Source organism: Cupressus sempervirens, chromosome 3 (assembly GCF_028749045.1).
Source record: "Cupressus sempervirens isolate cs-2001-9-10 chromosome 3, ASM2874904v1, whole genome shotgun sequence".
Classification (NCBI taxonomy): domain Eukaryota; kingdom Viridiplantae; phylum Streptophyta; class Pinopsida; order Cupressales; family Cupressaceae; genus Cupressus; species Cupressus sempervirens.
Genome location: NC_143120.1, coordinates 1,094,735,539 through 1,094,879,717, shown reverse-complemented (window position 1 = coordinate 1,094,879,717; position 144,179 = coordinate 1,094,735,539). Strand labels below are relative to the sequence as shown.

The 144,179-nt window shown below is 38.7% G+C and overlaps 1 protein-coding gene across 2 annotated transcripts; it reads left to right on the top strand.

Moving 5' to 3' along the window:
• The first annotated feature begins 23,243 nt into the window (after nt 1–23,243).
• Nucleotides 23,244–142,429, top strand: LOC149570597 (fibrillin protein 5 homolog). 2 transcript variants are annotated; one of them, XM_089823175.1, is made up of 9 exons: nt 23,244–23,286; nt 23,387–23,464; nt 84,819–84,965; nt 112,851–112,895; nt 113,260–113,350; nt 113,456–113,556; nt 141,324–141,387; nt 141,487–141,634; nt 142,168–142,429. In XM_089823175.1, exons 1-9 carry the CDS (start codon nt 23,254–23,256, stop codon nt 142,259–142,261), a joined length of 801 nt encoding a protein of 266 aa, XP_089679301.1. In that variant the 5' UTR covers nt 23,244–23,253; the 3' UTR covers nt 142,262–142,429. The 2 variants fall into 2 exon arrangements, with proteins under 2 accessions (XP_089679301.1, XP_089679302.1); XM_089823176.1 differs by lacking the exon at nt 112,851–112,895.
• Nucleotides 142,430–144,179: the final 1,750 nt, after the last annotated feature.

Sequence of the window (144,179 nt, the reverse complement as noted above, 5' to 3'; positions counted from 1 at the left end):
ATGATCTTTTCAATCATTTCCAACAACATATGGCTATACTTTGACAACCAAAAGCATAATAGCATACAAGAAAGAACTTCTCTCAATCATAGAATCAAGATGTAAAGGAAGGAATGCCTTCCTAAGACCCCAAATGTGATGAGGGAAAATTTATATAAATTTGAATAATTATATTAGTGATTTTACATCATGGAATTAAGCATAAAATGGTAAAGGGTTGCCCTTCATAAAGATCTAAAACTGGGGTATGCCCCTTTTAAGTGTGTACTTTGTATAGGACCTTGGTCCTATGCTAGATTGGAGGTTCTCTTCTTTGTTCTTTCCTACCAGTGCCCACTTGAACGAAAATACTTGTAATTTTATTTTATTAATATAATCTATAAGTCTTCGGTCATTTATCAATAATTTTAAAACATTAAATATAAATAGAATTTAATTAACAATAAGGAATAATAATTATTTTTTATCAGTAAATGACATATGCCAATATTTTATCGATTTAAAAAAAATACATTGTTTTTCCCCATTCAAAGTGTGGGTACTAGAGGAAAAAGAATGGGGAGGAAAACCTCGAGTATTGCGTATGATGAAAGTGTCATGTCTACATGTGAGTACATTTACCTATAATTTTATCAAAGGTCTTCGAGAGGGCATACTGCCTCTTACATAATAATCAAATTAAAAATATTCTGAGATTCTATATTGTTTACATGGTTTGAGAGGATTTACCTTAAATTAATTATTTTTGCTCTTCTTAAGCATTTACTTATATCACATTCTACATTGTTTACATAGTTTGAGAGGGTTTACCTTAAATTAATAATGTTAGCTCTTCTTAAGCATTTACTTATATCATCATTTATTACAAATTAAATCTAACTATGATATAAGAATCTAAATCATTTTGTTGTTTCTTGTCAGAGGAATTTTTTTTATATTACATTATTGTATTCATACACATTTGTTCTTATGATTGATGTGCAGATCAAAAAATGAGATTGGTTCCGAAATTGATTCTACGAAGACCAATTGATGAGCTTTTAAGGATTATCTCCAGCATGAAGCTTAATCCTAAGGAATCTAAGTAGAACACTCAAATACCTGAATTGAAACAGATAAGCTTTTAAGGATCATCTCCAGCATGAAGTTTAATCCTAAGGAATCTAGGTAGAACACCTAGATACCTAAGTTGAAACAAGCTTTTAAGGATTATCTCCAGCACGAAGCTTAATCCTAAGGGATCCAGATAGAACACCTAGATACCTGAATTGAGACTGATAAGCTTTTAAGGATTATCTCTAGCACAAAGCTTAATCCTAAGGGATCCAGATAGAACACCTAGATACCTAGATGAGACAAGCTTTTAAGGATTGTCTCTAGCACGAAGCTTAATCCTAAGGAATCCAGGTAGAACACCCAGATACCTAAATTGAAATAGATAAACTTTTAAGGATTATCTCCAGCACGAAGCTTAATCCTAAGGGATCCAGATAGAACACCTAGATACCTAAGTTGAAACAAGCTTTTAAAGATTATCTCCAGCATGAAGCTTAATCCTAAGGGATCCAGGTAGAACACCTAGATACCTAAGATTGATAGCATTTAGAAGATTATCTCCAGCATGAAGCTTAATCCTACGAGATCTAGATAGAACACCTAGATACCTAAGTTGAAACAAGCTTTTAAGGATTATCTCCAGCACGAAGCTTAATCCTAAGGAATCCAGGTAGAACACCCAGAGACCTAAATTGAAATAGATAAGCATTTAGAAGATAATGTCCAGAACGAAGCTTAACCTTTAAGGACCTAGATAGAACACCTAGATGCTTGAGATTGATAGCATTTAGAAGATTATCTCCAGAATGGAGCTTAACCTTCAAGGATCTAGATAGAACACCTAGATACCTGAGATTGATGAGCATTTAGAAGATTATCTCTAGAACGGAGCTTAACCTTCAAGGATCCAGATAGAACACCTAGATGCCCGAGATTGATAGCATTTAGAAGATTATCTTCAGAACGAAGCTTAACCTTCAAGGATCTAGATAGAACACCTAGATGCCCAAGATTGATAGCATTTAGAAGATTATCTCTAGAATGGAGCTTAACCTTCAAGGATCTAGATAGAACACCTAGATACTTGAGATTGATAAAAGATAACAAGGTCCAATCATGAGTCGTAGAATCATCCCTAGAACAAGGCTTGATCCTCAGGAGTCAGGGTTTAGATTGTCCCAATACCTATCCATCGAACTCTGAGAAGAGTTTTTATAAGATTGATCAGTTGATGAAAAGATAAGATAGATAGCAAAGATGCCAGATAGAAAGGAGCAAGATGTCCTAAGTGATGAGATGCCCCAAGTGACAAGGACATAAGATAGGAACAAGATGCCCCAAGCGATGAAGATTCAAATTGATTTGAAATTCAAGTTCAATGATGTAATCATTCTACCCCCTCAGGAGCAAAATCGAAAGATGACACACCAGAAATATGATGTAAAGTAGTATACAAAGAGATATAGAAGAAATCCAAGATGTAGTAGAGTGTAAAGAGTTCAGAACGATCTAAAGAAATATGAAGAGATCATAATGATCTGAAGAAATATGAAGAGATCAAAATGATCAAAAGAAATATAAAGAGATCAGAATGATTAGAAGAAATATGAAGGGATCAAAATGATTTGAAGAAATATGAAGAGATCAAAATGATCTGAAAAAATGTAGAAAAGATCAGAATGATCTGAAGAATATGAAGAGTTGATCTAAAGTGATTTTGAGGTCCAAAAGACCAAGTTTGAGTTGAAAAGATTCCAAGAATAAAAAAGTATCAGAAAAATTTGGACTGCACAAACGTCCAATAACGTCGGCCCCAAAATTTTAAAATGCATTTCTAGACTACTTAGTTGTGTCATATTTTGAATTTGATCTCGAAAATGGGTTCAAAGCAACTAAAGTAGCCAAGAGAGTGATTAATTAATCATTTGTGCTGTCGGGAAGAACATGATGCTTTGAAGAGATCCACAATTCCTCATCATGAAGGATGGAAGTAGTTTTGCAATTAAATCATTTGTATATGCAAGTGAAGTATGTAATGCAAAACTATACTAAATACAACTCTAGGTTCGATTACCAAGCCTCAATATTTATCATCACCAGATATAGAATAGATCTTGAAAGCTATACAATTCCCACTAACATTGCAATCATGGAAATATGAATATAACATACGTTATTAATTTGTCGGGATTAAATGTAAGCATTCGAGGTACAATAAGCCAGAATGACTAGAACATTTGTCCCTTTTAATGTAGCAAGTTAACATAAGCATCTGAGCATAAACGCTAGGATGACCTAAATGTTTCTTGCATGCAATCACGCCAGACACACGGGAGATCCCTCTTATGCTAAGTATTCAGTATTTATTCTGTCTGCAACAACCCTTGCGTTGGTAACCTCAAATAGAAGTGTGCTAGATATACTCGCAGTGACCTATATGTTCACTTAGCAAGATGAGTATTAGTATTTACCGTAGCATGAAGATTTCACTTCAACAAACAAGGAGAAGAACCAACATAATTGATGTATTCATATAAAAGGAGTCGAGGTACACACAACCATCCAATATGAGATGGAGGCTCTTATAGTGGACACCCCTCTTATAAGAATATGTCAACTAAATTGGAACTAAACCACAAATAGAAAGCAAAGAAAAGATCATGCCCCTAGTCATTACTTCTCTAGTTGAAGATGACATCATCGAGTTGCTCGAGGAGATATGATAAAGCAAAACAAAGCAAAAAAAGAAAATGCTCAGCATATACAAACAAATATGTCTTTTTAAGTTCAATGTTTTTGGGATTGATGTCAAGTGTCAGTATCCAGAACATGTTTGAAAGAAATCTCTTCAATAGGGTAACGACAGTAGGCAGACACAATCAGAACGACTGGTGACTGAGGTCAAAGAGGAATCTTCACAATGAAGAACCTAATAAGGACTAAGTGACAATAGATAGACATAGCCAAGACGACTAGTGACTAACGCAAGAGAGATCTTCCATAAAAGAATCTGGAGACGTGACTCAAGAAACAGTAGGTAAACATAGCTAAAACAACTGGTGACTATTGCAAAGGAGATTCTATGAGGAGAATCTCGAAAAGAGTGACACTAGCGGCAATAGGCAAACACAGTGAGGACCACTGGTGACTGTCGCAAAGGAGATTCTATGAGGAGAATCTTGAAAAGAGTGACACTAGTGACAGTAGGCAAACGCAGTGAGGACCACTAGTGACTATCACGAAGGAGATTCTATGAGGAGAATCTCGAAAAGAGTGATACTAAGGGGAATGCCCCCAAGCTATGACAAGACTCAATCCATGGATACATGAGTAGAAAGTAGGAAAAGATGGAAAGCAAAAGCATAAAAGTGATTGTACAGAATAGCCAGAAGATGTGCTGCAAGATGGAGCGTTGGGAACAAGAGGCGCATGTTTACCAAGTTTTCACCTTCTTGGCAAGATTCTCTCTTTTTTTTCTTTTTCTTTTTTGGTACCATGATGCTTGTTTCTAGGTTTTCACCAAGGCACATTTTTTTGTTTTTTTTTTTTGGGTGTTACCAAGGCACCTATTGCTAGGTTTTCACTAGGGTAACAATTTTTTTTCAGGACTTTTTTTGATTTTTTAAAGATTTTTTTAAGGACATTTAGATATGTATAGAGAGCTTGCTGAGATTAAATAAACTATAAAACTGCTTTAGGTGGAGAGTGTTGACTGGCTCTTTAAGCATTTCTCCTTCGGTTGTGGAAAGCTGATAGGCGCCAAATCCATATACTGCAGTAATGATGTAAGGACCTAGCCAGTTTGGTTCAAACTTTCCCTTTTGCACTCACTATTGTTGATTCTTAGGGTTCTCTCTCAAGACGAGGTCACCTAGCTGGAAGTCACATGGCCTGACCCTCTGATTGTAGCTTCTTGCCATTCGTTGTTGATATGCTCGCAAATGATCACATGCCACTTGTCGTCATTCATCTAGTAACACAAGCTCTTGGAGCCGAGCTATCTTGTAGTCATCATCAATGATAAGGCCTTTCATAGAGATTCTCAAGGTAGGAAATTGGAAGCACAACATCTGCCCCATACACCAACGCAAAGGGAGTTGTGCTCATTGGAGTTCTAATGCTTGTCCTATATGCCCACAGAGCTGGATTGATTTGGAGATGCCAGTCTCTCCCTGATTTGATGACTGTACGATGAAGAATTTTGAGGATCACCTTATTGGATGCCTCAGCTTGGCCATTACCCTGGGGGTAATAAATGGAAGACAAATGTTGTGTGATCTCGAATTTCTTGCACAATTCCTTGAGGTCTTTATTCTTGAATTGTCCTCCATTGTCAATAATGATTGAGGATGGTACACCATATCTGCAAATGATGTAGTTTGTGATGAAAAGTGCTATAGTTTTGCCATCAGCAACTATGAGAGGTACTGCCTCTACCCATTTCATGAAATAGTCTAAAGCTGTGATGATGAAATTATGTCCATTAGAAGAGGTTGGGTGAATTTACCCCACCAAGTCGAAGGCCCATTGTTGAAATGGCCATGTTGTAGTAGAGGGAATCAGCTCTCTAGCTGAAGAGTGAATGAGATTCTCGTGTAGCTAACATTGCTTGCAAGACCTAGCATACTTAATAGCTTCTTGCTCCATTTTAGGCCAGTAGTAACCAGCATGAAGGAGTTTGCAAGCTAGTGCCAGGCCATTGGAATGAGATCCGCAAATGCCTTCGTGAACGTCAATTAGTGCGCATTTGGACTCGTTGAGTTCTAAACACCTAAGGAGTATTTTGTTGAGACCTCTCCTATACAGATCATTAGCAATAGTGACATAATGTGAAGCATTACGGATTAGGTAATGTTTCTCATTCCAGGTCAGACCTTCCAAAATGGTTTGATTACGAAGGTAGGAATAGATGTGATGGTAGCAGGATGGTTCTTGTCCTATAATAGAATAGATCATCCTAGAATCAGGGGTGTCATAGGCTGGGTAGTGTAACGCTTCCACCAAGAACTCATGTCAAAGATCATTTTCTGGCATTTGTAGTAGGGAAGCCAGAGTGGCCATGGCATCAGCCGCTTTATTATCTACTAGTGGAGCTTACTGGAAGGTGATGTGTGCAAAATACTTCTTCAAGTCATCAACCATGTGTTTGTAAGGAATTATTTTCTCATACTTTGTTTGATACAAATCATTTACTTGGTTGATAACAAGCTGAGAGTCACCAAAGATATCTAACTGATCCACTCTCCATTCAGCTGCAACTTTCATGCCATTGATCAAAGCCTCATATTCAGCAATGTTATTTGTACAAGGAAACAAAATCTTGTATGCTTTGGGCAATGAGTATCTCTGTGGTGTAATAAAGAGTAATCCAACACCTAATCCCTATTGTGTGAAGGACCCATCGAAGAACATAACCCATGTATGGTGCATGAGTGTCAGAATTGACTCATCTGGGAAATCAATGTTCATTGGTAGAAGACTCTATATGGGTGCCTCAACTAGCTGGTCTGCAATTGCCTATCCCTTTATAGCCTTGCATTCAACATATTGGATGTCAAACTCACTGAGTATCATGACCCATTTAGCCAATCTTCCTGTGAGAGCTGCCTTATTGAGCAAGTACTTTAGTGGATCTATTTTAGCCACAAGCTGTGTAGTGTGAGCAAGCATGTAGTGTCTCAACTTCTGGGAAGCAAAGACAACTGCCAAGCAAGCTTTCTCAATAATGCTATAGTTCTTCTCATAAGAAACTAGTGTTCGGCTCAAGTAGTAAATAGCTCTTTCTTTGTTGTCTTTATCTTCTTGAGCCAACAGGATTCCCAAAGATGTTTTAGTGACTGAAATGTATAAAAGCAAAGGCTTCCCATGAATACGAGGCATAAAGATTGGAGGATTGACAAGATATTATTTGATCTGTGTTAAGATTTGCTCACAATCCTGGCTCCAATTTAATTTCACACCCTTATGTAAGGTCTTTATGAAGGGTTGTGATCTATCCGCCAATTGTGAAATAAACCTATGAATAGATTGAAGCCTTCCTTGTAGTCCTCTCATCTAACTGATGTTTCGAGGTGGTGGCATGTCCATTATTGCTTGTACGTTCTTCGAATCTACTTCAATTCCTTTTGCAGAAACAATGTATCCCATCAACTTCCTTGATGTGACACCAAATGTACATTTCTTAGGACTGAGCTGAAGATTGAATTTTTCCATACGGTATAGGATGGGACCCGAATCTTGTAGATGAGTATTGTATTTAGCACTTTTGACCAAGGTATCATCAATGTAGTCCTCCATGGTTCTATGCATCATGTCATGGAAAATTGTAGTAACAACCCACTGATATGTAGCACCAGCATTCTTTAAACCAAATGGCATCACATTCCAACAAAAGGTTCCCCGTGCACATGTGAAAGTCATTTTCTCCTAATCTTCTGGTGCAATTTTTATCTGATTATATCCAGAAAAAACCATCCATAAGTGAGTACATCTCATAGCCAGTCGTCATGTCCACGATCATATCAATATTAGGGAGCGAAAAGTCATCTTTAGGACGTGCCAAGTTAAGATCATGGAAGTCTGTACAAACCCTAATAGATTTATCGTGCTTGGAAACAAGAACAATATTGGATATCCATTCAGCATAATCCATTACACAGATGAAACTAGCCTTTAGAAGTTTCTCCAATTCTACTTTGACAAGCAATGCAACATGAGGGTGCATTTTTTGAAGCTTCTATTTAACTGGTTTGATGCCTAGTGCTATGGACAAATGATGCAAGATAAGATCAGGATCCAATCCTGGCATGTCAGAGTATGTCCAGGAAAAATTTCTTTTCTTTTCCTTGAAAAAGGAAATGAATTGTCCTTTCTCTTCAGGTGATAGTGACTATGCCAGATGTATCATATGAGGATGTTCTTCTGTTCCCAGGTTAATTGGTTGTGTTGGCTCTATTAACACTGATGATCTCTCCTGAAAGTGACTGGGAAGGACATCAAATATCTCATCCACGGGTGCCTCAGAGAGGTTTTCACCCTTGGATACGTCTTTTATTTTTACTTTTTTGGGTTTCAACACTGCCACAATGTGGTTTTCACCATTGGACCTCTTGCATTTTTTCTTTTTAATTGTGTGACTGAGATATTTGATGTCAGCCTTAGTCATGTTGACGCTCTACTCATTGGTGGAAGACGTTACGGGTTCGATAGCGTTTAGGTAACAGGCAAGAGCATAGTCATTCTGGAATGTGGGGACTTCATTAGATGCATTAGGGTTCTAGTCTATAAGCTTGAGATGTGTGAGTGAGAGAGTAGTGGCTAGTTTAATTGCATTCACAATATAGTCATTAAGTGTGTGGACCAGCAATTTGAGACCTACGACGACCTCGTCCATAGGTGTGTTCAAACACCTTGGAATACTAACATTAGGAATTGATGACTCTAGGACACTAGTTGGATCAGACCCCCGTGACCTAACCCTAGATGTTTCATCCACTTCAATTTGATTTTCATAGACATGCACTTGGTCAATGTCTTTATCAGTAGTGGCTTCTGAAAGAGAATCAAACTCATATTCCCTAGAATCGATGCTACATGGCGAGAGACTATAAAACTCCCCAACAGTGATAGGGACATACTCACCTTCATCCTCTGGATTCTTACACAAATACTCAATACGACATGACTGACTAGATTCTCCCTTTTCAGAATGATATTTGAGTTGCTCAGTATTGTCCTCAAAAGAATCACTAGTATCATCCACAGTGCTAACACGTGGCACAAAGTCATCTAGCTCAACAAATAATTTAGCGAGATCATAAGGGATAGGATTAGGATAGGAATCCTCATCATCAGATTCTTCCTCTTGAGTATCTGACTCAGCTTGTGACTCATTTTTAGATGAACTCTCTTAAACCCTAGGCCAATTGTATCACTATTGCTTCAAGATTTTGCTTTGATAGGATCAATTAGGCCATTGTTATTGCACCTAATAAGGCCGGTTCCCTTGTAACCAAAATGCTTCATAAGCCTAAGACCAGGCCCATATTTCTTAGGAGTAATTTCTTGAACTTGTTCTGTTAGGTCCACTGGAGCCTCTTCTTTGTAAAGCCATGCAACAATGGCTCTGTTTTCACTTTCATCTTCTAAGGGAACTGTAGCCTTGAAAAAAGCACCATTATACTTGGTATGAGGTGTCAGCACGAACGACTTCTTTGCTTCTAAGGGTCTCCCATTATGTTGAGGAGACTTTGGGAGAGATGTTAATGACAACACTGGTTCAATGTGGTACTCTCCCATACCAGTTTCTTTTAGTTTGAATGACTGCTCAATTTGTTTCAGTTTATTGTCGTGATTATCAGTAGACTCACAGTTAGCAAGGACAAAAGTTTTAGCAGCTTTAAGCATATTGCAAGTGTAGCTAGTATTGGTAGGAATAGTAACTTCAGAGCCATGAAATGGGAACTTGATGCATTGGTGGTATGTGGATGGTACAGCATGCATCTCATGTATCCATGGCCGTCCCAAAAAAATGTTGTAAGCCAAGGGAATGTCAAGCACCTTACAGGTGGCATCCCTCTCTACAAGACCAACATGAATGGGTAAAACCACAAGGCCTAGAGACTTTCGTTCCACTTTGTCATATGCTTTGATAGTGATCTTTCATCGAGGATCAACAGAGTCCTCATAATAATTCGATTGTCTAAGTAGAGTAGTAGAGACAATATTTAGGCCAGCACCGTTATCAATGAGTACCTGACGAACATGTGTCTGGGGGATCATAACCTCAATGTGTAGAGGCTGATTGTGTGGGTGATTCAGCGAGTTGTCATCCTCCTCGGAGAAGGTCATAAGATATGGTGAGGTTAGGTGACCTACCATGGATTGGAATCACTCAAGATCAAGATCTTGAGGAACATTTGCCTCAATGAGGGCTTTGTCCAGAATCTGCCTGTGAGCAGGCGAGATTTTAAGTAGCTCAAAGATAAAAATCTGAGCATTAGTTCATTTTAGCTGATCGAGAACACTATAACTGGTTGTGATTAAGTTTGCTATGGGTTTTGCACCTTTATCGGATGGACCAGCAAGGGCTTTGTCTTTGTGTTGTTCAGGATTTGAAGTAGGAGGCGCAGGGCCTTTGAGCACCAACTTGGCATGAGAACAAGTGACAGCATTAGCACAGTGTTGTGAAGGCACATTATCTATTGCATTGGAAGTAGGGCCCCTCAAAACAAATGGTGTCTTGGGTTTTTTGTTATCTTGCTTGCCCTTAATGGTAATAACATTGCAATATTCAAAATCCACAGGTTCAACCATATGAATGACATTTTCATCATTGGAATAGGTATAGTTGACCTTGTTGTAGGGTTTTGGCTCTGAAGTCTCTCCTTTTTCATAAGTTGGGAAAGGTTCTTTGAAAGCCTTGTGGTCTGAGTTTTTTTTATGTCCATCTACCACAAGATCACCAGCATCAATCATGTCCTGGACTTTATGGCGCAAGTTTATACAATTGCTAGTTTTATGTCCCTTGTTTTGGTGATACTCACAAAATGAGGTCTCATTCCACCATGGTGGACATGGTTGTGGATCATAGGGACGAGGGTTATCCATTGGTGAAATAAGCTTATGTTGTAGCAATGTTTTGTAAACCACATCCAAAGGTTCTCCCAAAGGGGTATACTCTCGTTTGGGGCGTGTTGTCCAAGAATTTCTCAGTTTGTTCCCAGACGTCTTATTGTTAGGAGGAGGTTTCTCAACATTTTTGGCCACTTTGAGGTAGTCTGTGAGATTAAATGTCACTTTAGCTGGTTTGGGTGTGACATTGTCAACAACTCCATCATGTACAACTTCTTGGTTCTTGTTGACATGTTTGGTTTTATCCCTGTTGGAAGTGGAACCTTGTTTTATGTCTCTCTAAAGAGTGAGTTCACCTTTCTTGACCATAAATTCTTCGATATGGATAGCCTGTGTAATCATGTCGTTAAAGGTACATGGACCTTGTAGTTGGACTCTATACCCGAAATCAGGTAAGAGGTTATTAGTGAAAATATCAAGCTTCTCCATTTTTGGAATTTTACGAGAATACTTAGTGTATAGTTGTTTCCATCATTGGAGGAATATGAGAAAAGGTTCTCCAGTTTTCTATTTAAGGTTGCATAGATTTTGAATATTGATAGGGTGTTGTATGTTATGAGAATATTGTTGGACAAATGAATTGGCAATTTCGTCAAACATCTTGATACAGGGAGGTAAATGTGAGAACCACTCCAAAGCCTGACCACCTAGGCTTCTAGGGAATAAACACATGAGGTAGGTTTGATCGTGTATAAACTCCATAGACAAAGCACCAAATTCCTGCAAGTGATCTTGAGGATCAGTAGTACCAAAGTACTTGTCATATTTGGGTAGTTCTACGCCTCGTGGGAAAGGCAGAATGTTTATGCTTTTGTCAAATGGAAATGGACAAAGAGCGTCCAATGTGTATGTCTTTGTGGGTTTCTCTTTCTCATGCATCATCTAAGCCAATTGGTCTTGCATAATTTTCAATTTTTTTTGGAGTTTAGAGGTCTCAGTTTCTTCTTCAGTTTTGGCAATGGTTTCTACATTGAAATGAGAAGGTAACTTTGCTCCCTCTTGGGCAAGTTTGAGAAAGTATTTTTCTTTCTCTTTGTTGAGTAGGATTCCCATGACCTTCTAAAAGTTTTTGTCTCTTCGACATTTTGCTATGTGTTCAGGGAGGATTTCTACTTCTTCTTGTTCCTCATTAGTGTCATAGCCTTTCTCTTTCTCTTTGTCATTCCTAGGTGGTTCTTGATGTCGACTATGACTACCATGTTCAGGTTCACGATTAGTCATTATAGGAACGTGTTCAATTTCAGTGTGTTGTGTTTCAAAAGGTTTGCTAGAGAAAGGATCATACATCGTGTTTGGGAATGCAAGACCTCTACCTGTCTTAGTATCCTCTTGGTACAAAGGATTCCTAATTTGTTGCAAATTTATGGAAAATGTTTGCTGAACTCGAGATGACCTGGCAGGTGAGAGAGATCATTAAGATGCCTCACTAGCCGAATTGGATATAGATTACGTAACGAAAGGTAAGCGACCTCTGCCATGATTACGAACCCTAGCATGACCACATCTAAGGTTATAGGGATAAAACACGTTGCCACTTTTGGTTGTGACAGTCATAGACAAGGACAAGAAGCTAGAACTTGGACAAGGACTACACTAAGACTGAGTCTCAAAAAGGACAAGATAATAGTAAGAATGTTGTTCACTAAGGCACAAATAGTCTGATTTAAAGGCTAGAACAACTAGAAATTATGACCAATGCGATACAAAGTATGACAAGCATTAAGACAAGGACCAAAAATTACTTATGAGACAAGACTAGTCAAAGTACAAGACACAAGTCTTTGGTTAAGCGAAGTGTCGCTATTTTAGGACTGTTTGCAAACAGAGAGCGATAAATGAATGTAGAAAAAGATAGCGTGCAGGCCACATATAGCTAAAACAGACCCAAATTGGTAATGCTGACACAAAGTCTCACGCAAGAAACCTTTACAAGCTGCGCGAAGAAGTTTCGTGGATCGCACGAAGGTCAATAACAATGTTTTAATTTCACGCGAATAAGTTCATAGTGTTGTACGAAGACTAACAACAGAGGTTTAATTTCGTGTGAGAACAAAATGATTTCGTGCGAGGACCAGATGATTTCACGCGAGACCCAAATGATTTCACGCAAGAAGGCAGACCATTTTTACAACAGTAATTGATTTTGACAATGTTTCTGGAAAATTTGATCATTTTAGTAAGCAAGCAGATAAACAGGCACCTAGAATAGCAAGCAAGTGATATCAAGCATGTCTGAAAACAATGAGCAAGGGAAAAAACAACCTTGCACATGAAAAATCAAGTGACTTAGTACGCGCTGATTCCTAAGAGAGCTAATTGTGTATGTTTTCAAAAGGTTTTGCAATCACACATACATCCCTAGAAAATAAAAGTTGGCCTCTCTAAGGTTTTTAGTAATGTTTTGACTTTACAACTTTTATGACTCACAGGGGTGACCTCCAATCCCAGCGCACCGAGGTTTCAACACAATCTGAGAACTTAATCTTCAAGAGTTGCTGGGGAGATCTAACAACCCACAATGAACCACACCCATGGAGATTTCTTCCACAAGGACATTTATATAGCGGTTGTCACTACCACGTCAAAAATGGCTATTACCGCTCGAGGTTCCGTCCATGCAATTTTCCCTATAAAGGGATTGTCTGCTACAGTTAACCCTCTCTAAAGGTGACCGACTCACAATAGTGTACCACAAGGGGACTTAGCTTCCAGATTCAAGGTTTTGACACCTTTTCACTTTTAGCCCAATCAAAGCAGACAGATTAATCTGACACGTTAAACTAAGAGTATCTCTTAAAGATCTATGATATCAACTCCCAGTGATCTATCAACCTCTCCAGAGAAAGGATGCCTCAATCAACAAGTTGAAGATTCATCTATCTGCGAGATGCTCGAAGTATCCTCCCCACCTACAAGGAATCTGTCATAGAGAAGAGTTTCACTAGGAACCCACTCTCTCAAGATCCATGAATAGTGTTCATGGGGCCTAATTACTATGTGTGTACAGATGTTAATTCTTGAAAGCAAATCTATCCAAAAGAAATCAAAGAGCACAAGGTGGTACACTTAACGCTTTAACTAATCTGAGGTGAGTCCAAAGATGTGGAAAATTTAACCCCTCACACAAGCCAACATGAGTCCACAACTCAGAAACTAGTGAGTTCTAGAAAGCACAAAAGGGTTGCCTAGTGGAGCATTTAACACTTCTTTCCTATAGACCCCTCCCCTTTAATGCGGTACTGATCTTGCAACCATAGGGTGAAACGAGGGGTTGATGGATTAGCGAGTCCAATAACCCAAGATAGCTAATTAGATCTATCACTAGTAACTAAGCCTGCTAGATGAAAACTAATGGAGATCACAACCTAGTATCAAATTATGCATGTGTTGTAAAATGAGAACATGGAAGGAAACACACACAAGCTTGACATGAGATATGTTCGTTTTAGGTCCAAATGAAGTGTTATCAATCAAAGAGAATTACCTGGTAATCCTCGCAACGTGCTTAGTAGATGTTTTACCTATTTTTAGCAACTTTATCACGCTCTTCCAATTGCCCCACAAACTGCTATTATGCTATTCCAAAAAATCAGAAAACACAGAAAAACCAGAAATAGTGAGCAGTTAGCAAAAAAACCAGAAAATATGAAAATCAATGCAAAAATAGCCTTTGTCTACAAAGTTTCGCACGAAATTCCTGCCAACCCACACGAAGAAGTTTTTCGACCCGTGCGAAAAAATAGGTACCACGCGAAGTTTCGCACACTCAAGCACTTTCTTGCACGATACGGAAAGAATCTTCACGTGAAGATTTTGGATCCTCGCACGAAAATGAACGGTCTTGTGCGAAGATTCTCGAATCTGTACGGAACAATACGGATAGAGAAATGCAGAAAGGGGCCAAAAAATTTGATTTTTTCGGCCCCACGGTGGGCGTCAGAAATGGATGCGTGAATATGTGGCCTATGTTAACACACACACTTCAACATGGTCCTTATTTGTGAATTCATCTTGGAATGAACATTGGATTGTTCATCCGAAAATCAGCTGGCAAGGCGACCTGTTGCCTTCTATCTAAAGGGATTTTGCTTGTTAGATATCCTCAGATTTGAGGTTTTAAGCAACCAGACCCTCGAAGAACGAAGGATTTAAGAAATGAAATTAATCTATATGATTGTGCAAATTAATCTAGAATGAGAAATGCATTCTAATCTAGGAACAATTGAAACAGAACTAGATTAACCTATGCATATTAAGCTAAATAAATTTAAACTAAGAATACAAGATGTATGCAAAAAATGTGAGCAAATGTGAGTATGAATTTCAACAGAAATTTGATGCAAATTCTATTCATCCTTTCCCTGAAATGAAGAGAGGAGGGTCTCTTATATAGATTTTCCTGAAAACCTCCGACGGTTGAGATTGATTTCAATCAACGGTCAGGATTGAAGATGAAGTTCAGTCATAAAGGAAGATTCCCAAATTAGAGGGAGTTAACTGATTCCTTTTGAGTAGAATAAGGAGTTAACTGATTTAATTTGAGTAGAATAAGGAGTTAACTGATTTAATTCCTTTTTGATCAACAGTGAATTGGGAATTTCCCTGTTTGAACTGAAGAAGGATTTTGGAGAGATATTTAATTTAATAAAATGAGATATGCTCTCATAAATATATTTTCTATTTAATTAAATAATTTCATTTAATTAATTAGGAATTACTCCCATTTAATTAAATAACTTTGTTTAATTAATTAAGGAATAGCCTTCCATTTAATTAAATAATTTTCTTTAATTAATTAGAAATACCTTTCCTATTTAATTAAATAATTACATTTAATTAATCAAGATAGGCATATTTATTAAATTAAATAAATTTAATCCCATAGTACACTAGCCTTAGGAGATAATTTAATTTAATAAATTATAAATACTTTAAATTAAATTATAATTAAATCAAGTAGGTTTAATGCGACTAATATGAGTACATACTATAGGAATTAAGTAAGAAATATGATGAATGCAGATTAGGGTCTTCTGCATCTGACAATTAAGTCAAATAGCGAGTTAGATCAAGAATGTGTCTAATGAAATAGGACTTTAGCAAAAATAGACCACAATTGGTATCATGGAAATAAGCCAATTTTTGGGTATTACAATGATCACCTTGTAACTATTGGGCTAAACCTATAATCTCCCAATCCCAAGATAAAACTTAATTGAACCAGTCATTCACTAATCATTCTAAAAATCAATTTGCCATTTATCGTAAGGATTGATATATTGCTTGTCCACCATTTATGTTTAATAAATGTCATTCATTTTGGAAATTGATTTACCATTTTTCAACATATATGTTCACCATTGTTTAATACTACAAGTTTAAAAGATTTTATTACTATTGTCAAAATATTACAGTGATGTATGCCATGCTTTGTGTCAAATCTTGCATCATCTTTTATATGAAAATCTTCCTACTTAATAGACAAAGACCAAAAGAAACCAGGGAGTATTCAACCAATATAAATGTACCAGCTATTAACAAAGACTAACACATCCTAACTTGTATAAAATTCAAAAGCAAGATAGGGCATTTCTATACTGCATAAGCTCGAGCCATAATGATGAGAACATACACCATAAAACCTATATAATTTGGCAATCCTAAGATATCTAGAGACAAAATTTACAAAGAGATGAGAAGGAAGATGAAACCTTAACTGTACATAGAAAATTTTGAGATGTGTAATCTTAAGCTTTTGGTCGCACAAAAACTAGAATGTACTCTTCAGCTTCTTCTTCATCTTGTTGAGGTGCCCGGGCATATGTACGAGCACTCCTTTCTTTCTACTGGACTTATTCAAATTTGAGAGGATGAAATCCAATTTATCTAGGTCACTATAATCTACCTATGGAAAAGGTTGATAACCAAAAATCTGCAGGTAATTGAAGATCCACTATGGTTATCGTCCCTCACAATTCCCCTCCACCAAAGTAGGATATGTATGCTAGCTTCCATTTTTGGCCATACTAGGCCAAACTAGGCTTTGTCCCTTATATGCAATATAGGACTTCAATTTACTCTTGCATGGAGCAAACTCTCAAGGGGATAAACCATGTAATCTTCCAGATATGAGATTTCAAGATTATGAGTAATGCTAAACCTGATAAAGACCCTCTAACTAGGTTTCATCAAATATATTAGAACAAAGACATATAATCTCCTAGTATAAGAAATAATTTTATTAAAATATGAAATTAAAAAAAATTATATCAATTTTTTATTAGAATATTTATTTATAGAATAATAAATTTAAAATTATATTATTTAATTTAATAATAATAAAAAATTATATTTTAGAAAAGAAATTAAATATTAACTATTATGTTTAATCTATATATTATTTTAATAAAAATATGATATACTAAATATATTAAGAGAGATAATATTTCAAAGATATATATTTTGCATTCTTTCAAATTATATTCTAATTTGTAGAAATACAAACTTAATATTTTTCTTAAATATGTGAAAGTATCTTAAAGAATATAAAACTACAAATAAATAAGAATAGGAAGAATTTTAAAGAAAATAAAAAGAAATAAAATTAAAATAGTATTGACTCAATTATAAGGGCCCGTTTGGTTGCACAAATTGAAATTGAGAATAAGTATTCCCATTTTGCCCCAAAAATGAACATATTTTCATTCCAAAAAATATCTATTATTGAAATGGTTTCCTTTTTTAATTCAATTTTGACTTCATTCATATTATCTTTTATCTTACATTTGATTTGTAATGTCTCAAATGTGTTGTGCTACTCGCTACTTTTTTAGCTTCTGCAGGATACTATTGTGTTCATTCAGTTCTTTTTTCAATTAAATCAACAAATCATGGTACATAATTTAAAATCTCTTATGTAATTTATATAGTCTAAATTTATTTTAATTTTATATGATTATATAAATATCTCTTATCTTTAATTTGATTGGACCAAACCAATTTTTGTAGAGGTGAAAATTAATTTCCTATAACAAAAAATAGGAAAAAACAACCATGATATGAGAATATTTAATAACACTTTTGCTTATTTGACCTTTAGTACAAGTTTTGTCATGACTATTTGAAAATTTATCCAAGCTGAAAGACAAACAAGTAAAAACAAAGAAAGGGCATTAGACAGCCCTGTCAAGATCAACCAAGTGATCAAGTTGATGCGACAAACCCATTAGAAGTTGAGTCTTATCAACAATTTTCCAATTACACATATGGTCAGAAGCCCACTTCGCCAAACAATTAGCAACACTATTCCATTCCTTGGGAATATGAGTGAAAGTAACAGACTCCAAAGAAGTACACCAATTATGAATCTGGTCTGCAATCAAAGCTAACTTTCAACTAACAACTTTAGAATGTTGCTGATTCAATAGACGTATCACCACTTGTGAATTAGATTCATAGATAAGCCTTCTCCAACCAAGGTCATAAATATTCTTCACAAAATACAAAATAGTTATGGCCTCCATCAAGTTGTTAGTGTGATGAATTTTATAAATAGAAAACACAAACTGGACATCCCCCTTCCTATCTCTACCAACACCACCAGTGCCAGGACGACCTGGATTTCCCTTGGAAGACCCATCCATGTTGATTTTAAGAATACCTTACAGAGGGGCACTTCACTTCCCCACCCTATTTATCTTAGGCAAGGGATGTCTACACATCTTTCTTAGCAGATTTCCATATGAGGGGGGAATATTCAGATGATTATTGAAAATATCCTCTCTTGGTTTTGTGGCCTCAGAAGTGTCACATTTTACAGAAACAGTTTCTTCCAAAGAATGGAGAATTTTCCACCATAAGTGAGGAACCTCAAAAAATCATCCTTAAAGATACGACAGTTCCTTTCCAACCAGATCTGCCAAATAATAAAGGAGGGTCCAAGAGTCCAAGCAACTTGAAGAAATGAAGTCTTGACAAGACCCTTACCCCAATGAGCAAAGAATTTTGCCAATGAGGAAACATGCCAACAGGATTGGTTCCACACATCCACCAAGAGTGCCAAATATGTCTACTAAAAGAGCATTGGAAAAAGAGATGAGAGATATTTTCTTCACTAGTTAGACATAGAACACACATTGAGGGTCCTTGGAAGCCACACTTGCATAAATTATCCCATGTAAGACATCGACTATGGACTACCAACCACATAAAAATATTACATTTGGGCCAAGAAAACTTGTACCATACTTGCTTCCACCAAGGCATCTAAATGTCCCCCAATGTCTGCCGAAGAAGCTCAACATACCCTATAGACATTGAAAACTTTCTAGACAAATCTTCGCTATCCCAAGCAAGAACATCATTACCAACCAAAGTAGTACACTCACGAGATTGCAAAATGTAAAACAAATCCTTCCTATCCTCATCATATCCTCTTAGAGGCCATTCAGAAGGGTGTTTCCAATGAAAGGAAGGAGCCAAACCTCTAACACACCCTATCTTATAAGAATTAACTGTGTCTTAACCAACAGCACTAAAATTTTGATAGAGGGCATGTAGTTGAGGATGAGTTGAAAGAATAGGAGGGTGCTCATCCCAAGAGTCAAGCCAAAATAAAGCTTGTGATCCCGAATAACAAATCCAAAAGAGACCATCTTTAACCAACTAAGCTCCAAACTTTAGCTTATTCCAAATCATAGATCCTCTCTCTTCCAGAGGAAAGCAGTGAACTTCAACCACATCAATATCTGGAAAATACTTATGGGTGAGAATATGAGCCTAAAGTTTATGTTGGTTAGTACACCAACACCAATAAAGCTTTGCAGTGAGAATTTATCCATTTAAAATAGTTGATCGTAAGCCAAGGCCACCCTCCTTCTCAGGTCTACACACTATTTCCCATTTAACTAGACTCCATTTAGAAGTCGAAAGGTTCCCACTCGAAAGGAATTGATGGGACAAACCATCAAATTCCTAAAGAAAATACATTGGAGCAGCTTGAACGAGACACCTATAAATAGGAAGGGCTTGAATAACTTATTTTAATAGAGTTAGGTGAGCAGCAGTTGATAGCCATCAATGAGTCCAATGATTAAGCTTTTGTTGTAGTTTATCAAGAAAAACTTGCCAGGAAGATCTAGGATGTCTACCAATAGTAAGAGGAATAACCAAATAAGCAAAGGGAAGAAACCCAATCTAAAACCTCAATATAGCAGCAATACGCCTCTGAATAGCCTAGGGAGTATTGAAGAAAAAAATGGAGGATTTATTCTCATTAAATTTTTGTCCCAAAGTTGCAAGATACACATCCAAAGCATGCTTAAAATAAGTAGCTTCCTGAAGACAAACTTGTCCCATAAATGAAGTATCATCCACAAACTGAAGATGCAAAATAGGAGGCAAGCCAAAACCCCATTTCCACCCATGAATCAAACCCTGGTGAGCACGAAGCTTAAGAAAGCGGCCCAAACCCTCAACTAGAATGATAAACAGATAAGGTGAAATAAGATTCCCTTGGCAAAGTCCTCTAGAGGCACCAAAGGGCTCTGAAGGAACACCATTCACCATAACAAAAAAATAAGCCGAAGTAACACAACTCATAATCCAATTCACCCACTGTTGGCATAAACCAAAGGCCAAGAGGATCTTTTGAAGAAAACTCCATTTGACTCTACCATAAGCATTAGTCATATCCAACTTAATAAATGTAGCTTGTGTTGTAATCTGATTGAAAAAGATCATTGTATGAAAGATATTGTTCAATCATTATTTTGTCACTGATGTCAAACCTGCTATTTGCTAGAATGACAATTGCTTATAAGATCCAAGCACTATCACTTAGTTGATTGATGAAGAATCGATAAGATTTAACAAAAACACCTAAGGGAAAGGTTGAGTTATGGTTTTGTAAGGAAGTGCAAAGATTAGTTAAGACAATGATAAAGTGGTGTATTGGCAATATACTTGAAGATGAAGAAGTCGTAATATGACTATCTGCAAAGCTTGATTAAATTCATCAGAGGGAGCTGAGCAAGCTAGTTCAAGCCGAGCAAATTGTCAACAAGTGTCGAGTGAAGATCAAGTGCTGAGTTATGTTCATGTGCCGAGCATCAGAAAGTCAATAAGTGCTGAGCTGCTGCATTATTTGAAAAGTTGAAGATTCGCCTGATCTGAGATGACATGGTTGTTATCTAGAATTTTGTGAACCAAATAGAAGATAAGAATGATGAGCTGGTGGCACAGAACTCTATGTAAAACATTTTTGGGCGAATACAATTAGATTCTAGATGAAGTTTCTAGATAAAAATGAGATATGGGATAGATACATTGTATCCTACCTAATCTATTGAAACCCTAAAATTGGAGAAGGAGAATCGAGCGGGAAAATTATTCCAGATTTCTATTTAAGGAGTCATAAGGTCATGAAGCAAAAGGTGGGTCAAGTATGAAAGCATGAAGTGCTGAAGAAGGTGCTAAGGAGGAAGAGAGCACAAAAACTCTGTTTCGATAGGTGACCACAGAGATGATTGCATTGGTATGATGAGCAAGAAGACTCAAGGAAATGAAGCTTGAGAGGAAGACAAGCTGTCAAAGCCACAGTGATTAAAGCCAAGCAAAGGATTGAACTAAAGTATGATCTAAAATCTGCAAGATAATTTGTGAGTTGTATTAGATCAAAAGCCCTTATTGTTACTCTCTAGCAATTGTAACAATTAGTATAAATCCTATGGACTTAGGTTGGTTTAATACCCATATTGTAAATCCTTTAACAAGGTGACATTCCAAGTGAATGTTCCAAAGTCCTTTGACCAGGCCCACTCCTAATAGTGTGGTGAAATCCTCTAACAAGGTCACATTTAACAGTGTGTTGTAAGCCTTTAACATGGTAGGCCTTTAACAGGGCATCACTTTAGAAGAGTGAAAATTGAGTAGCATGTTACTGGTGGTTTTTTCCAAATTGGGTTTTCACGTAAATCAATGTGTCATGTGTTGATCTTGCATGTTTTATTCCTACATGTTGATTTGCTATAACTTGCTAAGATGGTTGTTTTAAGCTTGGATGCATAAATAGTTTAATGGGCTCACTATAATTGGTGAAAAGTATTATTAGGGCATTTAGACCTTGGATAAATGATTCACCTTTCCGCGCCCGCCACCCGCCCCCCGCCACCCCTCAATTATTCTACAAACATTTACAACAGCTTGCTCTTTTGATGTATGCATAGAATTAATAATTTCAAAAGCAATAACAATTCCATCAAGAATTTTCTTACCAATCACAAAACCACCTTGTTCCTCTAAAATCACAACTAGAAGGCATATCTTGAGTCTATCAACAATCAATTTGGTGATAATTTTGTACACAACATTACAAAGAGCAATGGGACAAAATGAGTCAAGATTGTCAACACCTTCTTTCTTAGGGATAAGAGTCAGTAAAGTATAGTTCAATGGACAAAGCATTTCCTTATTTTGAAGGGATTCCTTAACTATTTGTAGGCTTTCTCAGAAACTAATTAAACTTGCCTGGAAAAGTTCTATGGCTTTCAATAATCTTAGGAAGTACAGTCACATGAAAAAACATCGGCCATATAGTCATTATATTTTCACCACATTACAGTTGTTCAATGACTGCAACACAGTCCAACATTGTACTATTATTTGAGAATCAATTTTTTTTTTTAGATTTATAGTTTTTTATTAGGACTTAAAGTAAAAATATTATATTTTAATAAATTAAAAAGAAGTCTAAAAATGTCTTTTTATATGTTAAAAATATTATTTTTGTAGAATGAAGTTTTTCATTTTTCTTATTATTATTTTTATTTGTTTCTTTATAAATTTTTAAGTCAATTGTGGGAGGGATAAAAATTTAGAGAATGTAATTCTAATTTTTTGAGCTCATTCTACAAAAATAATGATATATAAGAAGATTTAAAATAACAAAAGACAAATAATACAAATGTATTAGGAGATTCAAGAAATAGAATCAATAAAAGCATATAATAAAAAGAAAATCTAAACATAACGAAGAATCATTAGAAATTAATTTTATAAAATAAACTTTCCATTTAATAACAATTAAAAGTTATTTATTTAAAAAATATTAATATTATAAAAACTATCTTCATAAAGTTAACAAATATAACTGATTTACAACTTTATTTTATAACAAGACACAATAATCTCATCTTCATACACTACCTAACTAATTAGATAGTAAAAAACAACAATTACATTATATAAATTTTATTCAATATAATTATCTCCTTTTTAACTCTCTCATCATATGTTCTATGTTTTTCTATTTTAATTCCAAACATATATCAGTGTTCTACTTCTTTTCTTACAATTGGCAATTTGGGAGGATCTCTGAGGCATTGTGTCTCTTGTCTTACAAGTATTTTCATTCTTTTCTATCAAAATCTTGCTCCACTTCAAATTAACTGAAAACACATGTTTGGATTAATTTAAGAGGTTTTTCTAATAACTAAAAACGAATGTTTGGATTATTTGTGAGTACATACTCTGAGGCCGCGCGAAAGCGCATTTCTATCATCAATCATGGCAGCTCTTTCCATCTCCCCACTCGCTTCGGTTTGTCCACAGCCGACCTGCCTTAAATATTACTAATCTCTTCTGACTAATGCAATTTTAGCTAAATTTTCAGGACTCTTAAATTTTCTTGTAATTGCAGACGGTTTTTCTGAAAAGCAAAGACAGTCCGCACAAAGAGAAAATAATACGATTGCAGTGCCGTTTTTTAGCGAATGAGGTACACATTTTATGTTTCCGTTTAGTCTTCTTTTCTCTGACAATTACTTGTAGAATTTCACTTAGCAGTGACGAATACAAATATTTCTTAGGATCTTTCATCTGGTATCCTCTTTAATTGCGTACTATATGTAATAAAACATGGCTGAATTATGATAAATTTAAAAAATCTTGATAGGAGTGAAAAAACTAAAATCTCTGGAAGTCAATTCTACGGCCATCTTGTACTTATTCAATGAAGCAAGAAATCCCTGCATCATATATTTATGGATATTTGGCCCTTCTTCTTTTGGTTAATTTAGTCCCACCCCTGAATTAAAGCTCAAACAACGAAAGAAGTTGATCTAAAGCGATTATTTTGTTTTACGTGTGGTTATATTTCCACCTTCAAAACCTCTGTAATTAAGGGAGGACAGAGCGTGAATTATGCTGGATTATACGTGTTTGTTTTGGTTTTTCAGTTGGATCTTATTTAGCTCATATGCTTTCTCTTCGTCACTCTTCAGCTGGGAGCGCATATACCACCCACGGCCTATTTGACTCAACTAATTTTAATACCTCATCATTAAGGTAGAGCTCTGTTGTAAGACCTTGATGCCCCGACCGCTTGAATTACTGGCATTAGACGGAAGGCGCCTTATATCTGTTCAGAATATGCCAATTTTCCGAAAAGAACCTAAAATGGATCATTTTATACACACACATTTATATACATATTTTATCTTCTGAAAACTTGTATGTTCCAAAAATATTACGAAAAAATAGTGGTGTTGAAGTAATATATACACCTGACAATTTCATATTGTTGCGCATTTTTGGTACACACGCTCTTAAATGGTCTATAAATTAAACTTTTGTCATTATTAGTAGTTCATTGCCTTTGTCGTTTTTGTCATAGTTGGGATTTTGAGTTTTAGGTACCCATTGGGAACAGATGTCAAAAATTAAGTACTTAGTGTACCGTCTTAAAATGGACACACTTGCCTTTTATGACCTTTTAGCACCCTTCCATAATGCCTTCTTTGGACTATGGATGTACCCGTGCTCAATGCCCTTTTCTCCTATCTTCTTCCACTTTTCACCCTATTTCTTCTGGTATCTGCCTCTTCTTTCTGTAGCATCCTAAACTTGATCTCTGGGACCAGGTTGACTTAAGTCAACCTGTTTTGGACTAAGTCAACCTGGTCGACCTAGTCCCCAGTGGTTTTGGGGCTGAGGGTCCGAAAGTCCTCATAGGGTTAAGTAGTTTCATTACTCTCTCCGGTCGACTTGTGTTGTTTTCCTACATGAAACTCATATATAAGGAGACTTGGAGGCTTCATTTTCATAGCATAACATAATGGAGTGATCAAATCTAAAGCTCTTGTTCTCAAGTCAAGATTTCTGCCTTTTGCATTTAAGGAGTTCAATATTTCAAGACAATCAAACATTCAAGCAAGGATATTTCTATCTAGCATTGAAGGATCTTTTGTGGGCACTTCCTCTTCACGATCTAGCTTATTGTTGGCCATCAAGGGAGGAGATCTACATTGAAGCATTCATCATCTTCTTCATTAACGCACACTTACATCCATGGCACCATGATGAGATTATGGTAGATCCATTGCAAACTGTGGAGATACCCTACATTTTGATAGCTAATTCAAGATTTACAACATATTACATACAAAATCCTTATTGACAAGGGTTTTAAGCAAGGTGTATCTTAACATTTATTTTGTTCTTCAGTCATTTACATTTATATTTCTCATTTACGGTTAATTCCTTGACCTAGGGCTTGACCAAGACAAGCTCGCATCTGTTGTTTTTGATGGATCGCTACAAATGTAATAGCATTGCCATGTTTTTGGTATGTGTTCTCCAAATGACAGTGATCTCTTATTTATATTGAGAATAAGCCATGATAAAGTCATGTCTATTCGTTAATTAGATAATTAAAATAATAACAAATTTAATCATAGTTATATAAGTTATTATATTATTTGCTCTCATATAACAATAACTTATATGTCATATATGATGAACACATATATCTAAATTATATCTCATATATAATTATATATAGGTTTATCCAACTGAAGCTACCAAACATCAACACTCCCTGTTAGCTAGGGAGGATAAACACAAGATAGATATTACACCATTTGTAATATTAGGAATGACAAATTTTAAGGATATTTTTTATCAGAAGATATCCACCATTTTGACATTACATTCGATATCATGAGTATTGGCCTCTAGAATATTAACATATAGCATTCACTAAATACTTTGAGTAATGGTCTACAAAATATCAACATATGATATTCACCATTTTAAAATCACATGAGTATTGGCCTCCAAAATATCAACATATGATATTCGCCATATACTCAATAAGGTTTGATATCACATTTGATATCATGAGTATTGGCCTCTAGAATATCAACATATGATATTCACCAAATACTCTGAATAATGACCTCTAGAATGTCGAGATGCAAGATATTCACCAAGTACTAAGAGTAATGGCCTCCTGAACATCAAGTCACATGATAGTCACCAAGTACTCTTTCTAATGGCCTCTAGAACATCAATTTGCATAACATTCACCATGTACTCAAAATATTTATAAGGTATGTGCACACACATTCTCATAATGCATACCATATAAACATCCACCATGCGAAGTATAAGCTATCATGATTTGCATCGGCATCGTAAGATATCCATCATAATAGAAAATTATGTTATTGTAAGATCATCACCTTTCATTAATAGCTACAAATACAAGTGAGAATCATTTGGAAGACGTCACTTCCCCATGATGTACACAGGGGATAGGTCCATTAAGGTCATATAGTCACGACCAAGAACTTTTTAACTCCCTCTAAAAATCAATCATCTAAGCTCTTAAACCAAAATTGTCTCTGATGAAGTGTCATATTCTCTCGAATCTGATATGATCAAGATCTTCAAGGATCAATTGAAACATATCCTTTATCCGCTCCTTCAGAAGAATGTGTCAGGTTCCCTCTGAACATCAATCTTCTAAACTTGTTTACATTTGAATAAGTGACAGACTCCCTTTGAATTTGATATCAAAATTTTCTTTTTCTACAATAATATTCTTGGAGGAAAAGATCAAGGCAAATAGCTCTTATAGCACATATTAAAAAATAAGAGAGAGATTACTACAATACTCAAGAATAACAATAACATTAGGAATAATCAGGTATTAGTAATAATCATAATCGTTTAATATTATTCCTTTAGAATAACATAATTACTCTATTCAAGATGAATATATATAAATTTACATCTTGTGGTATATATAATGACACTTTACATTTATATAAGAAAATTTCCTACCTTATATATTTATAATGTAATACAATAATTTTCAAACAAAACAATAATAAATTCGATGTATAACTTGATTTTACCTTGTATATCTCTACATATTACGAACGACTTCTTGTATTAAATCTTCTCCCTTTAAACTCTTCAATTTTTGGTGGGTCCTTGGTACCCAACACAATACCACATATTTTTCTTTTATTGTAATCCTTTCACATTTTGGGTGGCTGACGTCAATGTATAAATGATTTCTATTATTTTGGGCAACAGGTTCGTAGAAATTCTGAATCGGATGGTGATGCACAATGACAATAGCCAAAATGAATGTTTTATATTTGCACAATAGGTGTTGTCGATACTCCTCTTTAGGCACCTACGGTTGCATTTTTTTTAATTGAGACTTTATCCTCCTATTGTACTTTACGTGGATAATCTATCCGACTGTTCCAAATTCCCTATAAGACCTCCACAAGATGGTAGGACTTATAGCTCTGATACCACTATAATGGGCACCCCAAAAATTCCCAAAAATTGAACCAACTGCTGATAGTGATTTTAATGTCTTTGCATAGATTTGAAACCACATAACATGAACAAGAAGGAATTTATGCAAAACTGAAGATTAAACTACTGTTGAAATAATATTAGTTTTCAAACTAATAAAATCAAATACATAGCAAACTTCTCAACTCATTAATTATAGCATGATATTCCAGTATTGACTTCCCATCTTGCTGCTACAATAATATGAATAGTGTCGCGCGACAGTGTTGCTACAGTAAAAATTACTTTCAATCACAATCCAAGACTCTCAAAATCATCCCTTCACAATGGCATAAGTATTGGATAAGAAGTGAGAATGATATGAGCAAACACCCAATCCGTCTATAGCTGGAAATGCGCCCAATCTGCTTGTTAATGAAGCTAATTGCAATGAATTCCAAAGGCCAAACCCCAAGGGAATGACGCCTAGAATGTCACAAGAGAAGATAGATGTCAGGTCTGAAACTCACACATCTATTTTCTTCTCATATTCAATTTGCCTAACAATAACCATAAGCTTTCTTTTTATTCCTACTTCATAGGGTTGACTACTTTTCACAAGCAATGTAGGATAAATAAAATAAAATAAAATAAAAGAAAAAGGCTAATGGTCACACAACTAGACAACTGCTAAAGTGGGGACGTTACACATCTACAGTTGCATTTTTTTTAATTGAGACTCTGTCCTCCTATTGGATAATCGCTGCTATCTTTTTTTAATTGAGACTTTGTTCTCCTATTTTTTTAAATTAAATTCCTTGAGAGAGAGTATAGAAAAACTTAGCTTCATTAGTAAAAGATGGTAGAGAGCTTGTCGAATCCAGATACGGTTGAGAGGGCAGCGAGATATATGGTTTCTGCCTTTAGAAGGTCAGCAGAAAAAAGTTTTGAGTTTTCTTCGACATGTGTCCATGATGCAAATGTACCTATATTTAGTACGACACTTGCTAGTCCCATCCACAGTGTTGATGATGAACTTATTTCACAGGGACATGTAGTTGTGTTAGTAGCATAGGATAGTGGCACTGAGCTTCAATAGGTTGAGGCTCCTAGAGTTGTTGCAGTTGGTGTAGAGACAGCTGATGCAATTGTTACTAAAGATACTTCAGGCTCTCTCGAGGAGGGGATTATTATTGGAGATTTGTATGTGAGTTATCATAGTGTTGCTCTAATGCAGGAGGCAATTGCTTCCTCAAGTGGGACCGATGCATGTATGGAGTTGTAACATCCCCTTTTTCTGGGTCTTAATTAACAACTAACATACTCAAAGAAATACAATTATTACTTTATTTTCATATGAAAACAGTTAAATCAGTTAAACAAAATTTCTTAACTAAGAACTTAAAACACCATCAATGAATTTAGTATAGAAATTAAAATCCACATACCTTGGAATTTGAACCAAGAAATTATTGTTGGGATGCTTCTACAAACAAGTAGGTTAGTCCACAAATAACACTATAACAATATTAAATAACAACTACCATCCAATGCCGTTATATCAGAATAAATGACGATTACCATTAAACACCACTATGTCAATTAGGGCATCACATACCACTGTATCAATTAGGGCATCGATTACCATTGGATCATTTAGGGCATCAGATACCACTATATCAATAGGGGCTTCAGATACCACTGAATTAATTAGGGCTTTAGATACCTCTGTAGTAATTAGGGCTCTAGATACCACTGTATCATTTAGGGCTCCAGATACCACTGAATCAATTAGGGCTTCAGATACCACTATATCATTTAGGGCTCCAGATACCACTGAATCAATTAGGGCTTCAAGTACCACTGTATCATTCCAGATACCACTGAATCAATTAGGGCTTCAGATACCACTGTATCATTCATTTCTTTCAGATTTCTTAATTGTGGCAATAATATAAGATTAGAAGATATGCTCATATTCAATATTCATATAAATGAAAGATTGAAATAACAATCCATCAGCTAAATCTATCTCTCGCAACAAAGTGTAAAATAACTGCAACGATGATACAACTCAATTAATTTTACCTTCTTCTTGCATATACTTCATAAAAGTAAAAATACCTATTTCCAACAAACAATTGAATGCATAGCTTATCTTTGTTTAACGCACATTCGACATCTTGTGGAGAGGGGAAACATTGTCAGGGGCTTAACCACCCAACCTCGGACCAAAACTTATCCCCACACAATTTCTAACGAGAAAGGCCCTCCCTACCCAGAATAGACATGGAACATCTTGTTATCCACTGAGCATCCTGGTATCTAAACACACCACTCGACTTGGCAGCAGGAGAATACAATAAATAGGATCATGTATGAGCTATTAAATGTTTCCTTTTAAAAATGATAAACATTGTTATTTCATAACTAGTACAATTTCATGTTATTGCAGATTCCTTTCTCTCACCTCTTTACCCTTTTCCTTGGCTATACAACCGGCTGAGTCCCAGGTGTTTGAATTCTCAGAACAACAAGTTCTTTCTGTTGATTCTCAACTGTTTCATAATTAACATATATTCTAGCTTATCACAATCTGTGCTTTGAGAAATTATATTCTTTAAAGATTTTAGAATTGATTGTTTAATTCTATTATCCAATGGCATAATGATTTATGGATCCATACTTTGGTTACTTGGTTATCACTTGCCATGAACAAGGCTAAATTAAAGAAGTTCAAACCGTAAATTTCAACAAGATATCAATTAATGGCAAATGATTGCTTCTAGCATTTCACATTTTTGTGATTTAGAACTTACAAAAACTTTCTGTATTATAGCTTCCATCAGTTTAATACTTTATGATTCCAAGACTTGGTACTTTACTATGAACCATAACAAGGTTTTCCTATGATTATTCAAGATTGAATATAGCTCGCAATTCTATTGTTATGGAAATTGGAAAGCTTAATTGATTATGAAGTAAATACGTTTAACAATATGGAAAGACTGATCATTCACATGACCTGGTATATTATTTGGAGTTGCCTGAGCTTTGTTGGACACTAGATATTCATCCTTCTTCAATCGAACTCTCAGATTATTATGGCAGCTTCAACTTCAAAAGAAAATATATATGGCAGCATTTGCAAAATGTCAATACTTAATCTGCAGAGGTTCTGAGTTTGTCAAAGGTTCGATGATAATGGAAACCCGAGCCAAGAGTATGGAACTTATATGAGGAATGAGGAAGAGTCAAGTTATAGCAGAGGTTATTATGGAAAAGTACCTAACATAGCAAGGCAATCGGGTTATAGTAGAGATTATTGTTGAAATAGTACCTCCCGCAGCGAGATAGTTAGGTTGATATATAGGGACCCCTGTCTTCTAAACACGGCTTTCGTTAAAATGAAAGAACTGTGTCTTCTTGGCTTCCGCCAGTTTAAAAGAGTATGTGTCAATTCGAATTGTCAAGTATTTAAATTGATTAAGAAAAGAGAGGAAAAGAAAAATAAAATAAAAGGTTGGAAGGAAGAGTTGAAAAGATTATAATTCGAAAATTATTATAATTTAAATTTATATACGTACATGTAAATATATTGGTGAATTGGCATTATTTTATTATAATAAAATAATACGATGGTGTCACTTCATTTTTATATCTGTGTATGTATATAGATATATATTATAATAATAAGATGAAAGTTCAATCAAACCTTTAAGGTACGTATTATAATTCAATTAAATTATTTTATGTTTTAAATTGTTTATTTAATAGCTTATGCGGTTCCATCGATTGTATCTTGATGATTAGGTTGCTAGATCCTTGACCCATTTGCCTAGTGGTGGTGATGCTTCTATGCCTAATTCTTTTCTGACAATTCTTCCACCCCTTCGACGTGCTTTCTACAAGGAAATTCTCCATAGTTAAATCATATATCATCATAACACGTTATTTAATCATAAATAATTATAACGACTAACTGCCTATTCAGTTCCATAAAATCATGATAAATAATCATAACGACTATCTTACCATTTCGCAGGATTATAACAAATTTAACTGTTAACTAACTTCATGTGAACCTCAACGGCTATATTTAAATTAGGTAAAAAATTGGGATGTAACAGGAGTCACCCGGCTATGATGTTGGTGATTTGGGTGTTACATCGGAGTCAGTAGATGTGGGTTCATGCTCTAGCATTATTGATTCACAACCTGGCATAGAGTCGTGTGCAGAGTCAAGTGACGACAGTTGAGGCTTTGTTAGGTTGTGGGGATGCAGATAATATGGACAAATCTAATGATACATTTGATGATGCTGTGAGCTACACCGGGTATGATATCCCTTGCTAGGTATCAACTGATGACTCTGAGGAGGTTTTGGATGGGTCCCAGGATCAACGTTTACAGGATCAATCTTTTGAAGTGGAAGCTGAGACATGCGGGGATATTGATATTGCAAGGGCTTCCATTTCTTCAAATGAGGAGTTGATTCAGGTATATAGTAGTTGTATCTCGGATGCTAAGTTGTGTGAGGTCGATAGGACACATGTAGTGAATGATCTTGTGGTGGGTAGTTCTGATTCGTTTTCCTCTCACAATGCAGTTAGTGAGACAAAGAGCTTGCATAGAAGGTAGGTATTACAGAGGTATCATGTGACTAGTTAGTTGAAGGTGAGTGAAAGTGACATTTCTTCATCTTTCGAGCATTATGATGCGATCCATCAGATGTTGGCTACATCTGGTTGGGGTGCTCCTATGTCTGATGAGCACGGTGATAGCACTCTTTTTCTAGCAAAGGTTCATGTGCTTTGAGAGGCAGCCAGGATCTTGAAACATAACTATTCGCGGCTAGTTGCTGACAAGGATTACCTTCTGTAGTAGGGTAGCACCTGTTATGAGACACTGTTAGAGAAAGAGGAGGTGGTTGAGCTTACCCAAGAGCTTGAGGTGACTGTGGACTCTCTTCAATATACTTATTGGCTCTTCAAGAGTCACAGTTACAGTCACAGTTGGATGAGGCTACCGTGGAGTTAGAGCGGGTACAGTCAACATGAGCCCCAAATCCTGTTTTGTTACATATTGCAATTAGTGATGAGTTTGCTCCTGTGGTTGGGGATGAGGAACGTGATGATGTGGTAGAAACATCCATCTAGGATATGGTTATAGATGGTACGGATGAGGTAAGAGTATTAGTGGACTCGAGCTCTCATGTTGATTTTTTTCCTACTGCTAGAAGTAAATCTATTGCTACATCTCATACAACTAATAGCATTGGATGTTTGCTTCTGTGGTTGGGGATGAGGAACGTGATGATGTAGTAGAAACATCCATCTAGGATATGGTTGCAGATGGTACAGAGGAGGTAAGAGTATTAGTAGACTCGAGCTCTCATGTTGATTTTTTTCCTATTGCTAGAAGCAAATCTATTGCTACATCTCATACAGCTAATAGCATTGGATAGGTGGCAGTGCCACATTTTTATAGGGATTAGCTGTGGGTTGTAGGGGAGCAGGTTGATGCTTCCACATAATTTCTACTTTATAGAGTCCGTGGAGTATCTATTGGAGAGTTCGGATATGAGGGAGGATTCATACAGAGTGTTTGAGGGTACTCTCATCCAAGGCTCTCGTGTTATTCGGAGGTTGGGAAAGATTGTAGAGGTTCTATCTACTATGTTTTTCCATAGGGATTTCGAATTTGGGTTTGCTGAGAGGATTGCCCAGGATCTTGCCTGACCAGTAATTCAAAGTCAGAGATTGGAGCCATCATATGATTCCCAGACTGATACTGATGAGCCCTTGACAAAGATTGGGAATTTTTATCGACATTGCGCTATGAGGAGTGCTCATCACTTTTATTTTGACCCACAGGGAGAGGATTTGGTTTCAAGTCGGTGTAGTTTGGCTCCAGTTTCATACCATCCATTATGGGATGGGTTAGCACCATCTTTTCCAGATAGGATTGATAGCTGCAAATTAGACCTCTTGTAGTATCTACATAGCCAAGACAGTTAGGCAGAGGTTGGAATTGGTGGTAGTGTTTAGGTACCTATGGTTGTTACCATCTCCACAGTGCAGTTGGGTGTGAGTATTAGTTTGATGGGGACTCAAGATTTGACAGAGTTGGTATTTCAGTTGGGTTGAGTTCTGATGAGTTGTTACCTTCATTAACACCTCGGGTTAGTTTTTAGAGGATTTTGATGTTGATGTCTATTATTTGGGTGTTGGTGTATAGGAGTTGCTTGTACACAATAGGGATAGTACGCAGTTCTACCTATGGGATCTAGGTGGACTGTGACGTTCATCTTGCTTCGGGGATTGGTTGGGGACAAACACTCTTAGGGAGGGAGGACTGTAATGTTTCCATTTTTAGCAGGTTCGTGTAGTTGGCTAGGTTAGTCTACCATCGCGACCCTCGTGAGTTGACAGTGGGATTTGAGGGTCTCATTTATGTTATTATAGGCTTCCCAATAGCCTATGGTGTGTTTTGGCTCTATTTGAGGGCCTTACTATTTATATTAGGTCAATTTGTTGGTTCCGATGAGCTTAGCTGAGTTAGAGGAGTTGAGTGATGCTCTCAGTTTTTATTTCGGGCTTCTAATTTGAGCTCTAAGAATCTTGGAGGGAGTGTCTATTTATAGTAAATCACCCCGTCGGGTTCATTCATCATCTTTCATCATCAAGGTCACTTTGGTGTTGTCAGATTTCAATTCTAATGCTTCTTCATTATTTTCGCAAGACAGGTGAATTATTATTATTCATCTAAATATGCCAAGGTTGCTATTTTTGTTGGTGTTGTTTGTTGGTCACCTCAGTATCATAGTTCGTTGGAACCGGGATGAAATTTTTTTTATTGTGGGAACAAGAAACAATGGCCTTGTGTGTCAGAATATTAAGTTATGGTGGAAAAGGTCATTTTTTGAAGGCAAAAGCAATTAATAAATTATATTAATGACACTTTATTATATTTTAATGTTGTGTAGAGGAAGCTTCTTAAGTGGAGTTCTTTTGGGAAACTAGTGCCATTTGAGGATTATAAATATGAGAACATTTGCTAAGAAAAGCATCCAATTATTTGATTATCTTATCTTTCTTTGTTGTCTTTGTGACACTTTTGAAGTTATGAAATTTTGTGCCCTTGTTGAAGTATAAGGGTTTGGGATCTACAGCTGAAGTATTTGTAGATTCAATTCTGAGATTGCTTGGCAAATTGTGCTGAGGTATACGATTTGTCATTTCTCCTAATGTATTAATGCTAAGGAGAAGTTTAATTTTTCTTGCTGTTGGAGGTTGTTCAGGAATTTGTGAAGGGATTCACTGGAATTGTTATATCAAATTGTGTGCTGGTTAGTTTGGAGTTGGTTGAGCGCCAATTTATATCTGTTGCTGGGTGTTATTTTCTATTTGCACTTTGGGAGCAACATTTTCCAAATCTGTAGTTGCATTTGTTTGTCAAAGAGTTCTTTGTTGTTGCTAGTCTTCATTTCAGAGGGTTTCAAGTCGTCTTACATGGAAGTTCATGGATTGTAACTTCTAATTTTTTTGGGTATTGTTGATTTAGATAATAGGGGATATTTTATCAATTGGGTTGTTGGTATTTTGTGAAAATATTCAGTATATAAGTTGATATTGAAATCTGGAATTTTTCAGCTCTATATTGAATATTCCCTATGTAATATGTAAATATTTGAGTTGAAATTATTATTGTAAAATATTCCAGTTTGCTGCTATATTGTTGTATCAAAATTGCAAACCCTTAAGAACAAAAAAAAAGTAAATCAATTCTTCAGCATAGATTGTTTGAGAGCCAGTCGGGTTATTACAGAAAGATAGTCGCACGTAAGTCGCTGTCCTTACAAAGCTTGTCGATCACCCTTGGGAAGAGTACGAAATGATGGCTCTGCTACTTCGAACTTTCAAAAATGCCCTAATGTCCTTTGTTCCCTCTCTTGTATTTACATGGATCACCTTTGTTAATTGATCCCTTCTCTTCGATTTCATTTAATATCTTTGTTTATTTCGCTATCGGGTGGCAGTTGGGATTATCAAATATATTATGAATAGTTTAATCAATCTGCCTGCCTTCTGAATATTACCACTTCTATAATAACCACTGTAAATACTCATTATTTATTTAGTAAATATTTTACGCTCTTCTTCCACCATACCTTGTCTGGCTTTGATGAAAATATGATCTCTGTCGTGACGACTGCCTCCTTTTTATGCTGACATTTATATGGCAGTGGCGACGACTTGAGGCCTGTGTTGACACCAAACGATGAACCACATGGGACATCAAATCCTAGACAAAGTTCCTGTTGAAGCCTTTGTCTGCATAATCAGAGATCTGCGTTGATTAGTGGATGGTGTGAGTGGAATCTTCAAATATGGTGATCATCTCTGCAGCGATGAGCATTGGACTTGCATTGGCCGTGTGAGCAGAAATGTCTTGCCACCAAACTCTATGGTAGCTGCTTGCGATCTGCACAAATGGGGTGTCAATGACGCTAATGCTTGTGATGAGAAGCCCGCCTCTATTTTGATCAGATTCTCTGCAATGTGTATTTGAAGTCGTTCTGCAACACGTATGTGCCATATGTAATCTCGAATGAATCCTCATATGATTCTTAGTTTCTCATTGTGATGGAGGCCAAGTTTTTACAATTCTTGGGGTCTCTATTTATGAAGTCATGTTGGAGATTGGCTGATGGAAGTATTGTCATTCACCCTATTAGATATATGAGGGTGAAGTTGCCAGAAGTATTATGAACTTAAAGGGTATAGACCAGAAAAATACAGTATAATGCTAGCAACATGTAGTACAATTTGATAAAATTCAGTAAAACGATCAAGTGTAAAATATTCATACAGCAGTACACAAGTATAAGAAAAATTGCCATTGAAACAAACAACATTCAAGTACATTTGCAACCCACCAAGAAATCCATAACACGGGTAAAGGTTTTATAATGCTAATGTGAATATAACATGATGTTTGTACAGATAAAGGTTGCCATTAAAAGTAATGCAAGTCGCACCAGCAAAATGGAAGTTTCGACATAGAGTTCTAATATTGATATGCTTTGCAATCAAATCCAGTTCATATATTGTCGTCACTGAAGATATCAAAAGAAGTCCATGTTCTGAATCTTACCGGCATATCAAATATATTGCTGAGGATGAATACGTTGAAACTGATATCAGTTCTCCAACACGGAAAAATAGCTATTGCTGCAGGCAACATCATCTTTAATGTGAAATTGATATTTATGATGTGACATACACACAACAAATCAAAGACCACAAACTTCCAAATTCAGAACAGGGGTAAGGATAGCTTTCTGGTGTTCCAAGATCATGATGGTCTGCAGTATATAATCATGGTTTGAGGATTTTTAAAGACATTCAGATGAAAAACGAAACCAGTTTCCTCCTTATAAAAGATGGCAATTACGTTATTCGTTCAAGATGAGGCATCTCGCATATAAAGTCACGCCGCTTATACACCTCCGTGTTCAGAAAATCATGGAGACTGTTCCTTATTTGGTTAAAGTTGCAGAGATTCAAATCGGAATGGCATATTGATTAATTTTATTTGGAGGCAAATATCTAATGGTGCTTCATGTCTTTTGCAGATGTAAAGATACACGCCTTAAAAAATGGATCAAGATACTCAGTGGATGTGCTTATGTTCGTTTTTGGAAATGAAGTTTTAAAATGTTACCAGCTTCAATGAAGGATTTCCAGTCAGATATCATGAGGGTCAGCAGTAATGGCTTTAAGGAAATTCTGGAATAAATATGAGGCGCCAGTCAAAACAGGAGTCACCAAGTGCAATATGTTGAGGGAGGAGACAAAATTCTGAAGATGGTTATTGTGGCAAAGTGATTGTTCTGCCTTTAACAAAATCTGAAGGTGCTCAAGCGGATGAGGAAAGACCTGCACATGGATCTGGAACATGGAGTTCCATCTGCTGCATTGTAAGCAAAGGATTCAAACCAAGGCATCAAACCGGTGAGGATGTGCAAGGATATATATATGCATGTCCAGCATTCACAGGCATTCGAGGAGTGTCTCTCAAATAATGAAGTCATCAAGTTTGTATAAAGCTGACACCTTGAAGAAGCAGCAGCCTGTGTGGACAGTTGGGAGTTCTAATGAAGGCGCATACTGGAGGAGAAGCCCATGCTAATTTGGAATGCAGAGGCTCAAGTATATTTATATATTTAAAAGAGTTTTTTAAAACCAATCTTAATTATTGCTGAAGACAAAGGAAAATAAGACTGTTAAACTGCTGGGTTGTGTTTAGTTTCTGGTTGGTTACTTGTTATGAAGAGGTTCGGCGATTGAAAAGGCAACTGTTACCCCTTGTTTCTCTGTAAATACCAGATGTAAAATCAAACAAAGGATATATTTTTTACATATTTTCTGCATACCAAAGACTATATACAGAGTCTTGATATACTAATTTTTCATTGGCAAAGATTGGATATTGAACAAAGCTCGTGGAATACTGGATCATTGAGTACATTTTTATATATATGTGATTCTAGAATTGGACTGCAACGGATTGAGCATCGGTAATGAGTGTCTTCGTTGTATTCCCATTTCTCACATAAACAGTAAGGATATCTATTTTATTTGTTTGTCAAAGCTTTAGAGCCAAACTATTATATAATTTAGTCCTTTATAAATATTTTTGAAATTCTGTAAACAATTTTAATATCAGGTAAGTGGATTGGATCATTCAGAGCATTTTGAACTCGATTATCATAGATATAGTGAAATATTTATTTGTTCTGTATCTGTGTCTAGTTTGTCTCCTTAGGAGTTAAAGTGTCATCTAGACTAGTTTGAAATTGCATAAATATATTTGATCCATCACATCTCGATAATTAAATTGCTTACAGTTGGAGTGTGTCAAATTTTATAAAGTTGTACATTATAAACTTGTAATACTGACTCTATTGCCCATTCAATTTAAGGCACTGGTCTTTATGTTGTTCGTGATTCATAATCTATATGCTGGCAATTATTTCATATCTTTCCTCTAAAAATTATATATTCATTTGTTTCAGTAATTCATAATCACTTTTTATTTCAAATACTCTTACATTTATAATTTTATATAATTATTTAATTTGTTTTCAATTCAGAAATTTGCAATTTTGGAGTACTTACATTCTGAAGTTATCATAGTTGTGAAGTAATGTAATTTTGGCACTTTTCACAAAAATATTATCCAAGCTGAAGGTCCTCTAAATTTCTTGCCATTCCGGAAGATTTTTCATTACATTTATAATCAAGTTATTTGCTACAAACATCCTTGGATTTTAGCTTTTTGCCCGAGATTAGGTGCACTCGCCTTGGTTTTGTAGAGGTAGAAGTGTAGGGGACTTAGATTGCATTGATCAGTCCCATCAAGTTGGCAATAGCCGATTGGATATCCCAGCATCGAGCTGACAACACTCGTAGGGTTCCAATCCGTGGGTTTGGGAAGCAACACATTGTTCCATAGAAGACTCCTTTTCTCACATTTGCAATTTGGCTTTGATACCATCATGTTTTTGATGGATTGCTACAAATGTAATAGCACTGCCATGTTTTTGGTATGTGTTCTCTAAATGACAACGATCTCTTATTTATATTGAGAATAAGCCATGATAAGGACATGTCCTTTCATGGGACATGCCTATTCATTCATTAGATAATTAAAAAAATAACAAATTTAATCATAGTTATATATATTATTATATTATTCTCTCTCATATAACAATAACTTATATCTCATGTATGATGAACACACTTATAAATTATATCTCATATATAACTATATATAGGTTTATCCGACTGAAGCTACCAAACATCAACATCATCCAACCCAACCACAAAAACCGTTCTTTTCTGTGTGTAGAAACAGGATATTAGGATTTGCATGCAGATCTGGAAATAATTTTGCTGGAACTTTCTGGAGAATTTTGTTGTAGTGTTCGCCGGACTACGTCAACCATTTCGTAAGACGTCCTTCCAACAGTTCAACCTAGTCCTTCCTGCCTTCTTGTCGAATGATTTTTGGGGTTTGTTCCTTTTGTCATTTCATTTCGAGATCCACGATCGGATATTTTGAGAAAAGTTCAGTTATGCGACTTTTGGAGCTAAAATACATCTTCCTCTATGTATTTCAAGGTGATTCTTCTTTGTTTACTGCATAGTTCAATGGATTAATGCACACAAACAATGAACAAGAACAACAACAACAATACTCCTTTTATTATTTGCATATGCCAAAAGATCACATACAGTGCAAAAGATAGGATAAGATAAGATGATTTACAATGATCCCAGACGGGGCATAAATACTTTCCGCCGAACCTTCCCAAAGGGGTCCATTGGCTACAAAACAATCCTAATCTACCCATCGGCTAGCAAATACAAAATCTCCAACGGCATAACCAAGTCGGCTACAGAATGCAAAATCTACCGACGACATCATCCCCCCCAAAAAGAAAAGTTGTCTCCTGACGACTAACAAAATAGGAGACAACCCACATACAACAAACAAAAAATACTAGAGAGAAGGCGGTGCTCCTGAAGAATGCTACTGCTGACGCAACTCATAGACCTGCTCTATCCGGATGCTCAAATCCTTCTGAATTCGTGTGTTAACCTCTATGGCTTCCTTCAAGAGAAGCACTACATCCATAGCCTGGGTCTTTACCAACTGTAATTCCTGCTCTGCCACTTCCTTATCCCGCAATAGTGCTGCACACTCAGCTGCCCACGCAGCCTGCTGGCTGGCCAAGTCGGTGGCTATCTTGTCTCTAACCTCCCTCTCAACTACTAGAGATCTCTCCGCTGTGACCCTATCTGTTGCACTGTCCACCTCTGCATGCCTGCGAGCATAGTAGACTTCTTTGTACAGTCCTACTATCTCGTGTGCCAACTTCTCCATGGAAGTGTTGCACGGACCCAACTCGGGCTCGGTGGCCCAATCCGCCAACATCTCCAATGTCTCAACTATTGGTGAACCTCTCTCCTCAAAACATGAACGAAACCACTGTGGACAAATCCCCCTAATGTAAGCTCGAACCAAATGCCACTCTCTCCGCCAAGTCATAGCCTGCAATGCCACATTATGTCCCTTCTTTAGTGCAACCTTCATAGCCCTGAGGTAGTCCCTGCACCTGTCCTCATCAGACCCATAATCCTCCTTGGCCACACCCTCCATCATCCATTCCTCATCACTATTTTCTGCCTCGTCTACGGTGGCCATGCCCACATCCGGTGTGGCCTCTTCTGCTTTCAACGTATCCTCGGCCTGTGGCACCCCCACCTCCTGAGGCTCTGGTACTGTAGCTGATACCCCTAGATGCCTCGGGGACTGAATGGACGAACCAACTTTGGCAGGTATGAGTCGGAACTGCTGCCTAAGGAAAGCACTCGCTTTATCCATCACCTCCAGCTGCTCTGACTGTGCGGCCTCCATGCTCTCCTCTTGCTGTGCTGGCTCGGCTTCTGTTAACAAGGAGGACGAAATGGTCACCACCGCATCACAGTCGATCACATCCAAACGAATTTGGGGCTCAGGTTCCAGTGCTGGCAACTCTACCCTCCGCGAGACTGGCTCCACTGGTGCAACTAGAACATCCGCTACGGCTGTGGAGAAAGTAACACTTGGAGTGGTCGTTAGTGCAACATCTATCGTCGGTGGGACACCCTCAGCCATTGCCCGTGGGACATCTGCTACTGCCGGTGGGGTCATCATGACCGGTGCATGACGTTGATCAAAAGGAGGAATGTGTGAAGTGGGAGCGGACAAGTGCACCGAAGTTGACAACTGTGGCGGCGTGAAAAATGTGGGCTCACTATTTGCTGGTTCGCTGCCAACTTTTGCGGAAGTACTCTCTTCCTCATACTCCGCCCCACTGCTCTTTGAAGTCTCCTCCCGTCCGCTGTCGGTGTCCCCGTGAGCTGCCTGCAATCCCTGAAATACCTTCTTTTGTCCCGCTGCTAGTCCGCCTGTGTCCAGATGTCTCCAATAAAATATCGGAGGCTCTCCCTGTGCCAACTTCCCCCGAGGTGGTGCCTCAAAATCATCCATTGGTATCTGATTAACCGCTCCCTCCAAAAACAAGCCAATTGCATGGTGCGGCATAAAGAATGTGCAGTCTTGGAGTGTCATGAAATCCTCCATCCTGTCAGCAAGAACTGTAGCCCAATCATACACCGCACCGTTCATGATGCCATTCATGAAGACTATTTGTGGCAATGCTATATCTGAAGCCCGAGTTGCCCTTGTCAGCTTACTCTTGATAACGTCCATAATGCACCTCTAGTGGCCTTCCCGAATAAGATCCCGCTGAAGCCTTCTGCGTTTAGACCCCTTTATTACTGACTCCATCTCCTCCGGTGTAAGATCACGACCTACTAATCAAATCCAGTGTTCCTTCTATTCTTGAGAGAGCTTGTGATTCTTGATTTCATTCTTACTGTTGGAAGTGGATGGCCGTGCAACTCGGATTCCAGAAGCTAAAACCCTTGCATTCTTCTCCATACTTGTCTTCAGCTGGTTCTTCCACTATTTTCGTTTTCCTGTTGATTCCATGTAATAACGACTTCTTTCCTCTTTTTATATAGTACCTCCTTCTGTTACTTTTGTTTTCCGCGGAAAGGTTTAGTGTAGAACTCGACAATACCTCTGGCTTAATATTTCTTTTTCTCCCACGGAAGCTTTCAACAAGTAAAATTGTGAACATTCACCCACCCGTAGACTGGAAAGAGATCTTCGCAAATGCAGCTCCCATTGCCACTAGCAAATCCCACAAACCGCAGAGGCACGACAACTCTAGAAACAGATGGGCCTATGCTAGATCGGCGTAGTGGATCATAATAGCTTTTAGCAGGAACATCAACTAACCTCTTTCGGTAGTCAATATCTAGTCCCTAACAATAAATAGAATCAATATTTGGATCTAACTTGTTTTGGTACTCGGGTAATAAGCCAACACTAGCAGGGAGCTGATCTCCTTGTAGTTGTTTATGATCATTTGAAGCATATGCATCTAGACCCTGTAAAGCAGAGTATGGATCCGCGGCCATGAGAGTAGAATAATCCCTACCACCACCACCAAACCTATAAAGGTGCCCCCTTTTAGCAATCGCGGAACAGAGTATTGAGCGATGGAGACACAAATTTGAAGCCAACTCAGGAAATAAATAAATCCGTGGGGTAAAAAATTGACACCTCGGAAGATAAAGGGTTTGCAAGAGAAGAAGCTGCGGTTAGAAAATGACCACGGAAGCCAGTCCGCAGTGAAGCACAAAATACCCACAGAAAGTAAGAACGCCAGCGGGAAACACCCCCTCCGTCCACGGGGAGACGAGAAATACACCGAGAAACTTCCACGGGAGTATGTTTAGGCCATGGAGAAAAAGGGACTTCTCGCAGGGGCTAAGTAGCCTGCGGGCCTGCCCACAACAGTTACTGCTTGCGGGGCATTCATGGATAGGCTTTTTTCTTCTTCTTTTTTTCATTTTTTTTAAAATTTAAATTTAAATTTTATTTTTTTCAAAAAAAAAAAATTTCCTCTTTTTTTTTAAAAAAACACATACCTAGTTATCTCTCTAGACTTCACCGTTTTGTGACGAAGAAAGGGCTCAAACTTTGTCATTCTGTGACGCCAAAGATATGTTTTTGGCATGATATATCTTCAACTTTGACCGATTCACTGCCTGAGGCACCTCTTGTCCATCCAAGGTCCACAATTTTATGGCTCCATTGTCACCTACCTCTCGGATCTGGTATGGCCCGACCCATCTGACTTTGAATTGTCGGATTTGACTTCGTTCCTTCCATCATACTTCAACACCCATTGACTTGGTTGGAACTTGTTTAGTTTCAGGTGTTTATCGTGCCACGCCTTACGTTTGTTCTGTGTTACCTCTGTTGCCCACTGTGCCAATAATCGCTTTTCTTCGAGCTTATTCAAATTATGCAGCTGCTCCCTTAAGCTTTCCATGTCACCTATCTTATTTTCCAGTGCTATTCTCAAGCTCAGTAGCATGAACTCCGCTGGTACCACTGCTTCCTGTCTGAACATTAATTGGAACGGTGTGTGCCCTATTATCACCTTGTACGCTGTGCGGTATGCCTATAGAGAAAAAGGTAGTTTTGCCTCCCAATCTTCACCTTCGACCACCCATGACTTATAGATAATTGATACTAGAATCTTGTTTGTAGCTTCGGCCTGTCTGTTTTCTCTCAGATAGTATGGGCTCAATAATGAATGGTAGATCTTGAATTCAATGGTGAGCAGTCTGATAACATGATTAACAAAGTGTCCACCCTTGTCACTTGTTAATCGTAACGGAATTTCGTACCTGGTAATGATCTGCTCATAAATAAATCTTGTTGTGCTGAAGGCTGAGTTATCTAGTAGCGCGGGTGCCTCCACCCACTTGGTCAGGTACTCCGTTGCAACAACAATGTATCGGCACCGTCTGGTCTTGCTCACCTTCAGAGGTCCGATGAAATCCAATCCCCACCGTTCGAAGAGCTTTAGCGTGTGTGAGGGATTGAGCGGCATAAAGTCTCTCTTTAGCGGCTTCCCGACGTGTTGGCAAGTGTCCCAAGCGACGACCCATTCCTGCGCATCATTGTACACCGTCGGCCACCACAATCCCGCCAGTAGTATCTTCCTCGCCGTGGTGTCGAGTCCTATATGTCCACCTGTTGGTCCCTCATGTGCTTCCTTCAGTACTTTCGGTATTTCCTCCTCCAATACACACCGTCTGAGAATGTGATCCGGCCCCATTTTGTATAGCAGTCCATTAATCAACTGAAATGTGCGGCTCCTTAATACCAATTTTCGCCTTTCATTCTTTGACATCTCCCTCGGTGGCTGTCCCGTGGACAAGTACTCCCCAATACTGGTATACCATTTTGGTAGTACTACAATTTGGAATAGCTGTGCATCAGGGAAGTCATCATTCATGCCTCCATCCACTGGTTCCCCTGTTTTAATCCGCAATAGATGGTCCACACTGACATGCTTCGTCCCGGCTCGTACAACGATTTTGAAGGTGAATTCTTGTAGCAAAAGGAGCCACCGACTGATTCTTCTCTGAATGACTTGTTTATTTAAGAGGTACAGTAAAGCTTGATGGTCCACATAGAATAGAAACGGTGTCGCCAACAAATAGTGTTGGAACTTCTATATTGCATACACCATGCCCAATGCTTCCCGTTCCATTGTGCTGTAGTTTTGTTTCGCCCTTGATAATAGTCGGTTGGCAAAGTATATTGGGTGATCCAAGCCGTGGTTGCCTGTCTGTGCCAAGGTTTCTCCGATCACATAGTCGGATGCGTCGACATGAACATGGAATTCCTTATCCCAATCCGGATATGCCAAGATGGGTGCCATAGCCAATCATACCTTCAGTGCTTCAAATGCCTCATCATGTTCCTTCTCCCATCTGAATGCTTCTCTTTTGCACGTTAATCTGTCTAGCGGATATGATACTTTGGCAGAAAATTTAATGAACCTTTTGTAATAACCTATGTGTCCCAAGAAAGATTTTACCTCCGTTACATTGGTGGACGACTGCATTTCCAATATTACTCTAACCTTGTCTGGATCCGTCTTTAGTCCCTCTTTACAGACTATGTGTCCGAGCAACCTTTCTTGTGGAACCATAAATTTGCACTTCTTCAAATTCAGGGCTAGGCGCGCCCGTTGGCATCTTTCCATACAGTCGCCCAGTGCTGCCAGGTGTTTGTCCTCAGAGCTGAATACCAACCAATCATCGAGGAATGCTTTGAAGTTTCCCACGGACATTTTGTCAAAGATATGCAGTATGATACGCTAGATTGTAGCAGGCGCATTGCACAGACCAAACGGCATCCAGTTATATGCGTACACTCATCTTCTACGACAAATGTTGTCTTTAGTTTATCCTCCTCTGCGATTGAAATCTAATTGCATCCGAAAAATCTGTCCACGAAGGAATAGATTTCGTGTCTTGCAACTTCTGCCAATATACTATCCGTAAATGGAATCGAAAAGGGATCCTTGATTGTGACTGCATTCAGGTATTTGAAATCAACGCATATCCGGATCTGGTTGGTGTCTTTCTTTAGTGAGATTACTATGGGTGACACCCATTCACTAGTCTGCACCTTGAAAATGATACCGACTTCCAGCATCCGGTTGATTTCGTCTGTAACTCGTGTCGCATAGTTCTTATTCGTCCTATAGGGTCGCTTCCATACCGACACTACTCCTTTGACCAGCAGGTTGCGGTGCACACACAACTCCAGAGGTACTCCCTTTAGATCCTTGTACGTCCATGCGAATACATCCTTATATTCCAAGAATATCTTGAATGCTGCTGCTTTCAATACTGGATCCCAGCTATCCCCCACCAATATGTTTCTTGGTTCAGCTTCATCTCCCAAATTCATAGTTTGCAGTGTGGCTTTGTTGTATTTGATGGGCTCCCCCTCAGTGAATTCATGGGCGGGTGTCTCATCCAGCGACACATCCCCCTCTTTCATTTCTCTGAATTCTCTTGGAAACTCATCTCTGTTGTGGCCTTCCTCTACTGTTAGTACATTGCAGCTCTGGAACAGTTCGTAGTCCTCTATATGCCAATGGTAGAGACCGTTGAAAGAATCCAAATTGTTGTCTGTTGATCCTCCTTCCAACCGCAAGACTCCCTCCTCATCTGGTTCCATACATTGCCTCCCTTTATCTTCCTCTTCAAAATCTGATGACAAAGCTTCTTCTCCCACCATTTGAGTGTGCAAATCAATGACGAATTTTCTCCCTTTGCTTTCAAGCGATAAATTATTTCTCTTCTAGTCGTGTTTAACTCTGGCTTGAATAAGTCATCCGCGGCCCAAAATGGCATCATATCCTTTTCTCTTCAGCGGAATTACGACAAAGTCAAGCAGGAACGACTGTGTGTCAATTGTCACCGGTTGCGCCATCAAAATGCCAAGAGGTTTTATGCCATGTTGGTCTTCTGTCAACAACTGAAATGTAGGTGGCCACAGTGTCGGTTGTCCCAACCTCCTCCAGGTATCCTCGAGCAAGACGTTCACGTCGGACCCTGGCAATTTCCTTCCCTCTTCCTGGTTCTCCTGGTAACTTGGTAGTTGGTGTGATATTTGTGAGTGTGGACCGGAGCTGAGGCATTGTGATCAACAGATCGTTGATTTTGATAAGTACCTCCATTTGTAATATCTGCCGTACAATGTCCTGCTTGGCGCAGTTCCTTGGTGAGGCGCCCGTGGTGTCTTTCAACTGAGATGTCTCCGCATATGTTGCTTTCTCGATTTCCTTCCGTACTTCTAGCCTTCCTTCCCTCTTCCTGGTTCTCCTGGTAACTTGGTAGTTGGTGTGATATTTGTGAGTGTGGACCGGAGCTGAGGCATTGTGATCAACAGATCGTTGATTTTGATAAGTACCTCCATTTGTAATATCTGCCGTACAATGTCCTGCTTGGCGCAGTTCCTTGGTGAGGCGCCCGTGGTGTCTTTCAACTGAGATGTCTCCGCATATGTTGCTTTCTCGATTTCCTTCCGTACTTCTAGCCTCTTCTTTTCTTCGGCAGGGTTGGGGTATAGTTTTGCTTGTTTTCGTGTGATTGCCAATACCTCCTCTTCGTCCGTCCCAACGGTGATTAGATTTACTCCAGACTTCGAGCACTTAGCATCTTAATGATCGCTGGGTCCGCACCATCTGCATAACAATTTCGATGTGTTCGCCGTTGTACAATCTCGAGTGAAGTGGCCCCACAAATTGCATGCGCGGCATTGCACTATCGGTTGCTCGTTCGCATCATACTGAATTCGACTCCTCCCCCCATTATTGGTGTTGCCGCTGCTGCTGCTGTTGTTGTTTGGACTGTGCCGATTATTTCTGTATCTTCCCAACGTGGCACCCTCTGTGCTTGTGTTTCCGCTCCCTTCGGATGCGGAAGCCTCATGTGCCAAGAACACCTATTGAGGTCCTCTAGTTTTCATGTTAAAGGTTTTTATTTTGTGGAATGTTCCATGATCTGACAAATGTCGCAGAACTGGTTCTTTGGACAGGAGCCCTTTGTGTGACCGTCTGCCTTACATTCCGTACACCATAGCTCACTGCCATTTGTTTCTTTCTGCATGTTCTTAAATTCCTTCATCATATGAATCATGTCCTTCTGGAGGGCTCGGACCTTCTTGCTGCTGCTTTCATCATCGCTGCTATCTTTTGTTGAAGATGTGTCATCATCTGAATCCGACGAGCTACTTTTCTTTTTCTTTTTCGTCTTCTGCTCGCTTTCTAGGTTCATTGCTCGATTGTACGCTTTAGTGTATGACGATGGCAACACGATCTTCATCTTCTTTCGCAGCTTTAGATGAAGGCCTTCAATAAACCACCTTTTCTGTAGCCCATCAGCTGACTTATTCTCCATTTTATTGATCAAGTCCTTCAGCGTCCTGGCATAAACTTGAACTGTTTCATTCTTCCCCTGTTTTGTATTGTATATCTCTGCGACAATTTCATTGTCGTCATGCAACGGTTGAAATTCAGCAGTAAACTCCTTAAGGTTGTCCCAAGTGGTTAAATTTTGGAGATCTGCATCGGCGAACTAGTCGATTGCAGCACCCCGTAGGGTTGCCGAAAATTGTCGTTGTATTGATTATGCCATTTTCCCTCCAAATCGTTTCACATGTTTTACAGTGTTGGATTGGATCGGCCGTACCATCGCCATCAAACTTCGGTAACTTTTCCTTTGGTCCTGCCATCACTACTGGGTTTTGTGCACGAGTGTTGTTCGATCCTGCAACACTGGCACTGTTCACTCCCACACCGACGGTCTGCTCTCCCACACTGGTAGTCTGCTCTCCCACACCGGTGGTCTCGATAGCTACAAACCTTGGTGAAGAAGGATCTTCTAAAGTTGTCCCTTCCGGAAGTGTATCCCGGACGAAGAGTTCACTCCATGCTTGTGCTCCCTTGGCACTCTGAGCCGTGCGAGTCGATTCTCTTCCGTCGGGATTCTCTTCCCTCGGCGAATACAAATTCAAAAACTCCTCCCTTGCTTCTTCCACCAACTCCAGCTGCTGTCAAGTCTCCTCCAACAATTTTTCCGCGCTTCTGTGTCCGTCGACAATCTTCTGGAACCTCCTCCTGCGTTCGGCTTGCTGTGCCAAAATTAAATTTTCTTGCGCAGTACATATTCCATCTTTTCCTTTTATCTTATTTTGATCCTTGTTAAGCTGATTTGGCATTAAGCTTCATTCCTCACTCCTTCTAGGTTCATAGGGCAACAGTGCCAAATGTTTACCGCATAGATCAATGGATTAATGCGCACAGACAATGAACAAGAACAACAATAACAATACTCCTTTTATTATTCGCATATGCCAAAAGATCACATACAGCGTAGAAGATAGGATAAGATAAGATGATTTACAATGATCCCAGACGGGGCATAAATACTTTCCGCCAAACCTTCCCGAAGGGGTTCGTCGGCTACAAAACAATCCTAATCTACCCGTCGGCTACCAAATACAAAATCTCTAACAGCATAACCAAGTCAGTTATTGAATGCAAAATACATCTTGCTCTACGTATTTCAAGGTGATTCTTCTTTATTTTATTTCTTTTTCATATCTTTACCTTAGTTCTGTATCTTAATTGTACTAATTATATACATAGTATTTTAGAATTACATTTTTCAAGAAATTGGTTGAATTTTTATCCTATATGGTACATTTCATTCTATTGCATTTTTCTTTATAATTCGAATTTGGTCTTGGTGCCCTTCTACCCTTGGGTTCTAGCTAATCTAATTTGAATTATAGCGGAATTGTATTTGGAAATTTCCCTTTTTCCCTTACATACATATTTGAATGGCTTAGTGGCCTAGATAAGGGGAGACCTAGAATCCTACTAAAGTGTATCTCTTTTCCCCTAAACACTTAGTTGGAAGCATCGTTCTTTGGTCAGTCTGTGTCATGTCCACCTTTGGGCATCCAGTTGTCAAGTCAAAAGTCCCTTAACATTCTTTACAAAGTGACCTTCGGGCCTGTTAGATATTTCCAGAACTTCATTAGAGTCTGAAAGCTGAAGAAGAAATTACAGTAATGCAAGGGAAGGAGAGTATATCATCAATTTTTTTTAGGAAAAGATGGTAGATGTCGAAAGTGTCATCGGGACCTAAAGAAAACAAAGAACTTAAAGGAATGTCAAAGGAAGATAGTGAAGAGGTCAACAAAGTTTATTTGGAAAAAGACACCTATTTGGGAAAAGATATGTGTGTCAGAAGAGCTATCAGAATCCATCTAACAAATAAGAATGATGTATGTTAGTGAACATTCCCAGAATGAAAGAGGTGCAGATAATGGCTCTAGTTTGTGAACCATAGTTGGATTTCGAACCAATGAAAATAATAGAAAATAAGCTATATGTTGATATGAGTTTTGTTTTCTACAACATGCAGAATCAAATACTCAATGTTTGAAAATGAAACACCAACCATTTAATCCTCTATCTGTTGATGTGAGTATTGTTCCCTACAACATGCATAATCAAATACTCAATGTTTCAAAATGAAACACCAAACATTTAATCCTCTCTTCATATAAGGTCGTCTCTCATGCTAAGCTTACAAAGTAAGATCATGAGATGACTACAAGGTTCCTTCTTTATTGTAGAATTAACTCAATTTTATGATGGGGAGACCTAGAATCCTATTAAAGTGTATCTCTTTTCCCCTAAACACTTAGTTGGAAGCATCATTCTTCGGTCAGTCTGTGTCATGTCCACCTTTGGGCATCCAGTTGTCAAGTCAAAAGTCCCTTAACATTCTTTACAAGGTGACCTCCGGGCCTGTTAGATATTTCCAGAACTTCATTAGAGTCTGAAAGCTGAAGAAGAAATTACAGTAATGTGAGGGAAGGAGAGTATATCATCAATTTTTTTAGAGGAAAAGATGGTAGATGTCGAAAGTGTCATCGGGACCTAAAGAAAACAAAGAACTTAAAGGAATGTCAAAGGAAGATAGTGAAGAGGTCAACAAAGTTTATTCGGAAAAAGACACCTATTTGGGAAAAGATATGTGTGTCAGAAGAGCTATCGGAATCCATCTAACAAATAAGAATGATGTATGTTAGTGAACATTACCAGAATGAAAGAGGTGCAGATAATGGCTTTAGTTTGTGAACCATAGTTGGATTTCGAACCAATGAAAATAATAGAAAATAAGCTATATGTTGATGTGAGTTTTGTTTTCTACAACATGCAGAATCAAATACTCAATGTTTGAAAATGAAACACCAACCATTTAATCCTCTATCTGTTGATGTGAGTATTGTTCCCTACAACATGCATAATCAAATACTCGATGTTTCAAAATGAAACACCAAACATTTAATCCTCTCTTCATATAAGGTCGTCTCTCATACTAAGCTTACAAAGTAAGATCATGAGACGACTTCAAGGTTCCTTCTTCATTGTAGAATTAACTCAATTTTATGATGCAATATGTTGGTTATCACAAAGGGATTTACCCTATTCATTCAAGGGATATCAACTCTTGCAATTCCAAAGACTTGGCTTCACAATGTGCAATAAAAATATGATTTTGATATTCAAATATCCATTTCAACTTCAACTTAAATTTATTGCTACTTCTACCTCTAACTAGGAATGAAAGGAATCATCGATGACCTTGACTCTACTAGATGTAATCTAGCCAATGACTCCACCCATCTAGTACAAGCTTCTAACAAACAGTCAAATGGTTTTCAAACTGATATCTCCGCTCTGATCCCATTAAATGAATGCAAACTAAAGATTTAACACTAATTGAAGTTAAGTGCATTTAATCATCAACTTACCACACAAGGCACTCATACCATCAGCAAGAAGCTAGTGGCCCAAATTTGTTTGAGTCAAGCAAGTAAACATCCACAACAACTTCCATGCAACTAAACAACTTCAACATAAAAAAAAATCTACTCCAAGTGAAAGATTGAGGAAACCATGAAACACTTGAAAGCAGTATTAATTAATTCATCATGAAGAACCAACAATGAACTATCCATTACTTTGAAAGCATCATAGAAACAATTTGATCAAGTCTCTCCATTAGCTAGCCTACTCTACTCTTCTATCTCTCTACTAACTCCAATGTCCTAAGCTAATGAATAACAAATGAGAAGGCCCCATCCTTTTTTAGATGTCCAATTAATGAAGGGCTAAGATCATTTCAAGATCAAGGTTGAGATTTCTTCCCACAAACCTTAATTAGGGTTGCCAAATTTTCAAGCAATTACATTAGAGACCACATTGTGGGCCAGTAAGAAAATTACAACAATTTTTCTAACCAGTAAGGAAATTGGACACTTGGCATGTTGTGATTGACTATGCCTGGAATTGGAACTTTTTGATTGGAGGAGAAGACTTAGTGCCACCTCATCACTCTTATCTTGTTACTTAATCCTTTGATGAAGAGAAAATATCTCTTAATGCACAACATTTCTAACTTTCTAAATTTGATAACTCTTCCAAAAAAACTTCTTTCTGGTCTTGACATGAATTTGCACCTACACCATTGTGAACTTGATCTTCATCATCGAAGTGTAGTCTCGATAGAACTCTTGATGTCTTCATGAAGTTGGGTTGGATTTGTATATTAACTTTGATGGTCTTGGTGTGGAATCCTCCTGCTCACTTTGAATCCTTGCGATTGAAGCCTTGATCTTGAAGCATCAGCCTGGAGTCTCGAGTATCTTGTTCCTATCATCTCCATCTTCCAAGCCTCCCACCTTGCAAGACAAGAGAAAAGATCGTTAAGCCTTGCAAAAATAAAAATAAAAATAAATCTGAAAGTTATCATAACAACTGAATTAGCATCAAAATCAGAAAAGATTTCCCCCAAAACACTTATCATTTTGGCTTGCCTTATTCAAATCTACAATTACAATTTGAATAAAATAAAATATGGAAAGGATAAATGTTTTACACCATAGAACTTTCAGATTTCAAACCTTTTATCTTCCTTCCAACAGATCCTTCTCAATAAATTCACCAATCCATGAGACAATTGACTGCCTATAAATCACTGCTAATAGGGAATAGTTCATGGCTTATTTCAAACGCAATTTTGTCTTTGAAAAATATTGAAATAAAGTTACCTTCCGCTTTATTTATAGGCATAGGTGGTGTGAATGAGCATGTTCCCATATGGAGGCTGACCTTGGCTTTAATATTTGTTTTCATCCCAATTGCATTCGCAAAGTCCAACTCAACATTATTCAACCGATAAAATTTGTTTTTAGTTTAATCGCTTTCACACCCTCTCAACTGACTAGATTGGATGACTTGGCTTTTAAAATTCCAATATTTTTACATCAAGTGTTGGCAGAAATCACTATGTCGTGAGGATAGAATCCTCTCAATGAGTGGGATCCAATGGTCCAAGAGGATTATCAATTTTTAAGATAGCACTATAACATATTAGAGGATAAAAACCATGGGGGAGGGAGGAATCCGCCCTCTACAAAGAATTTTTACCACTTTGCGAATAGTTCCTCATCTATTCAAATTGATTCTTAATTAGTTACCATCACCCTCCTTTGTGATCATCCTCGTCCTCACTCTTTTGACTTAGACTTATTCCCACTTTTGAGTCATTAGAAAGATCTGTTAAGATTTATTGTTATTTGTACTTAAAATAATTGTGGCAGAATTGTGGCCAAAGGGAGGATAGAATCCTCTAGGGAGAGCGGAATCGTCCTTCCATGGAGGATAAATTTAAATACCAAACTTATTTTCTTTTGACATCATTTGAATCATCTTTCATCCACTCAATTTGCCTTTGGGTTTCTTTGCAAGAACTCCTTTGTCAAAATTTATCATGGTGTGAATGGAAAAGCACGATTATATATTGCACGAAATTGAGTAATTTTGAGGATTTATCATTACTGGAGTACAAAGAAAATGGAGGGGTCCCCATTTAAAGGGGTGATGGTGTAAAATGGCACAACATCTAGCACCCCCCCAAAGAAATGTTCCTGAACATCTCAAGAATTTAACTTACTTAGAATCAAGAACCTTTGGTTAGTCCCCGTTTACCCATCCAATTAATAGAAATTGTACTCAAAATGGGTGAAACCAAAAAATATTTACTACCTAATTTTCAAATTCAAGAAAATCATGTAAAATCAATAGTTGGGAAATTCATTAGGACCATGATCAATCCACAAGCAAGTTGTCTTTCCTAAACCTTCGTAATCAAAATAATAACCTTCAAATTTTCCAACATTTGAAGCAAGGAAAGGATCAACTTGTCATGTCTCAAGTGGCAATTCATGTTGAAATCCTTCTTGATCATCCAAGACTTCAGGAGGTTATATTTGATAATCCCATGAAAATCAACATCAAACTCTTGGGTGGCCAAGGAAGGTTCAATGTTGCAGTCAAACCCATGAAATATTGCATTAGAAGGCTAGTCCTTGTACAACATGAACCATTCATCCTTATGAACATTGCTAAGTGTATCCTCAAAAGTCAAGGATTCCTATATAATCTCTCCTTCAAATATCTCCCCAAGCTGATCAAATGCAAAGTCCCACTATAACCAACCCGAGTTGTTGTTCATCTTCTTCTCTTAGGGGGTTGCATGTAGAATTTTCTTTACAAACATCTTGCAATTCTTTATGTAGAATCTCATCATCTTACTATCTTCAAAAATGGAAGGCAGCTTATCATCAAACATCCTCATGAGTTCATCAAATTTAATCTCAAGTAGTGAGGTTTCTAGAGGTCGAAGTTGATGGTGAACCATATAACGAGGATAAAATCCTTTGGGGAGAGCGGAATCCTCCTTCCACAGAGGATAAATTTAAATACCAAACTTATTTTCTTTTTACATCATTCAAATCATCTTTCATCCACTCAATTCAGCTTTGGGTTTCCTTGCAAGAACTCCTCCATCAAAATTTATCATGGTGTGAATGGAAAAGCACAATTATATATTGCACGAAATTGAGTAATTTTGAGGATTTATCATGACTGGAGTACAAAGAACATGGAGGGGTCCACACATCTAGCACCGCCCCAAAGAAATGTTCTTGAACATCTCAAGAATATAACTTACTTAGAATCAAGAACCTTCGGTTAATCACTGTTTATCTATTCAATTAATAGAAATTGTACTCAAAATGGGCAAAACCAAAAAATGAGATAAGAACCTTAATGCCCAGTTACTCATGCGTGTGTAAGTGATTTATTCTCTGCTTGACAAGAACCTATAAAGATTCTCAAATCCAATGTTCTCAACTATATTAATATTCTTACTTCAAAAGTATCCTAGATAGGGCCTCGTTGTTAGTCAAGCATCCATAGCCCTGACGAGGTTAGCAGTGCAGTCAGCCACAAACATTGCTCTACCTTTAGTGATTTTTATTTAGTAGCACTAATAGAGATATTTGCATACCCAAAGCCAAATTGCTTTATTTTCATTTCTTTCCTATTTTTTCTATTTTGCTTCTCTTTTCTTTTGATATTGCCTTTTTGTTTCTTCTCAATCTTTTATTTTTGGCTTACAAGCAGTAAAGCTTGTAGAGAGTTTGGAAAACCACAATGGCATTGAAGCAAGTGTATGATTTTTACTAATTCCAACTTCACATTGAAAACTCCCTAAGAACTTAGAGCCGCTAAGTATGAGTAAAATGATGTAATTGAAAGACTCATGTTTCTTAGACACAATGAACGAATTTAATCCAAAATTAATACAAAACCTTTTCAAATGATTAGCTATTAGGAACAGTTTCCAGTTTAAGGTATCCTTGCAAGAGGTATTCAAGAAATCAACTGAATAAATGTACTGGGAGAACACCAAAGTGTGTGGGAGATAAGATAAGATAAGATAAGATAATCATATTAATGTCCAAGAGACCAAAAAGAGGTCTGTGGGACAAAAAGATTACAACAGCAAGACTAACACCAACAGGAACACACAAAGGTGCTTGAAATTAAACAAATACAACCAAAGAAATAGCAACAAAGAGCAGAGACAGAGAAAGCACTAGGAGTCTTTCTTGGGCGAAAATAAATCAGTCACTGAATGATACACATGCCGATGTGTAGAGGTACTGCACTGTCTCCGGCCACTCACAGATGAGTGTCGCTGGTGCAAATAGCCAGAACGGGATCTGACACATCTGGAAAGTCCAACAGGTCGAATAGAGCTAGAAGGCCTCTTCACACCATGCAAAGGGGATAATGGTGTAAAAGAAGCAGTAATAAGCTGAGTAGAACACATTGCCTTTCTCACAAATTGGAATCCCTCTAAACTAGACTACCAAAAGAAAATTCGTAAACATAAGAAAACTAAGAAACCACCACCAAATATCTTGGGCCAAATAGCTCAAGACAAACCTACAAACTTACACTTTAAAGAAAACTAAGCCAAGAAACTAACCAAGCCACTCAATGAAATCCAAGTCAAATGACTTGGAGAAAATTAACTTCCTAGCTTGACAAGGAAACAGCTATTCTAACCAATGAAAATGAAACCTGCCCTAACCCTCTTGAACCAAGTGGTCCAATGCAAACCTACTCTAACTATGTAAAAGAATCTTGAAGGAATGCCATAGACCAAACTAACATACACATTTGATCTGACATGGTTTCTCAAGATGTTCAAGAGCCACATGGCTTGGGTGATGGTTCTCAATTTTGTTAATTTGTCCTTATGCTCTAAAAAAATATTTACTACCTCATTTTCAAGTTCAAGAAAATCATCATGTAAAATCAATAGTTGGGAAATTCATTAGGATCATGATCAATCCACAAGCAAGTTGTCTTTCCCAAACCTTCGTAATCAAAATAATAACTTTCAAATTTTCCAACATTTGAAGCAAGGAAAGGATCAACTTGTCATGTCTCAAGTGGCAATTTATGTTGAAATCCTTCTTGATCATCCAAGGCTTCAAGGGGGTTACATTTGATAATCCAATGAAAATCAACATCAAACTTTTGGGTGGCCAAGGAAGGATCAATGTTGTAGTCTGTCAGCCGACTGAATTGTCGTCGGTGTTTCTGTAGCCGACGGGATGATTATCGTCGGTGTTTCTGTATTCTGTGGCCGACGGGTAAATAGTTTGTAGTGGACATAATGGTTGTGACCGACGGACTCCTTCGCAAAGGTTCGGCGGATAGTATTTATATCCCGTTTGGGATCATTGTAAAGCATCCTCTATCATTCATCTATTTAAGCATAATGTAATGTTCTGGCATATGCGAATAATCTAAGGAATTCTGCTGTTCATGTTCCCTTGTCTGTATGCGTTCATTTATTTTACCTATACAGTAAACATTTGGCGCTATTGCCTTATGAACCTGGAAGGTGGGAGGAATGAAGATTAATGCCAAATCAGCTTAACAAGGATCGAAATAAGGTCAAGGGAAAAGATGGAATCCGTACTGCGCAACAGAATTTAATTCTGGCACAGCAAGCCGAACGCCGACGGAGATTTCAGAAGAGTGCCGACGGAAACTGGAGCACAGAAGATTTGTTGGAGGAAACTCAGCAACGGGTGGAATTGGTGGAAGAAGCACGGGAGGAGTTTTTGAATTTGTGTTCGCCGAGGGGAGAGAATCCAGACGGAAGAGCATCGATTCGCACGGCTTGGAGTGCCGACGGAGCAAGAGCGTGGAGTGAACTCTTCGTCCAGGATACACTTCCGTAGGAGACAACTTCAGAAGATCCTTTTTCTTCACCAAGGTTCGCAGCTGTTGAGATCGCCGGTGTTGAAGTGCAGTCTAACAGTGTGGGAAAACAGTCCGACGGTGTGGGAGTGCAGTCTGTCGGTGTGGGAGACCAGTCTGCCGGTGAGGGAGTGCAGTCCGTTGGTGTGGGAGTGCAGTCCGCCGGTGTGGGAGTACAGATCGCCGGTGTGCGAGTGCAGACTGCCGGTGTGGGAGTGCAAACCGCCGGTGTGGGATTGAACAGCGCCAGTATTGCAGGACCGAGCAACGCCTGTTTACAGAAACCAATTGCAATGGTGGGACCGAAAGAGAAACTGCCGAAGTTTGATGGCGATGGTACGGCCGATCCTATTCGACATTGCAAAACATGTGAAATGATCTGGAAGGCAAATGGGATAACTGATGAAGACGACTAGATGAGGCAATTTTCGGCCACCCTACGAGGCGTAGCAATTGATTGGTTCACTGATACAGATCCACAAAAGCTAAACAGTTGGGATAACATTAAAAAGGAGTTTCTGGCAGAATTTAAACTGTTGCGGGATGATAATGAAATTGTAGCAGAGATCTTCAATACTAAGCAGGGGAAGAACGAAACCATCTGCATTTACGCCAGGAAATTAAAAGACTTGATAAACAAAATGGAAAGTAAGCCGGTAGACGGACTTCAGAAAAGATGGTTCGTGGAAGGCCTACGCTCGAAGTTGCGGAGGAAAATGAAAATTGTGCCACCGTCGTCATATACAGAAGCTTATAACGGAGCATGGACCTCGAAAGTGAGCTGAAGACAAAGAAGAACACTAGCTCATCTGATTCTGATGACGACGAGCCTGCCGGAGAAGATAACAGCGACGATGAAGGTAGTAGCAAGAAAGTCCGTGCCCTATAGAAGGACATGATCCGCATGATGAAGGAGTTTAAAAACATGCAGAAGGAGCCAAAAGGTAGTGAGCTGTGGTGCACAGAGTGTAAGACCGACGGTCATACTAAAGGATCGTGTCCAAAGAACCAATTCTGTGACATTTGTCAAATCATGGGCCATTCGACAAAAGAGTGCCCCTTTAACATGAAGACAAGAGGATCTCCGCAGGTGCTTCTTACACTGGAGGCTTCCCCGTTGGGTAGTAGCGGAAATACAAATAGCGCAGGTGCCACATCCGGAGGGTACAAGAATAATAAAAGAGGGCAAAATAACAACAATGCGAACAATAACAATAATAATGGGAGCCGAAGTCGAACCCAGTATGATGCAAACGGACGGTCGATCGTTCAATGTCGAGCATGTAATTTGTGGGGTCATTTTGCGCGGGATTGTACAGCGGCACACACCGAAATTATTATGCAGATGGTGCGGACCCGGCGACCATGAAGATGCCAAGTGCCCAAAGTCTGGAGTAAACTTGATCACTGTCGACATGGATGAAGAGGAGGTTTTGGCAATTACGCGGAGGCAAGCGAAACTGTCGACGGAGGAAAAAAGAAAATTGGGAGAAGTGCAGGCGGAAATTGGAAAGGCATCGTCAGCAGGGACATCTTAGTTGAAGGACATCACTGGCACCTTGGCAAGGAACTTCGCAGAACAAAACATTATACGGTAGATCTTACAAACGGAGATACCGGTCAAGATAAGTGACCTCCTCATAATGCCCCGGTTACGGATGGCCATTCTGAATCATACACCGTTTTCGAAAACAATGGAGGAGACAGGAAGGGACAGTAGGGAAGTGACAGCAACAGACCCAATGCTTCTGGCACTCACGACGGGAAGACATACGGTGATCGTCAAGATGGGGATCTTGGGAAATGTTTTGACAGACACAATTGTTGACGGAGGGTCCGGCGTGAATGTCTTGCTAGAGGATACTTGAAAGAAGTTGGGAAAGCTAATGCTGTGGCCACCTGCATTTCAGTTGCTCACGGCAGACCAACATGGAATCAAACCGTTGGGAATCTTGAAAGTGCAACCGGTAACTATTGGAACGCAACCATTTTTATTGGATTTCGTAGTCATTCCATTGAAAAGAAAAGGATATGATGCTATATTGGGACGGAATTGGTTGGTGCAAGCAAAAGTAAAACATGATTGGAAACGAAATACTCTATCAATGGAGCGCGGAGGCAAAAGATTCATAATTAACCTACACACACAAATGGTAGGTGAGGAGGCAACATTGTTAGACTTAGAAGCTGAAGACGACAGTGTCGATGAAAGAGATAACAATGAAGGAAAGTGGAGAATGGAACCGAATGACAAAGGAGTATTGACACTAGAAGGAGGATCGAATGATGACGACCTAGACTCGGTGAATGGCCTTTACCACTGGCAAATAGAAGACTACAAACTCTTTCTGAGTTGTAATATGCTAAGGGTCGACAAAGGTGAGAAAAAAGAGGAAAATAAGTGTCTGAAGGAATACAGAGAAGCGGAAGAAGGTAAGGCGGTTACGCCTAAAGCTAAGGGGAAGAACATACAGTCCAAACCTAGAAAAAAGAAAGATCCCACCATTCGGTACATGATGAACGGACTGCACAGGAAGAAAAGAATGCATTGCACCATAAAATTACTTGAAGGGTACCGACAACAAGGAAATAAGCTAGATGCGCGACGACCGCAGGCACAGTGGGTGACGGAGGTGACACAAAACAGACATAAGGCATGGCATGACAAACTCAACAGGTTTCAGCAGGGCTAGTTGGTACTCAAGTATGACGGGCGAAATGAAATCAAGTCGGGGAAGTTCAAAGTCAGATGGGTTGGACCATACCAGATCTGAGAAGTCGGCGACAATGGAGCAATTAAATTGTCAACCTTGGACGAGGAAGAGATCCCTCAGGCGGTCAACGGGTCCAAATTGAAAACATACCGCGCCCGGAAGATTTCATCACTGTCATTGTCATTGTCGAAGAAATCGTTGCAGAATGATCTAACACTATTGCCGTCGCTGAAGAAGTTGTTGCCAAATGCTTTGAGGGCTCCTTCGCCATCGTCATTGCAGAATGGCGACACCTGGAGGCAAAATTGAGGTACCTCTGTATTTTTATTTTTGAAAAAAAAAAAAACAAAAAAAAAAAAATCTTCTTTTTTTGAAAAGGTGCCTGCGGGAGGTGCTCCGCGGGCACCTGTCCGCGGCAGCTCGTTCGCGGGGTTTTCCTAGTCAAGTGGAGATTCTTTTCAATGCAGCAATACCACAGCCAGCATAAAACCGACTCCGCGAATGTCAAAATCCCCATCTACAACACAATGATAAGTTTCTGTGAGTTAGGAAGTCACCCGTGGGTGTAAAACAATATTCCCGCGGCGATTTTTTTGTTCAATTGTAAACCAATCCGAAGATTGAATCCTCGGAAGTGTTGATTTTGATTCCCTCTGTCCGCCAGGTGGTTCTAAAAGCCGCGGGATTCTTTTTGCCGGAAGATGTAACATGCCCATGGAAAATACTGGAGATGCCCTCATGGAGGCTCGCGGAAATGAATCTCTTGTTCATGTCAATCCGTCAGAATGTCCTGACCGATGTATATAGATGACCACTTGATGTGCAATCTGGGGCGGGGTAATCGCCTGACTGCAGCTGCGATTATCGGCCATGATGGTGGTATTTGGGCTCAGAGTGATGCGCCGGTGGTTACAAAAAAAAGAAGACGACGACAGATTCAAGTTGTTCAGAATGAGTGATGGATAATGCCAAAGGGAAGGGGAAGTCTCAGTGATTGCCAGAAAGAGTGTAGAATCGGTAGAAAATGACAGAAATAGTGTGTTCTGTGCAATTTTGTATGAGGTTCGGAGTGCGGATTTGGTCTAGGCGCTGCCCTAGGACCCTACGGGGGCGCTGCCCCTCGACCGCACCGAGGGCGTTGCCCCCTGAACCCCTAGTTGTTGCAGATATCAGTCGTGGGAGTTTGACTAGTTGAGAAGAGTTGAAGTTGCTGCAAGCATGGACTTTTTATGTACTAGAGGCACTGGGAGTAGGTGTTGGCCGGGAGGCTGTCTTAGTGGATGCGTAGAGAGCTCGGGAGGAGCTAATCATCCAGTTGGAGGCAGTGTAGCGACACTTGGCTCAGGGTACCGAAAAATTGAAAACAGAGAAAGCAGCACAGGTGGCTATCAAGGTCAGCTTCATTGAGGAGGCAGCGTTGTGTTAGCAGAGGCTACAGGCACGGGACGAAGGTGACAGTGATGTGTCAGAAGCAGATTTATCTTGTTGTAATTAGTCGGTTAATGTATTTTGTTTGTTAATTTGTCTCAGATATTTTGTTAGTCATTAGGAGACGACTTTTCTTTTGGGGGGGGGGATGGTGTCAGCCGATTGGATTGTCGTCGGTGTTTCTGTAGCCAACAGGATGATTGTCATCGGTGTTTCTGTATTCTGTAGCCGACGGGTAAATAGTTTGTAGCGGACATAAAGTCTCAGTGATTGCCAGAAAGAGTGTAGAATCGGCAGAGAATGACAGAAATAGTGTGTTATGTGCATTTTTGTATGAGGTTCGAAGTGCAGATTTGGTCTAGGCGCTGCCCCAGGACCCCCGCGGGGGCGCTACCCCTCGACCCCGTCGGGGGCGTTGCCCCCTGGATCCCCAGTCATTGTGGATATCAGTCGTGGGAGTTTGACTAGTTGAGAAGAGTTGAAGTTGCTGCAGGCATGGACTTTCTATGTACCAGAGGCACTGGGAGTAGGTGTTGGCCGGGAGGCTGTCTTAGTGGATGCGTAGAGAGCTCGGGAGGAGCTAATCATCCAGTTGGAGGCAGTGTAGCGATACTTGGCTCAGGGTACCGAGAAATTGAAAACAGAGAAAACAACACAAGTGGCTATCAAAGTCAGCTTCATTGAGGAGACAGTGTTGTGTTAGCAGAGGTTACAGGCACGGGACGAAGGTGACAGTGATGTGTCAGAAGCAGATTTATCTTGTTGTAATTAGTCGGTTAATGTATTTTGTTTGTTAATTTGTCTCAGATATTTTGTTAGTCATCAGGAGACGACTTTTCTTTTTGGCGGGGATGGTGTCAGCCGACTGGATGGTCCTGGTGGTGTTTCTGTAGCCGACGGAATGACTGTTGTCGGTGTTTTGTATTTTGTAGCTGACGGGTAAATAGTTTGTAGCGGACATAATGTTTGTGGCCGACGAACTCCTTCGGGAAGGTTCGGCGGATAGTATTTATATCCCATCTGGGATCATTGTAAAGCATCTTCTAGTATTATTCATCTTATGAAGCATAATGTATGCGAATATAATTCTGCTATTTTGTTCCATTGTCTGTATGCGTTCATTTGTTTTACCCGTACAGTAAACATTTGGCGTCGTTGGTGTCAGCCGACTGGGTTGTCGTCGGTGTTTCTGTAGCCGACGGGATGATTGTTGTCGGTGTTTCTGTATTCTATAGCCGATGGGTAAATAGTTTGTAGCAGACATAATGGTTGTGGCCGATGGACTCCTTCAAGAAGGTTCGGCAGATAGTATTTATATCCCGTCTGGGATCATTGTAAAGCATCCTTTATCATTCATCTATTTAAGCATACTGTAATGTTCTGGCATATGCGAATAATCTAAGGAATTTTTCTGTTCATGTTCCCTTGTTTGTATGTGTTCATTTATTTTACCTGTATGGTAAACACAGTCAAACCCATGAAATATTGCATTAAAAGGCTAGTCCTTGTACAACATGAATCATGCATCCTTATGAACATTGCTAAGTGCATCCTCAAAAGTCAAGGATTCCTTGATAATCTCTCCTTCAAATATCTTCCCAAGCTGATCAAATGTAAAGTCCCACTATAACCAACTCGAGTTGTTCTTCATCTTCTTCTCTCAGGGGGTTGCATGTAGAATTTTCTTTACGAACATCTTGCAATTCTTTATGTAGAATCTCATCATCTTACTGTCTTCGAAAATGGAAGGAAGCTCATCATCAAACATCCTCATGAGTTCATCAAATTTAATCTCAAGTAATGAGGTCTCTAGAGGTCGAAGTTGATGGTGAACCATATAACTAGCAGTAACTTGATTATCTTGAAATACATTTGGCAATGAATCAACTTCCTTCATGATATCCTTTAGCACCCCTCCAAAGAACATGTTAGTGGTGATGTCTTGTAATGCCTTATCAACTTTCTCTTCATACCTTGATTCATTTGTGATAACTTTTAATTTCTCATTCAACTTGTCCACTTGACTATCTTCCTTTCCAAAGGTATGTGAAATTGCTTGCAATTCATCCTCAAGAATTTGCTTTGTAGCGTGAGGTAAAGTTCACAAATGACCACTTCCTTAAACTTGTAGTCATTTCCTCCTAATTTTTATGATGTTGGTCTTTGTCTTCTATGTCTCCTTTTCCTTGGATGAAATTGATTGTGTCCTGTATTTTCTTTTCGACACCTTGTGATGTGATGCATGAAATTTTCTCCTCTTGATTATCATTGTCATTATACTCGATCATGCTTCCTTGATGCAATTGATTTCTTTCTTCAACCTTTGGTTCCCAACTTGAGTGATGGCTACTACCATTATCCAACATCCAACGTGGAAGGTGGAAGAAATCCTTGCTGCCCCCCGTAGATATTTCCTCATACCTACCCATTTGAAACTTGATCAAGTCAATATTGTCTTGACAAGATGGGCAAGTAGATTCTAAATGTGAGAGGCTATATAAACTAGACCAAGTATTTCCTCCACTTTTAATCTTTTGTTTTCTATTAATATCTTCTTTGAAATCGAGGAACTCTGCTCCTAAATTGATTAGTGCCATAGGATCATATACTTGTGAAAAAGAAATTCTACCTTGTAATACCAAGCCCACCCTCGAGAGAAATATGAAACAATGCATCTCCTCATGTTTAGTGGTTCCATGTATCCTACACTGCCCTGTTGCTGCAAGTTGAGTCAAATCTCATGGATGCAAAAACCAAATAGGAAGAATATCCACCCACCTATCCATTTGAGAAACCTTTTCTTTATTTATTTATTTTATTGACTATTTAAAAAATAAATCACCTTTTTTTGAATTTTTCACTTTTTTAGAGATCTATCTCAAATACAACTTGAAAGCTCACTTGACAATTCCATGAATGAACTTTATTCCAGCCCTACTTCTAGCGCCAATTACTTTTGATGAGTTTTGTTCAACTACAACATGCATAATCAAAAACTTGATGTTCCAAGATGAAACACCAAACATATAATCCTCTTGATATAAGGTCATCTTGCATGCTAAGCTTGCAATGTAAGATCGTGAGATGACTTAAAGGTTCCTTCTTAATTGTGGGCTTCACTCAGTTTTATGATGTGATGTGCTGGTTATCACAAAGGGACTTATACTATTCATTCAAGGGATGACAATTCTTGCAATTCCAAAGATTTGGCTTCACAATGTGCAATGAAAGATATGATTTTGGTATTCAAATATCCACTTCAACTTAAACTTTCTGCTACTTCTATCTATAGCTAGGAATGAAAGGAATCATAGATGACTTGGACTCTATAGATGTAATCTTACCAACAACTCCACCAATCTAGTGCAAGCGTCTAAGGAACAATCAAATGGTTTTCAAATTGATATATGCTCTTTGATCCATCAAATGAATGCAAACTAAAGATTCAACACCAATTGAAGTTAATTTCATTTAATCGTCAAATTACCACACAAGGCACTCCTACCATCAACAAGAGGCTATTGGCCTAGATTTGTTCGAGTCAAGCAAGTAAACATCCACAACAACTTCCATTCAATCAAACTACTCCAACACAAGTGAAAAATTGAGCAAGCCACGCAACACTTGAAAGCAATATTAAGTAATTCATCATGAACAACCAACAATGAGCTATTCATTACTTAGAGGGTATCAAAGCAACAATTGACCAAGTCTCTCCCTTAGCTAGCCTACTCTACTCTTCTAGCTCTCTACTAACTCCAATATCCTAAGCTAATGAATTACAAATGAGAAGGCCCCTTTATTTTTTGGATGCCCATACAATGAAGAGCCAAGATCATTTGAAGATCAAGGGTTGAGATTTCTTCCCACAAACCCTAATTAGGGTTGCCAAATGTTCAAGCAATTACACTAGGGCACCACATTGTGGGCCAATGAGAAAATTGGACGCTTGGCATGTTGTAATTGACTACACTTGGAATTGGAATTTTCTGATTTGTAATGTCCCCGTTTTAGAGGTAATTTGATTTAATTAATTTAATTAATTAAGTTGTCCAAAATAATGAATATTTTATGAAGATGACTAATTAATTATTTTAATTAAATAAATAAGTGGTATTAAATTAATTATTTATAAAGTTATCAAATAAATAAATATTAAAAAGGTAACTTTATATTTAATTAATTTAATAAAGTGACTTGAATTATAAAATATTTTATAAAGTCACTTAATAAATAAAATAAAATAATGTTCTAGAAGTTTCTGGAGAAAGTGGAGAAAAAAGAATAAATAGGCATCGTGGGCTTCATTTTCACCAGGGAGATTGGATGTTGATGATTGATGATTTCTTCTTGAGTATTTGTGGAGCCAAGTGGTCTGCAGATAATCAATTTGTCTTTGGGAACAAAAACTCCCATTGATGGCAATTTTGAGGGTGTGAAATATCACCTGAATTATTGCAGCTGTGGGAAGGATATTTCAGTCCTTTCACTTGTGCTTAATTGGTGGCCAAGGGCCAAGTTCTTTTGTTGGTTTGGAGTTTCAATTGGAGCTATTAATTGGAGAAGCTTGAGCTTCCATTGATGAAGCTTGGAACTGGAGATTTCATTATAATCTGATATCGGTCTGATTTTATTACAGTCATTAGGGCCAGCATATAGGAGATTCGATTTGGCATAGAGGAGCGACATATTCATTTAATTTTGCACGGGACAATGTGGAGATGATAATTCTTTGAAGGGTATATTATTAGCTCCTCATTTGGCAGCAAATTCTTCTTGATTCTAGGTCATAAAGGGCAGAATGCATAAGGGAAAGTCTGATAATTCAAACATCAGAAAATTACGGTCATAATGGAGGCCACGATTTGCTTGTAACTCCCTCAACTTGGTTCGATTCTCTCTTCTACCCTGGGCGCACTTCATAAGAGGGTTAGAAGATGAAGTTGGATGCATTTTGGAGGGCATAGAAGCTGAGAATTATTTCATAGAAATTAATTTATATCAGAACAGGGGCGGCTGGGTCTGAGGATTGTTTCGGCATCAAGAGGTCATTATCATTCAAGATATTGCTTGCTAATTCATCACAGTTTCAAGGCAACTTCATGTTCCAGGTTCCTTTTGATTTATACAAGCTTAATGATAATTTAGATGCATTTCATGGTAGCTGTTGTAGGTGAACATTTGTATCAGATCTGTTTGTAATTATTATATGAGTTGTAAGCCAAGAGTCTTGGCATTGGCATTGACATCATTGTTAGAAGATTGCATTCTCAATACCATATCAATAGTTGGAAGTTATCACTTGTTGTTTTGAGCATTGAATGTTAAATCTGAGGATGTATGTCAACTGTTTGATATAATGACTATAAGCTGTAGCTACACATTTAGGTCATGATACTACATCTATTTCATTTCAAAATACAAAAAGAAATCTGCATTGCATCTAGGACCTTGTCTAAACATCATAGGACTACTTTACAAATAGTAAATACCTTGGATATCATTGGGAAAACATTTATGCACTCAGACCAGCAAGTTACAAGGTTGCACATGATTTGTTTGACAAAATTACAAGCAGCAAATTAGGGCAAATTGTGGTCTATTTGAGCAAGGCTCATTATAGTGGTATCAAAGATAAATCCTGTCATCCTGAGGGTTTATCAATCACATGCAGACACCTGGTGTTGGCCCTCACAGATTTTACACTCGCAGGCGAGCTGGGTTTGACAGGGAACAAGATTTTGACAGGAAGCCAAACACCATGAGTGACAGGCAAGAGCGTAGCCCACCAAGAGACAATAGGAATGAGGATCAGGAAACAAGAGAATTTTTCAGAGCAATGGTTACAGGACAAGAGCGGATGGCTGAGGCTTTGCAGGCACTCACCATTGTGGTTGAGTGCATCAGGACAGACGGAATCAGGAGCAAGGGGATAACAAGAGTGCAGTGGGATCACCTAGAGTTCATAGAACTCTTTATAGAACAACAGATAGACCTACACAACCCACCTTCTTGAGGGAAGAACGTGCAATAGAAGAGAATGTTGAAGATGTTGAGGAGCCTACTTTTGCTGATGTATATATGGCTGCTCATGATGAATGGCAACGATTGACACCAGCAGCTTGAAAGCTCATGCATTTTGATCATTTTGTACAAACGAGGAAGGACTACTACAGGTCTCGACAGGAGAGGAGACATCGGAATCAGAATAAGGATCTCAAGTAGGCTACTAATAAGCTTACATTACCTATGTTTGATGGAAGTGGCAAAACTACTGCACAGTCATGGATTTATAAGTTGGATACTTTCTTGGCTCTTCGACCCATGACAGAAGAGGAAGCCATCAAGTATGCTACTTTGCATTTGGAGGGTGCAGCACACGAATGGTGGTATCATGGGTTAGTTACTTTGCAACATAATCAGATCACATCTTATCAGGAGTTTGTGGATAGATTGGTGGAACGCTTTGACAAGAAAGACCCAAAATCATACTTCAGAGAGTTGGCTCAACTCAAGCATGTTGGGAGTTTGGAGAGTTACATTGGAGAATTTCAGAGATTATCAGTGACGGTTTCCAACATCTCAGAGAGATGGCTTGTAGTGTTATTCATGGAGGGCTTATTGGAGCCTATGAGAGGATGGATAAAAGCCTTTGATCCTCCTACTCTTTAGGAGGCGATGAAGAAGGCTAGGATCATGGAGTTTGCAACACCAAAGAGCAAGAGCTTGCATAAGGAAATCCCTTCAACAAGCAATGCGACTCCCCAACAATCAGACAAGAAAAATAAATCAGCACCTATGATGGATGAGGAGACATGAGAAGAGTTGAGGAAGAAGAAATTATGCTATTGGTGCAAGCAACCTTACAACAAGGATCATGATTGCCCTTTGTAGCCTAAGGGCAAGGTGAACCGTTTCATGTGGGCAAATTTTGAGGACTCTGATTCTGATGAAGTTGATCAGCAGGTTGCTTCAAAACTTAATCAGGGTGAGGAGACTTTTGCTCCCATGGCATATATTGCCAATGTTCAAGATGAAACTACATTCAGGTTCAGGGGGGCAGTTGATGGACAACATTGCATCACTATGCTTGATACTGGTGTGACACACAACTTTATTAATGGAGATTTTGTAGCTCGGTGCAGACTTTAGGTTAAGGATTTTGATGAATTCAGAGTTTGGGTAGCAGATGGATATACTCTCGCATGCACCAGAAAGGTTGCTAATCTAACCTTGAGATTGAATAACTATGAGTCACATCCAGATTTTTATGTGATCAACATGGGAGAGATGGACATAGTTTTGGGAATGAAGTGGCTCCAAGACTTGAGAGTGTTTACCCTCAATGTACCTAAGATGGAAATGTCTTTTGAGGTTGATGGTAGGAGGCATGTATTGAGGGGTATTACAGATGGAGGCTCGCATTCTATTAGAGGGCTGGATAGTAAGAGAAAGAAGAAAATGATCAAGAGAAACTTGAGATGATTCTCAATCCATTGTTCGAAGTGGAAGCCGCTTGGTCATATGATAATCCACTCTATGGCTTAGATGATGATAGCTCTCTTGATTCTAGTCTTGAGATGAGCATTGTTGATAGTATTTGTGATCCTACTAGTGCATCGGGATTGCAAATGAGGCTCATAAGGGAGATTTCAGAGGTATACATGGTGAGGAATGCTTACAACTTCATTTTTGATTCTCATGTACATGACCTATTCATGATGCACAATTCAAGAGCGCATGTGTTGAAAAGTTGGGATGATCGTTTATCTTGCGTGAAGTTTGGAGGCAAGGATGATCAGTCTCTTGGCTTGCTTCCACTTGAGGCCTATACTTTTGCGACACTTGGTGATGGTATTGAGTTGGTATGATAGAATGACAGATGGTTTGAGCAAATGTTTCAGGAGTTGTTTGGTGATGACAGGGACATTATGCAGTTCTTCTTGTTGGATCCAGGTGGTGAATTGCTTGAGGACAAGCAATTTCAAGAGGGGCGGACTGTAATGTCCCCGTTTTGGAGGTAATTTGATCTAATTAATTTAATTAAGTTGTCCAAAATAATGAGTATTTTATGAGGATGACTAATTAATTATTTTAATTAAATAAATAAGTGGTATTAAATTAATTATTTATAAAGTTATCAAATAAATAAATATTAAAAACATAACTTTATATTTAATTAATTTAATAAAATGACTTGAATTATAAAATATTTTATAAAGTCAATAAATAAAATAAAATTATGTTCTAGAAGTTTCTGGAGAAAGTGGAGAAAAAAGAATAAATAGGCATCTTGGGCTTCATTCTCACCAGGCAGATTGGATGTTGATGATTGATGATTTTTTCTTGAGTATTTGTGGAGCCAAGTGGTCTGTAGATAATCAATTTGTCTTTGGGAAAGAAAACTCCCATTGATAGCAATTTTGAGGGTGTGAAATATCACCTAAATTATTGCAGCTGTGGGAAGGATATTTCAATCCTTTCACTTGTGCTTAATTGGTGGCCAAGGGCCAAGTTCTTTTGTTGGTTTTTAGTTTCAATTGGAGCCATTAATTGGAGAAGCTTGAGCTTCCATTGATGAAGCTTGGAACTGGAGATTTCATTATAATCTGATATCGGTCTGATTTTATTATAGTCATTAGGGCCAGCATATAGGAGATTTGATTTGGCATACAGGAGCAACACATTTATTTAATTTTGCACGGGACAATGTCGAGACGATGATTCTTTGAAGGGTATATCGTTAGCTCCTCATTTGGCAGAAAATTCTTCTTGATTCCAGGTCATAAAGGGTAGAATGCATAAGGGAAAGTCTGATAATTCAAACATCAGTAAATTACAATCATAATGGAGGCCATGATTTTCTTGTAACTCCCTCAACTTGGTTCGATTCTCTCTTCTACCCTGGGCGCACTTCATAAGAGGGTTAGAAGATGAAGTTGGGTGCATTTTGGAGGGCATAAAAGCTGAGTATTATTTAATAGAAATTAATTTATATCAGAACAGGGGCGGCTAGGTCTGAGGATTGTTTCGGCATCAAGAGGTCATTATCATTCAAGATATTGCTTGCTAATTCATCACAGTTTCAAGGCAACTTCATGTTCCAGGTTCCTTTTGATTTATACAAGCTTAATGATAATTTAGATGCATTTCATGGTAGCTGCTGTAGGTGAACATTTGTATCAAATCTGTTTGTAATTATTATATGAGTTGTAAGCCAAGAGTCTTGGCATTGGCATTGACATCATTGTTAGAAAATTGCATTCTCAATACCATATCAATAGTTGGAAATTATCACTTGTTGTTTTGAGCATTGAATGTTAAATATGAGGATGTATGTCAACTATTTGATATAATGACTATAAGCTGTAGTTGCACATTTAGGTCATGATACTACATCTATTGCATTTCAAAATACAAAAAGAAATCTGCATTGCATCTAAGACCTTGTCTAAACATCATAGGACTTCTTTGCAAATAGTAAATACCTTGGATATCATTGGGAAAACATTTATGCATTCAAACCAGCAAGTTATAGGGTTGCACATGATTTGTTTGACAAAATTACAAGCAGCAAATTAGGGCAAATTGTGGTCAGTTTGAGCAAGGCTCATTACATGATTGGAGAAGACTTAGTGCCACCTCATCATTTTTATCCTGTTATTTAATCCTTTGATGAAGAGAAAGTATCTCTTAATACTCAACATTTCTAACTTTCTAAATTTGATTAACTCTTCCAAACATTAATTTCTTGAGGATGACTGATGTTTCATTTTCCCAAATCGCTTCACCCTTTGCATCTTCTCCATCTCTTGGGTATTTTCTTCATGGTCTTGACTTCAATTTGCACCTACACATTGTGAACTTGATCTTTATCTGAATTGCAGTCTCGATAGAATTTCTTGATGTCTTCATGCAGGTGGGCTGGATTTGTATTTTAACTTTGATGGTCTTGGTGTGAAATCCTCCTCCTCACTTTGAATCCTTGAGATTCAAGCCTTGACCTTGAAGCATCAACTTGGAGTCTCGAGTATCTTGGTGCCATCATTTCCATCTTTCAAGCCTTCCACATTGCGAGACAAGAGAAAAGATCATTAAGCCTTGAAAAAAATAAAAAAAATAAAAAAATCAGAAAGTTATCATGATGACTGCATAAGCATCAAAATCAGAAAAGATTTCCTCCAAAACACTCGTCGTTTTAGCTTGCCTTATTCAAATCTACAATTACAAATTTGAACAAAATAAAATAAGGAAAGGATAAATGTTTTACACCATAGCACTTTCAGATTTCAAGCCTTTTATCTTCCCTCCAACGGGTCCTTCTCTTTAGACAACCCATTACCTTCCCAATAAATTCACCAATCCACGAGACTGTCGACGCCTATAAGTCGCTGCTAATAGGGAATAGTTCGCTGCTTATTTCAAAGGAAATTCTGTCTTTGAAAATATTGAAATAAAGCTACCTCCCCCTTTATTTATAGGCATAGGTGGTTTACAGGAGCATGTTACTGTGTAGAGGCTGACCTTGGCTTTAATTTTTATTTTCATATACATTCCATCCCTGAAGTCCAACTCAACACTATTCAACCGATAAAATTTGTTTTTTATTTAATTTCTTTCACATCCTCTCAGCTGACTAGACTAGATGACTTAGCTTTTATAGTCCCAAATCTTTTACATTGAGCACTGGCAAAAATCACTATGCCATGAGGATAGAATCCTCTCAATGAGTGGGATCCGACAAGGTGTTGTTGAGAGGATAGAATCCTCCCCACCTGGTGGAATCCGACAAGGTGAGAGGATTTTGTATCCCACTAGGGGAAAAATGTGACGCTAGTTACATTATGGTGGAAATATAACATATCATAAGATAAAATGCTTGAGGGAGTGTGGAACCCATCCTCCACAAAGGATTCTTGCCACGTTGTGAATAGTTTTTTGTCTAATCAAATTGATTCTTAATTAGTTATCATTGCTTTCATTTGTGATCACCCTTGTCCTCACTCTTTTGACCCGGCCTTATTCCCACTTTTGAGTCATTAGAAATCTCTATTAAGATCTATTGTTATCTGCACTTAAAATAGTTGTGGCAGAATTTTGGTCAAAGGAAGGATAAAATCCTCTGGGAAGGGCAAAATCCTTCTTCCATAGAGGATAAATTTAAATACCAAACTTACATTCTTTCGGCATCATTTGAGCCAACCTTCATCCATTCAATTCGCCTTTGGACTTCTCTGCAATGACTCCTCCACTGAAATGTTATCATGGTGTGAATGGGAAAGCATGATCATATATTGCACGAAATTGAGTGATTTCGAGGATTTATCATGACTGGACAAAGAAAATGAAGGGCCCTCCATTTAAAGGGGTGATGGTGTAAAATAGCACAACACTATCTGATGAAGGGCCACACCACCCTACCAACTCAAAACCAAAAATGCAACAATATGGAGACAAAGAGAGACAAAATGTTTTCCAAGCAATTTTATTATACTTGAAAATCCTTACAACATCCACAAGATGATATCATAGATATGACTTCTTCTTCAAAAAGAAGTTCACAAATTCTTCAACATAAGAGAACTCCCCAAATAAGAATTTCCACAAGAAGAGTCTTCACACCAAGAGCTTCACCAAGAAGAACTTCCCAACTAAGAGCCTTCATCTCCAAAGCTTCCACCCAAGCACTTCTACTTGAAGAGCTACACCTTGAAGCCTTCACACCTTCCAGCTTTCACCTTGAAGCTTGACCTTCCAAAGCTTGATTAGAAATGCTCATATGCCTTGCTTAAATAGGCACTTACCACCCAATGCATGATTTATCCACAACCTTCTAGAATTCCACCTACACAATATCCACAACCTTCTAGGATTCCACAATATCCACAACCTTCTAGAATTCCACCTACACACCTCGATAAATGGAATGACAACCATTTTTATTTTATTTTTCTATTTACGCCACCTATGCACCTCTAAAATAGAATTTTTTTTTTTTTCTTTTCTCCTTTTTCCCTTATTTTTATTTTATTATTATTTTTCCTTATATTTTCGTCACTTTCTCTCTCCTCCACAATTTTTTTTTTAAATTTTAAATTTTTTTTTTTAATTTCCTATGCAAGATGCTCCTGCATCACTATCAAAAGGAAGAAGCCAAATTATTGGGATGGAATATACGTGCTGGAAATATGGTCGTAACTGACGCCTAATGCAGAATAAATTATAAAGTCATAAAAACCTTTCTCAACAAACTAAGATCAAAACGGTGAAGAAAGTAGGTAGTTCCTGAAGAGGTTTGGATCTTGAACCTTAGAAAGCAAACTAAAACGAAGAAAGGAGGAAAACAGAAAGCTTCCAAAAGGCTTGTAGAAAACCGACAAAAGGGAAAGTGCCTCTTGTAAAAGCAACAGAATTAGAATTTCAAATTTGGTGACATGTCCCAGTTTTCAAAAGCTGCAAAGCATCAAATGTTGACAAGACTGGTTTTAGTGGCACATCTTGCCCATCACTAAAATAATGAATTTTGCACCATGTAAGAACACTTTGAAGATTGTTTTGTGTGATTAGAAGTGTGAAGAAGAAGCTAAATCTAGGGCATCATTTCTATGATGGCAGACCACAAAATTCAATGAATGAAATGCCTCTACTTTGCCATGTCTCCTGCAAGTTCAGAACTGAATTGCATTTCACAGTGAAAGGCAGAATGAGGTTTAAGCATCTCGGATATGATCATTTGAATGGACTGGAAAGTACTTTGCACGAAATTGGGAATACAAAGTTGGGTTAAGTTGTTTTGGATGAATTTTGGAGAAGGGTAAATAATCTTGATATGCACCCAGTTACAAAAAAGCTAGTGGAGAGTGGTTTGTTGCAAGCAACCAACTTTCCTGTTGCAGTACAATGTGCTGAAGTAATTACAGAATGTATCAATCAATATAATCTAGAAACCAGGCAGATAAAGCAGCAAAATGAAGAGGTGCTCACTCTTGACAGGGAGACCATCCATAACCTCTTTGCAGTTGCCTGTGAGAGAAGTATACACTGACTGAGATTTTGCCTTGTCATAGTCTACTTTCAGTAAGAAGAAAACCTACTCTAGAGGTGTCATGGCCGGAGAATGATTCCAACTGAGAAGAGGAGGCCAGTCCAAACTCCCAAAAACAATTACTGGCATGAACTTGAACGGAGAGATTGAAAACATCATCATCTTGTTGCACAGGTCGAGAGGAGTTGGAGAAGCTATAAACCTAGACGAGTGGATCTTCTTCTTTGTGTAGACAGTTTATTCTGGAGTAGGTTACATTGATTGGGCAGAAATCATCAGTGATCAAATACATCAGCTGATCAGCTCTTTCCCATTAAATCAATTCTTTTATATGTCTTCATACATCATTTATGCCCTAACCTGCACTCAGTACTGGCCCAGTCCAAAAAATGTGGAGGAATTTGATGAAAACATTTAGATATTTGTTTTCTATCCCAGTCTGTAGTTGCATAAAAGCTATGCTGATTTTTGAAGAGTCACACAATGAAATTGACAAGGGAGCTACAAGGATGCTTGAGCAGAGAATTCCCCTTGAAGTGACTGCAGTGATAATGGATCATGGGAACTACTTCACTCAATCTCCGACTTTCACCTACATCAGAATAGGTGCATTTGATGATACTGCTAAAAATTGACCAGGTATGCTGACAATAAAATCATTATGATTGAATTGTGTTGGAAAATTGTAGAGGTTAATAAAAGGTTTTCTGAAATGCTATTAATATTAACAAAGCGGGTTCCAAGTATTCTTTTGAAACATATGAAGTTCTAAGGCCTCATTTTGATACTTGCAATTTTCTGAAGGATGACTTATAACTAGGTTCAGCTTATCATCATGTACCCCACCTTAGAGGATTAAATGGGCTAATTGTGCTGATGATTTCGATTTGAGAGAGAGGTCCTGGTCAAGATTGACCATTGAGCAGATTCAGGAGTAGAAATGGGAATAGGATAGAGGTCTTCTCCCCTTTCAGGACATTTTCTGATCTGATTCTAATTTGTATAAATTTTATATTATTTTCATCTTGTCTACCCGATACTCTCTAATTGTTCGGTGTGCATGGTGGTTTGGAGACTATAGCTCCATGTCCCACTTCGATTGCTAATTTTGTGTTTTTTTTTTTTTTCTAAATATATAAACTCTCTTTGGATCCTCTTATCCAAATTCTTTTTTTTTATTGGATGTGTAATATTTAAGGTATTCCTTCACCGGTTTCCTTTTTATTTCCTCCAGGTCTTTTAGTTTCAACCCAGCCATTTTTTGTTTGACACAAGGTGTCTTCAAATTCATTTAAATTGATTTTTCCAACTCATTTGGTGTTGCTATGTCTCTTCAAAAAGCAATCTACCTTCTGTAATAGTTTATTTAGATTGAGCTTTCAGTTTCAATTTTAAATAGTTCATTTAGATTGAACAATTCTGTTTCTATTTCCAACTTATTTGCTGTTGCTTTCATTTTGGCACTCTTTGTCATTTGGTATTTGAATATAATCGCTAATGAAGGTTTTTGATATTTTAATATTTACTAACGAAACTATATCATCATTTGCATAGTTGTTCACTTTCAATTTGCCTGGTTCCCTCTTTATCTCGTTTTCAAGTTGCCCCTATTTAGATTGATTGTTCCAACTCAGTAAGTTTCAATTTCCCTCTTCAAATATTAACTCATCATTTGCACTGCAGTTGATGATACATCTATATCTAACAAGCGATCTGTCATTTAGAAGATATCTCACTACAAGTATAATTATCAATGTAGACTCATGTTCTGATTTGACGTCTGTCCTTGTTGTCATCTCCAATTTCTTGTATATAGATTGCAATCATTATGCAAAAGGCAAATATGTGGGATAATACATCCAAATATGGGTATGAATAAGAGATAAATGTGTCTGATGCCAAAGAAGACTTCTGTTCAAGCAAATCCGATGCTCTACTATATCCTCCTCTTCGTAGTCTCTCTGTTTCATATAAATGAGACTTTGGTGAAAGATTGGAAATCTTTGTTAAATATTATATTGAGGTGGAACATATGAATTCACAGTATGTATTCCCATGCCCATACCAACTGCAGTTTATCAACTTATTTCTTTATCTTATTTTTGATCTATATATTGGTTGTTTATTACGTCTCTTGTCTCTGCTCCTTTCGTTTTCTTCCTTCCTGTGTATTGTCTGTTATTTCCCAAATATCCATTGACATGGCTTGCTGATTGGTCTTCCTGTCATTTCTTATATGTCACCACTGATGTTTACTGTATTTTACTGGGATGTATCCCCTCTTAATCTGTAATGGTGGATACAGATATGTAAAATTGATGTCTTGTCAAATATAACAATGCCAAACTGGTTAAAACACCATCGTCTCCTCTTCATGTTCTTGGTTTGACTCCTCAATGTCTGATGCAGATTAGCTACCAATGCTTCTTAGCTTATTGTCCTTCACAGTATGAATGTTTTTGTGTAACTTATAGTTTTCTCATAGTATTTCAAATGTCGGTGTTCTCATTTTATAATGTTTTTAGTAATGGATGGATTTCTGAATAACTCCGACATGGTTACTGAGTCCGTTGAACTATGGTACGTATTTGTTCTTTGCCTTTGTCTTCTCTAGTTATTAGGTGCCGACTAAATTCACCTCCTCCCTTTTGACATGACTTTAGTTATAATCTTTTTACCTATACCTCATCTTCCTGATATCAAACTTTTCTTATATGCAACTGGGTTTGACATTAGGTCAATTGCTTAAAACTAGTGCAATCTGATAGAAACTGATTCGATGATAATTGGTCCACAAAAACTCCAATCTGACACTCTAGTTGATGAAACGACACGAGAAAAAGGTTCATGGCAACATGAGACGACTCCTTCTCAGAACATGATTGCTCAACCTCATAATCATTCTCAAACTTGAATAGATGATTTGCACAAACTGTACAAGATGGCAAGATCGAAGCTCTGATACCACTTGTAATGTCCCCTTTCAGGGCATTTTCTGATCTGATTCTAATTTGTATAAATTTTATATTATTTTCATCTGATATCCTTTTCATTGTTTGATATTTGATATATATACGTATTTTCCAAAGGGTCGCCTCCTTTCATAATAATTACATTAATTATATATTAATAAGGTTACTTATATTAATTAATATCATAAGGTGTATTATATTAATAATTATATTATTAAGTATATTATTTAATAATATATCAAATATTATATTATAATACATTTATTAGTATAGCCATTTTATATTAAAATATATCTATATAATAATATTAGTATATATTATATTAGATTAGTATTTTATTCATTTCACTTTCATATTGCTATAATAATGCGATATATATATATATATATATATATATATGATATTATTATATGATTATAACATAATATTACCTATAAAATATTATCATTTTAATATTATTATTAATATTACTTTATATATAATACTTATTTATTATTTAAATTATATGTCAAAACAGGGACATTGCACTATTTCTGAAAAGAGGGCATGAGAATGGAGATTCAAAGAATGGCATATGTTGCCTTTTGACATTAGTTTTATGGTAGCTTTCATTTGAAGGTGGTGGCAATTTATACTTTGATAACAAGGCATTGCAATTAACTTTGTTCATGGTGAGAGTATTGCCAGGTGCACTAGGAGCTGCAAAATCACCGTGTGAGCTCATGGATGCCATGTTGGTATTGTCAACATCTATATCAAACCTTTGGATAGTGGAATAGGGAATGTTTCCTCTCTAGATCTGGAGTTTTTCATCCAAGTAGGGTTTTCCCTATGAGAAATTGTGTTTTCCTATCATTCTGTGTATATCATATCTATCCTTTCTACACGATAAACTCTCTATGTTTACCTTGATATACATTGTTCTTGTGAACATTCATTTTGAGTTGTTTAGAGTATAGATCCAAATTGTTGGTTGAGTTCTTTCCATTACATATCTATTTGCTAATAGCAAAGTGAGTAGCCTCCTTGTTTATGAATCACTAATTGGGTAATTTAATCTTCTTTGAGTGGGATTTGAAAAAAACTCAAACAAAACAAGATTGAAAATTGCTAAATTTTTAGATCCCCAGCTAGTTCGGCCTTAGATTTTTTCAGTTTTTGGCGCAATGACATTTGATCAAACAATTGGTGTGCAAAGTCTGATTTGAATTTTCTGAGTTCTTGTTTGAAGTTTAAATGCTTGATTATAAAAATGGATGGCAATATACCATGAAGAAATGCAAGAACTGCAAAGCATGAAATTGAAAAACTATAAAGCTCAATAAATGACCATTGTATTGCATGTAATCAAGTCTGAGACAACTAGTTACAGTCCTCATTCCAGACAGATAACTTTGTAAAACATGGAATTATGTTGTTATAAACATGGCCTTCCATACCTGATTATTAGCCAACCTTGAACAAACTGAGAGTACTGTCCAGTGTTGCAGGGAGTGGATGATATGAGGTAGGAGACTGAAATGATAAAAGCTGGAAAAGAATGCAAAATCTGGAAATGCTGGCTCTCTTTCATTCTCAGAAAGTTGTCTTCTAGAAGGTTGATTATGACCAAGATGAAGGCAATAACCCCTAAACTGAAACCAAATATTGTATCTGCCTTACTGCTCACGATCCCTGCAGTTGTGACATTGTTCACACATATTGTAGCTGTGACTTTGTTCATGACTACTGCAGCTGACACTATTCACGGCATTTGTTTATGTCACCTTCCATCTGCAACACAGTTTCTTGTTCAAACGATAACTTCTGCCATTAGACTCAATAGAAAACTTTGAGATAAGTTCACCTCTCTTGGAAAGTTGAGGTTTTGTCTTGCCAAACTAGTCACTGAATCTTTAGCAACAGTGGAGAAATAACTTCAATTATAAAATCACATAACATGCTCCAAATAAGAGTACATCCCGATTATAATGCCTCTTTGGGTGGTTGAAACGTATCTGGAAGCAGTGTAGGATATAACTTACTTTCTATGCTCAATGAGTTTGTGCATTGGGGATGTTTTAGGGGACAGAAACGTGTTTCCAACTTTCCGGTATAGGTACGATTTAGAGCCAATTTTTAGGGGATGACTATTCAAAAATTGGGGATTTTTTATATAGAGAGAGAATTTAAATATGTATATCATAACATTGATAGACCATTCACCGTAGACATTTCAGAAGCTAAATACATAGCAAATTAATAAACTTGAAAACTCTCCTCTTGCAACTCAAAAATTAAAACTTTCTTGCTGGTCTTTCTTTTTCTTCTCAGCAAGAATGGTTGAAATGAAGAAATGAAGAAGACTTTACCTTTTAGACACCAAATGGAGTTCCATAATTACTATTTCTACCCACATGGGGCCTGCCCAACAATTTTTTTTTTTAAAAAGTGACTTTTTGCAAAATGGCAGATATTGTTTTGGCTGGAAAAAAGGGTGCGCCATTAGATACTAGGGACGGTCAGTGGATGGCTAGGCCATCTCGATACTAACGTCCTCGAGTCCCCTATTTCACATGAAATGTCGTTTCCAATTGGTCTTCTTTTTTTTCATTTTTTGAATGACGTTAGTAATAGGAAATTCCTATCCTTGCATCCTTGGGATGATAGCAGGGGAAATTGGGCAGGGGATGTGTCCCAATGAAACACTGGTTTCTTCTACTTTATTCTCTGTAAAAGAAACTCTGTGTTATAATTTAGAGTTGACATTATAATAAAGTTACTTTATTAATATTTATACACCCATTGCTCCAAAAATGACTTTTTCATTGATATAATAACAATCTGACACACAAGACCCCTATTTTATGTGCCCAAGATTTAAAACTTCTCATTTTGGTTCTAGAGAGATCTAACACTAAGGTTCTTATTATAAATTTTTTATTGGAATAGAAATCTTAATAAATTTAATTAAATTATAGCCAATAGTACATACACCCAACTTGCAAAAATGACCCAAAAGCATTGTAATGTCCCTAATTTTTCACAAGTGTCTTAATTAGGTTAATTAATTAAGTGGTCGAAAAATAAAAATAATATCATAAGTACTTATTTCACTAATTAATTTAATCATTAAATAAAGGGGCCTAAATTATTACATAAAAATGTCAGCCTATTTGAAATCTTTAGATGCTTCTCGGAGGCCTTTATAAGAAGATGGCTAGGTATTGTAAAGGGGCCTAATTAATAGAATTATAATAAAATATTGTCAATTATGCATATTATAACTTTTGAGATGCTTGGAGGCCATTATAAGGTGATAGATGAGCATTGTAAATCATTAGGTATTTTATTCGACTCTTCTTTATATTTTTGGGTAGTGAAAGCTGAAGCTGGTTTATGCAGTTTTGGAGGTGGAAGATCCTCCCTTGTCTGCATTCACAGTTTCAGTGGTTCACAAACACCTTATTCTTCCAACTGGAAATACCATTCCAATATTTTACTTTGTGCTATAAATTTGTGAAGTCTTATGCAAAAGACAAATTTTTAATCCATAGCTTGATATTTGTCTGAGATCGTGGGTCTATGTAAATTACTATCATTATTATGAATTTCTCTTACATGTGCATTCTAGTTAATTTTGTGGTGTTGATCTTATTTCCTAGCACTTGTATTATTGGCATTATCAACATGTCGAATTCAATTATTTGTCCAAACCTATAGCAGTCATACTTCAAAGACAAGGCATTCAGAGAAAGTGTATTGAATTGTAGTGCGAAGGTACATCTACCATAGGAAGCAATAGTTGTACAGTGTTTGTTGTACATAAGGGAGTCACTATTGACCATATGGTGACAACACCATATAGAGGAGTCTGACATACTATATGATTGTGTCGAGGAGTGTCGTGGGCTAACTGCATGCCAAATTTGGTGTGGGTCGTACGCATTGTGCAAGTATGAGAAAGGAACCATATGATACGCTTTTGATTGTACACTGGACTTAAGTTCCATACGAACATCAATCATCTCGTATGCTTCATCGATTTGTGTTCTGCCTTGGTAGGCACATTACAGTGGTATCAGAGTTGGTGGCCTTACTAGTCTTTCAAGTAATTGAGATCAAATCATGGCACCAAATGATGGATTAGAAGATGTATTGGGGGAGCTGAGAAGAACTCAGCAAAAGCTTTGCTAGACCCTTGCAATAAGGTACCAATGGGTGGAGGAGACACTCAACCTCTTGAGAGAAGTGGGAAAGGAGATTCACAACACTTCAACATAAAGCTAGTGATACTGACCTTCCTTTCTAGGGTCGAGCAACACAAAATGCACTCACTCACTTTGATTGACTCGCTAAAGCAAATCAAGCAAGATTGGATTGATGGTAGATGGCAGACGAACACATCTCTTAAAGACTATTTAGAATTGTGAATGAAGTATTCATACTTCAAGGGTAAAATATTCTACAACAGTAATCTAAAGTGAGAGATGCAGCTACATGCCACTTTATATCTAAAGAGGATAAGGACATGCTTGGAAATTCGGAAAAGCAACAAATAATAACTGTTCCTTCAAGTGGAGAACACCTAAACCTTTATCACAAGTGCAAAGGTGAAGAAGATGATTACACAAATTCTATTAATCTAATACTCGCCGATCAACTTGATGAAGATGTGAGTTCTATTAGTGATCCTCCTCAAGACTAGGCTCTACTAGTGGTTGTTAGCCTTTTGATGATGTGGACTCAATCAAGGATCATTTGTAGGCAATTTCTACAATTAGACGATTACAAATTTTACCCTTTGGTTGGTCACGAGATGTGCATGATTGAAAATTCTTTATGTGAAGGGCTTCCTCATGGAAACAACAAGATTTACATGACTTATGAGATTCCAAAGGAAATTGATGAGCATGATGGCATGAAGGCCTTGGATCAGAGCATCAATGTGTTTTATGATTAGCTTCATTGGGATCTTGGTGGCTTTGGACATGGTAAATATAAGAGTGGTGCAACAGAAGCTTGGTAGTAGTTTATTTGTAAAAGTGATCCTAAAGCAACATGGAGATTTCAATAGACACTACTACCAACATCCGCACTTCGTTTGGGATCTTTGAGCTTCATTGACAAACTATTTGATGATGGATTAGTTGGGGGCACACAATCTTTGGGTGGCAAGGATTTGTAATGTCCCCAATTTTCATAAGTGTCTTAATTAGGTTAATAAATTAAGTGGTCCAAAAATTAAAATAATATCTTAAGGACTTATTTAATTTAATTTAATCATTAAATAAAGGGGCCCAAATTATAGAATGATAAAACAAATTAATAATGTTGTCCTATTTTAAATCTCTAGATGCTTCTTGGAGCCCTTTATAAGGAGATGGTTAGGCATTGTAAATCATCATGGAATGGATTTGACTCTTCTTTGTATTTTTGGAGACTAAAGGTAATTCATGCATAATTTCGGAGGTGGATGATCCCCCCTAGTTGACATTCGCAGTATCGGTGGTTCATAACCACCCTAGTCTGCTATTGGAAATATCATTCCAATATTTCACTATGTGCTTCAAATTTGTGAAGTCTTCCTTTGAAGAAAAATTTGCATTTGACAATGATATCTTCCTGTGTAATCCAAAGTGCTATCATTATTGAAGATCTATTTGATTAATCTGAAGTATTATATTTCCTCTTGTATATTTGTGTATTTCACTATTCCTTGGAGCATCATCTGGGAATAATTTGTTTAGATTTTTGGCATTCTCCAAAGGCAATATTTCCATAACAAATCAAGGGAGTCACGTCACTAAATCATTTCCATACATTTCAAGTGCCCCCATGGAGGGTTATGCCAGATGACCATACGAAGGAGACTATATTGACCATACGAGTGTGAGCGTTATCGTACAGTTGAGGGGATTGCATGTTCGCACAAAGGTAGATGCACAAATGCATTGTAGACCAACTGTACAGATGTGAATCTTATGTACGGGTGAGGGGATGTGTGATGTACAACAAAGAGAGGTGACCATTTGACCATATGGTGGAGGGTGAGTGTAATTGTCGACCATACACTGAAGTTGACAATGATTACCGTATGTACAGTTGGCTGGAATTTTCATACAAAAAGCTTTGAAATATAATCATTTTGGAGATGGTAGGGGTAATTTCTACGTAGGTAGTTTTGAGAGCAAAAGGAACATTACAAGCATCAAAATCAAAATCTGACAATAGAGGAGTGATCCCAATGATGAAAGATGATAAATGAGCACAATTGGGTGACTTACCAAAAATAGATGCTCCCTCCAAGAATCATGGGGCCCAAACTAGTAGTTGTAAATAACATCTCAAAGTGTCATTTAACTCCTCTAAACCATACGAGCTCATTAAAAATATCAAAACACCCCTTGAATCATGTTGACACAAACTAAAATTGTCAGCAACAACTGCAGTGCTAGAGGACCCAAAAATGGGGACATTACAAAAATAATTGAACAAATTTATTCTTATTTCAACTAGGACCTTATAGAAAATGAAGAAAATCTATAAGGGAGGTGTATGCCTTATACTTTGATTACATAATTTGGCTCTAGACACTAAATAGATTTACAATACAATAAATTGAAAACTTACTAAAAATAGTAAAATAGGGTTCTTGGTGAGAATCAATCAATTGCTACACTTAGCATTAGCCTACATTATTGGAAGTTTAAATGAACAGTCATACAAGGACAAACATATTAGCCAACTGAAATTGCTTCTTGGAGCTATCTATTTTGGGTAACTCAATAAGTCGAGGTCATAACTCTTAGTTTGTTTCTTGAAATTGAAAATTTAAAGTTTATGCATGTGCTGGAACACTTAGGTTATGCAATGATCAATATATGTTAGGCTATAGAAAAGCAAAGTCCACTATTGTCTTGTCAAATTCTGATCCAAAGGGCTTCAAAAATTCAAAATACAAAAACATAGAAAAACACCAATGAAATAGATTTTCAGAATTCTGCCCAGACATCCCACTTGGATGGGCCAAGATGTTTTCCAGATCAAGGTATGATATTTAGAATTATTATCTAACTGATGTTGTGAGGAGGACGAGTCTAAATGTGTTACCTAAGTTCATGTTCCCATAGGTTAAATCAAGGCTGCATTACTGCTAATTTCTCTACTATATATATATATATTTCATATTCATGCAATCCCATGAACAGGAGGTCGGCTATCAACAATGTACTTTAGGTGATTAATGGCAATTTTTAAAAATATATACTCATGCACATACCTTCAAAAATGGTACCTTTTTCTATCATGCTTGATATATATACAAGGCTATAATAGAAGTCGAACAGATATGATTCTAGAATACAAATAAATTAATATAATGACAGTGAACTAAGCATATGATACTTATATTATCTCCTCTTCTCTTGAAATCCATATCTTGTAATGCTTTGATTTTGTGACGAGTTTATAAGAATATTGATAATCTGTTTTAAAAATTCATTGATTTGATGTAGCATTAGGCATCTATATCTGAGAATATTATCTCTGATCTCATTATTATTTATTTGGCATTAAATAATAAATCAAATAACACAATTCTTATTTGTTAATGACAGGGAAGGATGGGAGCTAAAAGTAGCCATTTTCAACCACATGCTCTTGAGAATAAAGACAAACCTACAGAATCTATCCAACAGGACCAAGACTTGGGAGCATTCAAGATGGATATTATTAAATCTGTAGCAAATACAAACCGGGGGAAGGTGAATATTAGTTTGGATTCGTTCACATTTTTTTTTATTGAATATGTTTCTTTGTGGCTTCTGAACCTATTCATAAGATACATGTTTGTGATATTGTGCCTCTGGTCTCTTCTCAAACATGGATTGTCTCCTTTGTCCTTACTTGCATCCTTGGATCATAAGGAATTTTAGAAGTCTCTGTCACTGCTTCCTCTCCTAGAAATGCAAGCACACCTAGCACTGTCCTCGATTGTGGATCATAGTACCTTGCACACACTTCCATGAGCTCATTGCACCAGATAGCTGGTGGGAATCATGGTGCATGGTAAATTCCACTCTTCATGATGTTCATAGCCATTGGGGAAGCTAATTGATCTTTGGTTCCAAAAATCCTCTATTTCATCCTCTTCGTGTTCAGGTTTTCAAGGTTGGTATCATTGACCTTTCACTTGGTAGGCATTTGAGACTCAGGATAATAGCCCTCCATGAGCCTTCTATCTGCACTTTCCTAGCTGCCGTCCCTCCCTTAGTCTCAACCATTGTCCTGTATGAAGCTCAAAGTTAGCACTTTATAAAGAAATCTGATTGTAAGACTAAGAAATCTGATTGTAAGACTAACTTCAGACCTTACTACTCCTGTTTTTTCTACTGATGTGAAGTTTTATGATATAGAAAATCAAGGTTTTAGAGTTGTAAATGAATTTTACAATCTGAAGACAAAAGTCTGAAAATCATGTCTTCAGACATATTTGAAGACATGTCTTAGAAACTGAGGAATTCAGGCCTAAACTTTGCAAAATACAACCCGAGTGCTAGCTCTAAGGTCTGATAATGAAGAGAATACTTTGAAGCTTGACTGTTTCTTATACCAAATTCTGAGGACAAGTATGGAGACATCTTGCACAGTCCAAATTCAACCACTTTAACTCAGAAAATCAGATCACAAACTTGTAAAAGAATGTCTTGATTATAGTTATTGAAGACTTAGAAATGAAAGCCAAACTTTCCACCAAAAAATATGGGTCTGATAATCTGAGGATAAAGTCTGAATCATGCTCACCTAGATAGCCTTTTCCCGTATCGATTGACTTTCCTTGCCATAAGTGCCTATCTTTGTGTCATAGGCTGGGATTTGGGTCAAATTAAGCCTTAATATCTCTCCTTGAAAACTGTAGACTTTAAAGGAATTCTTAGACCTAGGTCTGAGACTTCTGTATTTGTGGCCATGTCAACTCTTTACCTTTGCACAATATGTTGATATTGACACTACATTAATTTTCCCCTTCACATTTTCAGAATCACCATCATTCGTCAAGATACTTTAAAACCTTAATCCGAGGACATAAAATTCACAGACCATTGGATCCTTGCGATCTGAGGATTTGATCCTAAGTTTTCAACAACAGTTGCATTCCTTGAAGTCCCCTTTGATTTTTGGCCTTTTCTGATTTTTTTCTTGAAAAATCGCCGATTCCTTGGAGAGATTCTTTCAGACTTTAGTTTGAAGTATGACATCTAAAAGCTCTTGGAGTTTTGATCCTTGTTCCTGATTTTCTTTCACAATATGTCTTGATGGAGATTAAATCTTCAGTTTTCAATTCAATTCGCACTTCCTCAAAGTAATTGCAATTTTCTTCATTTTCTGATTTTTTCGTACACTATTGCTCAGATTTGAACTTCCTCTCCTGAACTTGCTGATACTTTATGGCTTCTTCTTGATAGATTAATCTTCTTTGCCACCTTTTGACTTTCAGACTTAATTCAACCTCATGCATTGTTTTTCCTTTAGTCTGTTTGATGGCTTTTTATAAGGTGTTGGCTTTGATTTACATCCCCACAATAAATGTGGGATTTAAGATTATTGCCTCTTAAAGCTTGGGAAGAAGTGCAAATTGACTTTCATTTAATTTGAATTTAATTTCATCTTCATAAATTTAACAAGTCTTCAAGGGGAAAATTGATGTTCATAGGGACAATCGTAGTCGCTTTTTAAATTCTATCTTCAGCCTTGCATAAGTCTTTAGGGTGGAAATTTGAAGTCCTTGAGGACTAATCCTTGTTGAAATTTTCTTATCTCCTCTAGATGAGATTTGACCCTCATAGTGGCAAACAAATCCCTTTAAAATTCCACTTCATTTTCTCATTCGCTCCCCAAAGGGGACTTTTGATCCATATATGGATGACTCTTTACTTGCTCATTTGAATTCCAAGGGGGAAATTGATCCCTATATGGACAATCTTGATCCCAGCACCCCATCTTTTCGTTCACTCATCTCAATACTGAAAGGAGATAATCAACCCCTACAAGGGCAAGTGAGAATCCTATTGGGACAAGGACACGTGGAAAATCCTTGTCCGCAAGGCCAACTTGAGTCCCTTTACTCTTCAAGTAGAAGATTTTGCTTAATGGCGACAAAATGGAGATTTTATGGTCAAAGGGACTAGTGGAAATCCCATGTCCATAAGGACTTTCCAATTCCACTCTTGAAAATTTTCCAAGTGTCAACTTGGTGGAGAAATGATCCTTTGTAATGTCCCCATTTTCATGAGCATCAAAATTTGAGAAATTAGCCTATTATTGTGACCCTCGTAGGCTAATTATTGTGGACAGAGGGTCTTTTGAGGTAGAGGCTTGTGTTAGAGTTTTAGGTGACTCTACAACACCCCTAGGATCAAATGAAAGACCAAGATAACTTCCACAAGAGAATGGAAAGACAATTGCATGAAGATGCAAGAATGCTATTATTGATAATGGACTTGATTGACATCCAATGAATTGATTTGAAATGTACATAATAGGCCTCCTTAGATAGGAGAGGTGATAAGAGACAATGATAAGGAAAAGATAATCTATCACCCCCAGAAGGTGGAATCACATGTCCACCAAAGGTGGAACATCCTCCATTATACAATGAAGAATGTGCAATGATAAGGATGATAATGTGATAAGTGCACTAAAGGTGGAATGAGATAACAACGTGCAAACTCCTAAGTGTCTCAATCACAAACTATTGTAAAATGCATTATCCTAAGTAAGCTTAAGTAAGCATAATTAGTGAATATTTAATTACAACAACACCCCCACTTAAGTGCAACTTAGGGGAATGCACTTAAACTCACAATGCAAGATGGGTCCCGGCTACTAGGCCATTTTAGGTACCCATGGACAATATGCAATGCAATACATGAAATGTAATCTCTCATAAAGTGGATAAAGAGAGAAAACCTCATGGGAAAAACCCTCCTCCAAAAAGAGATATGAAAACAAGATGCATGGATGGATGGAGTACTCAAGAACCCCCAAAAATTGTATACATCATGTATATACAAAGAATGATCCCCCCATAGGAAGGAAATAAGGAGACATGATATCCCCCTCATAACGAAGAAGCTCCAGTGTAGATGAAGAGTTTCTGATTTCAAGTTTGAAGAATTGATAATTCTCTTAAGTTGTTAAGCATAGTGAACTGGTGAAATACCCAACGAATTATACCAGGCGTTGGCTTCATCCAGAGGCCAAGAATGAATTTATTGTTGCTGAATTGAGGGTTTGGACACTTCATTTATTTTCAGAACAGTTTGCAAAGGTTGAAGAATTTATATATTGCAGATTGCAGCCAATGTATGGACTGTGATTGGTATTTTGAGAGAGCTGCAGGTCATTTAGGGCAATGACATTCATTTAGAGGGCAACGTCAGGGAGCAAAGAGGCCCGCCTGGCTTGGAAGTGTACGTTTAGTGATTACTTGCATTGACAGTAGAATATATTAAATTTCTGAGATCTGCTATCCGTTTTTGGGCTCCATTATATCTGCGTTATCATTCTAGGTACTGTTGTAGGTGTTCATTTATATCAGACTGGCATTGTCTGGAAAATTATTGAGAGCCAAGAGTTTTGGCCAAATTCATATCAGTATTGTCCTAGAGTTTGCAAGAAATAAGGAGTATTTAATTGCATGCCACAAGTTTGATGTAATGTCACATATCCTGACTGTTCATAATCAGCATAATAGCTTTCATGCCAAGTGTTTTCGGAAATGTCTATTGGCTGTAGATGCAAATTTTACGCTTAGAGATCATATGTATGCTTTCAAATGATCAAAAAGGATTGCATTTGTATTTCAGTTCTTTGCCTAGATTTCTTGATAATCATTTGATAGAGTTTAGACTTCATTTGAAAACATTTCAAGCAAGCAAAAACAATCTGGAAAATAAAAGACACCATGGTAAAGCTTTCATGAAAGTGTTTGACAAAATGTCAAACATCTAAAAAGTAAGACAATTTGGCATTTGTCATAGTTAGAACCAGTAAGGGTTTTTACAATGGTATCAATGTGGTTTCGTTCTATCTTGTTGAGGTGGAAATCTTTGAGTGTAGACGTTTGATTTTGAGTGACCAACACTCTTGCAATTGTTAAAATCATGGAAAAATCCAGAAAATCAATTAAATGGGAAAATTATTTAAATAGCATGATTATTTGCAGGAAGCATTCAGATGGCATAATTAAAAACTTGGAGAAGATTAAGAAAAATCATAAAAGGATGAGATCAATTGCTTTCAAACTCAGTGTTGTTGGTAAAATCTATATTGTAGCCGACGGGTAGAATTGTATCCAAAAGGGTGTGTGACGGTTGAGTCACTCCTTCAGAAAATTATATGTACACCGTCGGGAAGGGACTTTGGGCGATCATCATAATCATATTGTAAGCATTGGAGTGCATATTGTGTATATGAATAAAGTATCTATTCTGTGTTATATCTTGTTGTACTACATGCGATAAGTATCCTTTTACCTGTAATGTCCCTTGCACAGTCCGTACGAATAGAATCACGAGTGTTCGGACAGGAAGATCATACAGAAGCCATATAGAATGGAGTTAGTATGCTTGGCCATACGGATGACTTATGTGGTGTGTACGGTGTTTTTTCAGGCCGTACGGTGATAGTATGGCCCGTACGATGGGCAAGAATAGCCATATGGAAATAATATTAGCATAATATTACCCGTATGGTGGTAGGGTCGGTAATGCTGTATGAAAGTAAAGGGGGGTGCAAGGGAGTTTGTCATACGGTGAAGTTGAACTAGCTGTACGATGAAGTTGCTTCCCTACAATGACCATTATAGACAATGAAGGGCGTACGGATGCTGAATAGTGTCAAAGACGCCGTACAGAATGAAGAATGTGCAGGAGGTATGCTGTACAGGATGTGCAGTATGGTGGTCTTGCAGGGGAGTACAATAATGGGGTCTGTACTGTGTGACGAAATTAGAATATGAGGCCGTACGTTGAAAAGCATGTATCCGTATAGGTTGTAAGGCGAATGCAAGATGGAGGGGAAAAGAGCTGAACACCATAAACATCAACTATTATTATTAATGGCAAACAACAATGTAAACACCATAGAATGCTCACACCAGTTTGGATGAACATTCACAAATTGATAAGTATATGCAAATAATGAGAGCACTCAAATTTGGCGGATACAAACCAGTTGAACACGGACGGAATAGTGTGAGGGCTGAATCCCATCGAAACCGTGCAAGCCAAATAGGGAAGGTCTTTCGCTTTTGAAATGGCGAACAATGCCGAACTCCAACAAGAATCCGCAATATAGAGAGATATAATCCAAAAGCATGCGTACAGACTACCTACGAGCCGCGCTTAAATACCCATCAGGATAAGCTTTCTGAGGGTGTACAAAGTTAGCCGACAGCGACACAAACTACAAAAACTAAATAAAAATGGGTCCAAGATAATAAAAAATCAATCACCTGTTACAAAGATTAAATAAGTACATTTATTTTATGACGGGAACATTACAGTCCTCCCATCTCAAAATTTGCTTGTCCTCAAGCAAGTGCAATGCCGAGTGCGAGAGGATGTGTTCGCCTTCCCATGTTGAGTCATCCAACAGTAGATATTGCCAACGTACCAAGTACTCCCTCACGGTGCGGTTCTGCAGGACCTTTTCACGCACTTCAAGAATCTCAACAAGTTCCAGAATGAGCTTTCCTTCCTCATTGAGTGGCGAAAGGTCAGTAGTGACTGTGACGTTCTGCCCGATAGCCTTCTTCAAACAAGAAACATGGAAGCCATTGTGAATGCGGCTACCCTTCAGAAGTTCCAGTTTGTACACTACCTCACCAATGTGACAAATCACACGATAGGGACCATAAAAACGCAGCTTCAGTTTCTCCTTTCCTGTTCCCTTTAATGAAGATTGTCGATATCGTTGAAGCTAGAGGTAGACCAAATCTCCCACTTCAAAACTCCTCTCTATTCGATGTCTATCGGCATACACCTGTCGATTTTGTGCCTGCTGTAGGTTTTCTTTCAAGCTCTTTAGAATGTCCTGTCCTTCTTGAAGCCAATCCTTCACCCTTTGAGCGCAACTATCGCCCAGAACTGTGTCGATGAAGGGGAGTGGTTCGTGCCCGTATAAAGCTTTGAACGGCGCCATCCCAATCGATATATGATACGTGGTATTGTAGAAATAATCCCTGAGATGGATCCATTTGACCCACGCGCATTGTTGTGCCGAGACGTAGTTCCGAAGGTAGCCTTCAAGACATTTGTTCACAATCTCAGTTTGGTCGTCTGTCTACGGGTGGTAACTCGTGCTCGGAGATAACTCTGTCCCTACCATCTGAAACAATTCTGTCCAGAAAATACTGATGAATCATCCATCCTGATCACTGACAATGTTTCGGCCCTTGCAGGCGAAAGACTTCTCTGAAAAACAGATCTGGGACTTGGGCAGCCTGAAGGTTCGAGGGAATGGTGAAGAAGTGAGCATATTTGTCAATCTGTCAACCACCATGAAGATGCAATCCCTTTTGTTCACCTTGGGAAGACTTGTTATGAAGTCCATGGACATACTTTCCCATTTATGTTCAGGAATAGGCAAAGGCTATAGCAGCCCGACAGGAAGAGTGTGTTCGGACTTGTTTTGTTGGCAAATCGTACATTCTCTGCATGCTGCAACATGTCCCCTTTCAGTCCCTTCCATGAAAATCTCTCCCGAATACTTCTATAGGTTTTAAGGAAGCCAGGATGTCCAGCCAGAGGGGAGTTGTGCACTTCCTTTAGAATCTTCTGCTTCAGTTTGGATTCTAGCACCAGGTATATCCGGTCTTTATAGTAGATGATATCATCCACCACTCTGTATCGATCATCATGGATATGGCCATCCATTATCTCATAGGCAAATGTATTCTTCGAATATTCTACTAACAGTTGTGCCTTCCAGTCAGCCGAAACCCGGTCTAGTGAGCAGATGGTGGGTTTTTTGGACAAGGCATCTGCAACAATATTGTTTTTCCCTTTTACATATTCAATGTCGAAATCAAAAGATTGAACCTTGCTTACCCATTTTTGTTGTTGTTTGTTCAAGTCCTGCTGCTCCAGGAAATATCTCAGATTGTTGTGATCCATACGAACAATAAACTTGGCACCAACCAGATACTATTAGAACTTGGTTAGTGCATGTACGATGGCCAACGTTTCCTTATCGTAAATAGAATACAAGCGTTCTGTTGGTGTAAGCTTCCTGCTCTCATAGGCGATGGGGTGTTTGTTCTGCATCAGAACCGCTCCAATGCCCTCCCTGGATGCGTCGCATTTCAAAATGAATGGTCTGGTGAAGTCAGGCAGTGCCAGAACCGGGCAGGTGCTCATGGCCTCTTTTAGTGTATCAAATGTGAGTTGTGCTTCTGCGTTCCACTGTCAACTAACTGGATGGTCCCGACAGTGTTTCTGTAGCTGATGGAATGATTGTCGTCGGTGTTTTGTATTTTGTAGCCGACGGGTAAATAGTTTGTAGCGGACATAATGTTTTTGGCCGACGGACTCCTTCGGGAAGGTTCGGCAGATAGTATTTATATCCCGTCTGGAATCATTGTAAATCATCTTCTACTATCATTGATCTTATGAAGCGTAATGTATGTCTGGCATATGCGAATATAATTCTGCTGTTCGTGTTCATGTTCATTGTCTGTATGCATTGTTTTAATTTACCCGTACAGTAAACATCCATTGGAAAGCCCCTTTCTTCGTCAAATCCATTAAAGGCGCGCTGAGCTAAGAAAAACCTTTGACAAATCTTCTGTAGTAACTGCATAATCCGAAGAACCCTCGCAGATCCGTGAGTGATTTTGTGGGAGGCCAGTCAAGGATAGCCTGAATCTTCTCCTGATGCACTTGAACCCTGTATTGACTGACGACATGCCCCAAGTACAATATCTCTGTCATACCAAACTCACATTTGGACTGTTTGGCGAACAGGGACTATTCCTCCATGATACTCAGGACTTCATTCAGATGCTTCAGATGCTCCTCCCATGTCCTACTATAAATAAGATCATCAAAGAATACCAATAGATACTTATGCAATTGCTGTTGAAGATGTGGTTCATGCACGACTGGAATGTGGCAGGTGCGTTGGTCAAACCAAACGGCATAACCAGGAACTCATAGTGTCTATAGTGGTAGCGGAAGGCCGTTTTCTCCACATCTTCTTCCCTCATTCGGATCTCATGGTATCCAGAACAGAGATCTATTTTTCAAAAAAAGACCGCGCCATGTAGTTCATCCAACAGCTCATCTATCCTCGGGATGGGGTACCTGTTCTTTATTGTCCTTTTGTTCAGCGCGCAATAGTCCACACACATGCGCATCATTCCGTCCTTTTTGACCAACACCACGGATGATGCAAACGGGCTAGAACTGGGACAGATCCATCCTTTCTCAAGAAACTCCTGAATCATCCGTTCGATTTCATCCTTGAATTTATTGGGGTGGCAATACGGAGTGGTTATGACTGGTTTTGCCCCTGATTCCAACTCTATTGTGTGTTCAAACCCCCGATGCGGTGGTATGCCTGGTGGAATATCCATGAAAACTTTTTCATGCCTACTTAAAATATCCTGAAGCTCATCATCCTGTGTAGGTGTTTGGTGCCCCTTCATAGGTTCTACCGAGATAAAACAATGCGCAGCCCACTCAACATCATTGTGCCGCAAAACTGCCTCCATCTGATGTGTAGAAACTTCCTTCAAACCTTCATTTGCCATCCCTCGGAGGACAACCTTCTTTCCGTCAACCACAAAAGTGAAGTCCATTCGCCTGAAACTCTAAGTGTTCTCATCAAGCGCCTCCATCCACTGTATGCCAAGAATGACTTCCATGTCGGCAAGATCCACTATGAAAAAGTCCTTTGTCACCGTATGATTCGCCATTGTGATGCTTAGTTGAGGAACAAGGTGCGTACAGGGCAGGAAAGTCCCTCCGGCAACCTCGACTTGAAAGCCTGCATGTGCTTCCATAGGGAGACTTCTTCGCTTTACCAAGGATGAGTTTATGAAATTCAAAGTAGCTCCACTATCCAACATCACCGTGACCCTTTGTCCTTGAAGGGTACCCCATACACGGAAAACGGTGCACCTCAGACTGCTAGCCAATGCAATGGATCCCCCACGCTGTACCAAGGCGGCAATCCTCTCCGTACGGTTTAAACTGGCCATATTGGTGTCACTGCTAGGTTGGATATCTTCCACTGGCATTTCCTCTTTTTCGTATTCATCCTCTTCATCGGACACTACCTTGATGTAATGGATCTTCTCCTTCCCAAGGCATCAGTGGCCAGGCTCCCAAGGCCCCTTGCAATTGAAACACAATTTCTTCCTTTGGAGTTCTTGTCGGGATGCTTCATCCAATGACGGCTTCTTGGACGGAGGTTTGTCCCTCAGAAACATCGGCAGTTTCGAATGTGAGTGACTCCGAGAGGATGAGGATGATGCTAACACCATACTTCGTGCCTTACTGATTGCTTCTGATAGGGTTGAGGGATTAAACCCCTTCACCCAATCCTTTAGTGGTTCTGCCAGCCCGTCCATAAAGAGCACGACCCGCCTTCTTTCGGAGATGTCTGTGACCAACACGGAAAGTCTCTAAAATTCTGCAATGAACTGATCTACCGATCCAATTTGCCTTAGCTGTGTCAGATCTTTGAAATTCAGCTCAGGGTCTTTCCCATCAAATCATTCTATCAATTTCTCTGTAAACTCCACATAGGTCTTTATTTGATCATGCCCTAGTGTGATAATGTCGTGGTGCCACCATTCGTGCGTAACCCCTTCCAAGTGCAAGGCGGCAAATTTGATAGCTTCTTCTGGCATCGGATTTAGCTAGAAATAGGTATCGGCTTTCATCACCCACGCCTATGTTGAAATGGAGCTCGATCCGTCAAACGGAGACAGATTCACTTTACTCAATTTTCTCTTGAGATCATCATTAAAGTATCCTCCTCTGTTTCCGCCTCCCGAATATCTCATCCTTAGATCTGCATAATCTTTGTAGGAAATGTCCTCTTCAAGGTATGTATTCCTCCACTCCTCTCTTATTTCTTCGAAAGTTGGTAGTCTCTCTCTGTGATGTGCTTTTGTCCGTGGTGGGAAAGTGGGCATGGAAGGTCGAGAGCGTGCTGGCTGAGGGTGTGGCTTACCCGATACTAAGTCCGCGCTGTGTCCATTTTGTTCTCCTGATATTTTGTTCTCCAACAGCTTCTTGAGGGTTTCCTCCATGAGTTGTTGTGTATCCATGATCTGTGCCTGATTCTGGGCAAGTTCCCTCAGAAGTGCCACAAGTTTGGCGCCGGTGGGTTCCCGTTCGTCAGCCATTCGATCAACAGATTGTGTCCTTCTCTTCCGGTTATAAACTCTCATTCACCGTCCATAAGTTGGCAAGATCAGAGGGCTCTTATACCACTGTAATGTCCCCTACACAGTCCATACAAATAGAACCATGAATGTTCGGACAGGAAGATCATACATAAGCCGTGCGGAAGGATGGAGTTAGTATGCTTGGCCATACGGACGACTTATGGGCTGTGTGTGCGGTGTTTTTTCAAGGCCGTACGGTGATAGTATGGCCCGTATGGTGGCCAGGAACAGCTATACAGAAATAATATTAGCCGTACGGTGGTAGGGTCGGTAATGTTGTATAGGTAACAGAAGTAAAGGGGGGTGCAAGGGAGTTCGCCATATGGTGAAGTTGAATTGGCCATACGGTGAAGAAGTTGTCGTACGGTGACCACTACAGACAATGAAGGGCGTACGGATGATGAATAGTGTCAAAGACACCGTACGGAATGAAGAATGTGCAGGAGGTCTTGCAGGGGAGTACGACAGTGGCGTCTATACTATGTGACGAAATTAGAATATGAGGTCGTACATTGAAAAGGTGTATCCATACGGGTTGCAAGGCGAATGCAAGATGGAGAGGAAAATAGTTGAACACCATAAACATCAACTATTATTATTAATGGCAAACAACAATGTAAACACCATAGAATGCTCACACCAGTTTGGATGAACATTCACAGATTGATAAGTATATGCAAATAATTAGAGCACTCCAATTTGCCGGATACAGACCAGGTGAACATCGACGGAATAGGATGAGGGCTAAATCCCACCGAAATCATGCAAGCCAAATAGGGAAGGTCTTTCACTTCCGAAATGGTGAACAATGCCAAACTCCAATAGGAATCTACAATACAGAGAGATATAATCTAAAAGCATGCCTACAGACTACCTACGAGTCGTGTTTAAATACCCATCAGGATAAGCTTTCCGAGGGTGTACAAAGTTAGTCGACGGCAATACAAACTATGAAAACTAAATAAAAATGGGTCCGAGATAAAATAAATCAATCACTCATTACAAAGATTAAATAAGTACATTTATTTTATGACGAGAACATTACATTACCCTGTACGGTAAACATTTGGCATCATTGCTAGTTGAACCTATAACAAGGGAAGTGTTATGAAGATTAATGCCTACTCTGCTTAATAAAGATAGGATTAAGATAAAAGATAAGGATGAGATACACACACGACATAGGAAGTATTCATTTTAGCACAACAGGTGGAGTGTAGACGGAAGCTTCAACAAATTACCGACAGACAGCGAAGGGGTGAAGGAGCACAGGCGGAGGGAGTGCATTCACCTAGGAGACTGAGGAGTGCCGAGGAATTGTTAGAAGAAACTCGACAGCGATTGAATTTGGTGGAAGAGACAAGGGAGTAGTTCCTTAACTTGTATACGCCGAGGGTAGAGAATCTGAACAGAAGGGAAGTAACTCGCACGGCTTGAAGTGCCGAAGGAGCACGAGCATGGAGTGAACTCTTCGTTCCCGATAAACCCAACGAATGGATACAGGCGAAGAATCGAACAACTTCGTTTGAGGAAGATTTTTTCTCACCGAGTAACACAGCTGTCCAAAGTAGGGAGGTTGTCTGAAGTAGCGTAGTTGTACAGAACAGCATGGCTACACAACAAGTACCACAGAATCAGAAGAAAGTAGCAATGGTAGGACCAAAGGAAAAAATTGCCGAAGTTCAACAGTGATGGGATGATAGATCCAATCAGACACTGCAAAACATGCAAAACAATATGGACGGCGAAAGGTGTAATGGACCAGGATGACTGAGTCTGACAGTTCTCGGCCACCCTACAGGGTGTTGCGATTAATTGGTTTTCAGATGTCAATCCACAAGAATTAACTACATGGACAGAAGTCAGGAAGTAATTCATAGCAGAGTTCCAACTACTAAGGGACGATAATGAAATTGTGGCAAAAATATACAGTATGAAGCAGGGAAAGAATGAAAGGATTTGTGTGTATGCAAGAAGGCTAAAAGAGTTGGTGGACGGATTAAAGAAACGATGGTTTTTCGAAGGGCTACGACCGACACTAAAGAAGAAAATGAAGATTGTACTTCCACCATCATACATAGATGCATATAATCGGGCGATGGATTTGGAGAGAGCAAAAAACAAGCAAGAAGAAGAAAAACAAATCATTGGACTCAGACGATTCGTCTTCCGGAAGCAGTAGCAGCGACGAGGAGTCAAGTAAGAAAGTTCGAGTGTTGCAAAAGGATATGTTACGGATGATGAAGGAATTTAAAAATTTGAAAAAGAATCCTGACTTAGTGAAAGGGGAATTGTGGTGTACAGACTATAAGGAGGAGGGCCACGCAATGGGCTCCTGCCCGAAAAAACAATTTTGCGATATCTGTCAGATTGCAGGACATTCTACCAAGGAATGCCTGTTCAATATGAAGTCAAAGGGATACCGGCAAGTGTTACTAATGTAGGAAGTGTCCACCGGAACAAACACAAACAATGATGCAACCTCAAGAGGATACTGTAATAATAACCGGTGCGGACGAGGTGGTAATAATAATAATAACAATGGAGGCTAAAGTTGGATATAGTACGACTTGAGTGGACAACCGATGATACAATGCTGTGCGTGCAACCTCTATAGGCACTTTGCCAGAGACTGTACCACAAAGGAAACACCATAGCTGTTATGTAGATGGTGTGGTCCAGGAGACCATGAGGATTCAAAATGCTTGAAGCAAGAGGTGAACCTGTTAAGCATTGAAATATGTGATGAGAAGGTACTAGCTATTGGTTATCAAAACCGTTGATTAGAATCCTACGAGCCTTGCCTGCTTGATGCTGGGATATCTAATCGATTTTGGCCAACTTGACAAGATCAACCAATTTGATTTAGATCCTCTGCGCTTCTGGTTCTACAAAACCAAGGCCTGTACACCTGATCCTGGACAACAAACTTGAATCCAAGACATTTATAGTAGAATAAATTCAATGCAAAGACAATTTTCCGATACGACAAGATTTTAAGGAAATTGTTGGATTGGTAACAGAGTATTAATCTTCGAATTATGATTACTTTAATAAGTTTGGGAATGCTGAAATAAGATAAAAAATAATCACTAAAACAAATAGATACTAAACCCTTAACAGGAAAACATCAAAATATTGCCAGCAAATAGATAGAGAAAAATGAGCGATTTAAAGATCGATGCTGAAATTCAAATGGACAATAGAGTCAATATTATAAGTTTTCACATACAACTTTATGATATTATGATATTTAATTTATAAACAATTCAATTATTGGGATGTGTCAAATTGTTTCGTTTTATGCATATTAGAACCAATCTATAATGTTTTAACCTTTAAAAGGACAAAATAGATACAGACAAGGAAACACTTATAATATTCCACAATATTTGTATTTATCAAGTTTAAACAACAACAAATTATTTAATCCATTTATCTCAATAATAAATTATTGATAGAAAACAAATAGATCATAAAGGATGAACTATATAATATTTAATTCAAAATGAAATAGAAATCTCACTAATTAATACTGCAGAAAGTTTTTGTGTTGAAGACACCCACATGTTGATGTTGCACTCAACAAAACTTCTTATAGAACATTGCAATGTATGCTCAATGTTTCAACATCCGGGAGCTTAGTTCAAATTCGATCTCTTCTAGCAAAGAAATTACAATAATCTATATGCCTCAGGAATGTAGATAATATTTTTGTAATGAATCAGTGGTAATTTTTTTGATTTTTCATACCATATATTTATAGAGACTGAAAAGTCATTGGTTACAAAACCAAACCTTGCACCTCTTCATAATACAACTAACCAATTTTAAATACTTAATGAAATATAACCGATGTTTTATATTTGTAACTTTCATTGTGCACATTCCTCCTATTACATGTTGCTTTGGATATATTTGCCTTCACCATTAATCGCAACAAATCCTAGTATTTGTGGGAGATATCGAATTTTTCTGATGTAGACTTTTTTCATTTTGCATTCATCATGAATACTAACACGTCATTCCATTTGAGTCGACACAGCCCTGCCATTGAATCTCCATGCGAACAATGCCTTGGCATTTTATCAAACACTTGACAAGCAACATTAATTACTCTAAGAGTTAATTTCCACAATTCCTAATTTACACACTTAGATAATATCAAAAAGTCAGGCAATTTTTTTGAATAATTCTGATGACCAATTTGCAAGGTAGGATTTGCAAATTATTTACTACACCACCCAACAAAGAGATACTGAATTTCTGATCACAAACAATCTCTGAGTTTATTTGCAAATATTTAATAATGTCAGTTCTAATTCTCTGTCCAACACAGCTAATACTTGCAAATTAGATTGATTAATGTAAATTAGTGCCTGAAAGTAAATACAAACAAATTCAAATGGCATATGAGGAACATGTTTCTTTGACTGAATTGTATTTTCAAATGGCTCAGCCACAATGCACAGCTTCAGAACAGAGATTTTATGGCAATTCAGATTCAGAAATAATGTTATATAAAATGAATTTTGAACAACCTAAATAGAAAAGGTGGACCCTATCAATTGGCAAATATAAATGGCACTCCAAATAGGGCCCATGAACATGTACTTCTCCACGTCAATTCACTCACCTAGTCGTAGAAAATACAACAGGAATGATGCTCAATTTTCAAACTCCCAATACCAAATTCCTTAGCAACACTTTGCTTCTCAGCTACAGGAAATACAGTATGAGAAGCCACCATGAAAATCTCATAATACACAAGAAACCAATCTCCACCATACTTCAGCAATAGAGAAAAACATCAGGTCAATCCCTTGACACAGTAAGTACAGTAGGGAAAACACTTGCAATAATTCCCAGATATGCAATCCAAAATACCATAGCTGTAGATTGCCAAGCACTTCTCAGAGAACCCTTTTACTTCAACAAGGGTGACAAATTCAGAACCTCAGAAAAAGCCACAAAGGCAATGAAAGCAAAAAAATATCCAAGCATGCTTTTTCCAATGAAATGAACTTGTATTTATAACCTACAGATTCCCTTTTGTTGCCAAAATGCAACTTCACTCAAGAAGCTTCACCACACAACATTAATTAGAAGCTTCCACTAGATTCTCTCACTTGACTTGGCTTAACTAATTAATAAATGACACTTTCCAATGATAACTCAACTCTCAACTCAAGTGGAATTATAAAGTTAAATTATAACTTTATAATAAGTCATTTAATAATTAATAATAATTTGGCCACTAAAAATAAAATTACTTCCAAAATAATCATCATTTAAATGTCATCTGAAATAGGAGTCATACCTATTGTCGTAGGTAAATATTGTGTAGCTGACAGGATGTATGTCGTGGGTAGATATTGTGTAGCCGATGGGTCCCTTCGGGAAGGTTCTTTTTATGTAGCTGATAGGTCCCTTCGGGAAGGTTCCTTTTATATAGCCGATGGGCCCTTCAGTACTTGTCATGTAGTTGACAAACCCCTTAGGGAAGGTTTTTCGGAAAGTATATATTCACCCTTCGGATCATTGTAAATCATCATTGAAGCATAATGTAATATCTTTGGCATATGCGCATAATACAAAGAGTTTTGTTGTTCTTATCTATTGTCTGTATGCATTAATCTATTTACCCCATACAGTAAACATTTGGCATCGTTGCTCGATGGACCTGGTACAAAGGCGGAGGAATGAAGACTAATGCCAAATCAGCTGAACAAGAATAAGAATAAGTTGAAGGATAAGGACGAAATATGCATAGCACAGAAAAATTTAATTTTAGCACAACAGGCCGAACGTAGACGGAGGTTTCAGCAAATTACTAACGGACACCATAGCACTGAAGAATTGTTGGAGGAGACTCGACAGCGGCTGGAATTGGTGGAAGAAGCAAGGGAGGAGTTTCTAAACCTGCATACGCCAAGGGAAGAGAATCTAGATGGAAGAGGATTGACTTGCACAGCTCGGAGTGCCAAGGGAGCACGAGCATGGAGTGAACTCTTTGTCCAAGATACACTTTCGGAATGGACAGCTGCAGTTGACGAAAACCCTTCTTCACCAAATAGCACGACTGTCGAAAACAGTGCAGGTGTGTAGAACAACGCGGAAGTACAGAACAATGCAGAAGTACAGAACAGTGCGGGGTACAAAATAGTGCAAGTACACAACAAACCCCTCAACTTCGAATAGTAATGGTTGGCCCAAAGGAAAAGTTGCCGAAATTTGATGTTGATGAAGCAGCCAATCCAATCCGACATTGTAAAACATGCAAAACGATTTGGAGGGTGAATGGCGTAACAGATACAAATGAATGGGTTCGACAATTTTCAATAACACTAAGGGGTGTCGCAATTGATTGGTTTGCTGATACGGATCTGCAAAAATTAACCAGTTGGGACGATGTTAAAAAGTAATTTACCACTGAATTTCAATTGCTACATGATGACAATGAGATTGTAGTTGAGATATACAACACAAAATAAGGGAAGAATGAGACAGTCCGAGTCTACGCCAGGATATTAAAAGACTTAATCAATAAAATGGAGAATAAACCAGCTGATTGGCTATAAAAAAGATGGTTCATTGAAGGCCTACACCCAAAGTTGTGGAAGAAGATGAAGATTGTGCCGCCATCGTCATACACTGAAGCGTACAATCGAGCAATGAACCTAGAAAATGAGTAGAAGACAAAAAAGAAGAAGAAGAGTAGTTCGTCTGATTCAAATGACGATGCATCTTCAGAAGAGGAGAGCAGTGATGACGAAAAGGATAGCAAGAAGGTCCACGCCCTCCAAAATGATATGATTCGGATGATGAAAGAATTCAAGAACATGCAGAAGGAGACCAAGGGACATGAGCTATGGTGCACCAAGTGCAAGAAAGAAGGCCATACAAAGGGATCCTGTCCGAAGGACCAATTTTGTGAGATTTTCCAGATCATGAGACATTCCACAAAGGAATGCCCTTTCAATCTGAAAACACGAGGTCCTCAGCAAGTGTTTCTAACACAGGAGGCTTCCGCGTCAAGAGGGAGTGGAAACACTAGTACGGAAGGTGCCACATCAGGAGGGTACAGAAATAATCGGCGAGGACAAAACAAGAACAATGCAAACAATAACAATAACAATAACAATGGTAGCCGAAGTCGAATTCAATACGATGCAAACGGTCGACCGATGGTTCAATGCCAAGCATGTAATTTGTGGGGCCACTTTGCTCGAGACTATACAATGGCAAGCAGACCAAAATTATTATGCAGATGGTGTGGACCCGACAATCACGAAGATGCCAAGTGCCCAAAATCTAGAGTAAATTTGATCACCATCAAGACGGATGAAGAGGAGGTTTTGACAATCACTCGGAAGCAAGCAAAACTATACCCTGACCCAACGAAAGAAAAGAAGAGACTAGAGGAAGCACGAGCAGAAATCAAGAAAGCAATGCAGGCGGAGAAAACACATCTAAAGGACACTACTGGTACCTCAGCAAGGAACTACGCAAAACAGAATATAGTACGAAAAATATTGCAAACTGAAGTACCTTTCAAATTAAGTGACCTGCTGCTCTCAATGCCTCAAATCTGATCGGCACTCACAAACATCACTCCAACTGCTAAACTACCAAGAGAACACGGAAGGGAGCAGGAAAGTGGAGCAAGTATAGCGGACAGAAGGGAGAAGGAAAGTGGCACAAGTGCAAACAATCCAATGCTACTAGCCCTCACAGTCGGACGGCATCCGGTGGTCATCGAGGTGAGAATTCTGGGAACTATTCTGGTAGACACGATTGTGGACGGAGGGTTTGGTGTGAATGTGTTACCAGAGGATACTTGGAAGAGGTTGGGACAGCCGACATTGTGGCCACCTACATTCCAATTATTAATGACGGACCAACACGAGATCAAACCGTTGGGAGTCCTGATGGCACAGCCGGTGACTATCAAAACACAACCGTTCTTGCTCGACTTCGTCGTCATGAGGATATGATGCCATTTTGGGCCGAGGATGGCTCATACAAGCAAAGGTTAAGCATGATTGGAAGAAGAATACTCTATCAATGGAGCGCAGAGGCAAAGCATTCATAATTAACCTGCACACACAAATGGTAGGTGAGGAGGCAGCATCATTAGACTCAGAAGGTGAAAGCGAGAATGATGACGAGGGGAAGAAGAGAATGGAACCTAATGAAGAGGGAGTATTGAGACTGGAAGGAGGGTCGGATGAGCACGACCTAGACTTGTTGAATGGCCTTTTACCACTAGCAAATGGAGGATTACGAGTTCTTTCCGAGTTGTAATATGTTAAGGGTTGACGAAAGTGAGAAAGAAGAGAAATGAATATCCGAAGGAATACAAAGAAGCAGAAGAAGGAAAGGCGGTTGGGACTGAAGCTGAAGGGAAGAACATATAGTACGAACCCAGAAAAGGAATGATTCCACCGTACGACCACGTAGAAAGAAAATATTACGTCGAACCAAGGATATAGTAGAAAGGTGTCGGCAACAAGGAAAACACATCATATGGTCTGCATAGGAAAGAATGAGGAAGGGTTTAATAAAAGCTTTAGCATTATGAAATAAAGGTTCTAAAAGAAAGAATACAATTATTGACGGCAAGGAGTGGCAGCTGACGGAAATCATGGTACTGAGTGTCGAGAACGAACTAGGCGATATGGAAAACCGGAGGGAGAGATCGTGTAAGTTAAATAAACTTGATGAGCGACGATTGCAGACACAATGGGCCACGGAGGTGACTCAGAACAAGCGCAAAGTATGGCATTATAGACACCTGCAGGCTGCAACTGAACAAATTCCAACCGGGGCAGCTAGTGTTGAAGTATGATGGACGGAATGAAATCAAACCTGGAAAGTTCAAAGTCAAATGGGTAGGACCATACAAGATACGAGAAGTTGGTGATAACGGGGCGATCAAGTTATGGACGCTCGACGGGAAGGAAGTACCGGGCACGATGAATTGGTCAAAGTAAAAAATCTATCATGAAGGGAATAGTCCCCTATCGACGAACAATTGAAGTAAGAAATTTAAAAAAAAGAAAAAGAAAAAAGAAAGAAAGAAAGAAAAAAGAAAAAACAATTATGCATAGAAGACACTGTACGGCCTTTTAAGAGTTCTAAAAGTGACCATAAGGTACTCATATCAGGAGGAGGGTATGGTCAAGGAAAAAATATATTAATATTCAAAGATTTGAGGACCGTATGGAAAATATATCAAGGAGTTCACAATTCTGTACGGTGTATGGACAATGGATTCAACGTACAGTCCTCTTTTGACATTGTACGCTAACTTCTCAGGGGAATAGGTTGTAAGTACCGTACGGCTCAGAGATTATGTTTTAACTTTGTACGGCCTCCCTACATAGTATTGGCACCATACGGATATTGTCTGAAGAATTCATATTGTCGTTGCCGTATGTCATTTGCTTTGATAGTATATACTATAGACCCCCATGTCCATACGGAAAGTAGTGATTGGGTAATTCCGTAGGGCGTAAGTACAACAAAAGAGAAGAGGCACGACAGAGGTATAAGGCCGTACGTAAGGCAGAGAAGCAACAAATATGACCGTACAAGTTCGCTCGCACTCACCGTGTACAGTATGGGAACTAAACTGAATGCACGAGCAGACTAGGTATGCGTACGGTAATATACATGTGAGTTCTATACGGCGGCAAAGAAAACAGGAAACAAATATAAAAACATAACAGTGTTTTCTGGTTCATAGCATGCAACACAGATCTTGCAGTATGAGTACAAGTTGAGCTCTACAATAAGCATATTTGGATTAAGAACGCCCAGACTGGAAGTTGTGAATTGATGCAATCAGGAAGGCAAGTAGAGGAAGCACATCTGTACAGCGTCCAGGAATAGATACAGAAGAAGGGTGACAGGAGGTTTTCTAAAAAAATTGAAAAAAAAAAGGAGATGATGACAAATAAAAAATATTCAAAATGAGTAACGCATGATGCCAAAGGGAAGGGAAAACATTAGCGATTGCCAAAAATAGTGTCGGATCAGTAGAAAATCACAAAAATAGTGTGTTCCATGCAGTTTTGTGTGGGTTTCGGAGTGCTGATTTGGTCTTGGCGGTGCAAAACATGAACATAAGCAACATCGCAATGAATAGGAATGAGGAACCATAAGAAAATAACTATCCCATAACATGACATCAAAAGGACATAAATTATGAAGAAACATACTCTGGAAACCACAAAGAATCCAAGTGAAGCATCAAGCTCCAGAACTAATTGGAAGAAGGCTAGCTCTGTACACCATTCCCCAATAGTGGTATAGGTAGCTACACCTCCCAACCATATGGAACCTGCAGCCCCACTTTTGTTGTGTTGAAGGAGATAGTGATCTGACCCCAAAGACAAAGTACACTCATCCAAGGCTAACACTCACGCCAAACAAACCAAAGGATTGAAACCAAGATAATGAGACAATGCAATAAAATAGGTCTTGGTTAGACACTCTATGGGATAACTATGCAGGGACTCTAGTGGAGAGTAGGTCGTTTGGCATCAAAAAGCCCAAGCTATATATGGTGTGGAACTCAACTCCCTCGGGAAGTTGTCACAATGTGCCCTCGCAACAGCTTCCACAGAAGACTACAAACGTACAAACACCACGCCCTTGCACTAACGCATTATAGATGTACTGGTTTTCACTTATCATTAAGTTTATTTACCTGTTAGTTTGGTTTTCACTTATTAAAACCTCTTCACATTACCTTGTCGGCCACTTTCAGCCGAGGTACATGAGAGAAGCCACTCCACGTGTCTACCCTACATACCCATGCTCATCCAATGATGAGTGCCTGTAGGCAATGCATTTTCCCAACCCAACCTCAAATGGATAATCTCTCAACTGGCTTAAATCTGGGAGTTTGGGTCTCGCAAGATCCCATCATACACACATGCACATGCACGTGTTCGTATGTGTGCGTAACCATCCACACTAAATTAATGCTAAACAAGGGTTGGATGACAAAACAACAAACACCAAGTGCAAAAACACACTCAACTGAGCTTATTGTTTGGAGTATGGATTCAACACGAACCCCAATGAAAATAAATTGAAAACATTGTCAGATTGGAAACCTAGCATACATTCCAAATCTTCAACCAAAATCAATGCGAAAAAATACCCAAGAAAACTGGGCAGCACACAAAATGAGGCGATGCAAAAATCGCTCAAAAATGAAGGTTTTTGAAAATCGATGAAATTAAAACTTCTTTTTCAAATGGGGGTAAAGCATCCAAAAATCCAATAAAAATAAAATTCCAAGTTTGTAGGCAAAAACAGCCAGCATAACAGTATGAACTTCCAAATTAAAACACATAAAAAGCCTTAATTACTCATTCCCGCCCAACCAGGCCAAATTAACTTATGAAAATGAAGGGGAACACTAGTTCTCATCCTCCAACTATAAAGCAATCAAAAACAGAAATAAAAACGATCCAAAACTATTAGAATGGAAAGGCCCTACCTCACAGCCAAATGGATTAAGACAAGAACAGGCACCACAAAATAATGAAGATGCCAATAGTGATAAAACGTTCGACAAAGGAGGAGTTTCCCGCTCCAAATGCAACGTGCCTAATCTCTCATCAATCACACGAGCATAGCTCTCACAACTAACAAATCTCTAAATTGGTCACAAAGGGTTTTGGAGGATTTGCTCCAAAATTCTCAATTCAAATGTGAGAAATGCGAATTATTTGACTTTTTGGGCCATATATGAACTTTTAAACAAAGTGACATATAAAAGGAAAAAGGAATAACATAAATAACTAAATCCATTTTTAACCCAGCTAAATCAGGTAATGCCAATTATATGGAATTCAACTACAACAAATTTGCCGGTAATATACAATAAATTTAAATCAAATATAAAATCCCCTAAACATGAAAATGCAACAACTTAATAATTTTCGCGACCATTGCGGACTTTAAATGCACTGACACTTCTCTAGTCTAGTCACAAATGCATAATGAATCCGGATTTACCAAATTACCGGAGGGTTTAGTTATTTAATTAAACAAGATACGTTGCCCACACAGGGACAACATTGGCTTAGTATGAATAGCCGAATCACGAACTCCATGTGCCACTTCCAGGTTTATAAGTCTTGCACAATAAATAACCCAATCAAGTGTAGATGCACGATTATAATATAGCCAAAGCAACAGTATGCAAAATTGTAGAAATAATCATTTAATTAATTTCATTAAAATAACCTATTTAAATCATTCATTTGCACCATAATAAAAGTTTACTGCAATAACGATATAAATATTTGTAGCACAAGCACATTAACCATAATCCAATAAGGTTCATCATGTAACCATAAACAAAGTTTAAAACCAAATACAAAACAACCAGATATTATCATAAAGCATCATGTCACATCACTAGCATCATCATGCAAATATGATCAAATTGAACACTGCAGCATCTAACATCTATCAGCTATGATACTCGCTATCAAAACAATGTCAAATCATCGAAGCATCTCAAATGCACATAAACATGAATATTGTGAAGTGTCACCAAAAAAAATGGACCATGATACGGAATGCAAACAGGGGAGGTACTACACAACATCTTTGAGGCACCAACGTTCTGAATATTACAACTTCACCAACCTTCTAAATGTTACAACTTCCTTTTACAAATCTTTTTGCTCACCGAGACTTCTCTAATTTCCAGACTTTTTACAACACTTTTCACTCAATCTTGATGACTGTTAAAAATTAGATAAAATAAAATCAATCTCAGATTTTATAATGATATTTTCTAATTTTTCAATACCACTCAAGAGTCAAAACTTGATGCAGTCACAGTCAGAGAGACCTTAAAGAGATCTGTTTAAACACATAGCTAGAATTACACAACAGAAGCAACAAGGAAAATGATAGAACCAATCAAGATCAGCCTTTAATTATCTGGAAATCAATTACAACCAGTCTGCAGACTTGCAGTCATACATGTCAGGTAAGCAGGCCTGATTACATTAAAAAACCTTAAATCCAAAGCTATACAATTTCTAATTACCAACAACTTACTAGCTACAAGAGAGATCCATCACAATTCCTTATAAAGACTTCGCGACTCACAGGTCAGCCCAAGAAGGATTACATTCTCCAAGAACAGGAAAACATATTACAAATATAGGAGTGGACCCAAATTACTTATAACTCTCCACATAAGCTATGAAAACTGTTGTGGTCCAATATATGTCCACAAGTGATCCAAACACATCGAGATATGTGCCAACCAACATCACCAATTGGGAAATAGGATTGCAAGATCACAGATCATGCACAAGTCAAAAAACTGTCAAGAACAACAGCAACCCAAGAAGAATCTGAAATAAGTCGAACAAATCATGACCAAATGATGTGGGAACCTGGGAAAAGATCTGACACTCAGACTAGAACACATCCCGAGCTGTGCAATCCAAAGCACTAAGAACTAAAGGATTGACTCCTGAATCACTAAACAGGAACAAACAATAAACCAAAAAACAAACATGTTTTTGGTTGATGCAAGATTGCCAAGAACCCAAGATCCTCCTTCAAAACTACTCTCAGATCTTAAAAACTGAATGAACTATACTTGATAATTTTCTAAAATTCTTTATACCTGCAGTCTCATAATCACCACCTGCTTTTCATCACAGTTCGATATGACACACACACACACACACTACCTTCAGTTCCTGTCATCAAATCTTACTTTCCTTTGAATGACTAGTTTGCAAGTCAGAAACTGTTTTCAAAATAGTTACAAGTTACAACTGAAACAGTTGACAATTGGTTGGCAGTTACAACCAAACCTTTAACAAAAAGATCTAGCGAAGCCTTATCGCAGAAGAAGAATGTATCCAACCTTTTTCTGCATCGCTGAATAAGGATACATCTAATCTTGTTTCCAGTGGTGATCAACAAGAAGGTTTGCAGTTATTAACTGCTATACAGGTGGCAATCAGTTGGAACTGAAAACAAAACTAATCCAACCAACACTTCATTTACTCCTTACACATGTGATTCATAAATAGTTCGATCTGAACATGATAGTGGATTACAGAGATTGTCTCCACACTACAATGCACAGATGTACACAATATAAATCAGATCAAATACTATGCAGAATCAAATATGTTTGCGAACTTTTCATACAGCAATATCAAACTCTGTCCAATATCAATACATATTGAAGGTAAAAACATCATTACTTTTGCTCTATATCCAATGTTTGTCTTGCTGTCATTCATTATTAATATTGGTCTTAAAATGTAGGAACTTATCAACACAATATACATACAAGCAATTGAAAATTCCAATTCAAGTAAAGCTGATGACTGCAACCTTCATCCTCAAACTGATCTGTTTGTTAAATTCAACATCAATTTATTACTAGAGGAGTATTGATATCATCTTCTTTGTACAAGTAATTGATGGGTTCAACATAAGATATGTGCAATCATATGGGCAGTCAAGCAAAAACATACACACCCAAGTCATTGCAACCATTGTAGCCAATGTGTGCCATACATCCATTTATTGTTGAGATCTTCATCCATGTGCAGCCTCTAATTATCTGCATTGGAATAAGCAAACTGCTGATAGAAAGATAATGCTCACCAAGGATAGGGCAAGATTTGATAGTCTCTTTTAAAGTCCATCTTTCAAGCTTGCAAAAATTTGTTGCTGCTAGATCACTCTACAAAAATATAAAATCTCCATACCATTGAGAGGGTTTCACTCACGCAGAACATTTGGTTGCAAGTACTTGATCAAGAGCGCAGTATCCATTCAAATTGAAAAGGTGTGGACTTTGTTGACAACTCTAGTTTATGGAAGAGGGAAAGCATGCACTGACAAATATGCAAATAACCTTACAGCATTCATAACCTTAAGCAACTTCATATTTTTTCCGTCACTTCGTATCAGAATGGGCAGTTTGACTGAATCATCATCTGTGAAGGTAATTTTTAACAGTAAAACCTTCAGGCGCCCATTCAAAAACTAGGAGATCATCTGAATGGACTATCTTTTTTTAATTGTGCAGAGTTGGGAGGAAAAGATTCCTTTCAGCAATTAAGAATTTAAGACGATAGACTTCAAAACTTCTAATGAGATTTCATCTCAGAAAATGTCAGCAACAATGAAACTTCGAAGATCAATTCGACAACAGAGAAACTAGAGTGAACAGCATAGTGCATGTGATACATGAAAACACATGTATTAAATACTATAAAAGTGGTAAGAAACCAATGAGTGCTAAGTGGACCACTCATTCTCATGAGAGATGGGTTTTTTCAAACCACTACTCATGGAACTTGGGTCAATGAGTTTGACTCAAAACTACACTGTTGAATGCTGATAGGAACATCATATTAGGAAACCTTTCAAAAAACTTCAACTAAATGAGATTATATCAACAAATGGATATGATTAACCAATTGGTATCAAATCTGGGAAAATTTGTATGAAACCACGTAAACAACAAATTCTATATCATTTAAGAGCTGAAGTGTCCTTACATAGAACAGTTTTTTAACTTTTTAATGTTATGCAGAAATCATGAGTCCAGCAATCACATGCCCATAAATATAAACAACTGACATATTACAGAAATGCATCAGCCATTCTTTGCATGGAATCTGACGAAAGAAATCCTGATTCCCAGCAAATTAGTGTCATCAATGGTAATGCTGAATTCATTGAAGATATCTTGACATTATCATATTTTTATTATGTCGATAAATTCAAATTGTGAAATGTTGCCTTGTCGAAGCTAAGGAATCATTCCTTAATTAGTAATCAATAACCAAATATGCAATCTAGACAGTTTCTGTTTACAGGGCATGTACAAAGTTGTGCTTGATCTCATACACAGGCCTCCAAAACCTTAAAGTTTTCTTAAACATTCCTCCAAATTTTTTGATTTGTAAATTAAAGTAAAATCAAAGACAATGTTTATTGTTGTTTTAATGGGTTAGCGTATTCTCCCTTTGGTAGTCTATTTTTATAAATTTGTTTGTGTTTTATAAGGAAGATCTCAGTTCTAGTGTCAAAGTATGGTAGAGTTAAAAAAGAATGCCCAGTGTATGCATTTAAAAATAAATCTCATAAGCTTATACCACATTTTGAGAATGAAAAAATCGAATGCTCTTGGAAGTATCCCATTTTGAGTTGTTCTGAAACGAAGGTGTATGGTAGCTTAATCATCACATTCCCTAGTCGGTTGGATTGGGTTGGATTGACTCTTGATCTTCCATTGCTCTTCTGTGTATTTGTAAAGTAGTGAATAGAAAAAGATTCTTATAAACTAATAATTATATGCCAAACTCTTCTGAAACAATTTAAACAATGAATATCCTGAAAAGAGGAGAAAACAAACACATGTTTGGAAATTTGTAAAATGTATTTACTGAATGGGAAGGAAAGCTTGTGGATGGAACACCAAGCAATATTATTTCTACTTTCTTTAGATAAGTTAAAACTCATATGTGTTTTGAATATAACAAAGGATGTTGCTAATATAAAAAATTAGATCTATGTGATAAAATATTTCCAACATCTTACCATTGTTTAGGAAATGCAAAAACATTCACGTCAGGTCTTTCATGCACACCACAGATAATATTGTGAGATCACTTTTTTATATCTTGGATATTCATTTTTTTATTAGGTTTTGAGAAATTTTCTCTCTCTATTATATGAATGAATTGTAAAGATTTAACTCTTCTAATATCTGTTATGCTTAGCATGTCTCTGCTCTCATTGATTGACTTTAGCTACTATCTTGTGGATAAAATAAAATTTGTTTAAGCAGTAAACTTTGTGTTTTTTCTTTCTTTTCTCAGTTATCATAACATAGAGCAGATATAGAACAATAAATTTATCTAACATGAAAAAAGGCATCACGTTTAATTAATGAAGGATATTGGTTCTTTGTCTGGGAACATGTTATTGAAGAAATAAGAGGTTCTAAAGAAAATCAGAGTTTGTCCATGGAAAATTACTCAGAACACTTACAATGGGTATGCTTCAGTAGACACCATAGGATATCTTGAAATTGTTACAAATGCTTTTTATCACACTTTATTCTAATGGGACTTTATTGGGATTTGGCTATCCACAGGATGCTACAGCTAACAAGAAGCAGCAGATCTTGGGATTGATTGAGGTAGCATATTAATATGAAAAATGTTATATATCCAAGCAGCGGGAAACTTTTATGTAGTATTGACCCTATATTTTATCATTTTCTACTGGTTGAACTGCTATCGTTTGCCTGAATTTTTAAAACATGAAAAAATTCAATATTAATTTGTGTTGTCATAATAATTAATAATGGAAAATTTTATTTGTATTTAATAGCTTCAGGTATTATTTTGCAGTGAGTACTGAATACTTGACTATACCTATGATTATGAGTATGGCAGTTATCGTAGTTCTTATACTTATTTCAATAAGTGGTATGTCCCACATGCATGTTTAATTTTATTCAAAATCCTATTCAATTTAGTATTTGGATTGTGTATCTCCAGGCATTAGAGGCATGCAATCCCACAACCAAACCTGTTGATTCACCCTTTCTATCTGGCTTTTGGTCGCTTCTTTACACTGCTCCTACAGATGGTAATCATGCTTTTTTTAGCATCCACTTAATTTTCTTTCCATTTCTTATCATTTGATTTATTTTTGGAGCATGATCTTACATATGTTTATTGATGCACTGCACAGAAGAAAAGGTGGACAAGTATGCAGGAACTGAGGAAGGCCCCTTTCTTGCAAGGTTGAAACCTTTGTCCCTTGGTACAGTAAGGCAGACTGCAAGTTTTCAGGTTAAAATCATACTATATGACTCAGGGAAATCAAGACTATCTTAGGTTGAAGTAGACACTTTGGATCTCGTTCATATTTAAGTCCTTTAAAAAGAAAATCTAAGAAATTTAACATATATACTTGTTGGACAAATTGGTCTTGATGTCAAAAAGAAATGCTTCAAGCAGACAAAAAACTGATTCAGCCTAGTATTGATTATCTCTGAAAACTAAAAACATAACCTTTTCAATTGCTTCTAAACTAGCTTTGACAAACTTCTACTTTTGCCACACTTTATGCCACAGCCATGCACTTCCACAGTCTAACTTGCACTACTAATCTTGAACCCCTACCCTACTTATATACAAGATCACTAGTCACACATCGGCTTATCCGATCAACAATCTTCAAGAGAAAGGAAACATATTCCAAACCAATAGGTCAGGACCTAAATCACATGAATAGCCCCCTTATGAATACATCGCACCTTGCAAACTTACTTGCAACATAAAACAATGTGCCAACATGCATCGCAAGCCGTGAATCTCCACCACAAACCAAATCTTGCCAACCTAGTTGTTAGAACAGCGAAGTCAGAATAGGACCGCAGCAATATTAAGATAACAGTATCAGGAAACATCTAAACATGATACAAACCTAGACATAGGAAGTCCACAATGCCTAGATCATGCCATAAGGATAGCATAAGAAAACTAATCAACTGGATCGATTGCAAGTTGTTGAGAAACTATAGCGTCGGTCAGAATTCAATGAAATATCAATTAGCAGAATATATGTGTATGTGTGTGCATGTATATCAAACTATCAGTTCACCATGTGCATTGATATACATCCACACACACACATTGATATGAACTACTCTGTTATAAAACTCTTTGAGATTTTTCCTTGAAATTAATCTGATCAAATCAAGTATGAAATTTGATTATATTTCTCTTAAAATCAGGTTGCAAATTCCTGATTATTTCGATCTTGAATGCATTTATATGGATCGAGCAAATGATCTTATTTACTCATCAGATCAAGGGGCTAAATGATTATCTTATTGCACATTAACATGCTCGATAATCATAAGGCATACTAGTTAACTTGATGTATGATCACACCTGATCATAATCAGGTCATTTGAATTAATTAAGTTTAGACATCGTGTCTCTTCAATGAGACTCTTCACTTAATTGTCATGTTTGTTCATGATTAAGCCCCTTGAGTACTATATTTATGTTGACCGATTGTAAGAGGAAAGACATTGAAATTGATAAATGATTATGTCTCTGCAGATCGGGACATCAAGACCAGTGATCGAATTGTAGTCGGACTTAACTCACAGATTTCAGTGTTGATTTGATTCATATCCATTATGTTTTGATTATCACCTGCAAGATAAATATAGATTAGTATTCCCTAAATCTGCAAATAACCATTGCCATCACAGTCTAATCATAAGTTTAAATTGTAGCAGTCAAAGGACTATGATTCATGGTATGTAGTGAAAGGCCTTTATGCGAATGCATAAACCATAAATGAACATCTGGAATGCTATTCCTTAAAACTGAAGCATGGGCAACTGATATTCTCATCAAGCTAGAGTGAAGTTTGTGCAGTTCTTTGAGACAAGCTTGGAATTGTGGAAAATGTAGTCCTTACTGAGAGGGAGTCTCAACATCAGTGATTTCTTGAGATATACCTTAATGCATTCTTCTCTGAGAAAAATTTGAGGTATCAACTCTTGCTTTACACTCTTCTATGCGAGAAAGAAGTTTGAGGTGAAAATCCTTATTCCACCCTTTGGGAGTAGCTATGGTAGATCCACCCTTTGATATGGCTCATGGTGGATGTCATGTGTGTGACACCGTGACAACACCACGTGAGCGAATTTGTGGTGACTTCATGCAAACTTTTGATGTCATGTGAGTGACTCCATCACTTTATGGGCCCCCTTGTGTACATTATTGAAAGGTGACAATCTTTCTGATAATATACACTTGTATTAAACATTGTAAGGTGACGACTTTACAATGTTCACTATCATGACGAGTATTATACTGAGTTGATATTCATGGAAATGTCTTGATAGTTAATATCTCTTGAACTAATTGATCGATATCATGCTGACTTGATATCTTTTGTAGAGCAATATGGTCTTAATGAGATAATCATGGTGGACATTACGTGACGTAATGTCCATGGACATGCCATGACATGTTATGGTAGACATCATTCCACGTGGTGTTAGTACACATACCATAACTAGGATATGCATATATCATGCTGATTTGATATTTTGTATACTCCTTGATATCACGTGTTAGGTGATATCTAAACCTATTCCCTAGTTAAGAGGAAGTGTTGAGAAATTATAGCATCGGTCAGAATTCAAAGAAATATCAATTAGCAGAATATATGTGTATGTGTGTGCATGTATATCAGTTCACCATGTGCATTGATATGCCTTCACACACATACAAATTGATATGATCTACTCTATTATAAAACTCTGATATTTTTCCTTGAAATTAATCTGATCGAATCAAGTATGAATATTTGATTATCTTTCTCCTAAAATCAGGTTTCAAATTCCCGACTATTTCGATCTTAAATACATTTATATGGATTGAGCAAATGATCCTATTTACTCATCATATTGGAGGGCTAAATGATTATCTTATTGCACATTAACATGCTCGATAATCACAGGGCTTACTAGTTCACTTGATGTATGACCACACCTGATCATAATCGGGTCATTTGAATTAGTTAAGTTTAGACATCGTGTCTCTTTGATGAGACTCTTCACTCAAATTGTCATGTATGTTCGTGATTAAGCCCCTTGAATACTATATTTATGCCAACCGATTGTAAGAGGAAAGACATCGAAATTGATAAATGATTATATCTCTGCAGATCGAGACATCAAGACCAGTGACTGAATCGTATTCAAACTTAACTCACAGATTTCAGTATTGATTTGATTCATATCTATTATGTTCTAATTATCACGTGGAAGATAAATATAGATCAGTATTCCCTAAATCTGCAAATAACCATTGCCACTACAGTCTGATCATAAGTTTAATTGACACTAAAACAAGCGAAAACAATAGAAAACTATCCCCGTGAACAGTTAAACAAATAAACAAAAAGGAAATATTTTTGGGTGATGCAAGATTGCCAATGACCCAAGGATGCTCCTGCATCAAATAGTCGTAGTTTTGAGTTGGTGGTTCATCTTGTTTGCCATTTTGGAGGTGTGAAATCCTCTCTACTTGGCATCCGCATTTTCGGTGGGAGTAACTCCTCGCTCTATTCTATCTTTGTTCCGACATTATTGTAATCTAAAGTGCTTTCCATTTGTGTTGTTGGTGTTTTAGGCCACAATCAACTCAGTGTTCATCTGTGCCAAAGTTTAAAGTCTCGAGTGCTACTATTATTAAACATTAATTCTCTCATACAATAGGACTTCCTTAATCCATCGTATTACCAGTTCTATTGCCTATAAATCCAAACTTGGAAGCAAGTATCTACCATCAGTTCTTGTGGTAGGCCAGATTGTATGACACTTCCTACTATACGACAATCTCTTGGAAGTGTAAACCATATGGCTACACTTGTATATATGTACAACTTCCTACTTATTGTGCGGCAATGGACTAGGATTTCATACGTGGAAGATTGTGGGACGACACCGTACAACTATTTGTTTGGCCATTGAGTTGACCGATTGACGGTGAGGGCAGTGAGGCTCACTATACGGTACAACAACAATTTGTATGTCATCGAAGGAGTTCTAGGCAATTTTGTATGACCACTGTTTTTCAGGAAATAATGTTGCTGACACATATAGTGTTGGTTTAATCGTTATTCCCATCTTCAGTCTTTGTCGTGCATTAAAGGCCTACGAAACATTACATTGGCATAAAAGATGCTGATCTTGCCAACTTGTTGGGTAATGTTGGATGCGGACAAGATCCCAATTAGTAGATAAGATGGGCGAATCAAGCACAAGAATCATGACATTGCTACAGGAGCTAATAAGAGGACAACAACAACTCATTGAAACTTTGGTGAAAGGACAAAAAGTGTTAGAATGATTTAGAATAACAGAGAGGGGGGAGGGGTGAATCAGTTATCCCTAGGTCTAGAAGTACCAATTAAACTTTTGAATACTTCAAACAATTTAGATCTATTCATTAAGTAGCTCGAACTCTATGGCAACTTATCACTAACACAAACTTGCATTCCACTATTCCAATAATAACTAACTCGCAAAATGTAAAACATTAAACAGTAAAACATCTAAAATAACATCCACACAAGTTAGACAACAGGATTTAATGTGGAAACCCAATTGGGAAAACCCACCAGTAACATGTCACCAATTTTTCACTCTTTTGAAGTGAGCTCTGTTAGGAGCCAACCCTGTTAAAGGTGACAATATACACTGTTAGGTGTGACCCTGTTAAAGGATTTAATCATCCTATTAGGAGTGGCCTTGTTAGAGGACTTAAGAACATCCCATTAGAATGCCACCTTGATTAAAGGATTTACAAATGACTATTAGGTCAACCTTAAGGATTTTAACCGATACAAAGGTTAGAAAGAAACAGTAGGTTGATCTGATAAATACAAATCACTTTGTAAATACAGATTGCAATTTAGCGCATCTGCTAACTCACTGATTAAACTCCATTCATGTCTCCATCATTGTCTCTGATCTGCTTGGAAAATCCTTCAAGCAATTTCTCTTCACCTTAGCTCTTCTCCTTCACAGCCTTCTACTCAAGTTCACTAGTCAACAAAACTAGCAATTACTTACCTCTCTAGGTTAATCATTATGCCTCCTTAAAAAGGTAGTTTTGATCTTTTGTCACTTAAGCATCACCGTTGATCTTAGGGTTAGGTCAAATTCATCGAATCCTTCAATCTTTTCATTTCTTCCTTCTCCTTCTAGAAACTTCTCAAGACTTCTCTTTGAATTCATGTCTAGAAATGCTCAAACACGGTTTCTCAAACATTAAATGCTCCAGTTCATCAATACTTATCCTTCATGTGCTTTGACCAATCCAAAAATTCAACTATGTTGCTGGGAATCTCAATTCCTTCACAAAATAACAAATGTTGACAATTGATCAATACTGTGTTCTTTGGTCTCGGTCATCATTAGATAACTGGTCATCACTAATTGTCTTGCTTGACTTACAATGTCTTCGCTCGGTCCAACTTTTTTGATACTTAAGCTTTTGATGCAGGAGCATCTTGCATGGAAAAATTATTGAAAAAAAAAAAATTGAAAAAAAAAAAAAAATTGTTGAGGAAAGAGAAAGTGACGAAAATTAGAGGAGAAATAATAAAAAAATTTAAAAAGGGGAAAAAGGAGAAAAGAAAGGAAAAGAGAATTTCTATTTTCGAGGTGCATAGGTGGCATAATAGAAAAAATAAAAAAATAAATGGTTGTCATTCCATTTATCGAGGTGTGTGGGTAGAATTCTAGAAAGTTATGAATATTGTAGAAAGTTGTGGATATTGTAGAAGGTTATGGAAGTTGTAGAAGGTTGTGGAGGAATTCTAGAAGGTTGTGGATAAGTCATGCATAGGGTGGTAAGTGCCTATTTAAGCAAGGCATATGAGCATTTCTAAATCAAGCTCAAAGAGAAGCTCAAGAAGGAGCTCAAGAAGTAGAAGCTCAAGGAGTAGCTCGAGAAGTGGAAGCTTGGGAAAAGTGTGAAGGCTTCAAGGTGTGAAAGAGGAGGAAGTGAAGAGTGAGTTTTCCTGAGTCTGTGAACAAAGCGCCGAATGTGAGGCAGTTTACAACAGGATTGTGATGGACTTGTGAGTGTGTAGACAGAGCGCCGAATGTGAGGCAGTTTACACTTGGATTTTGGATTAGGTTGGAGAAGAGCTAGTGACTGCGGTTTAGAAACAAGGAGGTTGCTTGGTGGCTTGCGAGCACAAGTTGAGATCTCAGAGGTTTCTACCAGAGTGTGGATCTGGGCTAGCTTGGGTTTGGATTGGATCTTGAGAGATCTTGTTGCATTCTTTGTCATGAGTTGGTAAGAGTGGTGTGGCGCTTTGTCAGTGGTATCAGAGCGTACCTTCGTCTGTGGTATTAGAGCAGTACTTCATCAGTGGTATCAGAGCATACCTTCGTCAATGGTATCAGAGCCGTACCTTCATTAGTGGTATCAGAGCAGGAGTTCCTGAGGCAGTTTGTACCAGGATCTTGGTTGGGTGAAGTTTATTAGTGTGGGAGTTCCTGAGCGTGTAAACAGATTGCCGAAGCTGAGGTAGTTTGCACCAGGACCTTGGGAGGACATGTAGATTGATTCGATGGATGCGTAGATGGAAGACTAAACTTGTTGAGGCATGATCGTAGAGAGCTTGTGGATTGCAAATCCGTGGTCCTAGACTTGTGATGTGGTTCCTGATTGTTCGTGCGAGGTGGCAGGTTGCGATCTGACTTGCAAACAATTCAAGGTTGTGACAAGGAGCGTGGGAAGGATTTGTTGCAGAGGGTTTACAAAGATCTTGGGAGATGGCTCCAAGAGGATTGGACCCTAAGATGATTGCAAAAATCCATGATATAGTGGAGAGGAATTTTTCTAAGATGTTTGCTCGGTTGGATGCTAGATTGGTTGATCAAGCTAAGAAGGTCAAGGTGGAAGAGGATGGTTTTGCTGATCAGTTTGTGGAGCCTGATGCAGAACCTATAGAGAAAATAGAGGTTGTTGCTTGTTTACTGTACAGGTAAAGAAGTCAACACATACCAACAATAATAGCAGAATAATATTTGCAATAGTAGATGAATGATGATTTACAATGATCCCGAACAGGGTATAAATACTACCGCCGAACTTTCCCGAAGGAGTCCGTCGGCCACCATTATTCTATCCGCTACAAACTATTTACCGCCGGACCGTCGGCTACAAAAACACTGTCGGAGCCATCCAGTCGGCTAACACCATCCCCCCCAAAAAAACAGTCGTCTCCCGACGACTCATAAAATTAGGAGACAACTTACAGACTACAGAAAATCTAGAGAGAAGGGGGCGTCCCAAAAGTGTGGTGCTGGCGACGTAACTCATACACCTGTTCTATCCTGATGCGGAGATCTGTCTGGATCTGAGAGTTGACTTCGACGGCCTCCTTTAGAAGAAGTGTCGCGTCCATGGCCTGCGTCCTGGCTAACTGCATCTCATGCTCAGTCGCATCCTTATCTCGAACCACTGCCTCTGTACTTTGCTTAGCCAAGTCCTTCTCCTGCACCACGGGTGCCAAATCTGCCAGTAGTGCTGCCCGTTCTGTGGCCCATGCTGCCTGTTGGTCGGCCAAGTCGGCGGCTAGCTTCTATCTAGCCTTAGTCTCAGCTGCCAATGATCGCTCTGCTGCAACCCTGTTCGCCTCCGCACGCTGACAACCGTAGTAAACATCTTTGTACAATCCCACAACCTCATGTGCCAGCTTCATCATAGGAGTGTCAATGGGTCCCAATTCCGGCTCCGTGGCCCAATCTGCCAGCATCTCAGCTGTCTCCGTTGCCGGCCAGCCCCTGTCTATAAAGCAAGTCTCGAATCGCCGAGGACAAATCCCACGGATATATGCTCTGATCAAGTGCCACTCCCTCCGCCAAGTTAGGGCCTGAATTGCCACATCGTGGCCCTTCTTCAATGCAGATTTCATAGTCTTGAGGTAATCCCGGCACCTGTCCTCATCTGACCCATAGTCCTTGGCGAAGGCCTCCAATGACCATTCTGCATCACTGTTTCCCTCCTCGTCAGCGGGAGCCATGCCCACATCCGGTGCCGCCGTCTGTGTTGTTGGCGCAACCACGGCATGTGGCATTCCCTTGTTCTGAAGCTGAGGCTGGAGTTCCGCTGGCCATGTTTCTGAACGCCTAGGAGACTGAATGGAGGGACCCCGCTTCGTCGGAGTGAGTCGGAACTGCTGCCTCAGAAACTCACTAGCTCTATCCATCACCTCCTGTTGGTCGACCCGCGCAAGCTCCGTGTTCATCTCCGGTACGGGCTGGGCTGACTCGGCCTCTGCTAAAAAAGATGATGAAACGGTGACCACTGCATCACAATCAATGACCTCCAACTGAACCTGCGGCTCAGATTGTGGTAGTGGTGACTGTGCGATAGTGGCATCCGCTGGTGCAACTGGAATCACCTCCGCTACAGCCATCGGCAATGGCTCGGCAACTATCCGTGGGACGGCATCTGTCACTGTCTGTGGAACCACCTCCGTCACTGTCCATGGGACATCTGCTTCCGCTGGAGGAGTCATAAGAACCGAGGCATGGCGCTGACCAAAGGCCGGAATGACTGTCGAAGAGATAGTCAAGTGCGCTGAAGTTGACAGCTAAGGCGGGGTAAAGAATGTGGGCCCACTACCTGCTGTCTCACCATCAACTTCAGCCGATGTGCTCTCCTCTTCTTCCACAGATTCAGCCCCGTCACTCATTGAAGTGCCCTCCTGTCTGCTATCTGTCTCTCTGGGAGGGGCCAATTCGCGGAGTACTTTCTTGTGGCCAGCTGCTGACCCTCCTGTATCTAGGTGTCGCCAGTAGAATATGGGAGGCTCCCTGTCTGCCAACTTGCCCCGTGGAGGAGCCTCAAAGCCATCCATTGGGATCTGGTGAGCTGTTGCCTCTAGAAACAATCCGATGGCATGGTGCGACATGAAAAATGTTCGGTGCTGGAGCGTCATGAATTCTTCCATCCTGTCGGCAAGCACTGAGGCCCAATCATATACCACTCCTTGCATGATACCATTCATAAACACAATCTGTGGCAATGTGATATCTGAAGCTCGGGTGGCACCTGTCAACCTGCTCTTGATGACGTCCATGATACAACGCCAATGACCCTCTCGAATAAAGTCCCTGCGAAGCCCTCTACACCTTGTCCCCTGGACTGTTGCCTCCCTCTCCATGGGTGTAAGGTCCCTGCATACTAGAGCTATCCAATGCTCCTTTCGTTCCTGTGACAGTTTGTGATTCTTTATTTCCACTTTCTTCCCGCCAGGGCCAAGAATGCCGAAGACCCTGGTGAAATCTCTTGGTTTAAAGGACACCGTCATCCGCTGCTTTTTGTACAAGAATGTACTTGTTCTGCTCTGGACACTATATCTCTATCATGGTGCGTAATACTGATTCGAACATCCGAATGGAAAAGATGGGAAGCTGAATAGCCCAATGTACCTGTGCCCGTATCAAAATTTGTTTAATCTGGTCTGCCTCCAGGATCTCCTGCCACCACTTCCAGCATTCGCTTCCACTAAGACTCTCAAACTGGACGGTGATGTAAGTGAGTTCCTCCTTGGTCTTCTGTTTCTTGCTACTGGAACCGGAGGGGCCTGCAACTTGAATTCCCGACACCAAAACTCTTGAATTCTTCTCCATATTTGCTACCGACTCTTCCACGGCTTCCGCTTGCCTGCTGACTCCATGCAGAAAAATGGTTTATTCCTCCTATTGCATGCAAGCCGAACCAAAGAAGTGCTAGCTAGATAACCATCCGCGCAGTACCATCCGTGGAAGGGAAAAAACGAGCCGCAGAAGAGCTTCACACCATGCACTGGCTATTTAAATTTCCCACAGAGAAAGTCTGAGAGGGAGGAGGTTGAAGTGTCTTAACCCGCGGCTATTCTCTTTTCTATCCGCGGCCCCTGTGGTGGAGACGTAATGGCTTGAGGGCCCGCGGGACTTTATCTTCTCCCGCGGACCATTAGCTTCAATTTCTTTTGCGCTGACCGCCACTACACACTCATAAACTTCTGTGTACTTTTGTAAGAAGAACTGAAGGGTTTCGTATCTCTATAGTAGATTTTCCACGAGCCCTAACAAACCTCACTCCCCTGTAATGATTTTTTCGATCATTCCTCGAAACAACAGTTTCAGAATTCATCGTCTCATATGAGATTTCATCGTTAAGTAAGAAATGGGCGATTGCTTTCAAACAACGGGCTTCATCGGATTTCTAACAATCTGCATTTGGACTGCAAAGCAAATTATTCCCACCATTCTGCAAAATAAGTTTTCTCCTGAAAATGCGACGGCTCTTGAAAACGCGACGGAGCACGACTAAGTTTTTCTTCTTGTCCGTCGTCAGGGAATTCAGACCATCATCATGGTTGCCATGGTCCTGGGAGAGTTGAATGAAGACGCCTTTATCTACCAACTGCGCATCAATGAATTTCCATACCCTATTTCATAGCTCTGAATGTACCATTGGCTTGTTTGTTGCGTTTCTTCAGCGGAATCTTTTTAGTCTTCTCTGACACCCGCGGGGCTTTATTTTCTTCGCGGAAGCTGTTGCCCGCGGGGCCTCCGTTTGGTGTTGTCCGCAAGACCTCCGGTAGGTGTTGCCTGCGGGGCCTCCGGCAGGTGTTGCCCGCGGGGTCCTACTTGTCCGCAGGGCCTCCGGCAGGTGCTGCCCGCGGGGCCTTTCTGCGGCTCTCTTTTTTTTTTTTCTTTTTTTTTTCTTCAAATTTTTTTTTTTTTTTTTAATTTTTTTATTCAATTCCTGAAATAACAGGGGTACCTGGGGCATCTTTGGACGCCGCCGCCGCCAGAGAGTGCTGTGTTGACGACAAGGAAGGATTCAACGACGGCGAGAACTTCCTTACCCGATATGGTTTCAAATTGGACCCATTAACTGGCTGAGCTATCTCCTGTCCGTCCAAGATTGCCAATTTCATTGCCCCAGTGTCGCCAATTTCTCGGATCTGATACGGTCCAACCCATCGCACTTTGAATTTGCCCGGCTTGATTTCATTACGGCCGTCATACTTCAGTACTAACTGTCCCGGCTGAAATCTGCTACGTTTCAAATGCTTATCATGCCAGAGTTTGCGCCTGTTTTGCGCCACTTCTGTTGCCCACTGTGCCAGCAACTGTTTCTCCTCCAGTTTATTCAAATTATTCAATCGCTCTTGGAGGCTTCCGTCATCATACAGTTTGTTTTCCAACGCGATTCGGAGACTTGGAATCACAAATTCTGCGGGGACCACTGCTTCCTGTCCAAACATTAAATGGAATGGTGTGTGCCCGATTGTCACTTTGTATGCCGTGCGGTACGCCCAGAGGGCAGCAGGTAAGTTCTCTTCCCAATCCGCACCTTCCACCGCGCAGGATTTGTAGATGATGGATACCAAAATTTTATTGGTGGCCTCTGCCTGCCCGTTTGCTCTTGGATAGTACGGACTTGATAGTGAATGATAAATCTTGAACTGAGTGGTGAGCAGTCAAATAACATGATTAACAAAATGACCTCCCCTATCACTTGTTAATTGTAATGGGATTCCATACCTTGTGATGATCTGTTCATAAATAAATTTCGCGGTACTGACGGCCTAGTTATCTGGTAGCGCACGAGCCTCCACCCACTTGGTCAGGTACTCCGTTGCAACAATGATGTAGCGACACCGTCGAGTCTTGCTCACCCTCAGTGGTCCAATGAAATCTAGTCCCCATCGCTCAAAAAGTTCCTGCGCATGAGAGGGTTGAAGTGGCATGAAATCTCTCTTCAGCGGCTTCCCAGTCCGTTGGCAAGTGTCACATCCGACGACCCATTCCCATGCATCATTGTACACCATCGGCCATCAGAGTCCTAGGAGCAATATCTTCTGCGCAGTGGTGTCCGGCCCCATGTGTCCTCCTGCGGGACCCTCATGTGCTTTTAAAACTTGCGGTATCTCTTCTTCCAACACACACCGTCGAAGAATATGATCCGGCCCCATTTTGTAGAGAAACCCATTGATTAATTGAAATGTACGACTCCTGATTATCAACTTGCGCCTATCATTTGGTGACATCCTCGTGGGGAACTATCCTGTTGAGAGGTATTCACCAATATTCCTCTACCACTCCGGCAGCACCCCAATCTGAAATAGTTGTGCGTCAGGGAAGTCGTCATTTACACCATCCGCTGGTTCCCCTGTTTTGATCCATGACAGGTGGTTGGCACTGACGTGTTTCTTTCCTGGCCGGACAATGATTTTGAAAGTAAATTCCTGCAATAGTAGCAACCATCGGCTGATCCTCCCTTGGATGACGGGTTTGTTAATCATGTACAATAGGGCCTGGTGATCAACATAAAACACAAACGGTGTAGCAAGCAAATAATGGCGAAATTTTTGCACAGCATAAACCATTCCCAAAGCTTCTCTTTCAGTCGTGCTGTAGTTCTGCTCGGCCTTTGATAGCAATCGGCTGGCAAAGTATATTGGATGATCCAATCCGTGATTACCAGTCTGTGCCAGGGTTGCGCCGATCGCATAATTGGAGGCATCCACATGAACATGAAATTCTTTATTCCAATCCGGATATGCCGGGATGGGTGTCGTAGCCAGCCGTACCCTTAGCCCTTCAAATGCCTCATCCTGCTCTTTCTCCCATCTAAATGCTTCTTCCTTGCACGTTAGCTTATCTAACAGCTGGGACACCTTGGCAAAAATTTTAATAAATCTCCGATAATAACCTGTGTCCGAGACAAGATTTTACCTCCGTGACATTAGTAGATGGCTGCATTTCTAGAATGACTCTCACCTTGTCGGGATCCGTCTTTAATCCTTCCTTACAGACAATGTGTCCGAGCAGTCTGCCGTGTGGAACCATGAATCGGCACTTCTTGGGGTTCAATGCTAGCCGGGCCCTGCGACATCTCTCCATACACTCACCAAGTGCTTCCAGGTGTCCGTCCTCTATGCTAAATATTGACCAATCATCCAAGAAGGCCTTGAAATTTCCCACAGACATCTTGTCGAAGATATGCAGTATAATCCGCTGGAATGTGGCCGGTGCATTACACAACCCAAAAGGCATCTGATTGTACGCGTAGACCCCATCTTCAACAACAAACGTCATCTTCAACTTATCTTCCTCCGCTATAGAGATCTGATTATATCCGGAGAACCCGTCCATAAAAGAGTAGATTTCATGTCCCGCTACCTCCTCCAGAATGCTATCTGTGAATGGAATCGGAAAAGGATCTTTGATTGTTACTGCATTCAGGCATCTGAAATCAACGCATATCCGGATTTGAATAGTATCCTTCTTTAAGGAAATGACTATTGGTGACACCCATTTGCTGGTCTGTGCTTTGAAGATAATGCCAACATCCAGTTGATTTCCTCCGTAACGCGTGCGGCATAGTTCTTATTCATCCTGTAGGGTCGCTTCCGTACAAGTATAGCTCCGTCCACCAGCAGAATGCGGTGCACACACAATTCCGGCGGTACTCCTTTGAGGTCCTTGTATGTCCATGCAAACACATCCTTGTAGTCCTTAAATATCTTGAATGCCGCAACCTTCAGTACTGGATCCCAGTTATCTCCGACTAGTATGTTCTTCGGCTCTGCCTCGTCCCCCAAATTCATTGTTTGCAGTGGAGCTTCGTTGTACTTAATTGTCTGACCTTTACTGAATGCATGGGCGGGTGTAACATCCAACGGTGCCTCCCCCTCCTTTACTTCAGTAAACTCTTTTGGATAGTCGTTCTCAATTGACAGAACATTACAGCTGTGAAATAATTCATAGTCCCCCATTTGCCAGTGATAGAGACCGTTGACGAAATCCAAGTCATCATCCGTTGTTCCTCCGTCCAATCGGAGGACACCCTCCTGATCCGGTTCCATCCGTCGTCTACCTTCATCATCCTCTCCGTCAAAATCTGATGACAGAGCCTCTTCCCCTACCATTTGGGTATGCAGATCAATGACGAATCGGCGGCCTTTACTTTCTAGGGATAAAGTGTTCTTCTTCCAGTCGTGTCGAGCTCTTGCTTCGATAAGCCACCCGCGGCCCAGGATGGCATCATATCCTTTCCTTTTCAATGGAATCACCACAAAATCCATGAGGAATGGCTGGGTGCCAATGGTTACCGGCTGTGCCATGAGGATACCTAGTGGTTTAATTCCATGTTGATCGGCGGTTAGTAGCTGAAACCTTGGAGGCCACAGTGTCGGTTGTCCAAGTTTCCTCCAAGTTTCTTCTGGCAATACATTTACGCCGGACCCTCCGTCCACTATGGTGTCTGTGAGAACATGTCCAAGTATCCCCATCTCGACAACCACAGGGTGCCGTCCGGATGTCAGCGCCAACAACATCTGATCTTCACCTCCGGCAACAATTTCCTTTTCTTTCCGTTGACTGGATTCTCTCGGTAACTTTCCCTTCTGCAGGCTCGATTCCCCTGCCATATTTGAGAGAGCAGAACGAAGTTGGGGCATGGTGAGAAGCAAATCACTTACCTTTACTTGCACCTCCGTTTGCAAAATTTGTTGTACTATGTTTTGTTCTGCGGAATTTCTTGCTGAAGTGGCGGCGGTGTCCAGAGGAGTTACTGCTTGAGATACTTTTCCAACCTCCGCCCGTGCTGCCGCAAATTTCTCCTTTTCTTTGGCGGGGTCCGGGTATTCTTTTTCTTGTTGCCGCGTAATTGCCAGAACTTCTTCCTCCTCGGCTCCAACCGTGATCAAGTTCACTCCGGATTTTGGACATTTTGAGTCATCGTGATCGCCGGGTCCGCACCATCGGCACAATAGTTGAGGTGTATTTGCTGTTGGACATTCCCGCGCAAAATGTCCCCACAAGTTACATGCTCTGCACTGAATAATTGGTCGTCCGTTTGCATCATACTGAATCCGGCTTTTGCTTGTATTGGTATTATTATTGTTGTTATTTTGTCCACACCGATTATTCCTGTAGCCTCCAGATGTAGCACCGACGGCATTCGTGTTTCCGTTACTACCTGACGGGGAGGCCTCCTGTGTGAGAAGCACCTGCGAAGATCCTCTTGTTTTCATGTTAAAGGGGCAGTCCTTTGTCGAATGTCCCATGATCTGACAGATGTCACAGAATTGGTTCTTCGGACACGATCCTTTAGTATGACCGTCGGTCTTACATTCCGTGCACCACAATTCATTACCTTTTGGCTCTTTTTGCATATTTTTAAACTCCTTCATCATTCGAACCATATCCTTCTGTAAGGCACGAACCTTTTTGTTACTACCTTCGTCGTCGTTGCTATCATCCTCAACGGATTCATCATCATCAAAGTCAGAGGAGCTGGTTTTCTTCTTCTTTGTCTTCTGCGCACTTTCAAGGTCGAGTGCTTTGTTGTAAGCATCGGCATATGATGACGGTGGCACAATTTTCATTTTCCTCCGCAACTTCGAGCGTAGGCTGTTCACAAACCACCTTTTTTGCAATCCATCCGCTGGCTTGCTTTCCATTTTGTTTATTAAGTCTTTCAATCTCCTAGCGTAGACACGAACAGATTCGTGCTTCCCTTGCTTGGTATTGAAAATTTCCGCTACAATTTCATTATCATCTCGCAAGAGTTTAAATTCCGCCAAGAACTCCTTTTTAATGTTATCCCATGTATCCAGCTTCTGCGGATCCATATCCGAAAACCAATCAATCGCGACACCCCGTAGGGTTGCCGGAAATTGCCTGGCCCATTCGTCAGCGTCTGTGATTCCATTTGCCTGCTAGATCGTCTCACATGTCTTACAATGTCGAAGGGGGTCGACTGTACCATCGCCTTCAAATTTTGGTAATTTTTCTTTGGGTCCCGCCATAACTCTGGAGGCCTGCACTCCTACAGTGGTCGGCACTCCCACACCGGCAGTCGGCACTCCCAAACCGGCAATCTGAACTCCCACACCGACAGTCTGTACTCCCACACCGGCGGACTGGTCTCCCACACCGAAGGTGTCAACAACTGCAAACCTTGGTGAAGACGAAGGATCCTCCGAAATTGTTTCCCGCGGAAGTCTATCCTGGACGAAGAGGTCACTCCACGCTCGTGCTCCGTCGGCACTGCGAGCCGTGCGAGTTGATGCTCTCCCGTCTGAAGTTTCTTCCCTCAGCGAACACAAATTCAAGAACTCCTCCCATGCTTCTTCCACCAATTCCACCCGCTGCCGAGTCTCCTCCAACAATTCCTCCGCACTTCGGTTTCCGTCGGCAATCCTCTGAAATCTTCGTCGGCGTTCGGCTTGCTGTGCTAGAATTAAATTCTCTTGCGCAATACGGATTCCATCTTTCCCCTTCGCCTTATTCCGATCCTTGTTAAGCTGATTTGGCATTAATCTTCATTCCTCCCACCTTCCAGATTCATAAGGCAACGGCGCCAAATGTTTACCGTACAGGTAAAGAAGTCAACACATACCGACAATAATAGCAGAATAGCAGAATAATATTCGCAATAGTAGATGAATGATGATTTACAATGATCCTGGAGGGGGTATAAATACTACCGCCGAACTTTCCCGAAGGAGTTCGTCGGCCACCATTATTCTATCCGCTACAAACTATTTACCGCCGGACCGTCGGCTACAAAAACACTGCCGGAGCCATCCAGTCGGCTAACATTGCTGAGGATATTCTTAACCTTGCTGATGTTGGGATGGAGATTGGTTTTCATGATCAGTTGGTTGAGTTTGACATGGAGACTACAGAGCATTTGATCGTGGATGATCTAGTTGATGTTGGTGGTGACTTGTATGTTGCAGAGCACTTGGTCGTGGATGATCCGGTTGTTGTTGGAGGGTTTGTTGCTACTGGTGTGGATTCACTAGTTGTTGATGTGAATGAGAGTTTGCTAATGAAGCATTATGTTCAGTTTGTTCCTGGGAGTGAGCATGCTAATTGGATGGTTGAGATTCGGGTGTTTGATAGAGTAATGCAAATGTGGAAGATGTGCATGGTGATTTTCTTGTCCCCGTCGAGGTGGAAACCTTTGGTGAAGATGAAGATGGTGGTAGACCTTTCTTTTGGCATCAAAGTGTGGGACACACTTTTCTATCTATCGGGGGAGTCTGATGCAGGAGCATCTTGCATGGGAAAATTATTGAAAAAAAATAAAAAAATAAAATTGTGGAGGAGAGAGAGTGACGAAAATTAGAGGAGAAATAATAAAAAAATTTAAAAAGGGGAAAAAGGAGAAAAGAAAGGAAAAGAGAATTTCTATTTTCGAGGTGCATAGGTGGCATAATAGAAAAAATAAAAAATAAATGGTTGTCATTCCATTTATCGAGGTGTGTGGGTAGAATTCTAGAAAGTTATGAATATTGTAGAAAGTTGTGGATATTGTAGAAGGTTATGGAAGTTGTAGAAGGTTGTGGAGGAATTCTAGAAGGTTGTGGATAAGTCATGCATAGGGTGGTAAGTGCCTATTTAAGCAAGGCATATGAGCATTTCTAAATCAAGCTCAAGGAGAAGCTCAAGAAGGAGCTCAAGAAGTAGAAGCTCAAGGAGAAGCTGAAGGAGTAGCTTGAGGAGGAGTAGCTCAAGAAGTGGAAGCTTGGGAAAAGTGTGAAGGCTTCAAGGTGTGAAAGAGAAGGAGGAAGTGAAGAGTGAGTTTTCCTGAGTCTGTGAATAGAGCGCCGAATGTGAGGCAGTTTACAGCAGGATTGTGATGGACTTGTGAGTGTGTAGACAGAGCGCCGAATGTGAGGCAGTTTACACTTGGATCTTGGATTAGGTTGGAGAAGAGCTAGTGACTGCGGTTTAGAAACAAGGAGGTTGCTTGGTGGCTTGCGAGCACAAGTTGAGATCTCAGAGGTTTCTACCAAAGTGTGGATCTGGGCTAGCTTGGGTTTGGATTGGATCTTGAGAGATCTTGTTGCATTCTTTGTCATGAGTTGGTAAGGGTGGTGTGGCCCTTTGTCAGTGGTATCAAAGCGTACCTTCATCAGTGGTATTAGAGCAGTACTTCATCAGTGGTATCAGAGCATACCTTCGTTAGTGGTATCAGAGCGGGCCCGTCATTAGCTTTATTGGTGCTTGATCAACACTATATTTTCTCGGTTTCTACTGTTCACTCAGTCGACACCAACACAACAACTATAAGTTCCTTAATCTTCTGCTTTGTAGCTTAGTTTAGCCTATGCATTTGGTCCTTCATTGATCATCTCTTCTAGGCTTCAACAAAATTATCTTCTCCACTTAGTGTTATGATTAAACAAAACATTATCTTGTCAAAGTCCAATTGATCAAGTGCCCATTGTAATTCCACATAACCCAACCTTTCCACTAGGTCCTCTAGTTACGTCTTCTTCTCAAATCCTCTTCGTCAATCATCTTGATATGACACTTTACTCAGGTAGCAACTGTCTCACCAATAAGGTTTGACATCAATGACAACATAACAATTGTTCCAATTGTAGTTTCTAACAAAAACAACTTAGTGAGACATTGGTGAAGAGAAAACAACAAATTGGCAAAACCCTTTGAATTTTAGCCAAAAGAAAGACCAATGGAGGATGCAATGAGCATAGTGATAATTTTGTCAATGAGAGGCCTCACACAGAGTGATCCTACCCATGGCCAATGATGTCGACATTTTCCCAAAGACCTGAACAATGCAGAGAACAAGAGCCTACTTTCTTGGAAATGCAAGATGAGTTTATGCAAGAGTGGCTTGATATCGGGTTTGGAGCGTAACTACCCTTCAAGGATTATGTGGATTTGCAGAGGAGATATTCTTAGAGAAAGAATTACACCAGTTCTTAGTAATAACTTATACAAAAGAGTTGTAGGCATGGCTACTAAAGACGAGCCTACACCACCAAAGAAATATATAGATGTAGAGATGCCAAAAAGAGACATATGCACAAAAGCCGCAGTGACACAAAAAAAAGGTAATCTTGTTGGGGCACCAAAAAACTGTGACCCTCCTCAAATGTTTGACCACAAGGAAGTAAGCGCATGGAAAAAAAGTCTCGTCAAGCTTCTCTTAGTAAGGAATTACTTGCCAAACAAAAATTTGGAGCAGAAAGTGCTTTGCACGGGTTAAGATTAAAAACAAGTGAGAAAGTGTTCAATGATATAAATACATATTTTAATATGTTTGGAGAGATGTTCAAAGAATTTTTAGTCCACCTTACACAAAGGGTCTAGCACTTACAGAGGAAAATGTCAAAGTGGTGTTGGATGAAACCAACTTGAGTTTGTATTTCATTTGCGGATTTGCTAATGAGGTTGTCCTAGCATAGTATCCTCAAGGTAATCTCTTTATGTCTGATAGTTCTCTTGAAAACTTGTAGGGTATCTTCTTCAGTTGTTTCACCAAGGTTGTTTAGGATTTAAAATATGATGTAGAATAAGTCCTTTGTTGGTAGAGATTTGAATCTTCCTCAGAAGCCTTATGTTGTGACAAATGGTTTCTAGGGTCAAATGGTAGGGAGTGGCCTAAATTCTGATTATAATTATAGGGGTTGTAAACAATGTCTGATGACAAAAGAAGGGCTTGTTCCATTTTATTGTTGTGAGAATTATAAGGCCTTGTTTGATGTAATCACTAGATGAAATGCAGTTGGAGGAGATTCACAAAGTTCATGAAGATGCTAATGGAGTTTGTTTTATTCACTGTGACTTAGTACAGAGAAGACAAATTTGAAGTTTTTGCGAACAGGGGTTTACAAAATTAACGTCATGCATATTTTCTAAGTTACAGGTTTGGATTCGAGTTCGAAATTTGCTCAAAATTTTTTGGGGGTAGGTTTGAATTTGTTTGGGTTCGTTTGTACAAAAATACATGTGTTTTTTAAAATAGATATGTATGTATATGCACTAGCAAATAAGTTCATGCATCGCTACGCTGACATTAAAGCAACATACAGAAATACACCACCATTTAATTAATGTTTAAGTCCAAATGACATAACAAAATGCCAAATACACCACCATATCAAATGTTTCAATTCAAAAATAATAATGTCAACGTTATCAATCAACCATCATTGATAAAAAATCATAAAGAATCATTAGACATATCATGATCATAGGCGTGGAAAATTAGAATCACATACATTGTCACTGGCATTGGTACTAGCAATGTGAACCTCGCAGTTAGTCTCAATATCACTAGGTAGCTCATGATCATCATCATTAGTTGCAAGTGCGTCAAGGAAGGCAATCAAACCTTCTGACTCTGCACACTTTAGTTCAACATCACAGTGCTTTGCCTCCCCTTTTTTAGGTATTTTCTTCGTGTGTTATGAGCCTCACAGTTGACTCCACATAGACCAAGTCTTCTACCTTCTTGGAATGTGGCCCATTATGTTTTATTGAGTGGATGGAGTATGTTCTCTAGTTCTTCTTGGATGATGAAGAGCTAGCAACCTATTTATAAACCATTGGGGTTGTTGTTGCACCAAAAGATCAACCTATCAATGCCCAATATAACCACTAGACTTATAGAAGACACATGGGGCGGTTAAGTCATGTCGCAAACCTCGCAAGGGGCGTTGGCTCATTGCCAACAATCCCCCTCCCTGCGTCACTTGCCACAGCCTATGTGGATTCGAACTTGTGACCAAGCTCTGATACCGCTTGTTAACATTTAGGGTTCTGGTTGCAACAAAAGATTGACCTATAAATGCCCACTACAACCATTAGGCTTATAGAAGAGATAGGTGGTGGTTAAGCCATGTTGCGAACCCCATGAGGAACGCTAGCCCACTACCAACACTATCAAGATCTTCAATTTAGAAATTAGAGAGTTTAAGTGTTTTCAATTAAAAAGTTAAAAATATAAATTTAATATTCATCAACAAGAATTTAGATATTAGAATATTAAGAGTTAATTACTTTTGATAAAATTTTGATGGCAATGGGTTGTAGGTATCGGTTAATTTATCCATGGAAGTACCACCATTTATGAGCATTAGCATTATTTTTGTTTTCAAGATCCTCGTGACCACAATCATCAATGCTTGCAAAACTCGTGAATTTAGCCATCATCATAGGTCATATGTAATCAATATAGAGTCTATGAAGGGCTGCCTTGTTCTTGTGACCAACTTTAAGATCTTTGTATAGTGCAACACTAGTAGTAATCTCCTTGAGGATTGACTAACTCTAATGCTTGGGGCTCAATGCAAAGGCAAGGAGATGCAAAGGGGTAGTTAGTTTGTTCCATCTTTCCACCATGATTTTCCGTAGTTCTTTGAAGAATAGTTCTTTAGGATCTTGCTCTTTCTCATTTATGATTTTTTTAATATCCTCAATCATGGAGTCTATGGCATCATATACCTCACCTAAGAAAGGTCTATTTAAGTCGGTGTATATCACGCTCAATATAGGCTCAGTGAATCTTCAGAGGTACTCAACATGATGCCACCAAGAGTCATCTAGTATCATTGCCTTAATGGCATTTGCTCTTGTCTCCAATTAACATTGATTACCATTCTACATAATGCCTCTTTAACCTTCTCAAGATGTCTCAAAACAATAGTGTTGGAGGCACAACTAGTCTCAACAGTCTATTAGGATATCAAATTTTAAACTTAATAACATAGAAATATTACTAAACTAATGTCTAAAACATGTTTAAATTTTAAATAATTTAACTTATCTTCAAGAACTCCAATCTCGAGAATTGTCTCAATATGGTCTACGTGATATGGCAGTTTGTGACAAACATTTGGATCTTATGGGCATCTCTTGTAATGTTCCGGTCCAGATATATACCGCCGAAATACAACTGTGGAAGCCTATACGGCAGATTTGGCCAAGTTCTTGAGTCATATGGTGTGCAAGAGGGAGGTATGTGTTAAAAATCAATGTTGTCGGTGGGATAGGCTGTCACGGACTTCCCAAGGCCGTATGGTGGACAAGGAATGATGGTCGTACGGGGCTAGTAGTGAGCCGTACGAGAGCAGTGTGGTGATGTCGTACGGTGTGCTGGTCATACAATGAGCAAGTAGTCGTGTGGAAGCGAGACTATGGTTGCCGTACGGTGAGTGTTTAGAGGCCGTACAGAGATGTTATGGCAAGGTGATGGGGTCGTACAGGTATGTGGAAACCGTACAAGCGAGGGTGCTAGGCAATGGCCGTACGGAAGATGTTGCTTATGATTGCATTTGCTAGAGTTACCTAATAACGCCAATACAAGTATGGAAGAACATTCACAAATTGATATAGATGTAAGTATTTGCAAATAATGATGGCACTCTAATTTGCCAGATATAGACCGAGTTGAACATCGACGGAGCAGGGTGAGGGTTGAATCCCACCGAAACCACACAAGCCAAATAGGGAAGATCTTTCACTTCCGAAATGGCGAATTACAGAGAACTCCAACAGGAATTCGCAGTACAGAGACAAAATAATCCAAAGCATGCCTACAGACTACCTAGAACCCGTGCTTAAATACCTGTCGGAAAACTTGCTGAGGGTGTACAAAGATAGCCGGCGGTGACACAAACTATGGAAACAAAATAAAAATGGGTCCGAGATACATTAAATCAATCGGCTCATTACCAAAGTTTGATTTATTATTAATTTTATAACGGGAACATTACAGTCCTCCTGTCCCAAAATTTGCTTGTCCTCAAGCAAATGCAAACCTGGTTCTAAGAAACCTTCCATAATCAGCTCGTTCAGTTCCGATTCAGGCACTAAGTAGATCTTCCCGTCGAAGTAAATGATGTCATTAATAACCTTGTATCTTCCATCATGTACATAACCATCCATCAACTCACATGCAAAAGTGTTCTTGGAATACTCAACCAATAGATGAGCCCGCCACTTATCCAAGGAATGTCGTGAGGTGTTGACTATCTTGTTTTTAACTGCTACATCTGGGGCCAAATCCTGTTTAAAAATTGCCTCGATTTTCTCGATTGTGACTTCCCTTGATCCTTTATTTGACATTCCTCTTAGCAACACCACCTTGCCATCCATCTCGAATGAAAATTTCATCCTTTTGAAACTTTGAGTGTACTAGTCAAGAGTTTCCAACCATTGGATGCCCAAAATGATATCAGTATCAACCAAATCTATGACAAAGAAATCATCTGCCAGGGTATAGTTTCCCATGGAAATTTGTAGCCGTAGGATCACATGAGTGCAAGGTAACAAGGTTCCTCCTGCAACCTTAACCTCAAATCCTCCACACTCAATTGCGTGTAGGCCTTTACTAGTGACCAAAAATGAATTGATGAAATTGAGTGTGGCGCCACTATCAATCATGATTGGGACTCATTTTCCGTGAAGTGTACCGCGAACTCTGAAGATACCACCTCCAGTCGATGTAGTGAGGGTCATAATGGAACCCCCTTTTTGTATCAGGGCATTTATCCTCTCCTGCTGGGTAATTTCTTTGTCAGTCGCTACAAGTGTTTATTCTTCATCGTCATTAGGCATCACCTCAATGTAGTGAATCTTTCCCTTCCCAAGGCAGCAATGACCAGGACCCCATGGTTCTTTGCACATGAAACAAAGCTTTTTCCTCCGGAATTCTTGCCGAGAATCTTCGTCAAATTGAGGTTTTTTCTGAATTGGCTCCTTGTCTTTGCCTTCTTGTGGGAATGGTGTTGGTGTAACTGCTCGAGTTTTGGAGGAAGATGCGGCCATGTCACGCACCTTCTTAATAGCTTCGTTGAGTGTACTGGGTTGAACCCTTTGATCCAGCCTTTCAAAGGCTCTCTCAGCCATCCATGAATAACACAATTTGACGTCTTTCAAAGATGTCTATGACTAATATTGATAGCCTTTGGAACTCAGTGACATAGTTGTCTACCGTGCCTATTTTCTTTAGCTGAGCTAGATCTTTGAAGTTTAGCTCAGGATCCTTCCCATCAAAATGATCAATGAGTCTCTCAGTAAACTCAACATAAGAGGTCACTTGGTTGTGACCGAGAGTGACCAGTCCATGATGCCACCACTCCTTCCAAATGAAGTGTTGCGAACTTGATTGCTTCCTCTTCGGGCATTGGATTGAATTGGAAATAGGTATCTGCCTATAGGACCCATGACTGTGTAGTAACGACTCTAGATCCATCAAATGGCGATAAGTTCACCTTTCCGATCTTTCTCCTGAGATCATCATTAAAATAACTGCAATTTCCTCTGCCAGAATACCTCATTCTTAGATCAACAGTCTCTGTAAGATATATCTCCTTCCATATTTGCGTTCCGCCAATCTTCCCGAAGTTTTTCTTGCATTTCCTCAAAAGTGGCCTCTCTTCTTTTGTGTGGTGCTTTCGTCCTTGGAAGGAAGATGGGTATCGAGGGTCAAGAGCGAGAGGGTTGAAAGTTTGTCCTTCCAGAAACAGAATCGTTGCTATGCCCATTTTGTTCTCCTGTTATCTTTCCCTTGGCCAATTTTTGTAGTGTTTCCTGCATAAGCCTTTGGGTTTCGTTGATTTGCATTTGATTTTTGTTCAGCTCTCTTAAAAGATTCATGAGTTCTGTCATAGGATCCTGATGATCTGCCATTCTATCAATAGGGTTATTTTGTCTTCTCCTCCGAGTATAAACTTGAATTCACTTCCACAAGTAGGCAAGATCAAAAGCTCTGATACCACTGTAATGGTCCGGTCCAGATATATACCACCAAAATATAGCTGTGGAAGCCTGTACGGAAAATTTGGCCAAGTTCTTGAGCCGTACAGTGTGTAGGAGGGAGGTATGTGTTAAAAATCAATGTTGTTGGTGGGACAAGCTATCCGTACAGACTTCCCAAGGCCGTACGGTAGGCAAGGAATGATGGTCGTACAGGGTTAGTAGTGAGCCGTACGAGAGCAGTGTGGTGATGTCATACAGTGGGCAGGGGGTGGCCATACGATGAGCAAGTAGTCGTTTGGAAGGGAGAATATGGTTTCCATACGGTGAATGTTTAGAGGCCATACGGAGATGTTATGGCAAGGTGATGGGGTCGTACGGGTGTGTGGAAACCATACAAACGAGGGTGCCAGGCAATGGCCGTACAGAAGATGTTGCTTATGATTGCATTTGCCAGAGTTACCTAATAACACCAATACAAGTATGGAAGAACATTCACAAATTGATATACATGTAAGTATTTGCAAATAATGATGGCACTCCAATTTGCCGGATATAGATCGAGTTGAACACCGATGGAATAGGGTGAGGGTTGAATCCCACCGAAATCGCACAAGCCAAATAGGGAAGATCTTTCACTTCCGAAATGGCGAATTACAGAGAACTCCAACAGGAATTTGCAGTACAGAGACAAAATAATCCAAAGCATGCCTACAAACTACCTACAAGCTGTGCTTAAATACCCGTTAGGAAACTTTCCGAGGGTGTACAAAGATAGCCAACGGCGACACAAAATACGAAAACAAAATAAAAATGGGTCCGAGATACATTAAATCAATCGGCCTATAACCAAAGTTTGATTTATTATTTATTTTATAATGGGAACATTACATCTTCATACATTATTTTGATCCACTCAATTTTATTGTCAATTTTTTGCAGCATTAGGTTGAATGAGTGGACAACACAAGGTGTCCAAAAAATGTGTTTAAAGTGCTTCTCAACCAATAACGTGACAACCCTACAATTTTGGCATTGGTTGTTATTATCTTAACAACATTTTGAGGGTTAATTTTCTCAATGTCGTGGATGACAATGTTTACAGTGAATGGATCATCCTCCAACTGTCCTTCATAATCCATAACTCAAAAATAATGCAACTCTTGTGGACATTGCAATAACATTGACCAAAGGACGATTACTTGCATCTTTCCATCCATGAGATATTATGGACACACATGTTTCAATCCATGAATTCTTGATGAGTTGCAAGGAATCCTCTACATGTTTCACCTTTTTGCCCAATCAAGAGGTGCGCACCTTCTTTTGATCCAGACCCTTAAACCCCCTTGGAGCCTCATGAATTGGTGTCGTCATTTTCACCAATATGGTGAGAAAACAACATTAAATGTCAACCCATTTGCATAGATGCCTCTCCCTATGTCTTGTTTGGTAATGTCTTGAGCCTCATTCTGAAATGACATTTCTAGGGGCCCCTTCTCTCTCCTATTTGTCACCAGCTCTTGAGGAACATGCAAGAATGGATGGCCCTCTTTGGGTTGTTTGCTGAAAGTGGTACTGAAGCTATAGATTTTTTTTAAGTTTTACTTCTAGACTTTCGCAAATGATGAACATTTGCATTCCCAAATGCTTCATCTGCTTGTTTTTGCTCTTAAATATATATGTTCACAATATAGTTTGCAAGAAGAGTTTTAGGTAGTTTCCCATCAACTCTTGGCTGATGTGTACAAAAATTAATGTCCTTTTGAGGATAAGGCACAAATGTGCTTTCACTCTACTATAAGATCTACTATATTTATCTTTGCAATGGCTGCAAATCCAAGCATAACCTCCACATGGCATTTTTTGAACCATTTCCACTTATTTCCATAGTGCAGAGCATAGGTCTATTTAGAATCAGAAGTTCCCAGTGCTAGAAACACTTGTCCTTTTATAAATCTACAAACAACACACAAAGCTACAAACCAAAATGGAAAAAAGAAAATGCTTCTCGAGAAGCCCAATTCATTTTGTGAAACATGATGCAAAAACAGAGTTTAAAAAACAAACAAAAGCAACAAAACTCTACCTGTTTTGTTAAAATTATTCCTCTTCAATGTCTTTGAGGAGTTTTCCACACCTGCAACCATGTAGTAATAGCCCGCAAACAAAGCTTAGAGCATGCAACAATCACCTTTCAACATAAATGCACAAATGACAGAAAACATAGCTTTTGGTCTTTTTGGTGGTCTTTGTTTGGGTTGGAGGGTTGAAATTCAAATAGATCAAAGTAGGCGAAAAAAATTAACTTTATAAAATTCAAAAAAATATGTTTATAGCCCAAAGTCGACCCAAGTTTAGCTATTGGGAATGAAATTCGTTGGAAATTCCCCAAAATTTGGATCGGGTCCGTCTGATAGATTTTGGGCCAAAGTTGGAAGCTTACAACTGAATTTTGCCCAAATTTGACACAAATTTGCATATGCAATGAGTCAAACTAGACTATGCTAGTGCAAGAGGCGAATCTGGTAACATGGCATAATTCTCTCCAAGATTGGTTTGATGTTATTTGATATTGACGGTTTGCAGCAACAGTGTTTGTGTTTCAAGTGGGAGATTATTGCATGTGAAACCCAATAGTCACTTATGTTTCCCTCCAAATCCTTTTGCTCTTTGCATTATGTGTATTGTTGATGTATTTGCTTGCAGGTCCCAATGCAGCTGCTAAGCTTATTTTGGCTAGTAGCTGCTGCCCAACTATTTTAGCAACAATATGTGGAACTGGTGGCCCCATGGTTACTGATGTTTGCTGCTTATTTCTTAGCAGACATCTAAAATAGAGTGTTTGAATAAAAAAATTAATAATAAATTTTGTAGATAAATTTCTTGAGAAAAAATAGGAGACAATAAAAAATAGGAAAAAAATTTGTGTCCAGCCATGTGGCTTTTTTCTCAATAAGCAGCGACTGCTTATTCTAAACCCCGTTTATTTAAGGACTGGCTGCACCAAAAAAATAGGAATTGATTCTAGATTATCCCTTTCCCGTGATTTAAAAATGACATGGGGACACTGCTGTTGCTTAAATTTTAAGCACAAATTGCCCTTAAGCAGCTGCATGGGTACATGGGGTTATAAAATGGGATACTGATGTTGTGTGCAAGTAACATGAGAATTGTATCTGTAAACCGTTGATCAATAATTTGCTTGAGGGTGGATGTAGCTTTTATGGTGAACCTTATAAATCTTTGTTATATGTTGCTTGATATCCATAAATCTGCTATTGATTTATTTTAATAAATATGTTCAATTTCACAAACATAAAGGATTTCGAGAGGAAAGATACAAATCTTTGAAGTTTAGCAATAATATACATTAAATCAAACAACCATATGATGTTTCCTAGTTGCAGAGCAAGGGAACCATGTTATATCATAAAAATAGTTATCATATGATATGTTGTCATGCAGGTTATTGACTTACAAGGAGGAAGTGTACAAAATATTGCTGATTTTGTCTTCTTTGGCACAAAAGGTGAGAACGATAATTCTGACGAGAATAATAGGAAGTAATGATCTCTATTGATACAGGAGCCGCTATGATTAATTAGAAACGGTTTGTTATTTAATGTAGGACGTTTGGTTATCAAGGGAACGGCTGTCAAGTCATCTACACCTGGGAAGGAGTCCAGCAGAATCGATGTAACATTTGAAAGCTTCTTCGTTAGCATTGGCAAATGGCAATCTCCAGTGATACCTTTAGATTGGCTAAATCCGAAGGGGTGAGACATTTAATTCATTTTCTCCTAACACAATGGGATAGGCTACAGTAAAATAAGCTTTTTCTTCAACAATTGATTTCTGAAATTTTAGATATGTTGTAGGTTCATAGTTAGCTGGATTGATATATGATTTTGAATGGCTCAGTTAAGTGGCACTTGCATTTTTTCTCAAGAAAACATCTAATTTGCAAAAGATTCATGACAATATGAATATGCATTCTTAAACAAAAGATCATAAAATTAATTGATAGAAAAGAAAGAGAGAAAAGTATATTCTATGAAGCGATGCACCTTCAAAATAAACTAACAGTGCAGAAGCTAGTTATTTCTATGTATTTTTAAAATCTAATTGTATTCAATAAAACTTAAGGGATTATTAGGATATATAATTTACAACTGTTTAACCTCATATCTATGATTGAAGAGAAAAGTCAAGATTTATATATTATTATTTCTATAAAAACTTTTCCTCATTGAACTAGTCTTGGTTGTATATGAAATGCATATTGACTATAAATGTTGTTCATTTACAGGTGGGTTGATACAACATATTTGGATGAAGATTTACGTATTGGTCGTGGTGACAAAGGTTCTGTTTTTGTTTCGGCTCGTGTGAAACGGCAATAAGAATTTTACAAAGTTTTTACTTTTTTTAAGTGCTAGAGTTAATTATAATTGTATATTGACATAAGCAAACAATAGATTTATGGGATCCTATTTTTGTTTTTCTATTGTAATTTGATTTGGTAATTTTTTTTTTTTTTCATAAATAGATATTAGAAAGATTATTATTTAGTCATTTGTCTACTTCATATTTCAAACTGATGTGTTTTTCTGTTTTTATTTTCTCCACTATATAAAAGAGGCAAACTTTCTATTTTTATTTCCTTTTAGAAATTTTCAATCTATTTCACAACAAAACTAATAGAAACTAATATTTAATTAAATTATGAATAATTCTTCTTGAAAGAATATTGGTAAGCATTATATGTCATATAGTGTATAGAAATTTGTAACTAAGGAGTTAAATTTTAAATCCAAATTGTTGTGCTACCAAGATTCTATAAGATGAACAAATTGATTTTGTTTAATTTTCTATATATTACATTATTTTAGCCAATAATATATTTTTAAAAAGAGGTGTGTTCTTGTTAAGTGTGTGTGCTTTGTTATCTAGTCTCCATCTTAAGGTAGTTAGTTAAAGGGATGAGTTTAAAATATACTATTATAATACAATTGTGCATAATGTATGAGATTTTCCACATTTTGTGGAAATGGATTTTGTGGCATTTGATTGTCCATTCAAAGTCCTCTATAAGGGCACAATTATTTTATGTTTCACTCTCCAATTTTTGTATTTTAAGTAGTAGCAACATGTCTATAGTTGTTTTTGATTAAGGAAAACAGGTTTCGAAGGGTGCCTGAAACACTGTATGAGTCTAAAGATTTTCAATAAGTTTAGAAGCAACAAAAGCAAAATTGGTCGCCCCCCAAACAAAAGGTAACCAAGGTGACAGAAAGCCTATCACAAGCCAAAACTGAAAAACTAGCTAGAAGACAAATGAGAGCCAAATACTACAATGAAGCTCACTATTTTCCCTTTGATTTTGAGGCTCCCTTGCACAATCAGAGGTTCATTTCTAAAGGAGTAGAAGATGGCTTAGTTTTCTTTCTTTTTACCGCAATCCAACCATCCTCAACCTTAGCTGCCTCAACAAGCCAATCCCCAGAAGAAACTGAACAATGGAGCCCAGGGGAATCAGAAGCAACAACAATCTCCCTAGAAGAGCCCTTAGGCAGTTGGCCCCCCACAAGACCAAGAGAAGCATCTGATATAGGGGCAAGGGCAGGAGAGAGTACAAGACCCTGGCCCCCAGTAGGGCTAGGAGGAACATCCAACACAAAGGTAGGGGCAGGAGAAAGAATAGGGTCCTGACCAGGAGTTCGGACAATCTCCACTACCTTCGTAACCGAAAGATCATCAGTAGGGGAATCATCCACAAAGTCATCCATAGGGTCCCGAGGTGCATCCATGGACTTAACCATCGTATAGTGTTCAGAAGAGACCCTTGATTACTAGGAAGGTGATTGTCTTGATTTAGTCTTCTTCATAGCAACACAACAAGCAACAATGTGACTTGTCATATGACATTATCTACAGTGAAAAGGGATACCTTCATAATCCAATATTTGGGTCCAAGTGCCCCTCGGAGAAATCAAACAAACCTTCTCAGGGAGGCCCTTTGAAATATCCATCTCTACAAGAATTTGTGCACACGGCTAATGAAGAATATCCGAAGTGTTTGAATCCACATATAAAAAATCACCAATGGCATCCCCAATAGCTTCATAAACAGAATCTAGCCAGAGATACATTGGGAGGTTTGGAATCCCGACCCAAATAGGAACCCTATTAAAGGATTCAATAAGCGGATCGAAATCCATATGCCATGGTTTGGCCATAAGAGGAAATGTATCTTCCCATGAAAAACTGTTATCGCACAAAATAGTCTTCTTGTCTTTAACAGTTTTAAACTTTACTATG

Bases quoted from the DNA above. Each gene is read 5' to 3' on its own strand.
- LOC149570597 (XM_089823175.1), top strand. From the start codon at position 23,254: ATGGCAGCTCTTTCCATCTCCCCACTCGCTTCG. The intron at 23,287-23,386 runs GTTTGTCCACAG...TTGTAATTGCAG, and splicing joins CCATCTCCCCACTCGCTTCG to ACGGTTTTTCTGAAAAGCAA. The intron at 141,635-142,167 runs GTGAGACATTTA...GTTCATTTACAG, and splicing joins GATTGGCTAAATCCGAAGGG to GTGGGTTGATACAACATATT.